The following is a 144,179-nucleotide window of genomic DNA, read 5'->3' as shown; positions in this document are numbered from 1 at the left end:
AGCTCACAACATACAAACTGAGTGGCTCATATCTGTATTCCTAGCTAAACAGGAGGCTGAGACCTGAGGATCATGCTCAAAGTCAGTCCATGAGATGTTTATCTCCAAATAACCAGTTAAAAGCTAGAAGTGGTGCTGTGGGTTAAGTGGTAGAACACTAGCCTTGAGCACAAAGAGGCTCAGGGATATGCCCAGGCCCTGAGTCCAAGCCTCATGACCATAAACCCCCTTAGACTCTCCTCCCCTCAAACAGTTATGATATGCATAAGAACCTATTAGTTCAGTAGTAGCCTTTTTATAAATTCAGATCTATACCAGTTCAATATAAATATTAACTATTTACAGCACTGATGTTTAACCCCCCCTTTCCTTTTTTGGTGTGTGTATGGAATGATGGTACTAGGGATTGAACTAAGGGCTTGGATGCTGCCTCTTAGTGCTTTTTTGCCACAGCTCCACTTCTGGCTTTTGTTGTTGTTGTTAATTGAAGATAAGAGTCTTTTAGACTTTACTGCCTGGGCTGGCAACTGGGCTTTTGTCCTATAATTACTTTGTTTCTTCTATATGGACATAAAGCATGTTCATTCTCATTTATTCTGAGCCTCAGTACCCAGATTAGCCTAAAACTAAGACTTTATAAACTTTTGAAGAAATTTTCATGAACAAACCCACACATACTTATACAACATGTACTAAAACTGAAAAACACATCCAGGAACAAAAAAACCAAGAGTCTCATGGGAAAACTACAAATTTGTAGTTTTTCAACAGTGATCCACGTTCTAATAGGCAAACTTTTCATACCCAGTAGTCACATTTTAAAATTCTTCAGCCTGTAATAATTTCTTCTGTTGAAATAAACTTATGTCTGGATCTCAAGTTGGTGCAATCTCTAACTCCTTGCCCCTTGCACTTGCTTCTCATTGTGCTGCAATATTTCTTACTAGAGCTTTGCCAGCAGCTCCTGTCCTAAGACACAGAGAATAGAATCCTGCTTCTGAAGATTTTTGACATTCCTTTGTTAAATGAGGTGAGAGGCATTTGCACTCCAGTGGTAGTTTGCAAGACCCAACTACCATTCCTCAAGCACAGTCTCCACTTACACACACACACACACACACACACACACACACACACACACACACACGAATAAGTGCTGTTCTGCTAATGCACTGCCCATGGACTTTTGCTTGCTCCTGCTGTGAAGTCTCAGCACCTTTCAGGAGGCAATATAACCAATGATGTTTATACGTATGTTTAGCTACTAGTGTTTTTAAGCAGAAGCCAAAGATAATGTGGCATTGGGCACTATGACACTTGTAGAGTGAACCAACTGAGAGGATACAGTTGGTAATAAAAGGTTTCATTTGCAGTTTGGGGGAGAACGCTGTAATAAGACTCCTTCTTATATTTCAGTGTGGTATTTTCTGCTACATAAACCATAGAGGAACAAACCAGTCTGGAAACCATAGAATTAAAGCCACCCAGTGCGACTGAAGAGCACAGTAAAAAAAAAAATCTCTTCAGACTTTAAAAGTATGCAACAGAAATTTGAGTTGGTTTGTCACAGTTCCTTCCATAAGGATCATTGCAATGATTTGATACAGATAAATGTTACAGTATCTCTTATCAGACAGCAAATACAACCTCCTGAAGCATGAGAGTAAGAGTGAGCACATGCACATGCATAAACACATGGCAGCGGTCACAGGACAGTTTTGTATTGCACTAGAGAAAAATAAACCAAGGCATGCTGAAGTTCTGACTATCCAAAGGTTTTTTTTTGTTCTATTTATTTTTTTTAAAAAATTCTTTATTGTAATGTATACAGGGGTTACAGTTACATTCACCAGATATTAGGTGGGTTACTTCTCACACATTGATATAGCTCTTCTCATGATTGTTCCCCATTTTCCTCCCCCACCCTCTCCCATTCAAAGGTTTTTTATCAGTCTTGGAGCTTGAACTCAGGGCCTGGACACTGTCCTTGAACTCTTTTCAAGGTTAGTGCTATACCTTCATTGAGTCACAGCTCCACTTCTGGTTTTCTGGTGATTAATTGTAAACAATAGTCTTATGGACTTTCTAGCCCATGCTGGCTTTGATCTCACCCTTCTGAGTGGCTAGGATTACAGGTGTGAGAGTCACCAGTGCCTGGCTGTCCCAAGCTTTACATTTGGCACATTTGGATAAGCTGATCCAGTGTGATCTAGCCTTCTGCCTATACCTATAAGTTATATACACTTTGGTCAATCTCTGAAGCAGCTTTGGGCTCTTTATTTTAATCTAAGAATAACAATATTTACTATAAATTACTGAGAAAAATACGGGGCAAAGGAAACAAAGACGAGATGAAATGGCTATTTTATATTGGTTTTAAAATGCCACCTCTGAAGCAGCCTTGGGCTCTTTATTATAATCTAAGAATAACAGTATTTAATATAAATTACTAAGAAAAATACAGGGCAAAGGAAACAAAGACAAGACGAAATGACTATTTTATATTGGTTTTAAAATACCACACTAGTAGTTGCAACACTACATGCACTTATAAAAATAGCAAAAAGAAAATTGCGAAAGCCAGCACTAGGAGAGTGTGAAGAAAGCTCTCTTAAATATTAATGATGGCACCATAAACCGATAGTCCTTCTGGAGTGCAGTTTTGCCATGTGTAACAAGATCTCCAAGCAGTCTTGTCCTCTGACCCACAGAGCCTGCCATGCAAACTATATGCTGAGGAAATGCTCTCCAAGTGAAATGAATATATCTGGTACAATGAGGTTTATGGTATCTTCTACATATATACATATGGCGGTGTTATCTACAAATGGTTTAAATTAGGAATAATCCAAACATCAAGACAAATAAAGAGAATAAGTTAATGATGATGTAATAAAAATGGAAATACTGATTTTAACTTTGCTCCTCCCTACTAGCATAGCCTTTTCATTTCCCTGTTACTTGCCTAGAAATCTGACTTAATTAGTGAGTTGGGGCTTGAACATGGGGTATACGTGGCCAGTGGGACGTGAGCAGGTGAACTGACCTGTGTATTGCATAGGTGGGGCTCAACAATTGTCAGGAGTGTTGAGTGAACTGAAGTCGTGTCCTAAGGGCTTATGCTTGTAATCCTACCTACTTGAGAGGCTAATAGTGGAAGGACTGAGGTTCAAGGGCAGAGCTGAGAGAAGAATACCTGAGACTATCTGTAACTAGCCAAAAGGAAGAGAGGGAGAGAGACAAGGTGAAGACACATCTTAGCAAATGGAAGGCCTTAAGTTCAGTTTGAACAGGGCTTAAATGGATTCCCGATCGCACTTCTAAAACATGTAGGTGTTGACTTAAGGAGGCCTGTGACCTTTTTTTTTTTTTTTTTTTTTTTGTAAGTCATGGGCTTTGAACTCAGGGTCTGAGCTCTGTCCCTGAACTCTTCCACTCAAGGCTAGCACTCCACCACCTACTCTGAGCCATCATACTACTTCTGGTTTTCTGGTAGTTAGTGGGAGGTAAGTCTCACAGACTTTCCTGCCTGGGCTGGCAGATCTCCGTCTGCTGAGTAGCTAGGATGATAAGCATGAAGTACCAGCACTCAGCTACCTGACTATTTTAACATACTGGTCATCACCTGACTGTCTTTCTTAGGTAGTAGGCTTATCCATCTCTGGCATTGAATGTTTCGGTGCAACAAATCAGTTTTAAAATGTGAGGTGATTTTTTTGTGGTTCCATGTGAGCCGCTGGCTGTCACTGAGGAATTACTACAGGCTTGATTTCCATGAGTTGTTGGTAGTGGTTTATAGGGAGGACAGCAGTCAGAACTGTGTTTAGTTCTGTGTTGTCTTGCTATAGGTTTTCAAGGACAGAACATGTAACACGCTCTGTTTTTACTGGTGTGCTCAGTTAAAGTAAAGACACAGTGGATTTTGTTAGTTGTATGTGGGGCTGATTTCATTGTGTTCTAACACTGCCATTTTGAGCATTTTTGCCTCACAAATACTAACTTTTGCTCAAGAATCCATGTCCTAAGGATTAGGACTTATCTTCTTGACTTCTAGGCTGTTGATGTCACTACAGAGCCCCCCCCCTTTTTAATTTTATGCAACATCAACCTTCAGTATCTCAAGGATATTCTCAAGAATGTCCGTATCAATATTTACATTATTCAACTTTGTTGTTCTTTCTAAACTTTCTGTTAACTACCTACCTGTATATATGCCATCTACAACATAAGGCCATATAGTATGACACTAAATGTAAGGACCTCCAGGATATAGAAACAAAAGCCATATAATGAGTGATTGTTGTCCTTAATGTACTATGTTATCTCTCATCTCTTTTGCTGTTCCTTGGTTATCTCATATTGTTACAATATTTCACCTTGTTATCTGATATATTTTATATATGCTTAATTAGTTATTTGAAATAGGATAGTTAAGGGGAGAAATCAAGATGAGCGGGGGGAGGGGAGGGAAATGGGGACCATGACATGAGAAAGAGTATCAATATTTGTGAAGTAATGTACCTTCTATCTGATGAATATAATGTAACCCTTCCGTTAATTACAATAAAAATACATGAAAAAATGCCATCTACATAAAAGGCCTATATAAAATAATATAGTTAGAGCATACTTTTCATTGACCTCCCCCTCTTGATTTTTAAAATTTATTTTAAACATACTGTGTGTGTGTGAGTATGTCTGTGTATGTATCAGTGTGCCACAAGGAAGCCAGAGCCTTGCTTGTGCCTAGCATATACTTTATCACTGAGCTCAGCAATCTTTCTAGTCACACATTTTCTTGTTTCTACCTATTGTTAATATATTTGGAATGTTCCTGGATGCATTGTTTATCGAGTTAATATATATTTAGTAAGTTCTATTTATTGACTCTTTGGGTTATTTTTAGTTTTTTTTAAGCTACTATACATAAAATATCCTTAGCACTTTTGTGTATTAATGTCTTCTTTCAAATTATTCTTGTGGGAGAATTCCCAGAAAGGTTAATATAATATAAAGAAAATGACATACACATTTTTATGTTCTTAATGCCAAAGCCTTCTTTTCCAAGGATTATCTGCTGCCATGTGTTATCATTTATGAGGTTCTCATTTAGCCACTATGTTACAGATTAATATGAATATTAATTATTTGTCATTAATAAATGACTTGAAGTTAGACTCTTTCATTGTATGATTGGTGTTTGTAGTAGCTAGCCATTAGATTTTGATTAATTAAACTTTGGGGAAAAGCACTTTTCAGTGTTAATGGTTCTAATGTCTTTATTGTCCATCTCTTGTGTACGTCATAGATTTTTAAAAATATTCTTGATTTATATACCCTTTTTAATATTTTGTTTGTTTGTTTGTTAGTTTATTTATTGCCAGTCCTGGACCTTGAACTCCGGGCATGGACACTGTCCTTGGGCTTTCTCACGGCTAGAGCTCTGCCGCTTGAGCCACAGCACCATTTCTGGCTTTTTTCTATGTATGTGGTACCGAAGAATCGAACCCAGGTCTTTGTGCATGCTAGGCAAGCACTCTACCACTAGGCTCAACTCCTGGCCCCTACTTACCTTTTTGTATGTGTGTGTGTATGTGTGTTTGTGTGTGATGGGTTTTGAACTCAGGGTTTTACACTTGTTAGGCAGCTGTCCTACCACTTTTTTCCCCCCCATTGGATATTTTCTAAGGTAGGGTCATTAGAATCATTGGGAGAATTTATGTTAACACACCTTTTCTATGGTCCTAGAACTGTGATCCTCATCTCTGCTTTCAACTAGCTAGGATTTCAGGGTTGGGCCACAGAATCTCTCTCCCTAATCCCCCCCCCCCCCCCCCGTTTCTGATAAAATGAGAAAAAAGGGCAAACATTTAAAATGCACCAGACTGCATTTAGCCCATAGACTAAGCTCTGCCTAACTGAATGTCTCTCCTTCCCTCTGTTTAAAATCTCCTGTGGGATCTTGTTTGGCGGTGTGTTACTCCATGTTTACTTCTGGACTACTGTGAATCCTGTCCATTTTTAGCTACATGACTGTTCTGAATCGTCATTCTATCTCCTGTGAGGAAATGCTGTTATTACAGTAGAAAATTTGAGTTAATGAAAGGAGTGTTAAGAACATAGAGCTAAACATGTAGTTAGTTTTTAGGGATAATCTTCCTTCTTTCATTATGATAGAGTGGTGAAACTCCTTTTATTCTGAGGTTTTGAAGATAAAATTGATTTGTCCAAGACTCTAGTCCTGGGTTGAAAGTGCTATTGACCATTAGGTTTCTCAGTCGAATTCTTTTTTATTTTGGGGCCAATACTGAGGCCTCACCATTGTACTCAGTTATCTTTCTCAGGGCTGGCACTCTAGCACTCGTGCCATGCCTCCAGCCCTGTCTTTTGCTGGTTACTTAGTGACTACAATGCCTGACAGAAACCCTAGCTGTAGGTAAAGGGGTATAGATGTCCTAGAACACTTGGCTTTCTTGTAAATGTTGGCTGGAGTTCTCCCTTGGCCAGTGAGTGTGTGGGCTACTTGGTCACCCTGCCTTGTGTGCAGCACCTGTTCTTTTCACCTCTTCCGACTTCATTTCCTCAACTCTGCCCTTCTGCTCCTTTGCTGTTTTCTGTCTCCTGTCATTTCTTGCATGTAGCTCCAACTTCAACTAAAAACTGCTAGTTGTCTGAGGACTTAATGAATGCTTAAGGCAGTCTCCTTATAATATGTATTTACTGATAATTGAAGAAATTCAAATTATATATATATATATATATATATATATATATATATATATATATTGTCAGCCATGGGGTTTGAAACTCTGGGCCTGGGCACTGTCTCTGATCTCTTCAGCTCAAGGCCACCGCCCTACTCCTGGGCCTGGGTGTTGTTCCTGAGCTCTTCACCTCAGGGCTACCACTCTACCCTGTGAACCACAGCACCACTTCCAGTTTTTTAGTGGTTAATTGGAGATAAGAGTCTCACAGTCTTTAGTGCCTGGGCTGGCTTCGAACCTTGCTCCTCACATTTCAGCCTCCTGAGTAACTAGTATTACAGACACATGAGCCACCGTGCCTGGCTTCACATGATATTTTTCCATGAATTTTGAGGCCTTCAGAAAATTAACTAGTGACTTTTAAAATTGTGTTTTGAATCATCATTTTCTCTGTCTCTCTCCAACTTAATTTTAATCAGTTCGATATCCATTAAATGTTTACTAAGGCATCATTAGAAGCCTCTCTAGCTTGCTGCACAATGCCTTAGGCACTGTAAGATGAAACCACTCTTGCACATGGATAACGCCATTGCCTATGGTCTGGTGAAAGTGGCCTCCTATGAAACTGCAGAATCCCAGTCCTCCTTTGCCACTAATGAGCCATTTTGTTTTAGGTGAGCTACCCAGAACTCAGTTTCCTTGTCTTTGAAGTGGCAATGTTCTGTTCAAATATGATTCCTTGGGTTCTCAGGTCTGTTTCTGTAAAAACAGACCTGTTTTAGAAAACTCTTGGTCTTAACTCTGCTGTTGAATTTGTGGTCAGAGTAAAGAATGAAGAAATCCCTATGTTGTATTCTTCTGAGAAGAAACTGCTAGTTTTCAGTTATATTTTTGCCTCAGGGCAGCAGGGGCATAGGGGAGAAGGCTCAAGTAGCAAGTTTAAATAGTAAATTCAAGCTTTGAAAATCAGAATAATCTTGTGTGCAGTGCGATTGTTTCTGCATTCATTTAAATGAATTTGCATAGATAATTTCAGAGTTTCTGGTGTGTGTGTGTGTGTGTGTGTGTGTGTGTGTATTTGTGTATGTACATATGTACGTACATGTGTGTACTGGGGGTTGAACTCACGGACTGGGCCCTGTCCCTTAGCTTTTCCTGCTTAAGTCTTATTATGCTCTACCACTTGAGCCACTAATAGCTTTCGGTTGGTGGATTGGAGATAAGAGTCCCTATAACTTTCCTACCTGGAGTTGAGTTTTTTTTTTTAATTGTAATGTATAGTGGGGTTACAGCTACATTTGCCAGATAGTAGGTGCGTTACTTCTCACATATTGAGACCCCTTTTCATGCTTTTGTTTCCATTTCCCCCTACCACCTCCCAGTCATTTTGTTTTCCCCCTTCCTTTTCCTATTTCAAATAATCAAATAAATATATATACATTATACCAGGTAACAAAGTCAGATACAGTAATAATATGAGATTAACCAAAGAGCAGCAAAGAGAAGAGACATAACATAGTACATTAAGAACAACAATTACCCAAGATAAAGCTTTTGTTTCCATATCCTGGAGATCCTATCATTTAGTCTCATCCTATATGACCTATGTATCTAGGTTTTGAGCTATTGTAATCCTCTGCTAGGAGAGTCCTAAATGTGTACTAATTATTACAAATGAGGGAAACTAGTGAGCCTATGTTCCTTTGGGTCTAGCTTACTTCACTTAATATGGTTTTTCCGTTTCCTTACAAATGGGGCGATGTCATTCTTTCTGATGGCAGTATAGAATTCCATTGTGTTTAAGTACCACATATTCTTGATTCAATCATCTACTGAGGGGCATCTGGATTGGTTCCATATCTTTGCTGTGGTAACTGGGGTTGAGTTTTTAACTGTGATCCTCTTACCCTCAGCCTCCTGAGTGAAAGGAGTGGAATTTAGCTTTAGTATTGTGAAAAAAACTTGTTTTGTCATAAGTCTACCCTACTCTGCAAAATGTGGTTACCCATTGCAGCAAAACATGGCTAGTCATTGCAGCAGACTTCCTAATCTTTGCAGATACTGAATGGACAATGGTTCTGGTGGAATGTTGCTGATGTTGTGTAGCTCTTTAAAGTGTGGGGTTGTGCTCTGGCACAAATCTGCCCCTTTGGCCTTTCCTGAGCTAAGATTTGATTCCCTTTGGGAATTGCAACATCTCCAGGGTTTTGTTTCCTTACTCCCTGTGTGACAGATTTCTTTATAGGATACACATATTACATTAATTTGTTTTGAGAATTTCACAACTTACTTGGAAATAATGGAGACATGGGGTGTTTCAAATTCTAATCTAGAAATCTCTAGCCTAGAGAGTTGAATGTGATAGATAAAGAGACTGCAAGGGGGTTGAATTCCTTCCTCACAGGAAGTCTTGGCAGATAGGTGAGGGGTTGCTGGGGAAAGAAATTCTGAAGAGAGAGGTTTGCAGCACCCCTGTTATCTGTCCTTCAGTTCTGTTGTACACATTGCTCTTCCTTACCTGACATGCCTACTGTCAGCAGTGTTTCTGATTTCAGAATTGTATTTTCATTTTTTTGTTTTTGAATACTTGTATGGACTTTGCCTGCTTGATTATCCTTAATATGAAGATCTAAAAATCAGAGTGCTTCAAAAGCCAAACTTGCTGATCAAAAAATGTTAGATTTCAGAACATTTCAGACTTTGGGAGCTCTATTTGTATTTTGAATTTTTGCATATGGGAGTGTGTGTTTGTGTGTAACTTACTCCTTTGCTATAAGATTTTGCTTCTTCAGTGTATTTTAGGATATAATATTTTGTGCAATCGCCTCTTCTGGTCTATGGATGTTTTATTCTGTTGTAGTCAAGATTATCATGATGTGGAAAGGGAAGCTCAGCTATTGGTTAATATGACAATGAGCAGTGCATTTTGGGCACTTTGTCATTCGAGTATGTTCAACTAACTTAAGCCCTGACGTTCAGCCATACTTTCTTTCCCCCTTTGGTGACATTGGGGTTTGAACTCAAGGCCTCAAGTTTGATTAGGAAGGTGTTATACCACCTGAGCCATGCATCTAACCCTTTTTTAGTACTGGTCTTGGGGCTTGAACTCAGGCCATGGGGTCAGTTCCTGGGCTTGCATGTGAGTGTGAGTTTGAGTGTGTGTGTGTGTGTATACATGCACATGTTCAAGGTTAGTGCTCTACCACTTGAGCCACAGCTCCATTTCTGCCTTCTTTTTTTAAAAAATATTTTTATTGTAATTAATAAAAGGGTTACATGATATTTGCCAGATAGAAGGTGCATTAATTCACATACATTGATACCCTTTCACATGTCTTGGTCCCCATTATCCTCTCCCAACCCCCCTTCCCTATCCAATTTCAAATAACCAAATACAAATATAGCCAATATATCAGATAACAAAGTGAGATACTGTAACAATATGAGATAACCAAGGGACAGCAAAGGAGATGAGAGATAACATAGTACATTAAGGACAACAATCATTCATTATATGGCTTTTGTTTCAATATCCTAGAGGTCCTTTCAATTAGCTTCATACTATATGATTTCTGCCTTCTTTTGCAGTTAATTGGAGAGAATTGTCTCATGACATTTACTGCCCTGGATGGCTTTAGGTGTGAGCTACCAATGGCCTGGCTTCCCAGCCTTGTTTTGCTCAGGACTTATTTTCAGCTGCAATTCTCTTACCTAGACTTTCTATGTAACTGGGATTATAGGTATGCAGCATTCCATCTAACTTATTTTTGAAATGGGCTCAAACTGACATTCTCCTATTTACCACCTGAGCAGCTGGTATTTCATTTGTGAGACATTTGTACTTGGTTCCTACTTGCTGCATTCTTAAGCATGTGCACACACAAAAAATAGGAGTCCTTTTGGGCTACTCACCCCATGTCTAGCTCTACTGATGGGCTGTGTAAACCTAATAACTCCATCATTGTATTGCCAGAATGCTGCATAGCTTCTGAAAGTGACATTTTTCAAATACTTGGTGGCTTTTGGGATATAAGCCCCCTTGATGTTCTGGGTAGCCTGTAGGATGTTCTTAAAGTGGTCACAAATATTGAATTACTTGATGTGCGTGATTCTTGGGATCAGGAGAGTAGTGAACCATTTGTACAGGTCATCACATGCTGCTTTTAGGGAGAGCTTACTTGTACATGTGTGTATATATGAATGTACACATATACATGCATTTTGACGGCTCTGGGTTTTGAACTGAGGGACTTTGTGCTTGCTACACTGATGCTTACCACTTGAGCTACATCTCTTTCCTGCTTTTTGGGGAGTTCTTTTGGAATGAAATCCTGTGAATTTTTCTGCTTGGTCCTTCAGATATCAGCCTCCAGAGTAGCTAGGACTATAGATTGGAGTTCCTGGCATCAAAGTGAGTTTATTTTAATTGGTACAATGGTAAAAATTGCTCTTTTTTTTTGGTGTTTTTTTTTTTTGATCTTTGGTTTGTACTGCTGTGTCTTGTCTATGCCCACTTTATAAAGGAGTGGTTGCAGAATTGTCAATCCATTTAACATTTAGATTAGAAATTTTTGGTGGAACAATGCTAAAATTGGTACTTCAGTTCCCAGCTCTTTGGCCAACGCTTTCTTTGCTTCTGTGTAGCATACTATCAAACCGAGCTATCTCTGAAAGTACTATTTGTTTACAAAAAATAGATTGCCAGGTTCAATGATATAGGCCGGAGGCTCCAGTTAGACTCAACAGCAGATAGTGCTGGAGGCTTTGTAGAGGCTGCAGTTCCTTCTCTCAGCTATACTGCTGGATCAAGCTTCTCCCTTCCTGAGCCCATTTGCAAATGCTTTCAGCTCCTTGTTCCTTGCCCCCTGCTTTAGATGTCAAATCCATGGAGCCAGTCCAAGTAGTTTCATTCATGATTAGGGAGGATTTCCAATAGGGGATGTACAAGGACAGTGGAAAATAGGAGAGAGAGACAGATGTGTTCCTATGAGAGACTGTATTGGAAGTTAGGTTCTGGGAAATTGCTTCTGTGGACCAGGCCTGTAATATCCTTTATGTTGGCAAGATAATGATGCCCAAGGATTAAGAGTACATCTATATCCCCAGTTCAGGTGCATCACGGAGTAGGATCATTATTTTGGTCCATAATCAACTCCTGATCTTTATTGCAGTGTTCAAGAGAATTCAAAATGGTGGTGTTCTGCTTTGCCCTTCCTTTCTCTCAGCTCTATCTTGCCAGCATTTTCAGTGTAATTCATATCACCGGCGATTTTATGAAGCCTCAAATGTAAGGTGCACACTGAATCATTAGAAAAACCATAGCACCCATTTTCCCAATTGATTGTCTTCTGTTTACAAGTGCAGCGTTTATTATCCACCTCTGGTTTTCCCTCCTTCCTTTACACTTTTCTCATCCTGTACTTAAAATAGCCTGGAGACAGCTACATGTGCTTCTGAGCAACCTTCTTCATTTACCAACATTTGGTTTAGACTCAAGGAATGTAAGCTATTTTTTTTTTTAAATGCTGGTTGAAGCGAGATGTAATTAGGCCAGTCAGCTAGCTGGCTTGTTTCCAGATACAAAGCATGGCCAGGGTAACTTGGATTCTCTGCACTCTTTTTCCAGACATTGAAATTTATTGGAGTTGATGAAAGTTATTTGTTGGTCACTTAATTTGCAAGTTGTGTTTTGGAAAGAGGTACACGTTGAGTATCTCTTACCAAAATGCTTGGGATCAGAGGTGTTTCAAGTTTTGAATTATTTTTTTTTAGATTTGAGGATATTTACATAGACTTTAGTGGTTCAGCATTCCTAATGATAAAATTTCAGTGTCTAAAATCTGAAACTTTCTGAGTGCTGACACAATTTGAATTTTTAGAGTAGAGATGATTAAGTATTTATTGGAGGAACTGTTTCATCTCTTAAGATGTTATATTACTGATACGAAATTTCCTATTTAGAGAAGAAAGTAATCTTTTTTTTTATTTTTTTATTTTTATTTTTTTATTGTAATTAGTAAAAGGGTTACATGATATTTGCCAGATAGAAGGTGCATTAATTCACATACATTGATACCCTTTCGCATGTCTTGGTACCCGTTTCCCTCCCCCCCAAGAAGAAAGTAATCTTAAGAAGTTTCTTGTTTGTATTTTCTTACAGACTAAGGATGATTTTATATGCTTTTGATGACCACTTGTGTATGATACTGGAGCTGTAATGTCCATAATTTTCCTGTTAATTTTCTTATCTTTAACATATCTTCTTAATGTATTCCTCTTGCTGTTTCTCATTTCTGTTTGTTTACATGATCCTTGGTTTAGTATCTGTGCATCATTTTCTCTCAAGGCAAAGATCTGCAGTTTTAATTGTTATAGTTATGTCAGAAACTCATTTCTGTTTCTGGGCTGGAATAAGTGGATGTGTCCCTTTCTGCCATTTAGGTATGGCTGTACATTTTATGAAAATATATATATGTATGCATTTCATGTGAGAGGCCCTTTTCTTTGGGCAATTAACACATGCATGTGTAAGTGATCTTTCACTGGAGGATTTTAATATATATATATATACATTATATAATATATATAACTTTTTCAATAATAGTATATACATATAATAACTTTTTCAATATATATTGAAAAAGTTATTATTTATATATAATATATATCATATTTATAGAATATATATACTAGTATTGAAAAAGTTATCATATCCAGAGAAAAACCTTACTTTGTAATAAAGAAACAGATGCCTCTCTTTCTCTTTCTCTCTCTCTCTCTCTCTCTTCCTATATTTAAAGATATCTATATCAATAATAATATTGAAAAGTCCCTTCTAGAGGAAAATTTCATTTTGTATTAGAGAAACAGATGACCTGAATTCCTTCTGGGAAACAATGGAAGGATCTAGCAGCCAGTTGTGAAACTGTTTTAGTTTCCTCTGTGTTTGGGAAAGCAAGGAAGGCATTTTAGCACCTTTGAAGAGGCACTAGCCTGGGGTAAGTAACAATTTAGTCCAGGTGGATAGAAAAGAATGCTGGTGACATTCCTCCCACAGCAGCATGTGTGACCTCCTGCTTGGAGGTCAGGCAGTAAAACATTTGAGTGAACTGGTGAAATGTTTTGTATTTATTTACAAGGCACTTAATCGCAAGACTGATCCCAATAAACTCAACAAGTCGTAGTGGTGGAGAGAGGTATATGAGGCATGCAGAATAGTAAAAGTGGGTTCTGGGAGCATCTGGGGTGGGGCATGTGGAAGGCATGTAATCCCCCTGCTACCTACCAAAGGTAGGTCATCAGAAAAGTGGTCATGGGTAGATACCATGAGGAATGCAATTAAGTCCATTCTATTCCCACCTGCTGTGGAGCCACGTGACATTTTGCTCGTAGGTTCTAGTTACCCAGCAGTATTTACATTCTGTTGTCTATACTTAATTCTTTCTCTTTAAATTGCCCATCCAACATTTCCCAGCAAAAATATTTGTTATTATATGTTAGTTGTCATTGAAAAAAAACACTTTTATGGGTTATTGCGGTTGGATTTAGAGCAAAAACATTAAAATATTTTCTAGTTAAGTCATTTTTATTATCACCATATTTTTATTTGTTTAAATATGGTTTGTAGAGAATAGCAACCACAAAACAGGACCACTGTCTTTAATTGTAACTAGTTAGTTCGTTACTTTTTTTTTTTGCCAGTCCTAGTCTTGAGCTCAGGGCCTGAGCACTGTTCTTGGAGTTTCTCAAGGCTAGAGCTCTACCACTTGAGCCTCAGCACCACTTCCTCAGCACCACTGCCTCATCCTCCTCATTGATTACTGGTATGCACTACCATGGCCAGCTTAGCCTACTTCCTTTTTTTAAAAAAAAGTACACACCATGTGCACACATCCATGCATACATGCATGCATGCACACACACCTATTGATTGATTCATTAATACTAGATTTTAACTCAGGGCCTCATGCCTACTTGTCTGGTGTTCTTCCACTTTGAGCTATGCCATCAGCTTGTCTTTTTGTTGGTTGGAAATGAAGTCTCACGGACTTTTCTGCCTCAGCTGGCTTCTAGTTGCCATCTGTGGATATGGACTTTTTTTTTTTTTATTGTTGTTGGTTGTGAGGCTTGACCTCTGGGCCTGGGCACTGTCCCTGAGCTTTTCAGCTCAAGGCTACAGCCCTACCCCTTGAGCCACAGCGCCACTTCCCAATTGCCATCCTTGGAATCTCATCTCCTGAGTAACTTCGATGGCAGACATGAGATACCAGCACCAACCCTTATTCATTTGTGTTTTACAGTGTGAGGGATTGAACCTAAAGCATTGTTTATATGTTGCATGTGCCTTTCCATTGAGTCCACCCTCAGTGCCAATAGGCTTTTATTGATTTCGATGGCTCTGCTTCTTTATGTTTTGAATAAAAGATTTCATGGGGTAGAGAAGGGTTAAATTTTTTGGTGACTGTTAACAATCCTGATTAAGTTGGAAGAGCTTTAACTTTAATAGACTACCAGAAAAACAATTTATATAAATAGTGGTCTCTAGCATGCCACAGAAGTCTAGCAGGATTAGTTTAATGAGTAGGGAAGAAGTTAGCCTATTGCACAAATAAGAGTACCTGGATATTAAATGAGATTTTTGACATTATTTGGGGATTTTGTTGTTTGAACTGTCTCTGGAACAGATGAGTGTGTGTGGGAGCTCTGCCTGTTAGGGACCAGGGATACTTTGGAGAACTTTATAGTGTTGTAGGTAGGGGCTGGGTACTGTGGCAGTGAACTAGGTGCTCCCATATAAGGTTGCAGTATAGACATAACTCAGATCATTTTAAGGGTGGTGAGGGCTTTGAGACAGGAATAGAATTAGTGCTGCTTATATGAACAGGCTTTCCCCTTGATTCTGGAAGGGATTTTATTTTCTTTTTCTTTTTGTTTTCTTGGAGGGAATATGCTGCTATGAACTTGCATTTGCTCTTTCAGCTACCATGTGAGCCATACCTCACCAGTGCTGGTACCAGCTTTTGGCTGGTTGTTTTGGAGTTTGTTTTTGCTGGTTATTTTGGTGAGGTAGTCTTGTACACTTTTCTGCCCAGGCTGGCTGTGAATCATACTTCTCTGATCTAATCCTGCTGAGTAGCCAGGATTACAAGCATGAGCTTTTGGCACTTGGCTTGAAATTTCACTAATAAAGAGACCATCTACAATAGCTTTATCTTGTGTGATTGTTGTTCTTATTGTACTGTGTTATTTCTCTTCTCTTTTGTTGCCCTTTGGTTAATCTCATATTGTTACTGTATCTGACTTTGTTACCTGGTATATTGTATATATGTTTATTTGAAATTGGAAAGGGAAGGGGGGCGGGGAACAAGATGATTGGGAGTGGGTGGGGAACAAAAACCATGAGAAGGGTATCAATGTGTGAGAAGTAATGCACCTACTATTTGGTGAATGTAACTGTAACCCCTTTATACATTACCTGACAATAAAAAAAATATTGGGGGAGGGGAAAGAGTCCATCCAGGTGGGATTTTCAGTTACCCTTCAGTTACCTTTATCAGTTGCTCCATGCTCGGAGAGTTTGAAAAAGGTAACTAAGGAATTAGGTAAGGATGCCAAAACAGAGTTCTTTCTTTAGAGGATTTTATGGTATAAAAAAATATTTGAATCTCTTGTTATAGGATTTTTACGTTGTATACACTGTTTTGGTCAATCCTAAGGCTTGAATTTGGGGCCTAGGCACTATCTCTGAGCTTCTTTTTGCTCAAGGCTAGCACTCTACCACTTGAGCCATAGAGTCACTTCCAGTTTTTTGCTGTTTATGTGGTACTGAGGAATCGAACCCAGGGCTTCATGCATGCTAGGCAAGCCCTCTACCAGGAAGCCATATTCCCAGCCCTGTATAAACTTTCTTATACTTTAAGTACTTCCTTTTTCCCTTCCCTCCATTTCCATTTGTGTTTTACTTTCTACATTGTAAGAAAGACATATTTCATTTGGTTGGTATTTTTTTCCCATATTTTCTTTTATGGCCTTCACTTGGTGTCGTGGTAGGATGATTGGGCGAAGGTGGTAAGGTAGTATTTCTTACTGCAGCTGTTTCTCAGCATTCACTTCACTAAGTTTGATGAGCTGATTTGGCTGCAGACTCTAGCTTCTCCTTTTGACCAAGTGTAGCTTGATCTTCAACTCATTTGATGGTAGGTTGACCAATGGGACATATTTGAGGAAGCTTCTCCCTTCTCCAGGGAAGACTTTTAAGTTTTTGATGCAATGATTTTAGCAATGTAGAGAGAACCACACATTTTCTTTTTTTGTGGGGGAGGGGTGAATGAAATTACGATATATTAACTTACAGAATAATGACTTTATATATTAATGAATGCTTTTTAAAGATTCTTAAAGTTTGAAGCTGTTATTATTGGAGTTCATGGCAAGTGGTTTGTTCTTCTCTCCCTTACTTCACAGTTTCTGCCAGTTTGAGTGGATCTACTTTGCAAATCCATGACCATTCCGCTAGGAGTTGGCATTTCCCGTCTTACCGCCAGGCCTCCTACATTACTACTTCATCCAGCTTCTCATTTTCATTCTCTCCTTTATCATCCTGGGGGAACAATCACATCTCGAAGCTTTTCCAAGGCAACATTTGAACCCTCAGCTCCATTCTCATGGTCCAGGTTATAAGCACAATCCTTTGGCTTGTTGCCTATTAACTTCCTCTTCTTTTGAATAGAATTGTTCACCTAATGCGGTGGTTTGAGGCTGACTTTCATATCCTGGGTTCTCATGTTGGCCAGCTGCTCTGCATGAACCTGCTGTATTCTGATGACCACTGCTTTATCGTCAGCAGTTGAGCAAAGGGCAGAGCACATGTCTAGGGCTTCAGTTGAGTTGAGCCAGGAGTGGTCCAAAACTCTCTCTATGGCGAGTCTTGGCTCTGGTTTTAACTTCAGGTGCTTTCTCACATCTTCCTCCATCTCTGAGATCTGGCTCCACTCTTTTTTTCTGGGAATTCAAACCTGCCTGTCATGATCTTTTCCCACATATCCTTTGGGATGGACCGGCTGTGTTGTTTGGAATAAAAAGGAGGGTATCCACATGACATCACATAATCACCCCTAGGGACCACGAGTCACTGCGCTTTTGTTGTAAGTGTAGGGTGTTGGCGAAGTAGGTATGATTCTAGGTTTCTCCTTCTGGTGCCTTCTGTGTGCTTCCAGTACCTGGGGTGTCATCAAATCACCTTGGTCAATTTTAGCAAAATTACACAACTTTACTGAAGTTTCCAAAGAGCTAGCCTTGAAAAGCCGATTTTCAGCCTTGAGGTCTTTGTGTGCAATAGAACCACGTATCTGAATACATTTGGAGGATTTTTTTTTATTGCACCTGTGGTGCTAGCAGGTAAATGGAGGGAGGGAGGCAGTGCTCTTGAGGCCCAAGTAGTGGACAGAGTAGGGGAATGCAGTGTAAATGAAAGTATGGGAATGGTGAATAGGACATATTTGGTGGGAATATGAGAAAGAATATGTCCAGGAGAGAAGAGGGGAAGGAATCAGAAGGAATTGGGGGAAGAGATGCTCACCAGAGGGGCTGGGAGTTTGGCCTAGTGGTAGCATGAAGACCTGGGTTTGATTCCTCGGTACCACATACATAGAAAAAAGCCAGAAATGGTGCTGTGACTCAAGTGGTAGAACTCTAGGTTTGAGAAAAGCCCAAGGACAGTGCTCAGGCCCTGAGTTCAAGCCAGGACTGGCAAAAAAAGAAAAAGTTCACCATTTATCCTGGAATCTCGTGGCATTATGATTGGTACTCAAGGTGGGGAGGGTGAGGTAGGAAATGGGAAGGACTGTCCAGCCAGGACGTGAATGTGTGTGACTTCTCTGTCAGGGAAAGGTGAGGATTTTTCCGATGTGACAGTTAACTACCTGTCTTTCTGAGTTCGTGTGTGTGTGTGTGTGTGTGTGTGTGTGTGTGTGTTGTTCTCTCTTGTTGCAAAGTTAGTCCAGTGTTTTCAAATATTGGCTGCCCTTTCTATTTCCTTTGAGTCTGTTCCCAAGAAAAGTAAATATTTACAGTAATATCTATATATTGCTTCGGTAAACTTTTAGGAATAGGGAATAGGTAACTTCAAACACAGTTTACCAAACCACACTTTGTATTTGTTTTGTTCTGTTGCTAATCTGGCAAGAATGACTTCCTGCAAAAACTGTCAGCCTATCTTCATAAACCATCTGTGTCACCGGAATGCCAGCTTGGTGGCAGATGTCATATCTGCTCAGTACACATTCAGCGATGGCTTTGTCAAGCAAGGCCTAGTGGACGGCAGTGTATTTAGATAGTCACTGCCATCTTTGCAAAGGTTTGTGTGTGGCAAACACTGTGGATCACTTTTCAACATATGTGTGTGGATTCCTGTACACTTTAACCACCATAGTAAAAACAAAATAGAAGACATCCTATGATAATTTTTCCTATTCTCTCAGTACTGTGGCTTCAGTGGTGATTTGTGTGTGTGTGCAAATGAGAGAGCAGATGCTGTTTTTACTTGGGCACTGGGCTCCCCTCAGCTCTGCACAGTGGAGGAGTTGTATTGGCACAGATCCAGCTCTTATGTGGTGTGGAGTGGAGGTGAACTTCCTGCTTTTATGTTTTTGGAAAACGGGTTTAGGGGACTTATGCCCAGATAATAAAAGCTGCTTTGGGAGGACACAGACACAGACACACACACAGACACACACACAGACACACACACACACACACACACACGCATGTACGCACATGCGTACACACACGTGCACACACGTGCACACTCTCTTTCTGAGATATAGATGGGGGCTTAGTGATAGTGTCTACCACATTCCACTTTGGCTGGAAATGTATTTTGCCAAATGTAGCTTTATCAAAGGCATTGAGACAGTGCTATGGAAAAGACAGGGATTGAAAAAGAGAAATACCTTTGAGGAGATTAACAGTGCATTGGAGTCAGTTAAAAACTCATTAAATGGTACATAAACTCTTTGTTACCTTCGTCCCTGAAAGGAGGGTGTGTGTGTGTGTGTGTGTGTGTGTGTGTGTGTGTGTGTGTGTAGATCTTTCTGGTGAACCCTGGAGAGTTCACTGCTCACAAGGCATGGAAGGGATGCCATGTTCTGGGTTGTACTGCTGCTTTATTAAGTTAGAGGAAATGATGAATGAGCATGTTCTCAGTCGCTGTTGGGGTAATGAAGAGCTGGAGGCTTGCTAGCTGGAGGACAGGAGCTTCCTGGAGACTGGAGGGGTTAGGAAGGTCTGCCTGGCTTGTGACCTGTACTCAGGCCTGGAGCACTCAACCCTCTCCCCACAGGCCTTATCATTCTGGTGAAGTCTTAGGTTATGTTGAGCTGAAAGTCATGGGGTGAAGACTTGAAGGAGGGAGAGTTGGGGCACATGGGACTTAACTGTCTATCATCAGGTGTGTCTGAGTCAGCTCCACCAGACTGGGACTGTATTAAAATTAAGGCTCCTTTCAGAGACTAGATTCAGGGAATAAACTTCCTTGAAGCCTTCAGTTGGAAAACCAGCGCTTGGTTCTTAACTATCCATGTGTGACTATAACTCCCTTTGAGAATTTAAAAACAACAACAACAACAACAACAAATCCCTCTCCAAAGATGCTCTGTGGATGGTGAAGGAGTGGTCCAGAGCTGTTCTTTTTTTTTTTTTTTTTTTGCCAGTCCTGGGCTTGAGCTCAGGGCCTGAGCACTGTCCTTGGACTTTCTCAAGGCCAGAGCTCTACCACGTGAGCCTCAACACCACTTCCAGCTTTTTTCTATGTATGTGGTACCAAGGACTTGAACCTGGGTCTTTGTGCATGCTAGGCAAGCACTCTACCACTAGGCCAAACTCCTGGCCCCCAGAGCTGTTCTTACACTGCCAAGGGTGGGCATCCTGTGTCTGCAAGCAGCTTCAGGGCTTGGAATAGTTAGGTTAATTGCCTTTTCCAGTGAGGGTTCTTTATCCTGTCTGAGGACAATCTCATACTGTTCATTTTGCCCCCAGGGACTATATATTGACTATACATATTGCCTGGAAACATTCAGATGGTCAGAGACCACCTGGGCTTGCTCAATATGACCCTGGGTTACAAAAATTTCCTTAAATCTCAGTTCTGATTAGCTATGAGCCACTAGCACCAAGTGCTCAAATATCTTTTGAGATCTTGTTTTCAATTCTTGTGGGTAAATACTCAGATGGGGAATGTCTAGGTCCTAAAGTAGTTGTGTTCAGGAAGTGCTGACTGTTTTGTTGTTGTTTTTTTGCCTAATGTCTAAGATCATGACATTTATTGCTTTTTTTTGAAATGTTATTAATTGTACAGGTGATCTACAGATGGGTTACAGTTACCTAAGTAAGGAAATGAGTGCAATTCTTGTTGAACGTTGTTACCCTCCCTTGAGAGTTCCAGTTTCTCCATATTCTCACCAGCACACATTTTGTGATTCTTGAGAGCAGTATCTCATTGTGGCTTTGATTTCCATTCCTTGATGATTAGTGTTAGCCAGTGTCTTTTCATGTGCAGTTTTACTGGCCTTTTTAAAATGCTTTGCATTCTAGTAGCTCTAAATCTGTGATTTTTTAATGAGTTGTAAAAATGTATATTTGTTATTACTTGTGTGTGTGTGTGTGTGTGTGTGTGTATGTGTGTATCTTTTCAAGGTGAGTGTATTCTTGTTCAGAGATGTAAGTGGTTATCCAGCTAGCCTAATTTGAAGCATCAAAAATGGAAGAAGGGAGCCCTTGCCTTTAGCTCTCCCTGCTGAAGTGGACCTATTATGTGCTGGCTACAGTTTAGACACATCTAAGTACAAACACTGGAGAGAGTATCTAGCTGTTCATCCAGTGCATATGTCTGGAGAGTACTCTGTGTGAAAAATCCCACTCAGCTTTTAGCAATGAGGTTATGCAGGGCAGGAGAAGGAATACCTTGAAGATGGTCAACTTTTCTTTAGAAACCATACCAACCAGTAGCACTCTTCAGATTGATAAACTAAAGTGATCACTTAGGAATATAAATGAATGTTCTTACAGATCTTTTTATGTCAGTAGTGTACCACCAGGTGGTATTAACTGGAGTTAAAATATCCCTGGTGAACACAACAGGCAGGTCTAAAAATCATCAAATCTGGGGGGCTAGAGGTGTAGCTTGGTGATAGACATTTGCGTAGTATATGTGCATTCCTGATTTTGAGCCCCAGTATTGCAACAAATCAATCAAGCAATCCATGAATCAAATCCCCAAGTGCTAGAAGAGAGTAACTTTCAATACTGTGATGCCTAATTTTTAGTTTCAGGGTTACAAGGTGTTGTGTATGTCTCTTAAGAATTATATTCTTAAAGAGAATTCCCTACCAGCTGGAGGTTGATGGAAAAGGTAGGTGAATGGAGTTCATAAATGGCCCCAAGATGTCCTTTACTCTCAGGCACTTAGAACCTCCTACAAGGCATTCCTGCCCTTCTGATTTGTAAGGAAAGTCTGGGAAGGATTGTAGGGTATTGTTAGTAGTTGGTTAATGGTTAATCCTTGCAATGTGGCAGACGTGCACCTAATCTTCTGTGAAACCAACTGCTCTAAGTGAATAATGGTTAACCATTCCTTACCTTTTTACTAAGCCTATTTACCTTTTTCTAGCTTTTTCTTTTAAATATATAGGACCAGAAAAACCTTTTCTTGTTCTTTTGCAAATAAAATTTGCTTAGCTTGGCAGTTTTATGACTCATTCCTTGCTGAGAAAACTGGTGGTATCCATGAGTAGCTTACCATCTTTGAGATACTATTAGAATGACTCAACCAAATTCTTAAACCTGAACACAGAATGCATCATCTGGAATGGGGAAAAGACAAAACACAAAGTAGGTGAAGGGAGTCAAGAGATCTCGAGGCCGCACAGTGGTCTATGACCCCATGTCTGACTCATAAGCTGCATCTCTGGCTAACAAACAATGGCCACCTCACAGGCTGCTACCACTGACAAGATGCAGTTTCAGGTTGACCATTTATCGAATTAAACTCAAGCATTTGGTATGCTTGGCTTTTTTTTAAAAAAAAGAAAAGCATTGTATAAACATTAGAAATCACGGGTTTGGGAGCATGGCCTAGTGGTAGAGTGCCTGCCTAGCATGCATGAAGTCCTGGGTTCACTTCCTCAGTACCAGATGGGGGGGGGGGCGGGCACAAGTGGTGCTGTGGCTCAAGTGGTGGAGTGCTAGCCTTGAAAGCCCAAGGATAGTGTCCAGGCCCTGAGTTCAAGCCCCAGGATTGGCAGTAAAAAAGAAATTCTCAAAAAACATTCTCAAAAAAAATCATCTTTGTATTTATTTTAAGGAAAAAAAGAAAGAAAGAAACCTTGGCTGAAAGTCAGTCCTTGCCAGTTCTGAGAAGTGTCTGGTGTAAATGATGTTCAGGATTTCATTCTCTTCGAAGTATCTAGTTGCCTTTTCTCTTAATAACTCATCTAATTAGCCTTAGTTTGCCTTCTTGATCCTTACTCTCTGTAGTCTAAGCAAAGGGTATGTGGTCTGTCTGTCTGTCAGTCAGGCTCTCAGGCTCTCACTCTCATCTCTATCTCTATCTCCTCTACTCTCTGCTCAGCTTCCAATTGCCCCCTAGGAATTCATTATAAAGCTGTTGCAGGGGGTGGGGGAGGGAAATGGGGACAAAAACACAAGAGGGGATATCCATGTGTGAGAAGTAATGCACCTACTACTTGACAGATGTAACTGTAACCCCTCTATACATTATCCCAACAACAACAAAAAAGCTATTGCACACTGACTGGTTCCTGTTGCAGCATTTCTCACTACAGACTTGTTTAAAAAAGTTACACTTTTGGCCAGTTGCTACTGACTCACACCTGTCATATATTTTTTATTGTAATTGATAGAGAGGTTACAGTTATATTTGCTACATAGGAGCATTACTTCACACACATTGATACCCCTTAAGACGGTTATCTTTTAATTAACCACTCAAAAGCCAGAAATAGAGTTGTAACTCAGGTGGTAGAGCACTAGCTTTGAGCCCAAAGACATCAGGAAAGTGTCAAGCCTCAGGTTTAAGCCCCAGTATTTGGGAGCATGCACATGTATATGTGTGTGCAACTACACGCATAAGCATCCAGACACACAGGTTTGACTGCACTGCCTGGTACTCTTAGGAGGCTTTAGGAAGTGAAGCAGAAGTGAGGTCATCTTGATGTCCCCTTGAAGGGGACATGTAGACCCGACCCCCCCCACCCCAGTCCTCCCAGTGGCTACTCTCCCTTCCATCAGGTACTGCAGGCCATCACACTCTGATTCCACAAACAACAGAACCAACTGACGATTCAGTTGAATTTTTCTTACGAGATGCTTTGTTTACTTTTTAATTCATTTATACAAATGTTCAATCATTTAAGTGTTTTTTTTAAATAGAATTTTGAGCAAATTTTAATTTGATTTTTCTATCTTTAAAAATGGAGGGAAATCTGGTTATATCCTATGCAAATAAATGGCACAAGATAACATTCGATTTCCCTTTTCTATATGTATATGCTTTTTGTGACATTATTTGTAATATTATTGTGCTTTATTTCATTATGCAATCTTTTTCTTGGGGGCGTGGGGAGAGAGGTCAGTCCTGGGTGTTGTCCCTGAGGTTTGTTGCTCAAGGCTAGTGATCTACCACTACGAGCCACAGCACCACTTCCAGTTTTCTAGGGGTAAGTTGGAGATAAGAGATTCACAGACTTTCCTGCCTGGACTGGCTTTGAACTGCAATCCTGTTGTCAGCTTCCTGAGTAGCTAGATTACAGGCATGAGCTACCACTGCCTGGCTTGGAGCATTATTAATACAATTGAATAATCTGCCTGTTTCTTCCAAAATTTCAACTTTTTTTTTTTTTTTTTTTTGCCAGTCCTGGTCTTGAGCTCAGGGTCTGAGCATTGTCCTTGGACTTTCTCAAGGCTAGAACTCTACCACTTGAGCCTCAGCATCACTTCCAGCTTTTTTCTATGTATTTGGTACCAAGGAATCCAACCTGGGTCTTTGTGCATGCTAGGCAAGCACTCTACCAATAGGCCAAACTCCTGGCCCCTCAACATTTCTTTAATAGCTTAAGTTAAAATCCCTATTTCCTCCTAACTTTTTTTTTCTTTTGAGGTGCAAAATCTCGATATAATAGCCGAGGCTAGCCTTGAACTCACGGTCCTCTAACTCATGAGCCCCTGGAGTGCCAGAATTAGAGGCATGCATGGTCATACTCAGCTCTTCTTCTTAATTTCTCTCAATAATGAAAATGCTTTATTTAGCATAACTATTATTTTCCAGAGCCTACTAATGTTAAGGCACTGTTTGTGTTCCTTTTTCTTATGTAATGAACCTCATACTAGGACACCAGGACTCGATTGGCACATGTAAAAAACAGCTTTATAAAAAGATGTACAAATTTTGGGGTTGAAAACAGTTATCTGTTCCCCTAAATCCCAGGCCAGACTTGATCAAAATGACTCTTTCTGGCACCAGTAAAATGATCTCATTCCCTTTCATTTGCAGAGAAACACCAAGTTAATGGTCACCTATGGAGGGAAAAGATATTTCAAGAGCTCTGGAGTCTAGGCCTACGCATTAAACATGTCAACTTGTCAATCATACCTCATAAAATAGTTTATAAGAGAACTCGTAAATAAACCTGCATATGGCATGGAAAAATGGATTTTGGTTAATTTTTGTCACTAGAACACCTGGTGATCCCAATCCATTCACTTAACAAGTGTTTACTGAGTCCCTGGAATTCAATAGGTATAAGGCAGATAAGGGGTTGACTCTTAACAGCATTGATTGATGGACTTATTTGTGGAATTCTTATAATGCTTTTGCTGATTAAGTGTGTTTAACCAGCTCCTCAGTGGCTTAATCTCTGCCGTGCTATGCTATTATACAAATGTGGAGAGTTGCGTTTGACATTTTTACCCAATTCCACTTGGTGAATTTATTGGTCCCATTATTTTTTGTACTTGGTGTTGACTTAGAACTGCAGGCTCTATCAATTTAGAATGCATTTTATCTTCACCATATTTAGCTTCCTTGAGCTCTTACTGAGCATGGTGAATATTTTTATTGTCAAGATTGTACATAGTTTCTAACAGTGGTGAATAATTGCCAAGGACCAGCTGTTTTAAAAATCTTCCCTTTAATGCTCACAGCCATCCTTCTGAACCCAGCTGCCTTTTCTTTGTCTAATGACGAAGGAACTGAGGCTCCATATGCCCCACAAATGCTACCAGGCCAGGGCAGATTTCATGTATACTTGAGGAAGATTGACTGTAGCAAATTATGTTCTTTATCCCCTTATGTAAATAGCTAAGTTCCTTCTAGCCATTGACATCTGGTGAGAGCTGTGGTCAATTGATTTCTTCTGTCTGCCTTTCAGTGATTCTGAAAGCATGGCATGTTGTACTTATTCTTGATTCCGCCCTGTACTTAGTGAGCTAGTTGTATTGGAAACCATAAGAATGGTCTTTTATTGAGTGGCCTCGGAAGGAGAAGGTGTCAATGTTTTTTTTTATTGTGGTGAAAAGGGTGCTGTGGATCTTCAGAAGCTCTCAAGTAGGGAGTTGAATCTATAACCTGTGAAAGGGCAGGAAAACAAGGCATTTAAACCAAGCTTGAATTGACTGGTGGTAGGGTAGAGAAGATGAGAGCACTGGCTAGTACAGGTCAGGGTGTACCTCTGGCTCCCCTCTAAGTGGGAATCTGTGACATGAGTCTACCTTTTCCTAGGTTGCTAAGATTCTTTTTCTAGTGTCTTTGCAAATTGGCTCTTATTTGAAGAAGTGCTCCACGGGGAACTTCCTGTCTGGGGACATGCACGCGGTGCTTTAGAATCAATGTAAAGTCAGTAACTTAGACTTGTGATATGTGGTGAAGAATGAGAAAAGGCCACACAGAAGGTGCTACATACACACTGGCAGGTAGAACTGCTTACTCTTTCCCTCATGGATGCCAGGGATAGCCAGGTCACCAGGATAGCTGTATTGCCAAGGCCCAAGTTCCTGTAGGAAATGCAGTGGCTTTTGAAGTTGAGTTTCCTGTATTTGAGGCATAAACCTGAGGAGTATTTTCTTTTGAGAAGTTGCTTCATAGGCAGTTTATTTTTTTCAAAAAATAAATGTGTACTTAAACTAGAAATATGTAGAACAATGTTTCGAACAGTTTGACAGTTTAACTTAAAACATTATAATAGCTTCGCAAGCCCCAGGGCACATGCCTATAATTCTAGCCACTCAAGAAGCTGAGATCTGAGGCAGAAAAATCTAAGAATCTGCCTCCAGCTAGCCAGCCAAAAGTCAGGTGGCTCAAATGGTAGAGTACCATCCATGGGCAAGAAAGCTTTGCTTTATAAAAAGACAGAAAACCAATGAGTTGCAAATCTACTTGAAGTTTTGGGAGCGGACAGGTAATAACCCATTTCCTGGAAGGGTTGTTGGGATTAGTATGGGTCGTTTGTGTGTTCTGTGTGTGGCATTGGAATTCTCTGCCCAGGTGACGACCTGGGCTTTGGTGGCAGGGTGAGGATAAGGGAACTCTGTTAACAGTGCTATCCTGTTATAGTTGTGAGATGTGTTCCACAGGTTGACCTTGACCTTCTGCTCTGGGACACTTTGCACATTTCCTCTTGGATACCTTTCTCATCTATTCGCTGGCGTCTCATTACGCAGGAGCAATAAATACTGCAGAGCATAAATATTTTGGTTAAGAACTGAAGTACATTTTTAAATCTTTGAGCACAAGACTGAAATGGAAAATTACTGAGCATGTTGTAAGCCCAGATCCAGGAGTACCAGAAGAGTTTTATTTTTTGTTGTTTAGAAACTAAGGAACATGAAGTGGTGTTTATTGGTTAGTGTGAAAAAATACATTAAGCTAGCATGTAACTATATACAACAGCTTGTGTCTTGTACATTTTAACTTGAAGTGCTGTCTAAATTAAAGCTAGTTAGATGCCATTGCTTTACTTCAGGTTTGTCCTTCCTGTTCTGATTTTTTACCTCAGTGGTCTTTTAGTTTCCCCAGAGATATTAAAAAAATTTAGTTCTCGAGGACTCAATATTTGCATACCCCATGCTATGGACATGGTATTGGAAATATAAACACAACTACATAGACGTAAAAATTTATGACTCTATAGACATGTTTTATTACATAGATTAATATGTATCTGTGACATACAAACCTTCATCCTAATTTTAATTATGTTCTAAAATCTAAGTGCCAGTGATTGTATATAGAGATTCCATTCCCTTCTTGAATACTCATTTTGTTAAATATGTCATTTGAAATATGATGTAAAAATCAATGTTAATAAATTCTTTAATAATAAAAATTGGTTCTTAGAATTACCTTTCACATCTCCATTTTATTCTTTGACTGTTGGCTTAAAAAAAACACTCTTACCTAATTGTAATAGCTGTAATTAGCAGCTAATTTCATGAGGCGTTATTTGTGGGCTAGATACTCTGATGGTTGCTTTACATGCATTCTCTCTAATCCTTCTAGTAGCTGTCTGACTGTGTTATTACAATTTTCATCTTACAGACAAGGAAACTGAGACTCAGGGAAACTAAGTTTGCTGAGATTTGCAATTACTTGGAAGTCAAAATTAATACTCAGATTCAGGACTCTCTTCCTTCACAGTCCAAGCTCTTAACCATTGTAATGTCTTTAGACTTCATTTTTTTTCTGCCACTGTAATGTGTAACTACTTCACCACCTTCTGAGCAGGAGCGAACAGAAAAGTCATCTTTCACTCATGTTGGCTCAGGATTCTCAGACAGTGTCTTAATCCGAAGCAATTTGAAGGTCAAATCATCTCTGAGCCATAATTACTTGAGTCTAGCAAGAGGATTCCAGGCGTTTCAATTTTCTTCAGTTTACTTGGGGTGCAGATGATTGGCAGTTAACCATTGCAAGTTATACTTCACTCCTTGTTTATATTGAATCTCATCAAGGTATAGACTGCTCCTCTGTGTTTCTTTTTTTTTTTTTTTTTTTTTTTTTTGCTGTAACAAAATTCCTGTGGGAGGTTTATTTGGGTTCATAGTTTCAGAGGTTTCAGTTCATTGTGGCTTGGCTCTGTAATTTCTGGCCTGTAGTGAGGCAGAGCACCATGGCAGAAGGGTATTTTGGAACAAAGCTGCTCACATCATAGTAGCTAGGAAGTGGAACAAAAATAGAGGCAGAGCTAAGTCAAGGGCTAAACAGATCCCGGTCAAAGCCAGGCCCCTCCCCAGTGACCACTTCTTTCAACGAGACCTCAGAAAGTTTCCATGGCCTCAAGAAGTGTCCATGGCCTCCCTGTGACACCATCAAGGAAATAGATTAGTCTTTATGACTCAGTCACCTCTTAGAGATTATATCCACCAGCTGAGGATCAAGCTTCTAGCACACCAAACTTTGAGGGGAAGGCTTCACATCTAAACCATAATCTGATCCCTTCCATTCAGTAGTTCAGTAGTGACTCTTCATTTCAGAAATGTCAGAAGACATTTTTTTTGGTGGTACTGGGGCTGAACTCAGGGTTTCATGTTTCCTAGGCAGATACTCTACTGTTTGACTCATATCTTCAGGACCATGTCCTTAGGTAGTTCATAGCTGATTGGCAAAGTGCAGTGAGGAGAAGGGTCCATCCCCAGGAATGAGCCAACCAGGAAAAGAAGCATTAATCTTCAAGAGGCTGTCTAAAATAGTTCCTGCAAAAGTCCCTGAGAAGTTCTGCAAGGCAAGTTGGGAATGGCTGCATAAGGAAGGGAAAGTAGGAGCTTTCCCAGGCAAAGGCTTGGAGAACAAAAATGGTATGATAAGTCTTTGTTCTTTTTCTATGTATATGGTACCGAAGAATCGAATCCGGGTCTTCGTGCATGCTAGGCAAGCACTCTACCATTAGGCCAAACTCCCAGCCCCAGTCTCTGTTCTTTTTGCAGATGAGGGAAAGGCACGCATATGTGAGGTGGTGGTGTATGTGGCATAATGGCTATACTTTGGGGCCTGGTTCTAATACTTTATGTTCCTGAGTGAAGTCTCATCTTTATCTGTAAATAATACACAGATCTCAGAGAACTCTTTTGTGGGTTTTATGGCACAGCTATTTAGCACAGTGCTATGTATGGTAAACACACTCAGTGTGTTGAAGCTGCATCCTTAATCTCCATCCTTATTCTCACCTTTCTCCCTCATCAGTATTTTGATTGGCCTGGATTAGATCATAAAGGGCTTTCTCATACCACCGGACATCTTTCAGGGTAGGCTCAGGCTCAGTGACAGCATAGAGATTGCCAGGTCTTTGGATGGTAACAAAGGACTCTGCTGGTATGAGAGGAGGTGCTCTCGTGTTTACAGGTTGGCTTACATGCTGTATGGCTTATGTAAATCACTTGCTTGCTTTCCTGTGTCATTCGCCACAGTCTCAGTCACGCATTAAGGATGAGGAGTGTGAACTGAAGGGGGTCTGCATCTCAGCTATGCTCTGTGTCTGCTCTTAGATGGCTGGAGCTAGGTACAGCTTGTCTAGAAGGCCTTTCTACTAGGGCTTTTCTTCATTCTCTGGGATGCAGCCCTTGGCCCAAACAGCACCTTGTGAGCAGTGTCTCCCTTTCTTCCCCTCCTCCTCTCCCCCCTCCCTTCCCTCTTGCTATGTAGCCTAAACTAGCATGGAATTCAGGATACTCCTGCCCTACTTCTCCCAAGTGCTGGGATTGAAAATGTACACTCCTTTGGTACCTTGAAGAATGGCTGTCACCATCCAGCCTGTTGATCTGTTATCTTTATTTTTCTAGGCACTGTCCCATAGCTATTTTGCTCAAGACTGGAGCTCTACCACTTGAGCTATGCCTCCACTTATGGCATTTTGGTAGTTGATTGGTGAAAAAGAGTCTCACAGACTTTTCTGCCAGAGCTGGCTTCAAATTGTGATTCCTAGATCTCTGCCTCCTAAGAAGCCAACATTATAGGCATGAGCCACTGGCTCCTGGCTTGATTGTACTGGACTCAATCTGTAATCTTTTAAGCTACCACACAGTGCTTTGCAACTGTTTTTCTTATGTGTAATAGGGAGGTTGAAAATCCAACTTTTTTTCTAGTTGAATTTTAGTCCTTGATTCATCTTCTGGAAGTTTTTGAGACATAACGAATCTTTTCATTTCCCTTCTCTCTTTCACTTTCTATTTGGATTTTGCTATCTATCCTTTTTTTCTGTAATCATAAATGAGCTCCCTATAAATCAATGATATTAGGATGGATCTTGGAAATTAAATATGCTACACTAAGCTTTCTTTTTTTGGTATCAGTATTGGGGCCTGAACTCAAGGCCTTGCTCTTGCTCAGCTTGTTTACTTACAACTGGCACTCTGCCATTTGAGCTACACCATTTCATCTTTATCCTGGTTCATTAGAGGTAAGAGTATTACAAACTTGTCTTCTTGGCCCTGCTCTTTAGAGTGCAGCCTCCTAAGTAGCTGGGATTGTAGACATGAGCCATCTTACCACTTGAGTTGGCTTATTGAAGAGCAAGGACAGGGTATTTAAGTATTCATTTCTGTACTTACACCTGGAAAAGCATATAGAATTTTTTTCCTGGAGTTTGTTAGTCTATTAATAAAGTGAAGCTAAATCTACTCTGGAGATTGACCAAAGTGTAGAACTTAATATGGATAGGTTGGTGCACCTCGATCATACTAGGTCAGCTTTCCCAGATGTTCAGACATATGCTGGATATAAAAATTGGGTTGCTGGTTCATTACATAAACTTCTGAGCACTTCAGTGTGCTTTGGATTATTTTTCTCTAGAAAAATATCTCAAGGTTCCATCTTAAGAGAGGCCCTGTGATTGCTGCTGTTGCTGCTGCTGCTGCTGTGGGGGGGGGGGGAGGAAGAGGGGGGGAGAGGGAGAGGGAGAGGGAGAGGAGAGAAAACGTGTCAATAAATTAGAAAGTATGGGGCAAATGCTTCAGATGTGGCAACTAAGGTCATTGGTACAGTTAGGGTGTGGTTTGGTATATGCACACTTACTAATTGTACTCATTGATGTGCTCAGGGAATCACCACTGAAAGACAGGTAGTTGGCTGTCTTCAGCCCCCAGGTTGTTCCTCTTCGTGGCTTAGGCTCAGAGCACAAGGTCTATATCTAGTCAGTGTTACCAGCCTTCTCTGTATCATGCAGTTGGTGGAGGTGGGTAATTGTAGGTCTGTATCAGTTCCAGTTTTGATTTCTCTCTGGATCCAACTTCTCCCAGCTCAATGTCCATTGGCTCTTTTTCAGCAATCCTATGTTTCATGTTCAGTGAAGCCTTGCCCTGGGAGGTTATTACAGAATGCCTGAGCTTGAACCACAGTGCTCTTCCTTTTTTCATTGCTACAAGAATTCTACATCATATTGTTTTGCAGGTCTTGAAGAGAAGCCTTCTTATCCTGAGACCCATCCTTATTCAGGGATTCTTCATTAGGCCTGGTCTTGTGGCGGCCCTCCTGACTCTTGCAGAGATAGGCTGTCTGTCCACTTACTGTTTTCTGAATATAACCAGGAAGCATGGGAGTGTTGATGCTTGCTAGGGTGGTAGTGGCAGTGTAACTGGAATCGTCTCTCATGTAACTCATTCACATGATCCAGCCTCGCAGATAATTTCAGCCCCCCACCTTTGTTGCCCCTGAAGACAAACCCTTCAGGACCTGTGGCTTCCTGTTCTCACCTACACTTGGAGGAATAACGCTTTCAAATAAAAACATTCAAACAATTCTCTTATTCTCAGATCCTTCCCTGCCTATAACTTACCCTTTTCCCTCCCCCCCAAAAAACAAATTGCTGGTACCTTGTATTTCTCAAAGTGAAGCTTTTGGAGGCCCACTTAGCTTGCTCTTCTTGGCTTTCCTTTCTGGATTTTATTTTGCAGTGTGATGTTTCTGAAATCCTTATTTCTTCAAATATGGAGCTTTTAGCATCTGTGCTTGGTTTTACTTATTGATTTCAAATGATTTTTCAGATAGAAAAAGGATGGGGAAAAAATCTTCATTTTACCCCTTAAACTCAGCCATCTACTAGCTTGTAACTTCAAAATTCTAATTATATACTGGATGAAAGTAATAGACTTAATACTAAATCTTTAAGATCCATTCTGTGCTTTCTTTTTCCTTTTGTCCTTCTACCCTTTGTTGCAGAGTAAGAAACGTAAGTCACAGCTGGAATCTTGACAGGAATTGGCAAGGTAGTTCGCGACATGCGAGACATGCCACTTGTAAATCCATAGCTTTTGATTTTGTAAGTGATTTTAAGAGTCTATTCCAAAGAAAATCAGGGCCCATGGTAACAGCTTGCCTAGCATGTGTAGGGCACCGGGTTCAGCCTGCAAAACAGGAAGTATGGCCAACTTTTTTAACATTAGTAAAAATAAAAATGGACTTAACATTTTAACAGTAGAAAATAGTTAAATTAATGGTAGTTTATGTAGTAGAATATTGTGTCTACTTAAAATGATTATTGATCGTTTCAGTTGTATGATAAATAATACCTAATCACAATTAGTGAAAATATGCCAATTACTACAGTCTTCTACAGATGAATGAAACATATGCTTAAGTAAAAGAAGTGGACAAAATATGTCAAAATTATAACATTGATCTGCAGCTGGTGACATATGATCATTTTAGATTTTTCCTTTTAGTTTTCAACACATTTCCAGGTTGTTTTTTTCAGTGAAAATAATAGATGTTATTAGAATTCTCTGATAAAAGTAGAAAAAATTGTACATTTCTAGTCCTGATAATTCAAAGGAATGAAAACTTATGCAAGAAGTTTCCATCCATTCTGATTTTGAAAAGGTTTGCTTGATGGCCACTTGCTCTTATTTTACATTTTTCTTTTTGCTTTAGTCAATGAATGATGGTGCAGAAAGCCATTAGGTAATGAGGGAATGTTGTAGATACTGTTACTACGAGGGGTATGTGTGGTGCGAACTGTTCATTTTGCAGTGTAACAGAACCTGGAGTGACTGGACTTGGGAGCCAGTCTGTTACCTGTCATCCTGGACCTTTTAGCCGGATTGTGTCACTTCCATTAGCTCATCTGTAAATCAAGATTGTGAGAATTTGATGACATAATGCACCATTCTTGACACAGAGTAATTAATAAAATTCCATTAAGTGACAAATAACAACTGTTATATTGGTACAACAAAGAAATAATTTCTCCAAATTTTCATATATGCATGTTTGTGCATATATATGTATTACACACACACACACATTTGCCAGTCCTGGGCTTGAACTCTGTGCTTAAATGCTGACTTTGAGCTTCTTTTGCTCAAGGCTAGTGTTCTGCTACTTGAACCTCAGCACCACTTCTGTCTTTTTTTCTACATATGTGGTACTGAGGAATTGAACCTGGGTCTTCATGCATGCTAGGCAAGCACTCTTATCAGTAGGCCAAACTCCCGGCCCACTTCAGGCTTTTTTTGAGTAGTTTGTTAGAGATAAGTGTCTCACAAACTTTCTTCCTGCCTAGGCTAGCTTTGAACTGTGATCTTCAAGTCTCATACTCCTGAATAACTGGGATTATAAGCATGAGTCACTGGCAACCAGCTTATGTACAATGTTTAGAAGGAGCATGTGTTAAGTGGGTTTTAAATTTTTTAAAAAAAATCGAGACATGTGAAAGGGTATCAATGTATGTAAATTAATGCACCTCCTATCTGGCAAATATCATGTAACCCTTCTATTAATTACAATAAAAATATATAAAAAATATGCAACATTAACAACTCAAAGACTGCATGAAAATAAGACAGATGTTTCTCCTCTATTCACCTACTCCTCAGTTTGAAGATGGAATAATTCCATGTTATGGGCAGTGATGATATGGTAGTGATTGATAAGAGATTTCAGTATAAGGGTTGTGATAATAAGTATGATGTAAATTACTAGATTAAATATTAGTGCTGGGGGGTGAAATTATTACTGCTATTAGTCACCCTATTTGGGCAATTGATGAGTAGGACATAGATGATGGGTTTTATCTTGGTTCCCTTTCCATATTCCTCTGAGGCTCTTCTACTTTAAAGGTTACCCTGGAAGTTACTCAGAGCCAGTGTAGATTTAACTTTGCTGACATGGCGATGTGGAAGAACATAGTCTGTCTGGATCCCGAAGCCAGCAGCATCCATCACTCTCTACCATAGCCAGTGCTTGCTGCCTGCCATACACTTACGTGTAATCCTGGAAGATTCCTTGCTTTTATTTCCAATGGAAATTTCCCAAACGTTTGCTGAGCACAGTATAGGTTCCTTCTCACGCACAGGGATTTCAGCTTCTGAAATTGGGGTAAAAGATTTGTTGGTTCCTGCTCCTTCTTACATTACAAGTGGAAAACAGATACACATTTCATTTTTCCCGGGATTTCTTTCCTTATCTTGAAAGAATTTAGTAAATTGAATGTATTTCCTGGGAAGTTTAAAATCCTTATCACAATTAAACAGAGGTGAGACCATCTTGAGTTCGGTTTACTCGGTGTCGTATTTGCTGTATTTATTAGATACGAACTGCTTCAAATTGTGCACACTGAAGTTTTTCAGTGTTCAAGAGCTAAGAGCCCTACTTGAAAATCAGAGCAGTTAACACTTACTCTTTCTTCAGCATACTCACACCCCAGGGAGCTCTCCACCAAACTTTTCACCTCCAGTGTCTGGGGCTTGCTCTGTACTCACTCAGACAGTCTTTGTTTTGAGGTCTTCAGTGGCAACACAAGGACGACAATATGCTAATGGACTAATGTGACTACACGGTGGGTACCCTGCTAGATGTACCCAGGCTGTTCTCTGCGGTGTCACTGAGTGCTACTTCGTATGACTTAAGTTGTTCCAAGTACTCACTCAAGAAGTGTGGAGTGTGTGTCTTTACAAGGTTGGGGAAAGAGAGAAGAAAGGCCATCTGTGATGGAGTTGCCACTCATGTGCATACAGGGTGTCTCCCTGGGGGAAGGGGAAGTAGCATGACCATCTCTGTTGGGAAGCTTCATTTTCCCCATTCATTATTAATATTGGGTTACATCAGTTGGGCTTGTGAGGCTCTTGGACAGTGGACACTAGTTCATACCTGTTTTGTTCTTTCTCTGCATGATCCATCCAGCATCTTGGCTCTGGAGCAGCAGTTGCATTATTTCATTGTAGAACTCATTTGCTTTTTTTCCTGACTCACTGAGTGGCCACACATCTGAAACCCACCCTGTCACTCTGCCAATTCACCCAGACCTGCAGCTACTTGTTCTCCTCTCCTGTTTTTGTCTCCATATGATGGATAGCTTTTTCATCTTAAAAATTCTCTACTGTATAACTATTGGCTTGTTGAAAGTCATGTGGGTGGTGGTCCTTAAAAATTCATGTGCTTCCTGTGAGATTCAGTGAGATAACAAGCAATAATAATACAGAAATAACACTAAGTGCCAGGAATGTATACAGGGGTTCAGTATTGATTCCAAAAATCCCAAACTTGAAGCACTAAATAATGCAACAAATAAATAGTTGCCTGCCAAGAAACTTTATATCATGCATGAAAAGTGTGATATAAAATGAGCTTCCAGCCGTTGTCTATACATTGTATGGAAAACATAAGAGAGTTTTGTGTTTAAACTTGGGTACAGTCTCCTAAGATAGTTATATTCCTTGTAAATTCCAAAATCTGAAATAAAAAAAAATCCCAACTCTGAAATATAAGATACTCATATGATGGACAAGTTTGATGTACTGTGTTCTCTGGGTTAGGGGGGAAGAAAGTGAGGCAGCTTTTGTCAGTGGCTTATTGGGAGGAGCTCTGGGCTGGAAGCTCAGATCCACCTCACACTGGCAGAGTCCCTTGGTCACTGCTCACTGTTTGCATAGGAAGTGCATGGATGAATCCTCCCATCCGAGAGCCCTGGGCCCAGGAGGGAAGCCGGAGGCGGGGTGGGGAGGGGTGGTGACACAGGCATGGGCAGGAAGGAAACGGGAAAGGGAGGTGTGGAAAGCTGTGCCGAGAGAGAGGTCACCGGCAACCAAGGGCCTCTCACCCAGCGTCCCTCTCTTTCCCTCCTCTGGTCCTCCAGTGCATACATTTCTGAGGAAGGCAAAAGTGAGTTACCAGGTGTGTTTACCTTCAGCAAGTTTCTTTTGCTTTGAGTCATATGCCCAGGCTGCAACACCTCTCCAGTTGCTTTTGTGATTGTGTTGTTGAGGCTGACTTTTTATTGTTGTGGGTCATGGGGCTTGAACTCTGGGCCTGGGCGATGGCCCTGAACTCTTCAACTCAAGGCTACTGCCCTACCCCTTGAGCCACAGCACCACTTCTCCTTTTTTTTTTTTTTTTTTTTTTTTGAAGAAGAGGTTTTAAGTGATGTGCTGGGATGTTTCCCACTGTCCATCACAGAGCAGTTCAGGAGGTAGAAAGCCACTGAGGTAAGAGAGACTGGGGCGAGCCTGGAGCATGGTATGGTTGGAATGGGACTCCAGTTCTTCATAGGACTTTTGGACGGAGCGACCTCAGGCTGAACTGGGTTCCAGTCTGAGGGGTCTGCCTTTGCCATAGCTGAATAATGTCTACTTCAAGTGAGCAAAGGAGCGCTGTGTGTGGTATGTCACAGCCAGGCCTTCCCAGTTGAAAGCGGAGGCTTGCTTTGCCATTGTTGCTTTGCTATCACTGGATTGTAGCTTCTAATCACTTTAATGGGCTAGTAAGATTAGGCCCTCTTCTGGCCTCAGAGTGCCCCATCATGCCTGCTTGATAAATGAGGTTGCTTCCCCAGTAACCTGAACTTTCACAGACTTCCTGTTCTGGTTTCTACCTGTGATTGGCTCTGACATTCCAGGATATATGTCATTATGACCTTTCTCCCTTTCTCCCTTTCTCCTCCCTTTCTCCCTCTCCCTCTCTCCCTCTCCCTTCCTCCCTTCCTCATTTCCTCTCTCCCTCCCTCATTCCCTCTCTCCCTCCCTTCCTTCCCCCCTTCCTTCTTCTCTCCCCCCTCTGTCTCTCCATCTTTCTTTTTGTGGTATTGGGAAGTTGAATTCACCCTCTTAATTTTTTAAAGCAGATTCTAAACAGCATATAATTTTATCTACAAATATTCAGGGCATACTCTGAATGCCAAAAGAGAAAACTTTCAGAGAGGTAGGGGGAGGAAAAAAAAAAACTCCAGAAAACTTAGTTCTGTCCTGTGGAAAAATCATGTCTCTAGCAAACTTGGTAGTAAATCTCCATAGCAGATTGTAGGGAAACGATTTAAAACAAAACAAAAAACTGGGTGAATTTTTCAAAATATTGTCCTCCCAGAAGATTACCTCCTGCAATCCCTTTACCTTACTTACCCAAGTTGAAAATGATAATGTCTGGTAGTGTGCAGAGCTGGCTGGCTTCTTAGAATATGTGACAGAGAACTACCCTTGTGAGGACCGGTCAACTCATTCCAATGATTTGAACCTTTGACATTCAAGAGGACAGTGTTGACTATTGCAGAGGGGACAGACTTCAAAATGTAATTATTATTTTTTCCTCCTTACACAGATTATGTTGGATATTATTGAATTGCCCCCCTACCCCTTTATGTAGCCCAGATTCTGGATGCAGCTTTCTATGTTGTGAGTCTGTGGAGGGCTCATTTTTATCACTTACCTGTCACTTCCTTTATTGCAATTTGTGTCCCTTGCTGTCACCTCCTTGAAATAAGTGAAGGGCTCAGAGGCCAGGTCAAGGAATTCACAAGGAACAGTGTGTTAAGTGAAGGAAATGAAGTGAGGCTGAGTTTTTGTTTCCTGACCACAGTGGATGGCGGGGTGTTATTGGGGAGCTGAAAGGCTGCTGTGGCTCCATCTGCCGGGAGAGGTAGCCCTGTGGTGTCACCACAGCCATCCCTGTAATAGGGAAACATTGCAGCAGTCTTTTCCACCTCATTTCAAATGTGTTTAAATAAAAGCTTTTGAAGCCAGGTGCTGGTGGTTCATGCCTGTGATCCTAGCTACTCAAGAAACTGAAATCTGAGGACTGTAGTTCAAAGCCAGCCCAAGAAGGAAAGCCAGTGAGGCTCTTATCTTTAACTACTAAAGACAAGGAAGTAGAGCTGTGGCTTAAGTGGGAGAAGGCTAGACTTGAGCACATAAAGTTTGGGACAGCACCTAGATCCTGAGTTCAAACTCCAAGACTGACCCACACGTGCACACACCCATAGACATAGACAGACAGACAGACAGACACATAAACATACATATACATACACACAACCCTAAAACACAAACTAGTACTGCCAAATAATAATAGCTAGCTGGAGAAATTAAATTAATAGTCTTAGTTTCTATCAGGAAAAACAAAGCAAAACAACAACAACAATAAAAAACTCAAACCAAAGCATCAGTTCCTTTCTGCTCTTTTTAAAGGTGATATCAGAGATGGCATTTTCAGAGCCACTTTCTGTCTCTCATCCCTCCTACCTCATCCTTTCTTGTAGTTGTCCTGGAGAAAATGACGAGAGTCTGTATGGAAGCTGAACTGTGTCCCGTGCAGGTTTGCGCACTGTGGACTGATTGCATCAAAGTTTTCCTTTCTCACACCCAGGTTGGGGTTGCATAGTTCTGGGAGGTGTGCTAGCTTAGGAGTTGTAATAACATGGAATGCTGGAAAAATTCCAGAAGTATTGGTAAATACAAAGGAGCTGGCTTCCTTTAGTGATTTCAGTACTTAGATTTAGGGGTAGAAAACTAAGTATATAGGTAACATAGCTTGGGAAATACAAAGAAAGAAATATTCTGACCATGTTTAGAATATGGATTTTAATTTCTGCCTTTCATTTCCCCAAAGACCAGGCAGGTAACTCAATCAGGAGGATTAAACTCCATTTGGGTGATATTAGTGAAAGAGCTCTCTTTTTCTTCCCTGTCCTGTTGAAAGATTTATTTGACCAGCCAAGGAATGTATGAGAAAAGCTGTCTTTGTACTTTGAGCTTTGAAGATTTTGTCGATATTATTATTAAAAATGAGAACACAGAATATGGGAAATTCAGAACTTATAGCTAAAGATGGAAACGTAGATCATAGAGTTTTTAGGAAGCTGATAGACTGCTCAGGAGAGGGGTTTAGAAATTACTTTGATGTTCCCTTGTGTATTCTCTCCCCCTGAAGCTTGTTGCCTTTAAACTGTGCGGCTTACAGAGCAAATATCCTGACAAATTGCTTTTAACTGTTGTGGACATCTAAAACACTTGTATCTCACCAGTAGTGCCATTAGACTTTTTTTTAAAAATTTTTGCAAAGTACTTATTTATTTATTTATTATTTTATATTTTTTGCCAGTCCTGGAGCTTGGACTCAGGACCTGAGCATTGTCCTTGGGCTTTCTCCAGGCTTGAGTTCTACCACTTGAGCTACAGCACCACTTCCAGCTTTTTTCTATGTATGTGGTACTGAGGAATCAAACCAGAGTCTTTGTGTGTGCTAGGCTACCACTAGGCCAAACTCCCAGCCCCTTTGGAAAGAATTTATATGGGATGTATGTGTGAGCTGTAACTCCCTCCCCCACATCTCTCTCTTCTACCTCCACACCCATACCCCAAATCTCCACTGGAACACACAACTCACAGCAAGGAAAGGAAGAAGGAAACATGGGTGGAGGGACATTTTCTCTTGGCTATCTGAATTCTATTCCCACCCCCCACCCCACCTTCATCAAAGCACCAGTGAGCTGATTGACTTTACTCTCATCTCTGATCTCCAAGGAGAAACTCTTCCCTCTCTACTGAGGATCAAACTCAAGGCCTCTACTTGCTAAAAGCTCTACCACTTGAACCATGTCCCCAGTCCTTTTGCTTTTAAGTTTGTTCTTCAGTTGGCCTTGGACCATGATCCCCTTACCTCTCTACCTTCTGTAGAGCTGGGGACTACAGGTAAGAAAATACCATACCCAGCCTTGGCATCATCCTTTAAGGCTGCTAAATTCATATTCCTGAGTCTCTCAATTTCTGCAGCGATCTGAAGGATCACTGAAGTCACCCCGGAGGCTCCTGCCTTGTGCTGTGACTCAACATCTCAACTATCTCCTGCTTCAATTTCCTCTTTCATCGTAATGGCATACAGTCACTTCGCTTCCTGCTGTGCACAGCTCCATTTTTATGATTATAGGAGACCACAGAGCTGAATGTGACATAGACCTTTCCCTGTAGGGTGTTTATTGAAGAGCTAAGACACACACAAGCGTTAATATGGAATGAGAGAAGGGTCGCACCTGACTCTGTAGTGACAGCTTTTGGATTTTAAGACCACAGGTGATTTGCAACTGGGTTTTCTCCTGGAAAACAACACAGTTATCCTCCTTAGACCATGTGTGAACATGTTAGTGACTAAAATACGAAAGTTGCTAGAATTTTCTTCCTCACTTAGGAGAGTTCCTTAAAGGGACCGTTTAGTGTGATGAATCGGCTCACTTAAGTTTCCGGTGTCAGATGTAGAGGCATCCTGGCAATATTTGTGGTTCACATTTGACCTGGTCCAGTATCCCCATAGGACTGTTCTACTTCATGCTAAATCTTTCTTTGGGTTTGTTTCTCATCTTTGTTTCTTATCTCTGCACAGCACCTGGGAAGGTAGTGATGTTCCCTGCACAGTTGTGTCATTGTCCTTTGAGCACACCTAGCACACTGTTATTACCAGAAGCAGACAGATGGATACTTGCCCACACATACTGGGGGCTGGTGGTCAGGGGAAACACATTTTCCTTCCTTCACACCCATAGGTGAGGAAGATGCTGTCCTTTATATGGAGATGAATCAACTGCTCTCTTTTCTAGTAAATCTTGGTTCCCTCAGCTCAGCTCAGCTTCAGCTCTTCTTCTTTTGGTCGGACTAGCATCCTTCCTTACCATCCCTTTGATAATCCTTTCTTCCTGTTTCCTTCTGACCTCCTTCCCTCTTAGAGCCTGAGGCAAGTTCATTACAGGTGAACTATACCCAAATCCCGGCTATTTCTTTACCAAAACAAAGGCCCTGGAAGACAGCAAGTTCAGAAAGTTTAGGAACACCAACTTGGCTCATTCCATTATATCCCAAATTACAGTAGTCACCCAACTAGTCATCCTGAGATGCTGGAGGAAGGGAAGGTTAGCAGATGGTTTTAGAATTAAATTACTGTTTGTCTTGGAAGAAATCAGGACTGAATTAATAGTTTTATCGTTATATCTTAAATGACTTTATTTTTTTAAAAAAGTGTGTTTCAGAGCACTTTTTGGCTCCACAGTAAAAGGGAGCAGAGGGCCAGAGGATTTCTGTGGACCTCCCTGGACTCATTCTCCTCTCCCCCCTCTCGCTCGCTCGCGCTCTCTCTCTCTCAGGTGCATGCACACACACACACACACTCTTGGCCTTTTCCACTGTCAGCAGCCATCCCCAGGGTGGTACATTTATTAGAACTGATGAACTTAACTGGACAAGTCACTATTCCTAAAATCTGTAGTTTCCTTAAAAGTAAAGTAGAAGTTGTTACATTTAATATCATCAAATAGTGCTGAGATGATCATTTTATTAAACTCACATTTTGTCATATTAGTGCGTTTTCTTGTTTATTAAAAATGGCTGTGCATATGGTGGTGGGGTGAACTTATTCTCATCGTAACTCTACATGGTGGATGTCATACTATAGACTATGCAGTGGAGGATAAACTCTCACCAAGCCAGCCACATTTTTACATAGATGTTTAAGGTGAGACACACCCAAATGTGAAGTGTCTGGCCCAGAATTAGAAATATGGATCATTGCCCACAAAACAAATATTTTTCTCAGTTTGAAGCTCGTTGGCTGGTATAGGCATTGAATCTTGGCCTCTCTGCTTCAGGCTTTACAAAGCTGAGGTGAGGATTTGTCAGTAATGAGTGAAGACTGAGTATTTGAATTCCATCTTCCTCCTGTCCTCCCCTTTTTCTGTGCCTATCAAGAGATCAGGTTGGCCTACGTTGGAGGTAAACATAGTACACTGCCAACATAAAGTGATTTAGAAATGCTAATGTATTTTACCAAGCTGGAGTTTCTAGCGTATGTATTTTTTTTTCTTTCCTCCCCACCCTGTAGCGTATGTATTTTAAAGCATCATAAAGCATATACCTGTCATGTTAAGGAATGTGCCCAGGGCAAGTATCAAAGCCCTGCTGTGGGAGTCTGGGAGAGTGTTTTGCTGTGTTATAGGGTTATATACCTGACAGCCTCCACAAGGCTTGGGCTTCTGGCAGGGTGTGGTTTATAAATATCAAAGCAATCTTATTTATTAACAGAAGAATTCCTGCTAAGTTAGTGGGTGTCTTTCACCCTGGATAGATCTGCTTGAGTTAGGGAATCAAGTTGACCCATCAAGTGAGCAAGAGACAGTCCTCTGAGCTCAATGGAGGATAACTGCTTAGATTGCAAAGCTCTTTGGTATTTCTGGCTTCTTTGAAAGACAAGTTTCCTAGCCCCACAGCATCACTGGCTCAAGGTAAAATATTTAAAGCCACTTTGGTAGCCTATTTTATGTTTAATTTCTTTCTCTATGGTAATAGTTTTCCTTGGATGCTAGTAAGTCTTGTTTCTTACAAAGTTAAATATTTAAAATTTGGTGATTCTTTTTTTTCATCAAGTATTTTGGCAAAGAAACAAAATGACCATGAGAGTGGTTCTGCACCACTTAAATATTTCCTGAAAACAGACAAATTTTGTGATTTTAAAAAAATTGAATTCAAACATTTATGCATTTTAGAGGTTCAAGGATGCAGCTCAGTGGTACAGCGTTCACATTATGTGTTCAAAGTCATAGGTTCAATCTTCAACACAAAAAACAAAAATTATATTTTAAATAATTTTAAATAGTGGAAGTAGCTGACTGTTAAATGTATATTTCTATCATTTAAAGTCATCTATCTTAAATGAATGAGAAAGTAAGAAGTTAAATAGTGCCTTCATTCACTCAAAATAAGAAATTATTCCTAGAAGCTGAAAAAAGAAAAAAAAAACCCACATCCAGTTATTCCACATTAGTGTTTTCTTGACACAAGAGTTGGACTGCGAAAGCAGCACGAGATTGAGGTTGCACAGGCATTAGATTGAGTATTGGCTTTGCCATGTTTCTGTGAACATGGTGGGTAAGTTCTTGAATCTCACTGTAATTCTGGTATGGTCAAATGCCTTTTGTCATTACCTTAAAACATGAAGTACAGGGCCTTTTCAAGACACTCAGGAACTCCAGAGCTCATAGATGCTGGAATCTGTTTTTTTGGCTGTTGTTTGTTTTCACTGCTGCCAAGGTAACGTGTGGGTGCATGTGTGTATGTGCACATGCGTGTCATATGTGCAGTGTGTCACGTGTGCACCCATCATCAACAAGCCCTTCTATTCTGTGCTCAAGACTATTTCCATTGCCTTGCAGGTGTTTTCCAGAGGGCCACATCTGGCATGGATGCCTCTGTCCCTTCTACCTGCAGGAGCACAGGTGGTAGCGTGACTGTCCCATCACCAAGCTGCTAAAGCCATCTCAGGGGCGTGCGTGCCAGGATAGGAGGGCGGAAGCCCAGGCACAGAGCCATGCCTTTCGGCCTGAAGCTCCGCCGGACCCGGCGCTACAATGTCCTGAGCAAGAACTGCTTTGTCACCCGGATCCGCCTGTTGGACAGCAATGTTATTGAGTGCACACTGTCAGTGGAAAGCACAGGGCAAGAGTGCCTGGAGGCTGTGGCCCAGAGATTGGAGCTACGCGAGGTAAGCCATAGTTAGTGTAAGTGCACCTGTCTGAGTGTTGGGGTTGGAAATTGTGAAGAATTCCCTAAAGGAACCAGCCATCTATGCTTTGGGACTTGTGATGTCATTGTCTTTCAGTGGATCAGGAGACCCGAGTGAGAGAGATTCACCTAGAGTCACCACGCTAGGGCATCACCTGGAACTTGCCCTCGGCCTGGGGTGCTGGGTTCCCCTTTTGCTTTCTGCTTTAGGGAGGTCTAGGGAGAGATGAAAGTGAGACTCTGAACAGAATCCTTCTCTCTCATGACAAGAACTGAGTGGGCAGCTGGTGTTTTGACTTTAGGGCTGTATCTCAAGGAGAAAACACCCACATACAGGTTGGGTGCAGCTGCTTTTTGTTTGTTTCTATATTTTCCTCTCTAAAAAAAAAGAAGAAAAAGAGAAAAAGCATTTAAAGTGAGCGTTACCAGTTAGAGTTTTGGTGAGAGGTTTTTGGGTTTTTAGGGTTTTTTTTGGTGGTAAGTGGGATTGAATTTTGAACTGAATGTTTGATAGGCAGGAGCTCTACTACTAGAGCCATGGCTGCAACCTCTTTTCGTGGTGGGTATTTTTCAAGATAGGAAAATAAACCTGGGTTTAAACATAGGTTTACTTGAGATATGGTCTTCCTACTTGAGTTTTCTGGCATTTGGGAGAGTGACAGGTGCATGTCACCGCATGCTCTGCTTCTGGTTTTCTGATGGTTAACTGGAGATAAGAGTCCCATGCATTTTCCTGCCTAGGCTAGCTTCGAATCATGATCCTCAGATCTCAGCTTCCTGAGTAGCTAGGATTATAGACGTGAGCCACTGGTGGCTGCCTGTCCAACTTAATTTTGTATGCTCTGTCCTTGAACTCATCTCCTGATTGCCACCACCTTAAGTGAAATTCCAGGCCCAGCTGGAGAGAACTTTTAAAATGAAGATTTGATCCTCTAAAGATATCTTTGGTATGAAGCATCTTCCCTTGAGCCACAACCCCACATCCTGTTTTCTAGAGATTAGGTGGATATAAGAGTCTCATGGCTTTGTAGTGGCTGGGCTGACTTTGAACTTTGATCCTCATATCTCAGCCTCTTGAGTAGCTAGGATTACAGGTGTGAGCCATCACACCTGTTTTAAAGCAGGCTTTATTTTTATTTAAAAATTTTTGTCGCAGAGACTTCCTATGGACCCCACATGTACCCCACCCAGCGTACCACAGGCTTGGGAACCATAGCATGCTTGTGGTCATGTATAGAGTTCAGTCTGTTTCTGTTAATGTAAACCAAAAGGGGGGTGGGGAGGAAAACTGGGAGAAAAACATCGGAGAGGCTATCAATGTGCAATAAGAAATATACTCACTACCGTACTTATGTACTAATCCCTCTGTACCTCACCCTGAGAATAAAAAAAAATTGGAAAAATTGAAAAAAAATTTGTATTTTAGAGCAATTTTAGGTTCACAGAAAAATTGAGCCACAGACACGGTGAGTTCCCATTTTCTTGCTTCACTGACTCATGAATCTTCTCCCCTGATGTCAGCTAGCCTCCCCCACCAGAATGGTTTCTTGTCATTATATAAGCTATATGTTAGAGCCTGTTGCCTCCTTTGGGGTCACTTTTGGAGCTGTGCATTCTGTAGGATGGACAGATATTCTGTGGTCTGTGTGGTGGACCAGATGAGGGCTTCATTTGTTTTCAGTGCACTGATGTACTTTTCAGTTCATGGGAACTCCATGGCATTCTCGAGGGCCCAGGTCTAGTTCTTGTGGGCAGCGAATGCAGTCTGGTTTGTGTGTGACAACATGTCTTTTCCAAGATGTTCTAGAATTTCGAGAAAAAGACAGCCAAGATGCAAGGCATGGGAGACAGTTCAGGCTGAGAGGCCTAGAAGCGGGAAAGAGTATGGTATGTTCAAAGAAGGGCAGAGTTTTGGTTGCACTGATCTGTTTGTACATGTTGAATGGCAGTGAAGAGCGATGGGCTGAGGGCCATCATTAAATAATTATTTAATTATTCTTTGTGAAATCTGTCACAAAGAATAATTAAATAATTGTCAACTTATTTGGGTGGGGGGTGGGGGCAGTACTAGGGTTTGAATTCAGGGTTTTATGCTTGCTAGGTAGATACTCTACTATTTAAATGGTCCTTCCTCCCCACTCCATTTTTCTCTCTCTCTCTCTTTTCTTTTCTTTTTTTTTTTTTTTTTGTGCCGGTTCTGGGGCTAGAACTCAGGGCCTGGGCATTTTCCTGGACATTCTCAAGGCTAGCACTCTACCACTTGAGCCATAACACCACTTCTGGCTTTTTTTTTCCTGTGTATGTACCGAGGAATGGAACCCAGGGCTTTGTGCTTGTGAGGTGAGCACTCTACCTTTAGGCCCCTCAGGCCTTTTGATACTGGTTATTTTTGAGATAGCCCTGCTTGTCCCCTTTCTTTAAATCTAGCTTTTCCTGTTGAGGTAGGGTCTGCAAAGTTTTCTCTTTTCCCCAAGGCTAGCCTGGCAGCCTACAACATAGCTGAAATGACAAGCATGTATCATGGTGCCCAGCTACTACTAGTTGGGGTGGCAATCTCATGAACGTTTTGCCTAGGTCAGATTTGAACTGTGATCATCCTGCTCGTAGCCTTCTGAGTGACTAGGATTACAGATGTGAATTGCCGGTGCATGGCTTTGTCATTTATGCCCGTTTGATGTATCATCTACTGTGTCAAGCACTTTCTGTATATCAACTCATGTACTTCTCATAACAAGTCTGGGCATGTAGCTGGGGAGATGAGAACTCAGGGTGATACCCTACTGTAGTCCTCTACTGACACATTGTGAGGCTGGTTTGAAACAGTGGTGTGCAGTAGGAAGAAAGGATCACAATCAGATGCGTTGGGAACCACTCTAAAAAAGTGTGGGAGGGGCATTAGGGCTAAGTTTGTATGTCAGTGGTATGGCATTTGACTAAAGTGCATGAGGCTCAGGATTTGATCCTTAGTGCTGCAGTACCAGGTGTGTGTGTGCGTGTGCGTGTGTGTGTGTGTGTGTGTGTGTGAGAGAGAGAGAGAGAGAGAGAGAGAGAGAGAGAGAGAGAGAGAGAGAGAGAGCAGAGACAGAGACAGAGAGAGAGAGAGAGACAGAGTGAGAGTCTTACAGTTATCTTAGCCTTGTAGTAGACACTTAAGAATTTTGGGGGGAAATAGAAGACTGCTTATGAAGAGGAAAGTCATCAGAGAACTCAAGGGAACAAGCTTGACAGAATTTCTTTCACCTCTTAGGAAAAGAACCCAACAGTAGAATAGAAGGGAGGGAGGGATTAGAGGAATAGGAGGGAATAACAACAAAAATCTTGGCAAGAGGCAACTTGTTTAAAGGTCAGAAAAAATTAGGTATGAATTTCTAGCTGGAAACTGTTATGGAAGAGATTTAAGAGATATGGGGGACTCTAGAACTTAGAATTCTGGCATTATAGTTACAACATATCTGGATGCAGGGCTTTAAAACTTTTCCTTCTCCCACATGGACTATAAGATGGAACTTTGATGTGTATCTATAAAATAGGGCTGTTGGGTTTATAGAAGGGACACTATTATCACTTCAGTTTGCAAATCACTGTCACTGACTAAAAATGTAGTTGCAATGTTGTCTTCTAACTAATTCACATATTTAAAAGTAAACATTGGGCCGGGAGTTTGGCCTTGTGGTTGAGTGCTTGCCTAGCATGCACAAAGACCCAGGTTCGACTCCTCAGTACTACATACATAGAAAAAAGCTGGAAATGGTGCTGAGGCTCAAGTGGTAGAGCTCTAGCTTTGAGAAAGTCCAAGGTCAATGCTCAGGCCCTGAGCTCAAGCCCAGGACTGGCAAAAAACAAAACAACAACAAAAAAGTAAACATTGTGGGCCCTCTATATCCTTGGGGTGCTGTTCTGTGAGTTCAACTAATTGTGGAGAGAAAATATTTATTTTTCTGGTGTGTGTGTGTGTGTGTGTGTGTGTGTGTGTGTGTGTGTGTGTGTGTGTGTTATGGGATTTGAACTCTGGGCCTGGGTGCTGTCCATGAGCTCCTCAGCTCAAGGCTATTGCCCTACCTCTTGAGCCACAGTGCCACACCTGGAGATAAAAATATTAAGAAGAAATTGCATCTGTCCTGAATACAGTCTTTTCTCTTATTATTCTACACTCGACAGTACAATATAGCAACTACTTACATCGTATTAAGTATTACAAGTCATCTAGGAATGACTGTACAAGATGCCATGTGGGTTATATAAACACTGTGCCATTTTGTATATGGGACTTGAACACCTATAGATGTGGTATCTGAGGAGTTCCCTGAACGAGTAACCAGGGTTGTCTGTATATTTTTTGCATGTTATGCCAGATATAACTGTGTTTGTAAGTCCCTTTAGAATAAGTATGAAGTCGACACTGTTGGCATGAAGAGAATGCCACTGGCATAAACTTAGTAACTGCTGGTGGCAAGTGGAAGAGGGGAAACTTAAATGGACTGCCAGTGGGGCCATCAACTGTTTACCTCTTTCCGATTGTCTTCTGAGATTTAAACACTCTAGAAAACAGATACACAAAGAGCATGTGCCCTCTCTGTGAGCTAGGCAGTGAGTAGTGATGAACAATGTGAGGTTGGACTAACTGTCTCAGTTTGAACCCTGGCTTTACTATTTAGTAGCTATGTAATGTTCCTTAGTTGCTTAATTACCCTGTACTTCCATTATTTTTTCTTCTGTAAAATGGAAATAGTAACTATAGGGACCCTCTGTGAGTTATCGGGGGAGTCATAGAGTTGAGCAAAGTTGGCATAGTGGCATGGTGCCTGGCACACAGGAATGTTGGCTGGGGCCATCTTTTCAGGACACCATAAAGGCCCCCTAGCCTCTGTAAGAAAAACTCCCAGGGACTGAGTTCGGGGTTTTTTTTTCCCCTAAGTTTGCTTGTTCCATTTTTAGATGGCTTCAATAATTAAATACTGCCATCTGATACTGAGAGAAGAATAGCAAAGTCTTTAATTCCTTTTAGAGCAATTGAGAATCACACTGTCCAGTGTGCAGTAGCCTTTGGACTTGGATTGCTGGGTAGTTTGACAGTGTGTGGTGAGTGTAAATCATTTTGAAGACTTAGTAGTAAAATTGAAAGTCAATGTTCTTAATAATTACTTTTATAGTGATTATAGCTTCCAATGGTAATATTCTGGATATATCATTTACAATAAATTTATTAAAATTAGTTTCATTCTTTTCTGCTTTTTCAAACATACTGTTAATGAAGACTTTTAAAGTAGACTGCTAAGGTAGGAGGAGATTTCTGGTTTTTGTATGTGAAGATGACAATGTAAAATCTTATCTTTGTGTCAACCTTATAATGAAAATTGACACCCATGTCTTCATCCTTCTAAGCAGGGATTGCAGGTAAAATACCTTCTCCAGTCTTCTTGTAAGTCTTTATCAGTAACCACACCTCAGGAGTGATTCCATGAGTACAACATTGGCCTCTGGTGTCTGAGTTACTCTTGCTGCCTCCTTTTCTGTATTTTCATTAAGAAAATGGCTAGAAAAAGGAACACAGTACCTTTGTTCATTAGAGATGTGTTTACCCAGGGTAGAGTTAGGTTGTACACAAGTTGGACTCTACAGTTATAATAACGTACAGTGTCCTGCTTTCCAAAGCTGCTGGAATGGCATGTGCTGTTTCACAGCTGGTATGTGTGACCTTTTGAAGTATTTTTTTTCATGCCCTAGTGAAACTAGTGTTTATATTTAACCCTTCTGTGTTTTATATGGAAGCATACCAACTCTCATTTTTTAACTAGGTAAGCAAGTAAGCTCTTAATTCTCAGTGTAAGATATTTCAAACTTTTGGATGATTTAGCTCTTAAATATGTTTGCAATAAGATCAAAGTCCCTTGATCATCTATAACCAAGATAATCTATAACCCTTTCAAAGACCTTTAAAGCCATGTTATGCGTCTTGAACTAGAAAAGCAAAAGCCTTAAAAAATCCTTTTCCTTTGAGTGCCAAGTGCCTTGTACCTATAATCTTACCTACTCAGAAGGGTGAGATTTGAGGATCGGGGCTTTTACCTCCAGTTAACTACCAGTAAGATGGAAATGGAGTTGTGGTTCATGTGGTTGATTATCAAAGCTGAGGGAAAATGCCTGAGTTTAAGCCCCAATACCAACACCCCCTGGCCCCATGCAATCACACACACACACACATATACACACAGCCCTTTCCAATCAATATTTAATGTATGTCTTTATAAATACATAATGAAACGCAGAAAATGTAGCTTGGTGGTGAAGCACTTAGGTACCACTCACAAATCCCTGGATTTGAGTCCTGAAACCACGAGGTGGTGGGGCACGTAGGGTTGGGGGTAAGGAAACAACTTTGGGGCTGGCCATGTAGCTTAGTGGCACAAAGCTTGCCTAGGGCACTCAACCCTGGGTTTGTTCCTCAACATCACAACCAACAGCACTCAACTATACTTCCTAATATTTTTAATAGACCTTTTTTTAGTTCAATTTTAGATTCATAACAAAATTAAGCAGAATGTATAGAGATTGCTCTGTCGACCCCAAACCACTTTTAAAGGCCCTTCTCTTTGCACTGCACTGGAAGATAGGACATTTCTCTTTTCTTTTCTTTTCTTTTTGCTGCCATTCCTGTGGCTTGAACTCAGGGCCTGTGCACTGCCTTTGGGCTTTCTCAAGACAAGAGCCCTACCAGTTGAGCCACAGCACCATTTCTAGCTTTTTCTATGTATGTGATACTGAGGAATCGAACCTAGGTCTTCATGCATCCTAGGCTAGCACTCTACCACTAGGCCAAGCTCCCAGCCCCAAGATAGGATACTTCTGACACTGAGGTAGTGATACATTCTTCTACCACTGAAGATTCTGGGAATATGTTAATGCATTGATCCATTCATGCTTCCTCTGCTAAATTGCAAAGTCCCAAACCAAATAAGCCAGGAAACTAGTTGCAAGAAAAAACTTTATTCTCGCATGCTATTCCTTCATTATATAATTATAATGCATTTTTTGTAATTGGTTTGGAGATATAGTTCCTCTATCCAGAACATGGTATGTTCATCATTTGTTTCATCATTTGAAAACTCACAGCAGCAGACTCGTGTCAAAAAACTGACAGAAAAAACAAACAGACATACAAAAATCAAAGGAAGGAAAGGGCCTTATAGTTTGCCTAGAGGTATCTTAGGATACATCAGACATAACCAAGCATTTTAGCCAACACTCAAGGCCATATAATGAGCTTGAGCTTTGGTCATAGAAGAAGTGATATTTTTCACTTGGCAGTATCTGTCATGGTTTCCACAATTATACAGTAATGTTGTAAAACTCAGTTAACAAACCCAAGTTAGAGTCTACATTGGCAACTTAGTTGTACTGATCTCGTGTAATCACCCTCGCTGGATGGGATTAATAGTCCCTCAGACAGCACACAGAAACTTGTTGGGTGCCGATGGCTCTGATTCTGTGTCCTGTGAGGCACTCTACAGAAATAGCAGAATAGAAGAAGATGTGTGGATTTGGGGTGGTGATTTTCCTTGGGTATAGTTTCAAGCACTACTGTGATCTTGGGAATCTTCAATGTGAGCTTTCTTGATTGGGTTACCAGGTTTGGCATTTTCTAGCCAAGAATAGGACATAGAAATGGTTGCCAATTGATTATCTGCCTCCTCCAATCCTAGCCTGCAACGGGGAACCCCATTTCTGGAGGAATTTTATAACTATTTCATCAGCTGAAATTGCATAGCGAGTCACTGTGCAATGTGCTGTGTTTTGGAAAATGCTGTATTATTAAGCCACAGCAGCAATAGCAACAACAAAAATCTTATGCCATGAATTAAGGTTTGAGTAGTTTGCTTTCTAATTTAGAATCCTAGCATCTTAGTTATAGCTCATGTTATTGCCCCATTTTGCGTTCTCTATTGTGCTTCATTACCCTCTACATTTGCATTTGTACATGTAAATGTGTGCTCTGTGGGGATATTCTTTCACTGGGCTTCCCCCCTCCCCTGCCCCAGGAGGTCAGATCTGGTTAAATGATCTAAAGGAGAGAAAATGAATAAAAAGGAATTTGAAACATTATTAGCCTTTAAGACCTAGGAGCAATAAAACCATAGTGTGTTACAAATTTGAATGAATGCTATAGTTAGAATGAAGTAGAGATCACAAAAATCTCCCCCAAGTGACAGAATTACTTTTAGTGAAACACGAGACCTTATGGTTCTGTTTAGTCTGTTAAGCAGTTGTGGAGCTTGGGCTTCCTTCTGTCCACCTATGCTCATAAAAAGGCTCCCTTTCAACTATAATAATTATATAGCATGTTACAGTTTATACATATCACTTCATTTATTATATATAAACATTCAGAGTATGCCCTGAGACTTTTCAATGGTGCTGTCTTACGTAATTTAATTCCATAATGGGAATTATACATGCTATAGAACTGCTTTCAACCTTTTTCAAGCAAGTTTGCTGAGTGAAATACCCAGTTATCTCATTTTGAGGTTAACAGTAAGCCTGTTTCATACATCCCTGAGGATAGCATCAGACAGGTCATATTTCTACTGTTCATTTAGAGGAGTCATTGTTTTGTGTTTATTTTTCTTTTATTCCTTGTAGATGACCTGACTTCTACTTTTGCCTGTATTTTTTTGAAAAAAAATTGTTTTTAGATAACTTCTGTTTTCTAAGTCTATGGTTTATAGGTGAGTTAATCAACATTCCATTGCTCTAACATATATCCGAGATCACCAGTTTATAAAGAGACAAAGTTTATTTTGGTTTGTAGTTTTTTTCCTTAAAATTTGCTTTTAGATTAAACATTGTTTGCTGATTCTATGGTTTGTAGATGAATCAATCAGCTTTCTGTTGCCATATAATGTATACCCAAAGAGAAGAACAGTATTTTGGTTTAGGTTCCAGTCCACAGTCAATTGGTTCCATTACTCTGGGCTTATGGCCAGGTAGTATGTTCTGGTAGGAGTGGATAGAAGAATATAACCAGGCACCTCACAGTCAAAGAGATGATGAAAGGACTGGGGACTTTACAATCCCCCCCTCCAATAACCTAAAGACCTTCCATTAAGCTTTACCTCTTAAAGGTCCCACCACCACTCAGTAGTGTGAAGCTGAGGACCAAGCCTTTAGGTGACTTTGAGTGACAGATCCAATTTTTGGCAATAGGGCTATTAAAACAGATGAGAAAGACTAATGCAGTTTGCCTTTTGCTGGAGGAACAGGAGGAGGAGGAGGAGGAGAAGGAGGAGGAGGAGGAAAAGGAGAAGGAGGAGGAAAGGAGAAGGAGGAGGAGGAGGAAAAGGTGAAGGAGGAGAAGGAGGAAGAAGAGAAGGAGGAGGAGGAAGAGGAGAAGGAGGAGGAGGAAGAGGAGAAGGAGGAGGAGGAAGAGGAGAAGGTGGAGGAGGAAGAGGAGAAGGTGGAGGAGGAAGAGGAGAAGGAGGAGGAGGAAGAGGAGAAGGAGGAGGAGAAAGAGGAGAAGGTGGAGGAGGAGGACATAGGAACAGGAGTAGTAGCAGCTAAGCGGTGTCTGCCACAAAAGGCATTGCTTATGAGGTCTTTACTGTGTGCCAGCATGTAAGTGAGGGGCAGTCTCTAACATTTCCAGCCTGTAGGTGAAAATTTCTAGCGTTCTTATTTTCCAGGTGAGAGAACACTGCCAAGTGGTGGGCTCAGTAACTCACCCATCACTCCTGATGTACATTAGTGCAAATTCTAGGAGATAAACTTCCTTCAGAGTCTGTTTTCTTCCTTTTCAGCACATTTTATTTCTTCTGTGTTTTCACTCCTGGACTCACTGAAGCTAGGAGATGAGCAGTGGGGGTAGGAATTCACTCAGTTTGTCTGTGTGGCTGGAATTATCATCTGGGTTCTTGGTTGTTGGCATTTTGTAGCTTGAGTAATGTATGAATTTCTGCTGTGAACTTGCCCTTTACAACATCATAGAAGAAAGGGAATCCATTACAAAAAAGAAAGAAAGAAAGATCCTTTTAATAGCCGAGGCTGCAGCTTTCTGTAGACAAGGGCACACCTGGTTTGCTAGTAAAGCCAGAGCCGAAGCTTCATTAGAAATTTCAGCAGGGCAGGAGCAGGGATGGTCTTCAGAACGTTGAGGGCAGCCAGTGTGAGTGGAACGTCAACATCAGAACACCTTTGGAAACCAAACTTCGTAATGAAAACATTCTTTTGAAGGCAGATTTCCAGGTGTGCTGAAAACCATCCTAGGCTGTAATTGAAATATTAAAAAAGAAATCTTCAAAAGCACTGGTCTACTTCTTTGGGGGGTGATTATTGTGTTAATCCTGAAATCCTAGGGCGAATTAATATGAAGACAAGATTGGGTGCATGAAAGTATGTGTTTTAATCATTTCACATGTTGTTCAGGACTAAATGGGTGGCAGCTTCAAGTTGAGGGGTGACAACCTTGCTTTTATCTATCAAATCCCACTGTAATCTCCCAAGAATAGCCATCAGAGGCTTGTAAGGCAGCTGTGCAGAGAAGAGCCTTATTCTCTCAAAGCTTGATATGGCAAGCGGTTCATGTATAATAAAGTGATACGGGTCACTGCTTCTAAAGTACTTCATTGAAAGCTTGAAAACAATGCACATCTTTTTATTGTTGTTGTTGTTAAAACCTGTACGGTGCAGACATGACAGCACAGTTGGCAGAAGGTTTTATCTCCAGAACGGAGTAGTAAATTCTTCAGTTACAGGTGTGAGAGCTGTGTTAGCCTTTGCCAGCTTGCTCTATTGGAGATCATGGGGAATTGAGAAAGCACGGAGGAAAGTCAGCCTTCATAACTTAGAAGGAAATGTCTGCAGTTTCTTCTACCCTGCAGGAACCTCCTTATCAAACCCTAGAGCACACAGCAACACTGGGTAGTAGTAACCCTGCATCTGGATGCTATCTATACAATACCATGTTGCACTGGTACAACTTCTTTTTACTTGAACCCAGGCTTAGAAAGTAAAAGCTGGCTCCTTGTGTATAGTCAGAGGAACTGAGGGTAATGACATAGGGGCTGGAGCCTCGCTTGCTGTGTGGTCTTGGGATGCTTGTGGTAAGCACACACTGATGGTGATTTTATCCTTTTATCTAGACCCACTACTTCGGCCTTTGGTTTCTCAGCAAGAGCCAGCAAGCAAGATGGGTGGAGCTGGAGAAACCTCTGAAGAAACATCTGGACAAATTTGCTAATGAGCCTCTGCTTTTCTTTGGAGTCATGTTCTATGTGCCAAATGTGTCATGGCTTCAGCAAGAAGCCACAAGGTAGGGAGATTATTTCCCCCCCACCCCCCCAAGTTCCATTTAAGGGTGGGGACTAACAATGAGGCTTCCAAAAAAGCAGATGAGCTGGTGTGTGTGTGTGTGTGTGTGTGTGTGTGTGTGTGTGTGTGTGTGTGTGTGTGTGTGTGATCTGTACTAGCACACATGGTGGAGAAGTTAGTGGTTGCTTCGAGGTTATAGAATTTTGTATGAATCTATGGATCTAATCCATAGATTTTTGTTGCATTGGTAAGGCAGTTGTGACCCTGAGCCAGGTAGAATTTTGTGTCTGATATTATAGAAGTGTGGTTGGGGGATGGTGAGTAAAATGGGTGTGCTACTTACTTAATAAAAGTTAATCACCCAAGATGGATGCCAGTGGCTCACACCTGTAATCCTAACTACTCAGGAGACTGAAACCTGAGGATTGTGGTGTGAAGTCAGCCCAGGCAGGAAATTCCATGAGACTCTTATCTCCAATTAACCACCAAAAAGTTGGAAAATGAGGCTGTGGCTCAAGATGGTAGAGTGCTAGCTTTGAGCAAAAAAGCCCAAGGACAGTGCCCGGGACTAGAGTTCAAGCCCCACAACCAATTAAAAAAAAAAAAACCCTCAAAATGTTAGCCACCCAATTCTCTTGTTATCCATCTTTCCCTCAAATACTCCCTTCCCCCAATATGCCATTGGGCTTTCTATTGGGACTGGGAAGGTAACTGAGAATGAGAGTGAGGTGAAGGAGGAAAATGTTGAGAGGTCAAGAGATTGATTGTCTTGGGTTAAATAGTAGAGAATGGGAAGTTAGCAGTAGACAGACCTGGGTATTTGCCTCACTCTACTGTGTCTTGGAGAAACTATCTGCTATATTTGCAGTTCTTTGTAAGAGTTCATAAAATTCTGATGGCTTTTGATTCAGCGGGTGAACCAAGAAGACTTCTGGTGTCAGTGCCATGTACTTAGTGATAGGCATATAGCATGCAAATACTGGGAAGCTTCCTTACAAAATGGATATTTTTAGTAGGAAAGGAACCATGTGGGCCCACCTTTCTCTAACCTTGACCTTCAGAGTGCTTGGGAAACCAGGAAAAAAATACGCTTTAGAAGAACAGATAGTGATGGTTTGTTGTGTGGATTTTAATTTCTGGAATAAGGGTAGGGTACATTTGAGATTTTCACATGTATTTCTGATAGTCTCTGTTTTCTCTTTACTATTATTTTTTTAAACAATACTATTGTTAACTAGGTAGTATGTGTGAAAATGGAGGACATGTGTTAGCTCATAGCCCAACTCTAAACACCTCCAGGTGTGGGGTTCAGTCATTCTTAGGAGTCATTTGGAGTACTCTCTTATATACTGTGACACACTGTTTTCAAGTTATGTTCCTTATCCAAGTCTGTGCTATAGAAAGAAAGCAATTAAATCTTTCAAATGGAGAAGTTTCCATTGGATTTTGAGTCCTCCTTGGGTGCTTTACACTGTACTAGTAACATAATATCCAGTTGTTTCTAAGCTACTGGATCATTAAAAGAAATCCCCAAAATGGCAAGGCTAAAACACAATTATGAATTAGTAACTATTGAAGAAAGTGTGTAAGGATAATGAATAGTCAGTAATATTAAGATGTAATGTCTGTTACTGAGAGAGCAATTAAAGTGCTGAGGGACTCAGAAATGGTGCGTTATGAAGTTAAAGAAAAAGGGTTGAGTAAAATTTTGAAAACAGCTTTCAAGATACAGCAGTTGCCTTTAGAAGTCTAAAGACTCTTGTCAGGAGAACTCTGTGTTAACTCTGGAGAGCAAAATGAAGAACTACAGTAAGCAAAGTTTAAAGAGTTAAAATAGGATGGCTATTTGGCTCAACATAACACAGTTTCTAATAGCTGAAGCCATATAAAAAGTACAAGAGGACTTGTTAAAGGCTGAGAACCCTGGGCATATTATAGAGCAAAGATGGAATACTTGTTTGGTATATTACAGAGGAAGATTACTATGTTAGAATGGATCAGTGATTTCTCAGATCAAGCTCCACTTATAATATGTAGCAGGAACATTTATTGTGAATATGGATTTGAATTGGAATGCCTAAGGCTGGAGGCCAAGAAATGAGATATTGTTCAAATAGGACTCCTCAGGCGATTCTGGTACTTGTTCTAAAACACTACATGTTTAATATTCTTTCAGATAAGTAAATTTAAAGCTCTATTACTTGACTGTCATTATTTGAATTCATAAAGTAACAAGTATTTATACTTCAAAATGTAAGTTGTAGAGTAGGAACCATTGGAGGTGGTGAAAACATTCTTTTGCTGTAAGATTTCTTTTGGTCAACTAGCCCAGTCCATATTAAAATAAAGGTTAACAAGGAGGGAAAAAAGTATTTTCCCGTGCAGGATTTTGAAGCATGTTGTTCCTCTAATCGGAGCAGAAAAACCAACCACTATCCCAAACAACAACAACAACAAAATCATACATTGGAATGAACCCATGTTGGTTTCAGGATTAACTTGCCTTTTTTTTTTTTAAATAGCAAATCCTATTTAAAGTTGGAAAGTTGGCATGGCATGCATAAGGAGTTGTGCACATGTGGTTTCTCTAACACCGCAAAAACTTTCATTGCCCCCAAGAGGCCCTAAAACTGGAATGTGCCAAGGAGTGTCCTAGTAAGTGAAAGACAAAAGAAAGCTAGGGAGGTGGCATGATAAGAGTGGTAAATGTGAAGAAAGGAAAGTTGATAGTGGGAGAATTAGATACACTTGGGTAGGGTGAGGGCCAACAGCCGCCACCCAGGTGTGATTCAAGGAGGAGGAGGAAGAGGAGTGCTGTGCTTGCTGGAGCAACAGAGGAGAGCTGGTTTGAACAGAATACTATTTTCAATTGCCGAAGTGTTCTGGATTTGGGGTTAGAGACACAAACAGATGAGCTGAACTCAATGTCAAGGGTGGCATGGAGTGAGTGGGAGTTTGTGGGAATCAGGACCTTTTGTGGGTAGGTTTTAAATACATCTGTGCCCCAGACTGCATAGTGCAGAGTAGCTAAGTGGAGGCGGGGCCGGATTCCAGCAGAATGTTTCACCAGAGGCCTAGCAACATTCATTAGAGGCTGGGTTAATGGCCTACTCTTCAGTCACCCCCTGTTATCTGAGCTCCTGGGCATCTCGGGTAGATAGATATGCACTGTGTGGTCTCTTCCAGAGCACCTGGGATCTGTAGTGTCTAACACAAAACAGTTAGTCTTTGTGATCCCCCACAGAGTAAGATGTTTGCACAGATTACAAATGGAAGTAGATCTTTCATTTGCAGGCTTCCCTTGGAGAAACCATCTGTGCTTTGAGATGGGGGGATGGGGCGAGAGGAGCTAGCCTTCAAGGCCAACCAAGTTTGCAACTTGTTTCCACTAACACCTGCTGACATGAGTGGGTCTAGCAGTTTCTCTTCGGAAGTCAAAATTTTCCATAATCTTAGCTATGAGTAGTTGTTTATGGTAGTTATGAATATTATAGGGTTTTTTCAGTATGTATGTAAGCCCATACAAACAATTCCATCCTTGGAAACTTGCATGTGAATCATAAGATATTCATAACACAACAAATTTTTGTTGGTTGCCAACTATTGACTTTATTAAAACATTCAACTGTAAAAATAGCTTTTGAGTTCAAAAATTGGGAAGTAAAGTTTCTCTGACATCAAGTTGACCTTCTGTACCTCATCTGCTGAATGTAGCTTGTTGAAGAACAAGTCTGTTCATAGTGAAGGAGACCTGCCAAGATACTGTGTGTTGGCAAAGAAAATGGATAAATCAGGCACAACGTTGAGGTGATAATTGAATGAGAAGACATAGACACTGAAAGGAGATACAAATAGGAACGAGAGGAGAGAGAGAGAGAGAGAGAGAGAGAGAGAGAGAGAGAGAGAGAGAGAGAGAGAGGGAGGGAGGGAGGGAGGGAGGGAGGGAGGGAGGGAGGGAGGGAGGGAGGGAGGGAGGGAGGAGAAATCCCTTGACTTTATTCTAGAAGTGTATGAGAAAACTGTTTAAAAGAAGCACATACTAATGGCCTGATAGGGGATGAGTCATGAAACCATAGGAATTAAAGAGATTAAGACCTACTGAGTGTATTCACCTCACTCCAAGCTTTGAGATGGATGTATTACTTTGGAACTTTGAAAACGTTAGTTTTTACTCCCTCGGTGAGAATGACTCAAGAGATGGAACTACTGTAATTTTTTCCACATTGCTTCCCATCTCCTCTGCCTTCCTGCCAGGTTTTTCTGTTCAGCAAAAGGACTCTGGCTATAGGTCCATCCCCCACACCTCACTCCATCCTCCTCATTCTACTGGAAGATTTTGGTAAGTTGTTTTCATGATTTGTATAGCAACAGGCTCATCATCAACACATGGTTTTCCAATTTTTCTGGACTCAAAGTTAAAAAAATAAAGCGATGGCTTGTGAAAGGTGGAGGAATTCTTAACCAGAGGACACTTTATAAGAGTAAGGACAATGCCAGAAAACTGCTGGCCATAACTACTGCTTTTTGCTTTAGGTCTGGGTCCAAGTCTTCCTCAGTGAAGAAGGTCCTTCTTTAATGTTCCATCTTTCAGTAGCACACTATTTTTTTTTAAAGTGTGTTGTTTTTGCAAGTTCTGTGGCTCGAACTCAGGACCTGGGCACTGTCCTTGGACACTTTTTGCTCAAGGCTAGTTCTCTGCCACTTGAGCCACAGCACTACTTCTAGTTTTTTTCTGTGTATGTGGTACCCAGGATTCAAACCCAGGGCTTTGTGCATGCACTCTACCACTGGGTCACACTCCTGGCCAAAAGTAGTTTGTTTTGTTTTGTTTTTTCTTTTTTGAAGAGCAAATTTAGCTTTCAAAATTTTGGTTACTGAGTTGCATGCATAGTCTCTGACATGTTTAATTCTAGGATATTTTAATTTTTGCCAGCATATTTGTCTTGCATTACTCTCTGATAAATGGCATATTTGCCTGTTACAGATAGCAATCCTTCCTTTTCAAGAACTTGTTGGTAACTAGCCTTTTGTGATGGGGCTGTCTACCCAATTAGTGGTGTGCCCTCTACAGAGTTTACTGTGCCATTACTGCTTTAGCCAGCACAGTCACTTCCACAGTCATGGACACACCATTGAAACTCAGAGAAGGCTGGAGGACCACTGGGCCTGTTCCAATGTTCCCTTTGTGTGTGTGTATGTGCGTGTGTGTATGTGTGTGTGTGTGTGTGTGTGTGTGCGTGTGTGTGTGTGTGTGTGCGCGTGTGTGCATGCGTGCATGTGTACATGCGTACTCTCTCTGAATTTTCTGTATTTTCAGCCACTGTGTGTTCTTCTGAATTTTTCTTCCCCCTGCTCCCCCAACCCCACTTCATCTATTTTATTTATTTTTGGGGGGAATGGGATGTCTGTCTTTGTAGCCCAGGCTGGACTTGAACTTCCTCTGTAGCCCACATTGAGCTCAAAACATCTTCTTGTCTTGGTCTCCCAACAGTTGGGATTATAGGTGTGCAGCATCATTGCTGAGGTGATATACTAATCATGGCCTACAAAGTACTGAACTTCCAGGCAATATCTTTATCTGTTAGGTAGCACTGCTCAACAGTCATTACCAGAAGAATTAAAATAAAACAAAAAACACCTTAATTTCTGTATGGGCTTGCATGGGGCATTCTGCAGTGTTGGAGAGAGTTCCTGATTGGGAAGAACTGACTGGACATGTCTTCCTCCAACTAGTAATAAGAGCCTGTGTTTAATGTGTCATAAAGAAGGCAAGCTTTTTTTTTTTTTTTTTGTATGACAGTGGGTGACAGGGGAATTAGGTTGTTGGATTTTTAGGCTGAGAGAGGCCCCTTTTCTTCTAATTACATGTTCAAGCCTGTGACATATTGGTAGAAAAGCCAGTTTAGATGAAGCCCCATATCCCTTTTGTGGGATAGAATGGTGTGTGTGTGTGTGTGTGTGTGTGTGTGTGTGTGTGTGTGTGTGTGAGAGAGAGAGAGAGAGAGAGAGAGAGACAGACAGACAGACAGACAGACAGACAGACAGACTATGGTTTTAAACTTTAATTTTAAAAAAATTATCTGTAAGTACCAGGAGCAGTGGCTCATGCCTGCAATCCTAGCCACTCAGGAGGCTGATTCAAAGCCAGCCCAGACTCTTATGTCCAATTAACTACTAGAAAATGGGAAGTGGGCTTGGCTTAAGGGTAGGGTGGTAGCCTTGAGTTGAAGAGCTCAGGCACAGTGCCCAGGCTGAATTCAAGCCCCAAGACCCACCTCCCCACCAAAAAAAAATTATCTGTAGGTAGTTGTAGACAAAGGAGTTTCAGTCTAACCCACCAGCTTAATAAGTACAGTACATCTGCATCAGTGTCACCTCTTCCATCATTTTTCTCCCCTGTCTTTTCCAGCCTCAGCCATACCCTCAGGTTAGATACTTCCATATAAACTAGGTTTCAGCAAGTAGTTCCAGTGTCTTTATATAAGTTCTCCTCACCTTTCCTTTTTTGGGTATAGTGCTGCTTTCCCCTTAAATTCTTGGAGCCGTCTTGGTGCTATGGTGGACAAATCTAGTCAGTGTTCAGAATGCTTCTTTTAAAAGCTCTAATTGCTTTAATGTTTCCATTTCCTTTTCAGCACTTTATTGTTTTCCTCTGGTCTTTTATTATTTTGAAATTCCATTTTAAGGGATATTTCAAGTTTACCCAAGGGTTTGGAAAGAGGGACTCCTTTCCAATGTGACTTAAGGTTCTGCTGGAATTGCCCATGGATGATAGTTTCCTGAGATCACTAACCCTCCTTCCTGTTTCCAGCTGTGAATGAGAACTTAACTTTCTCTCTGTTTGTTACTGAGAACAGCATTGCTTCTGCCAGACACTTTAGATATTTTAAGATGCCATTGATACTGCATCTAATCTCAGACATTCTGAATAGATCATGTAATGGGTTCTGAGATGGGAGGGAAAGGTTGTTTTCCTTCCCAGAATATTCAGTGTTACTGAAAAGGTTAGCGGCCATTTGTATTCGTTTGCATTTCAGGTTTCCTTAAATACCTAGTCCAGGTTAGACACTGTACTAGGGAGTGAAAAGTGTACACAGGTATAGGCCTCAGCATTCCTATCCCTACCATCACAGAAATTCTTCTTACAGCAGCTTTATTTCATTTCTGTGTATTTGGTTTTATGGGGGGCTTTATTTAAATTTGTCCTGATAACTTACATTACTGACCTTATTTACTTCCTGAAGAGGCTCCGTTACTGTTTGGGCAAAAAGCTCTAGGACCGGGCCAGCATCATGGTTCTGTAGCCTGTAGGGTAGCACATGGCCTTGTGCTCAGAAAAGGTCTGAACTTGCTTTAATACCCTATTGTTGCTGGCTTGAAAGTCTTAATTTCCAGTGACTGATCCTGAATTTCAATCTTGGCATTAGACTACATCTTCTGCAGTCATCCTGGGAGAACTCCACTCCCCACATTCCCATCTGTCCGTGTCTGTTCATTTCTGTTACCTACTTGGTTGCTCTGTAGTTTATTTTTAGAATCAGAATCTACTGTTATAAATATAACCAAATTAAAAAAGTAAGTTTGAAAAGTATCCCAGAAGAATAAATTAAAATTTTCATTAGCTATTTAACAGACATTCAAGTAGAAACATGATTTTAAGGAAAAAAAAATAACCATTTCTGATTCTGGGCCTACTCCTTTCAGAGGATAAGGAGATAGGATAAAGTCAATTTAATTTCCTTTATGGAAGCAGATTGTTTAGTTTGTTCCACCTTCAGCTAGGATTTCCCCATGTTTTACCCTGAAGAGGATTGTGAAGTTTAGATTTAGAAAAAAAATAAATCAAGAATACATTCCAAATGCTTTGAATTGCCTTTTGCCTTTCTTCTCTCTGAGGCAAAAGCTATCATTTAGAAGATGGGCATGGTGGTAGTTAAGTGTAGGAGGGAGTACAGATTAAGTAAATAAAACTTAACCCTAGTATAATCTAGGGGCTTCTGTGATACAGCTTTCCTCCAGGGTACAACAAAATAGTAAAATAAATCAGTGATATTTTGGTACTATCACTTGACATAATTCCTTACTCATTGAAGAGAACAACCAGAATTTCAACAGGTAATAAATTAGGTCCCACTCAGATATCAAAAGGTATCTTCTCTATGTAATATTAACTGTCTTTAATTTATCTGTTGCATGCTTATATGTATGCATTGAATCAAAACATATCAAACTTTGTAAAGAAAGGTTTACAAAGCCAGGGATCTATAGAATTCCCAAAGCAACTTTTGCCTCTGAGATGGTAATTTTATTATTACACATTTTAATATCACCTGGCTAGTATATATTGAATGATCTGGTACTTGGAACTGCTTAAAAGAAAAAAATGTGTTTCTGTTGAGTTGATTTAAAAATAATTTTTCAAGCAGATGCATTGAAGTCTAAGACCTTCTTGATTTTTCAAAGTTAGATTCATTCACTGTTTCCAAGCAGTTTTCTTACATTATAAAGCTGAGAAGGATTCAACAGTCAACCCTTAAAGGTTTGCTTTAGGATATGGATTAAGCATTGTAAATATAGAACATACTCGGTGCCATGATGCGTGTTTACCTTGAATGCAGGGATAGAGAGGAGAAAAACAAATAGAAGCTATGGGAAGAGATGTTCTGTCATGTGAAAACACGCAAGCTATGCTTTGTGAATATTTCAGACACATCTACTCCCTATGAAGGAGTCACAGGATTTCATTATAAGGGTTTCATTACAGTGGGTGTGACTAGGGATGGTTTCTTGACTTCAAAATTGAGTTTTAAAAAATATACCTCATGGAATGGGGGACACAGAGAGTAGTTGCTTTGGAGTCTTTCTATGTAACTTTCATCCGCAGTGCCAGTGTTGGAAGATGAACGGAGTAGGACTGGGTTGATGGGTGGGAGGGAAGAAGGAAAGGTCAGATATTCTTTGTCCACATAATGGAAAACTTACAATGCCCGGGCAGCTGTAAAACACAGATTTCAAGACCTCTAAACCTCCCCAGCCTGGGAAATATTCTAATTTGGTAAGATTCTGTAGAAGAATATGCCATGCATTCTGTCACTGGATGCAAGCCTACTGTTTGTGCTGCTGGTGGCTAGCATTCTTGTGCAAGGTGCTATCTGCTTAGTATATATGAGTATATATAAGCATAAGTATATGCTCAGTGGTTTTCTTTTCAATGTTTTGTAGGTCCCTATGAAATAATCACTTATTAGTCCCTGAAATAGAGAGCTTGTTTTTTTTTTAAGTTTTAATTCCTATCAAGTAGAAATTTAATTATCAGATAAGTTGTATCTTTCCTCTTATTTTGCAGACAACATTCATTCACCAGAGCTAATAGGAAGTTTAGTTTCTAGGGATGCATTTCTAGGTAAGTATGAGTGAAATCAGAGTTTTTACTGGAAGGGAAGATTCTGATAGGTTAATATTCTGTCAGTGGGGTCATTTTTGAATGAAGTGGATTGAGATGCCATCCAAATAGGAAGATATAGTCTAGCCTGGCCTGCCCTATAGTCTAGCACTTCCCGTGTGTTTTCCCAGGGGGAAATATTTATTTCTTCATGTAACCTGTCTGGCCCCGTGGGTGTCTAGGTTGTGACTAATAATTGGCACTGATGACACAATACAAAATCCTTCTGAAGACTCAGGTCAACCAGTGTGCCTTATGGATCAGGTAGTTTTATGCCACCTCACATCCAGCTGTCTTAATATTTATTTATTTACCAGGCTTGGGCTTGGGCCTGAGCACTGTCCTTGGGTTTTCTCAAGGCTAGAGCTCTACCACTTGAGCCACAGCACTACTTCTGGCTTTTTTCTATGTATGTGGTAACGAACTCAGGTCTTTGTGCATGCCAAACAAGCACTCTTACCACTAGGCCAAACTTCCGGTCCACAGCTGTCTTAATACTTTTAACTGCCCACAAAAGACTGCAATGCCTGAGCTGGGTATAAGAGTGTAATTTCCTTTTAAGTACTCATTGGGAAACTTTGGTAGTAGATTATAGGTCCCTGAACTTTCTGTTGAAGAAAAGGCTCAGGTTTTCTTTAGAGTTCCACTTGACTGTTTATAATTTCTGCCTCATTTCTGACTACCCATTAAAGGACCAAACAAATCACACAAACTTAAACAATCCTAGTTTATTTGGAAAGGAGTAGTTTTGCCAGACTCTGAGTCTTCCATTGAAGCATGAAGCCCCACATATACCTGTGCTTGGTCGTGCAATTCTGAAGATGAAGAAATACAGAACCAGAGTGACAAAAGCACTTTGCTGTCACATTGCTGTTTACTGACAGCAGTCTGCCTCTTAATCCAACATGGAGCTGGTTTTAGGTGAATTAAGGCCTGCTAACATGGGAAAGCCCATGGGAAGGATTTATTTAAACTCTCTGAGAGTTTTGGCCAATCCTCCCTCCCCTGTAACACTGCTGAGACATACCGTGGAATTGGTGGAATTGGATGTGATGAGTTTTGTCAAAGCAAAGGAAGTGGTGTAGACAGAAGAAACAAAGCTGGAGGAAATGGGGCTTCTCTGAATGGAGATGTCTGAATAGTAGAGCATTATGTACAGATGGGAGCTAAGATGGGTCTTTATCAGTCATCTCCAGCCCCTAGCACAAAGTGAAAGTGCCAGGCTTTCAGATGACACTGAGAGTCCTTTAGAAGAATGGAAAATTGAGACCCTAGAAATAAATAGTAGAGCAGTTCAGCATGTGTCGAATTACCAGGTGTGATGATGAAATAGTGATGTTGCTTTCTGATGTAGTTTGTAAAAGCCCAGGAGGAAGAATCTTAGCTGGGCATGTTGCAGCATGTTCTGCTTTATCGCCCAACTCCTTTCAAGGTCAACCCGTCAATCTTGTGCTTACAGCTGGGGACAGTGAGTAGACATTTGGCCTGCTGTTTCCTGCCAACATAAAAATGAGTTACTGCTTTTCTGAGCAAAAGCCCAGCAAATTTGACATAAGTTTAACTGAAATGCAAGCCAAGCACTTGATACTTTAATAGAAACAACCATGGAGATGAAGTAGTTCTAGAAATGAGTTCTTTTGGCCAGCACACATATTCAGAAGAAGGTAGAAGAGTTATTTTACTATCATGGCTAACGTGAGAATTCCAGTGTTGTAAGGAAAACTTTGAAAGTGTTGGTAGCTGGGATACCCGAGCCTAAATAAAGGACCCACTGTCGATAGAGGTTGATGGAGGAGGAGATACTGTTGGCATATCTGAATACAAGTTATGAATATGCTAGAATTCCATTGTATATTTCCAGTGATGGGTAGAATTGTTTAATGTCCAAGAAGCTAACAGCTGGAAATAAAATAAAGAAGTATGGATCTCAAACTGCTATAATAGAATGAGCATGTACTCGAAGTGAGAGACCTCATGGTCTGGTTCGTTTGTTCTTTCTTTTTTTCTTCTAGTTATTTTTCTCTCTTATATATTATTAGAATTTTCTTCAAGAGCATTATTTTTTAATAAAAGATTTTATTAACACTGATTTTTACATCATATTTCAAATGCCATATTTAACAAACAAGTATTCAAGAAGGGAATCTCTATATGTTACAATCACTGGCACATAAGTTTTAGGACATAAGTAAAATTAAGCTGAGACTATGTCATAGATCTATATAATATAACATTATGTCAATAGAGTATATAGCTATTTGTTTCTTGATCAGCCTCTACACCCTCCTCCTAGTTCCATATCTGTGTGTGCAGTCAATTATCAGATGACATAATGGGGTTGATTTTAATGTAAAAATTACCTATCATGGTGTTTAGCACTTAGTAATCTTCAATTACTGCAGTACGTGGTTTAATATAATAGAAAGTAGGAGGAGCCTGCTGCATCCCTTGGGGAAGCTATTCATATACAAATCAAGCTTATCACTCCTCTGAAACTTTACAAAGCCTAAATCCAAAATGCTCTGAAATCCAAAACTTGCAATTCTGGCATTACAATTTTGTAATTGATGCTAGTAAAGTTTATGCAGATATTCCTGTATTTGAAAATATTTAATATCGGAGACTCTTCTGGTCCAGAGCATTTCAAACAAGAGGTTCCCAACCTGATTTTTCTATGCCATGCCAATCTGTATGGCCCATATAACCAGAAATGTACAGGAAGAGCATTCTGGGACATATAGTTCAGCCTAACCATATTGAGACATTATGGTGCTAATATCAGGTTTAATTGCATAGCTAATGTAAAAATCAGGTCACTCTATTCCCTATTGTAGTGGAATCTCTATTGGGATTAAATTTGATATTGAGTCAAGAATCTCTCATCATAATTATCCTCCCCAAAACAAAGGACTCTCAATGAAAGCCCATCTATGATTTTTCTGTGGCACTTCCCAAAGGTAGAATACTAAACAATTTAAGCACAAAAGTTATGCTGTTAACATATATTTTGCAAGAAGTTCTTTACTCTCAGCCCAGGCCCATGGGTGGAACAGACGCAGTGCTGAGGGCTCAGCTGGTTGTGTGTCCTGTGCTGAGTGTGGGCAGGCTGCGATTACCAGGGGTGTTTGAGGAAACAGGATAGAGTGGACTCTGCTTTGCAGCTTGCAGATGGCCAGGCAGCTGTGCAAGACAGTGAGCCAGACTGTATGAGTGAGGCTGACCTGATACTAATCTCTCGGTACTTGTAACTTGGAGAGAATTTCATCTGAAAAGATGGAGAGCTGAATGAAAAGTTACTTAAATAGATAATGGGTTCTTGGTAAGTATCAGTTATTAAAAAGTAAAACTGAGAAAGTAGGGCTTGTGACTGCTTTCCCTTCAAGTCTTTGAGCTGCTGCCATCAGATTCTTGTTCCCTCCTCTGACATTCTGAGTCAAAGTCTGTGATTTAAATAGAAGGCACTTGACCGAGTGCTCTTGTGACCCCAGCTTCCAATGAGGACTGGCCCGGTGGGGGGTAGGGGTGTCCCCACAGATCTACTGACTGTCAGATGACATGCCCAGCAAAGGACACCCTCACCCCTCCCTGCCCCAGCCTTGTCCCATTTTTCTGTGCACTGGTCCTGAGTTAGAGGAACTGTTAAGAATCGGTGGGTGAGGTGCTCCCACTGGCACCATTCTGTGTACAATGCCTGTAGACTTGTATATGACCCCTCCCTCTAATATTGTAAAAATGATATACAATTGTCGTGAATTTCGTGTCAACACATTCCATTCTTCGTTGATGCCATAAATGGATGCCAGAAACCAAAACAAACTAAACAGAAGGCACTATCTCCCGATGGCTTTTCAGCTAAGATTGCTGCTTTATGTTGGCATATCTTGAGATTTTGTTGTTATTGTTTGTGTTTCCTTTTTTGTTTGTTTTTTTTGGTTGGTCATGGGACTTGAACTCTGGGCCTGAGCATTGGCCCTGAGCTATTCAGCTCAAGGCTACTGTCCTACCCCTGGACCTGGTTGTTCTTGAGCTTTCAGCTCAAGGACAACACCTTACCCATTGAGCCACAGTGCCACTTCTGGTTTTCTGGTAGTTAATTAGAGATAAGAGTCTCACAGACTTTAGTGGGTGGCTTTGAAAAGTGATCCTCAGATCTCAGCCTCCTGAGTAGCTGGGATTACAGACGTGAGCTACTGTGCCTAGCTTTATTTTCTATTTTGCTGTTGCTGCCATCATCTTTTTTTTTTAAATATGCATTCTTTCTTGAGTTCTTAAAAAAAAGGAATGTGTCCATCCTCGTTTTGCCTATGTTGGCCTCTTGAAGATCATCATAGGACATTTCGACCCCTAGCCAGCGCTATTCCTTTATTTCTGACAACATCAGAGGGTAGGAACCCAGTCCTTAAAGGATGCAGGGATTATTCTAGGGAGGGTCACTTGAAGTTGCAAATGGGATGAAGAAGACATTGGATTTTGAGAAGTCAGTCTCAACCGTTGGACCAGAAAGCAAGCCAGCCCTGGAGCTACGAACCTGTTGTGTTTCCTAAATGTCTACTAGGTAGCTATCCCCAACTACTGATAGCTGGGGGTGGAAAGTGTGAAATTCTCACGGATAGCTAGAATGTGATCCAGATCCATTAAATGGTAAGGAAATAGAGCCTTGTACTTCTAATTTGGCTCTAGCCCGTGTATCACCTTGTATAAGCTACCGATCCCCTCTGAGCCAGTTTCTTGATCTGTAAAGAAGAGATGCTGGTGTTTACTACTACTTTTAGCCAATACAGACTTGGTCCCTCATTGCCTCGTAATGAGGCAGTGTGGTTTCAGCCAGCAATGGAGGAAGACCAGAAGCTGGCTGCTTGTATGGCTTTTTATACCCCTGGGAACCTCCCATGAGATGGCCGAAAAACAACCTAGCCTGCTATGTTACTTCCTAGTTTCTTAAGTAAGTCCCCTGTACCGTAGCTAAATTAAGACGATCAGATCTTTTTATGTAAACTTTTGATTTCTTGGAATAAGGTTTTCCTGTTACTGTTGGGTCACAGATTCCTAGCATAAAATCTTGTGTCCTGAAACTAATTTATGTATTTCTTCCATAGAGTTTTAGTTTGATGAAGTAATTAGTGAAAGCCTATCATGAGCTAAGTCTTATAGCTCCCAATATTTTAATCACAAAGAAATTCCATTTCTCTTTTTCGTCCTCCTCAGCACAAATCTGTATTGTTTTTAAGGGTCTATCTTCCATAATTTCTGAGCAAAAAACTAAAGCTAAAAGGACAAGGGGCATGGTTCAACTGGTAGAATGTCTGAAGCCTTGAGTTAATTCTCTGGTACTACTAAAAGATTATATAAGTTAGTAGTCAGCCAGTCAGCCAAGCCAGACAGACAGAAAATGAATTGACTCTGTTTTTCAGGGCTCAGAGCATAATACCATGATGGTAGCTTATGGCAGAGTTGCTTCAAGGGTGACAGAGAGCAAGAAGTAACTAGAGCCTCACTATTCTCTTTAATGGCACTCTCATCCCTATTACCAGAAGATCTCTCATTAGTTCCTCAAGTTTTCTTCATCTCCCAATAGAGCGACACGAGAAGAAGACATGAACACCTAGACCTTTAGGGAACGTTCAAGCCAAAGCAACACATCCACATTCTAGGGGACATGTCTCTTAGAATATGTTCCATTCTGGCTCCTAAGGAGATTTTTTTTTTTTTTTTTGGTCAGTCATGGGGCTTGGACTCTGGGCTTGGGCACTGTCCCCGAGCTCAAGGTTACTGCTCTACTCCTGGAGCCACAGCACAACTTTCGGTTTTCTAGTGGTTTATTGGAGATGAGTCTCCTGGTCTTTAATGCCTAGTGTCTGGGCTGCCTTTGAACCTCGATCCTCAAATCTCAGCCTCCTGAGTAGCTAGGATTAAAGGGGTGAGCAACTGTGCCCAGATAGGAGATGGTTTTAACTTCTTACATCTAGGACTAGAAGGAGGCATAAATTTGTAATTGCCTCTTCTGTGAAATAGTAGTTTTCTGAGACTTGGAAATTATAGCCCTCTGCTTGACAACCCCCTGCCCGTAATCTTCCAAAAAATAGATTTATTTCCTAACTCTGGGAAGTCTCCTTTTTTCTTTAGGTCATTTTTGTTCTCTAGGAATAAAATTGTAGTTCCTGTAGTAAAGTTTGCTATGTGCTGAAGATTATAAAGTTTTATTGTAGAGATTGATGCAATTAGAAAACTAAAACTCTGAAAGAATGCAAGGTAGCTAAAACTGTTCTTAAAACACATTCAACAAATGAATAGCTCATCCTTTATTTCCTGGAGCCTCTGGAGAGATTTGAAAAGAGGGGTGAGAGCATATTGCCTTGCTTGAAAACATCAAGTATGATTTTGGCAGAAATCACAGAACAGCTACTGTAGATACTAGATTTTTGGGCAGTGAGATGTTTGCTGGTTTGAGGTTTTTCTTTGGCAGTTGTTGTATTTGAAATTCTCGGCTCCTTTTGAAGATTCAGTAAGAATAAGTTATTCATTTCCAGCATGAAAGAATTCAGTAAGTGTAGTTGGGCACTAGTAACTCATGACTGTAATCCTAGCTACTCAGAAGGCTGAGATCTAAGGATCACAGTTTGAAGCCAGTCCTGGCAGGAAAGGCTGTGAGATTCTTATCTCCAACTAACTAGCAAAAAAAGCAAGAAGTAGAGCTATAATACAGAATGTTAGAGCCCTAACCTTGAGCACTGTAAGTTCAGAAACAGCATTCAGGCCTTGAATTCAAGCCCCAGAATCTCCCCCTCCAAAAAAAATCACTAAGTAGTGTTTATATGTTGTGATAATAACCCTACTGACACTTTCTCCCCCCCACAAAAGATACACATCTAATGACTGAGACTAAGATGTGAATGAACACTAAGTGTTTAAAGAACTACAGTCTAGAGTCAAGCCATTAGAAATCATTAAACAGTTAGGTTGATCAATACAGGAAAACAAAACACTCCCCCCTTCCACTCCTTCCCAAAAAGAAACAAAAAGAAAACAGGCAGTCTTGTTTTATTTAGTTAGTTATTTATTTATGACGGTCATGGGGCTTCGACTCTGGGCCTGGGCATTGTTCCTGAGCTCTTCAGCTCAAGACTACTGCCCTACCCCTTGAGCCTCAGCACCACTTCTGGTTTTTTAGTGGTTAATTGGAGATTAGCAGTCTTTAGTCCCCGGGCTGGCTTTGAACTGAGATCCTCAGATCTCAGCTTCCTGAGTACAAGTGTTAGGCACCTCGCCCAGCTCCAGCCAGGAGCTGATTCTTGAGTGACTCAGAATTAGGGGTGGCCTTTAATGCAGTCATGGTTGCAGAGAGGAGCTACATGACTGACATTGCTCATATAGAGTATTCAAGTGTCCTGATTAAAAGTAACTACAGGTGGAAAAAATTCTCCATCCATCACTATGATCAGAAAAAAAAATCCATAGTCAGATGACAGTGTGCCATTCCCTCTCAACATCCTACACTCTGAAGGTGCCGCAGCTGGCAGGTCTTCATGCCTCTGATCTGTTTCTTGAATTTACTAGGTATGTGAGTTTGCAGGCCAGCAGGGTCCAGTTACAAACACCAAGAAGGGGCCTGGTCCTTAGAGGGTAGGTCTGGGTGGACAAAGGTAGAAGAAGCCTGTCCCCAATAGTTCTTTCACTCACATCCATATACATCGTCTCATAGTGGAGAGAGTCTCACCAGAATGACTAAATGGGTGGGGATTCCTGTTTCGTCTTTTTAATCAATAGTCTCTAGGGACATAGAATTCAATGCCTTCTAATTTGCCAGTCAGTGCTTCCTATTCACATCTGGTATATTACTGAACTGGCACTTTGTAGCAGTGAGAGGGTAAGCCCTGCCTTTCCTTAGGGATGCTGTATCCATCTCAGGGCATCCATGAAGCTGGTCCTCCAACCTCTTCTCTGTTGATGATCATGTCTGTTCTTTGCAGACCCAGCACATAGCTACCTAGTAAGTACTTCGTTCACAGCTGCTACTTATCACATTTTCAGCCTGTTACACAGACTTCTGGGCACGAAGCTGGCTCCTTATCTGAAAGGCACATCTTTGGGCCCTTGACTCACCACTTCTCACTGTAATTTAAGCTCCCTTTCCCACAGTGGCTGGTAGGTAATATTGTGGACACATGATTTTCAGGGCAGGCAGGTGTGGTGTATTTTAAGCTGATGAGTCAAGACATAGTTATTGCTCATGAAGACAGATAAGGCTCCCTGCTCCTTAACTGCATTTACAGAAGTTTTTTGGGGGGGGCTCGCTAAATGGTACCAGGCCTTCACTACGTTGGTGTGTCCTCCTCTCACTTACTCAAATCCTTTCCTCCTGTGTGGGTCCATGGCTGACTTTTCTGTTATAGGTCCTTTGATGTTTGGTAGCTCAGAGAACAATTTAATTTATTTGCACGTATACCAAAAGGAATATTAATTAAGATGGGAGTTTGTAAGGCTTTGTACATGATATGTGATGGGTTCTGTTTATGGAACAAGTTGAGTCCTTGTTGCATGACCCAGGCTCATCTTGAATTCCTGGCCTTAAATGATCTTCTTGTCTCAGCCTCATTTTGTGTTGGGATTATATGTGTGCCCTGTCAAATGTTTAAGTGCTTCTTTTATCCAATAACCTTACTGTGGAGTAAATCATCTCCCTCCCTCCCTCCCCATAGTTTTCTCTGTCAGTGTTGTATCTACTCAGAAGCACTGACAAAGTGTCCACATGTGACACTCAGTGGTAAGTGCTCCCAAGGAGGTCACTGTGGAGTGGGGCATTGCTGCCTGCAGCTCAGAAGTTGGTGAAGTACTAGTGTACAAAGGGATTCACTGTTTGGAGAAGAGAGTTATTTATGTGTGGCCTGAAGGAGGGTCAGATGATTGATTGTGTAAATGGAGATGTTCCCCAACTGAAGAAAGGGCAGGGGAAGGAAGGAACATGGTGTGGGTGGGGTGGGAAGCAAGTAAGTGAATTAAAGCTCAAGTTAAGGGTGCTACAGGGAGGCATACAGTTAGAAAGAATGACTCCATCATGAAGCACCATATTCGTGGTTTAGATTTTTTTTCTTATTGGGATGGCTGGGTGTTCTGGAGAGCTGTTTTTTTGTTTGTTTTTTTTTAAGACATAAAATTTATCATTTTTTCATACATAATTCATTTGATTGTAATTTCATACATAATTCTTTTGATTTCAGAACATTATTGATTATTCCTTTATTCTCCTGTTTCCCTTAGCATCTGGTGACCACTCTTGTACTCTCTATGAGTTTATTGATTCTAGAAATATCATATAAATGGAATCATACAAAGTGTGGCCTTTTGTGTCTGGCATTTTCCACTTAGCATAATGTTTCAAAATTCATCCATATTTATTCTTTAAGATTTTTTTTTGTGCCAGTCCTGGGGCTTGATACTCAGGGCCTGGGTGCTGTTCTTCAGCTTCTTTTGCTCAAGGCTAATACTCTACCACTTGAGCCACAGGGACACTTCTGGCTTTTTCTGAATACTTTATTAGAGACAAAAATTTCATGGACTTTTCTCCTCAGGTTGGTTTTGCACTGCAATCCTCAGATCTCAGCTCCTGAGTAGTTGGGATTACAGGTGTATGCCAGTGGCACCCAGCTCTTCCTCCTCCTCCTCTCCCCTCCTCCCCCCTCCTCCACTTTTCTCCCTTCCCTCCCCCTCTCCCTCCCCCTCTCCACCACCTCCTCCTTGTCATCGTCTTGTTGTTATTGTTGTTGTTGTTGTTGTTGTTGTTGTTGTTGTTGTTGTTCTTCTTCTTCTTCTTCTTCTTCTTCTTCTTCTTCTTCCTCCTCTTCCTCTTCTTCTTCTTCTTCCTCTTCCTCTTCCTCTTCCTCTTCCTCTTCTTCTTCTTCTTCTTCTTCTTCTTCTTCTTCTTCTTCTTCTTCTTCTTCTTCTTCTTCTTCTTCTTCCTCCTCCTCCTACTGTTCTGTTGTATGGATTGACCATATTTTAAAAATCTGTCTGCCAATTGATTGACATTTGGGTGGTTTCTCTTTGGGGAGGATTGTGAATAATGTTACTATTCCTGTGCAAGTTTTTATAGGAACATATGTTTTACATTTTCTTGATTATACACCTAGGGGTATAATTTCTGGGGTAACTCTTTGCTTAACTTTTTGAGAAACTATAAGACTTTTCCAAGTCATTGAACATTTTAAGAGATCAACATAGACCCAGATTTTAACATCAAGCACTTTAGCACTTTTTTTTTAAGGTTTAACTATTTTTACTGTCATGTTTTCTTATTTCATCTGATCATACCTCACACATCTGAGATCTGTCTGGCTCTTTCAAGTCTTGTTGACATAATTATCATAAAGGAATCTGCATAGGATGGAACACAAAGAAGCAATGTCAGGACATTCCATCTCCCTCTATCATGTAGCATAGAAAACAAGCTTTCTTTTTTTAAAACAGAACCCCTGATTAAATTATAGGCTATTATTAGGGCATTTATTATACTTATAAACTGTACTTGGATTCCCTGTAATTTGTCATAATTAATGCAAGAGTTCAAGAGCAGAAAACCAGGATCAGGTTGTGGCATGCCTTTCTCTTTTGCAACACTTGGCTATCATTGGCTATTTGTTTATTTATTTATTTATTTAATTTTATCTTTTTAAAAAATGAGTGCTTAAGATCCTTGTGTGTTTGTGTGCATTTAAACATTCTTTTTAGGAAAGAACTGTAATCCTTTGACTCATTGAAACATAAGGAGTCTAAGAAATTAGTTTTTTTTTGGCAAAAGATGGGATTTATTGATCAATTGAAAACTTGTAAAATTGAAATTTTGCCAAGGAAATCTTGTCTGATTATATTTGGGATGTGTGCATGTTATTGTTTTCATGCGTGCACATGTATTAGCTAGTTTTGTGCAAAAGGCTGGAAGAGAAACTTTTCCTTTTAAGGTTATTTTTGTCATTTCTAGCTTTAGCATTTTTCTTTTGTTCTCCCCCCCCCCATCCCCACCCTGGGCGTTAGTTCCATTTTTGCATCATTGCTAGAGTGTTGGGTTTGAAGGCTGTTAATGCAGGGTTTTAATTTGTTAACTTGAACATTCATTAAATATAAAAGCTTTGAGATAGTACCTGGATCCAGGTACCAAACACGTTATTATAATTCACTAGTCATGAACCAGAATTCTTCCCAAGGGTTTTCAGGATGGAGGGACAGAGAAAGGGCGGCATTCAGGTTTCTATGGTTGCATGCCTGTACATCACCATTTATCTAGTTGAGGAAGAGGAGGGCTGGGTTTTCAAAGCCCTTCTTCAAAAGCATGAGAACATAAACATTAGGGGTAGAACTACTTTCACTTTTATGTGCATTTTTCAACTTCAGTGGAACTGAGGCCCTGCTGTAAATGCCTGGAAATCTGATCCTACCCAGTAGTTGGCACTGTCCTGGTGCTGTCTAGCTTTGCCTTGCAGAAGCGGGTGCAACCTCATTTGGAAGCTTTCCATTTTAAGTGCAAAAAACTGGACTTGGATTTTTCTTTTCTTTTAAAGTTTTCCTCCTTTAGCAAATAGCTCAGGCTTGACCATACTGCCACAATAAAACTTCTCCAAAAGGCTTTCACAACCAGATTTATTCCTATACATCTCACCTGTCCCACCTCAGAGTGACACTCAGCTCCTTGTTGCTTTTATCGGGGACATAGACTAAGGGAACAGGAACCCCTGCTGGCACTGTAGCTCTCCAAAGGGAATAAGGTGGGCACAGGCACTGCCTCTGAGGACTTTACTGTGGTAGCCATAGTCATATTCATTCCTGTTTCACTGGAGATGTGACCAAAATCAGATCTCAAGGCACAAGTATCTAGCCCCTGAGCCCCTAGAGCCTTGTTGGTGGTTCTGTGGTAGTGAGGCTCATATTTTTATTTTCTAGCTAAGAAAAATGAACAGACCTGCAAGTAAAACACAGTGGCCTAATAAATAGATAAATTCTTCATATGACAATTAGAAGAGATTAAAGATCCTAGAGGTATATCTCTTAAACTGGAGAATCATCTTAGAGGATGTGATTTTCAAAGGATTCTTTGATCACCTCTGTCAGAAGGACAAATGCTCTATTGATGGGAACTAGAATGGCATTTTCACTACCATGAATCCCAAAACACCTTCCTTTTCAAAACTTTAGCCAAGAAAGGAACTTGGAAGTGTCACTTGCCACAAGGATGGGAACTTTCAGGGAGGGTGAGGCCTCTGGAGTCCAGAGTTATCTACCCATGCTCCCTTGTGATGTTTGGTAACAGTGATCTGAACTCCTTTTCTACTTCAGTCAAAGAAACCTGCTTTTAACTAACTAATGAATCTTCTCTTTAGAGTAAAAGAAAAACCAAAAAGGTAAATGTTACCATTACTTAGCAATCATAATTAGCAATCACCAATTCTTAGAAGAGTCATTCTGTTTTGGAGGTGGAGAGCAAGAGAATCACCATTTAAAGTCAACCAGGTCCTAAAAGTTCTTGAAATTGCATCTCATTCAGAGGCTTGGAGCAGTGGTACAGAACCTGTTGTCCCAGGCACAGGTGAAATACAGAGGCTGGAAAGAAGTGTTGGGTGACTGTTATCCTTAGCAGCATATCTCAGATTGGCCTGAGAATTTAGCAAGTCCCTACCTTGAGAATAACCAAGGCCAAAGTGGGCTGGAGGCATGGCTCATGTGCCTGCCTAGATTAAATTGGGGCCCTCAATTTAATCCCTAATATAGAGGCGGTGGGGGGGCAGGAGAGTGTGAGTGAGACAGAGAGAGAATGAGGAGAGGGGAGAGGGTGTGGAAGGTGAGAGAGAGATAGAGACAGAGAAAAAGAAGAAAAAAAGGAAAGAGAAAGGAGAAAGATATTAAAAAGTTTTCCTTGCAAGTGTAGGTTTCCAAAGTTGATCTCTCTGGAAAATTGGCACATACTTAACTTTCCTGGCATATAGATATAGATTGGTGCTTTTTTTCTTTTTCCTCTTTGCCCTCCACCACTCCCATGAAATTACGTGTTTCCAAAATAAGACTCACTGTTGTATTTTATTGCTGTTATAATTGACTCTCTAATCAAAAGTAAGCAGAACCCAATGATCTAAAAATAGAATTGCAGCTCCTATTTTTTAAATCAAGTCTTCCAATGGGATACTTTTTTTTTACACAAAAGTGCTTTCTGTGCAAAAGTGTTACCAGCCAAACGATTTCCCAAGCCAGCTGAATTTTTTTCTTTTTTTTCCCCCTATAGTCTTACGTAGTAGCAGTCTCATGTGGTAAAGATACCCTGTCATTACTGCAGCTCAGATGCTCTGGATGGTTTCCAGGAGGGAACAGTGCTTTCTGCAGCTCTGAGCTCTCACAGCCCAGCACAAGTCTGCACTCAACCTACGTGACCAGAAAAATCTCAGCGTTCCTTGCTAGACTGTTTCCTAACATAAGATGAATCCATACTAGAACTTGCTCAGATATTGTAGACGAAAACCAGGAGCACCAGGCTAAGGAAAACTGGAGCTGCTGTGTTGGTGGATCCCATGGGTTCACTGGCTAGTGGTCTATTTGCAAAGGAATTTGCTGTTATAAATAGGCTTGGGTGATTATTTTCAGCACATTATCCTAGGGTATCATCTTTTCAAAATGTTTTGTGTGCAAGAGAAATATGGCATTAGGGATCACAAAGGTGATGTGTATCCTTCTAAGCAGAGAGTGTGTTGTAGTTCTCTCATGGATGACTGCACATCCAGTGGACTCATCCTTTAAGAAAGTGCTTGAAATATACACTTCTGTCTTTTTCTCAGGCTTGTAGAGCCACAAGTAAGCAGAAACCACTCAAGATAGGAAGGAATGAGTAGCCCATAGAGTTGATCCAAACTGCATAATTAACAGGAATAGGTGGTTTGGTGCTATTTTAAGAATCTCACTATACTTTTCTTCCATTTCTTTACCATTATTGATTCCTTTCTATCCTAGGATTTTTGCTTTGAGATTACTAAGGGTTCTGTGGTTATTGTCAACTCATTTTTCTAGATCCTTTAGCTTTCCTGAGAAAGGCCAGTGGGACCCTCTGGCAATAGAATCAAGTTAGTACTTTCCTTCTTTGGTTCTCTTTTGTTCTTCTTTCTGAGTTTTGAAAGTAGGGTCTTCCGATTCTAAGTCGCTCATCTTCAAAGATGTATCTGCTTTTACAGTGAACTCTTGGCACTTAAAAGAGTTTTTGATAACTTAAGGACCCTCATACTTGTGGAAGTTTCTCCTAAGTGACTAGGTTACAAACATGAAAGCTCTTTCATAAAAGGCTCCTGGGCACTTCCCAAAGTCTCTTGAAGACAAGCTTACCTCATGTGAATGAGAGCATCTTTGACAGTTCCCTGGAGAACTGGCCCAGAAACACAAGAGGGCTGTTAGAGGAGAAGTTAGGACCCCGTCTAGGGAAACATGAAGGAGATAGAAGAGGGTCCAGGGTGCAGTGTCAAAAGCAGGACATGAAACACCAATCAGACCACCAAACAGGAAGCACTCTGGCTACCTGGTATGAGAAGAGAAACATTCTTCCAGAGCTCATGTTCCCCTTCCTGTTTCAGATTTTACTGAGCTGCCTCTCAGAAGGCGAACCAGATACTGTGCTTCATCAACTAGTTTTAAAGCATGAATCTTCTATGTATTTTAAATGAAGCTACTAGAAAGCCCCACGTTTTGCTTGTCCTTGACAGTGTGCATGCTTTTCAAGGCAGAGGCATTCATGTAAAGCACTTGTGCTAGAATTCCTAGTTTGGGAGAGAAAACTGAGGAACATGAGATCTATCATTGTGACCATGGACAAAGGAAGCTGTGCTCCACCTATGGGAGGAAAGGCAGGCAGGCACATGCTTAGTCTTTGAGCCATGGCTGCTAGTAGGCCTGGACATCTGTTATGTTAATTTATTGCTGGAGTTGAGGAGGGGGCACTGGAAAGGAAGCCAAGGTAGAGACTAGATATGTGAACAGGAGGGGAAAGCTAAAGGATGTTTCTTGTAGGCAAGCTCTTCTGAAGCAATTCAGAATGCTACACTGTTGACTTATGCTATTTGACTTATAAATTTTACGTAAATTTTTTTGTGTTAGAGTTTTGTGTATTCTGCTTTTTGTGAGGAATAAAAGGATAGATTATGACTGTGATTATCAAAAAACTTGCCGTAAAATCATCCCTCTCTTCAGTGTCTTTGATTTCAGAGGGTTTTTTTTTTCCATCAGTCATGGGGCTTGAACTCTGGGCCTGGGTGCTGTCTCTGAGCTCTTAGCTCAAGGCTACCGTCCTACCCATGGAGCCATAATGCCATTTCTGGTTTTCTGATGGTTAATTGGAGGTGAAAGTCTCACAGACGTTAGTGCCCTGGCTGATTTTGAACCATGATCCTCAGATCTCAGCCTCCTTAGTAGCTAGGATTATAGGCATGAGCTACCTCACCCAGCTTCACAGGGCTTTTAAGTGTTCCTATCCTACCTAATGTTAATTTGTGCACATTCACAAACAGTGGTTGCCCTTTTGATAATAGCAGTAAAGAGCTTTTGACTATAAGCTCTTCTGTAGACCCATTCTTCCTGTTTATTGGGACTTGAGATTCAAGATACTATTCTAAGGTGATCAGTGTAAGTTAAAAGCACAACAGGTAGCTCACACCTGTAATCCTAGCTACTCAGGAGGCTGAGACCTGAGGGTCATGGTTCAAAGCCAGACCAAACACTAAAGCCCCAGGAGACTCTTATTTCCAGTTAACCACTAGAAAAATGGAAGTGGCACATGGCTCAAGAGATAGAGGGATAGCCTTGAACTGAAGAGTTCAGGGACAGTGCCCAGGCCCAGAGTTCAGGCCCCACAACCCATGGGGGTGGGGGGAGGGAAGAGCACAGCAATGCCCACTGAACTCAGAGTGATAAATAGCCCCCATTTGGACAAGTGAGTAAAAGGTTTCCTACACACACCAGAGACTTGTCTAAAAGATCAATAAAGACACTTGTTTATATTCAGTAGAATGGTCAGATTAGGTGGGCAGGAACTAAAATTCTTAGAGTGAAACCAGCAAATGATTATGAATTCATCAAGTGAAAGACTGCATGAGAATATGGATAAGAGGTGACTTTTCTGTTCTTTATTCAGTTTCATTGTTTGCCCTTCTGATGAGAATCTAGGCATTTCCACAAAAGACTGACATGACTGCCTTCATTCTTGGTCCGGTAGATCCAAAGAGAAGGAAGAGGCGAAGGCTGGGCTAGGCTGTACTAAGGACTTCAGTTCTTTCTTCAAGTAGGACTTAGGCAGCTACCTCCTAACATGTATGGTATTTCAGGTAGAAGCAGCCATTGGTAGCTCTCAACATTGATGACCTGTCTTCAGGAAAGTTGGATTTCGATTCATCTCTGCATTCCCCAGACTGAAATACATAAAGTCTCTAGGAGCAAACAGGTCATCAGTGTAGCAGTGCTAGGAAAGTGTGACTATGTCATAAGAGGAAGTGGTATCCTGGGAAGTCAGTGAGTGGGATGAGGAGAGGGCTGAATGTGTATGTCATTGTGTGTGTGTGTGTGTGTGTGTGTGTGTGTGTGTGTGTGTGTGTGTGTGTGTCCGTGTCCCAAGGTTCTCTGAAGCTGTTGTGGATTCCTAGACATGTCAGGAAGGAATCTCACTCTGTAAAGCTTTACCTCATCCTTTATCAAAAGCTCATATTCCTTGACCCATTCAAGATGTGTCTGTCCTTTCAAGCTTTCTCCTTTCAAAAATGATATGTTTTTAGACCTTATTCTGGAGAGTAGTGGCTGGTATCTTACTGAAGCAGATGTCCAGGGGTAGAAGAGCATTTTCTTCTTTGTTATAAAGAATGGTTTTTCTCTCTTTTTGTTTTAATTAAAACTTTTTATTAACACCGAGTTTTACATCGTATTTCAAATGTCATCACTGGCACATAAATTTAAGAACATAATTAAAATTAAGCTGAGACTTTATATGTCCACAAATATATCAGTCTATATAATATGTCGATATATGTCTATAGAAGATATATCCTATCATAGGCTTATATGTCTATATAGATATATTTATATCTCCAAATTCATGTCAGTGACCTAGAGTTCCTGAGCATTGAGTCATCACTCTTGCATTGTTTAGATCTGTTACACACGTTAAAAAATGAAGAATGAATTAATAAAAATTATGATCAGTAATTCATCCTGCTGGGCCACCAGTGAGCTTTTTGATGAGAATGCTCTCCAACTCAGAATGTGCAGGATGTGGCACCTGCTACATCAAATGAAGGTAAACATGGGCAGAGGTCACTCTCCATCTTTTATAGAGATGGCCTTTGTCAGTGTCACCCACCGATCCTGCTTTGTACACAATGTTTTGCCTCTAAGGACATCTCTGCAGTGGGAATAGATTCCAAGTTTGTGTTTTTAAGGTTGTTTGTTCCCTTCTTCCCATGAACAGATATCAGTATTACCTGCAAGTCAAAAAGGATGTGCTCGAAGGGCGATTGAGGTGTAGCCTGGAACAGGTGATCCGGCTGGCAGGCTTAGCAGTGCAAGGTAAGGCACTGTCGTGACCAGTGTGTGAAACACAGCATGATGTTTGACTGTGGTGCTTTGGGCCTTCAGATTTACCTAACTCTCCACTCACTGGGGCTCCCTGTCGTGTCAGTGTATCTTAAAGACTATCACGAGGGGAGAAGGCTAGAGGGCAAACAGCACTGAAATAGCACTTCATCCACGAATAAAGTCGGCAAAATAAAACTCACTGAAGGCTGTTGAATAACGGGAGAGGAGGATGGAGAAAATGGAGAGTAAACAAGGGGACACCTGATTAAGATAGTATACATGATCCGTTACTATACACCAAAAAAGATGAATAGCAAGACAGTAACAGGTCCTCTCTAGGGTGGGGGTGGGGCCCAGAGACCCTTGGTAGGAGCAGGGAGAGTGAAGAAGGGTGGACACTGCCAATATGTTTTACATTCATGTAAAACAGTAAAGTGTGTTGAAATGTATTTGGGAAATATAGGATATGGGAGAGAGTTGGAGAGTCAGATGAATCAGGGTACATATATATATATACGTATGCACAAGTGGATGTGCCCTGTATAGGCACACCAGAAGGAACCCCTTTTGTACAACTAACTGATGCTAATTTTAAAAATGTATGGAAAATGATTAAAAATTTAAAGAAGAATGTTTCCTAATTTTTGGTGGCAAGAAAGCAGATTTCACAAAATATTTGCAACTGTTTATTCACACTTAGGCAATTACAGTTTTAGTTGAAGACATAGCAGCTTCCCTCCCTCCCTCCCCTCCCCAGCAACTAAGTAGCTAGGATTACAGGTGTGAGCCACTGTGCCTGGCTAAAATAATTTGATCTGTCTGTCTGTCTGTCTGTCTTGGCACTTGAACTCTGGGCCTGGGTGCTGTCCCTAGGTTCTTTAGCTCAAGGCTAGTGTTAGGATTATAGGCGTGAGGTACCATGCCTGGCTAGTAGATTTCTTTTTGAACATTGCTATCCCTTCCCTTGTTTTCTCCTACTTTCCTTTTTCTGACTCCACTACTCCCCACACACACACCAAATTGTAAAGTTCACTTTATGTGTTATGAGTGTCACTGTTTCATTGGTCATGTCCTTTGTCTCACCATTTTGCTATTCTTCCCTTTCCCAAATGAGATAAATGTATATACAAGACACAAGGTACCAAAACAAAACACAGTAACAACAGGGAATAAACCAAAATGGGGAGGGGGTGATAAAAGAAAAAGAGGAATAATGTCACACAGTACTTTTTATATATACATAGTCATTGGGGGGGGTGATTTAATTGCTCCAGTCCTTATTTTCTTGAATATCTCAGAAATGTCAGTTGTCGTCCTTCCAACAACTGAGTCCTGACTGTCAATTTAGAAACTATGAGCTGAACTTTTCATCCCAAAGTTTGAACTGAAGTTGAACTCTGTGGGTGCTAAGTGTCTGGAGAGGTGACCTACTCTTGACCTCTTACATTCTGGAGTATTCATGTTGTAACTCCTGTTATTTCTCTATGGATAGAAGTACCTTCTGTCTGTCTTCTGAAGGACTAGAAAAGAAGAAATGGTGGCCCATTAGAGGAGGCTGTCAGGGGTAGCATCATTGAAGTAATGGGGGCAGACAACGTAATAGACAGAGGACTGAGAAGACCTAACATGTCTCATGTGTTTAAGTTGGGCCTCTCTCCTTTTCAAAACCTGTCTGTTCATTGATTCCTTTTTTTCTCTCATTGCCGTCTCCCTTCCTTCACCTCTCTTCTCTTGTTTTTCCTTCTTCCTCTTTTAATTCCTCCAGCTTTTCTACCTTCCTTTTTCCTCCTTTTCTTCCTTCTCTTCCCTTTTCTCCTTTTCATCTCTTCCCTTCCTTCCCTTAACTGTATTTTTGAGTCAGGGTCATATTATATAGCACAAGATGAGCTCAAGCTTGTGATCCTTCTCCTCTAGCCTCTCAAATGGTGAGATTACAGATGTACGCCACCATGTTCCATTCTCACTACTTCTTTATGCCCACCATCCCTGTATATGTCGTCTCTGTTATTTTATATGTCCTGCTACCTTACCCAATACCTGAATCAATTTATTGGGTGCTGGTAGATGAAATCAAGACTCAGTGCAGATTTGGATGTTCTGTTAGAGTTAAGAAGCAAGATTTTATCACACACACACACACACACACACACACATACACACACACACACACACACACCCCATAGCCTTTGTGAATTCAGTTCACATGTTCTCCAACATACCATTGTGAGCTAAAAACAGGACAGAACAGAATTTCTGGCATCTTGCAATATGTGAAATTGTTTAGGAGGTGTAAAGATTTTTGAGATTGTTTGCCAAGGGTGATTTACATTGGGAATTTCCAGCTGCAGATATATGAAAAGATTTAGAGATGGATTTGACTCAACAGTTCTTCAAATTAACCTTTTGAGATAAAAAGTCCCTTGGCAGATATTCTTAGGAAAGAAATCTGATTCACATTCAGTAACCAGATAAATACAGATTTGTTTTCCAAGTCTTTAAATAGGCTTTAGAAATTGCTTCCAGATTTTCTTATTCTTAAAAAAAATGTGTCATGGTAACCACCTGTTGATATTTCGTTGCTAGGTTAAGATGGTGACTATATCCAACCAACTAATTTTTATATAATAGTGGTACAGAAAGGGGATGGAATAGAAGAAGAAATGGGGTGATTAATTTGCCATTCTATGTTTAGTATCATATAGTAACTCTTACCCTCCCTTTTTCTTGTCTTCTCAGCTGATTTTGGAGACTATAATCAGTTTGATTCTCAGGAATTCCTCCGAGAATATGTGCTATTTCCGATGGTGAGAATAATTTATTTATCTTAATTGTCTATGTTCTTTGGACATTTAATTATTTCCTTTGAAAATTCTCAGATAATGTTTGCTGTTCCTTGGGGAAAAGAAATGTCTATACATTTATAAAATAGGGACAAATTTTATAAAATACTTTCAGAAAGTGAACATGCCTTTTCTCACATATGTATGTGTGTACATATATAAGCATGTTCACATACGTGCGTATATAGGCACATTTTTTTTTATGCTGGGTCTTGAACTCAAGGCCTGGAAACTGTCCTGGAGTTTTTTGTGGGTTTGCTTCTCTCTCTCTCTCTCTCTCTCTCTCTCTCTCTCTCTCTCTCTCTCTCTCTCTTTCTTTTGCACAAACAAAGCTTGAGCCATGGTAGTCAGCCACTTCTGACTGTGGTGGTTAATTGAAGCCATCCCAGCCTGGCTTTGAATCATGATTCTCACATCTTCAGGCTCCTAATTACATAGGGTTATAGACATGAGCCGCCAGTGCCCAACGTGTTTTTTTTTTCATCTATTTTTTATTGTAATTAATAGAAGGGTTACGTGATATTTGCCAGATAGATGGTGCATTAATTCCCATACATTGATACCCTTTCACATGTCTTGGTCCCCATTTCCCTCCCCCCCAACCCCACCCCTCATCTTGTTTTCCCCCCTTCCCTATCCAATTTCAAATAACCAAATACAAATATATCCAATATATCAGATAACAAAGTGAGATATTGTAACAATATGAGATAACTAAGGGACAGCAAAAGAGATGAGAGATAACATAGTACATTAAGGACAACAATCATTCATTATATGGCTTATGTTTCTATATCCTAGAGATCCTTTCATTTAGCGTCCTACTATATGGCCTTTTTTTTTTTTTTTTTTTTGCCAGTCCTGGGCTTGAGCTCAGGGCCTGAGCACTGTCCTTGGAGTTTCTCAAGGCTAGAGCTCTACCACTCGAGCCTCAGCACCACTTCCGGCTTTTTTGTACGTATGTGGTACCAAGGAATCAAACCCGGGTCTTCATGCATGCTAGGCAAGCACTTTAACCACTAGGCCAAACTCTAGGCCCCTATATGGCCTTTTGTATCAAGGTTTTGCTCTATTGCAAATCTCTGCTAGAAGAGCCCAAGGTTTCTACTGATTATGACGAATGAGGGAAACCATTGAGCCTAAGTTCCTTTGAGTCTGGCTTACTTCAGTTAATATGATCTTTTCTAAGTCTTTCCATTTCCTAACAAATGGGGCAATGTCATTCTTTCTGACAGCAGCATAGAATTCCATTGTGTACAAATACCACATCTTGTTGATCCACTCATCAACTCCAACGTGTTTTTTAAAGCATAAATTTTTGCCTATGTTCGGCAATCCCACTGATTTTTGTTACCTGCAACTTTACTGAATTTATCAATTTTCATAGTGTTTTGGTAAAATCTGTAGTTTTAGAAAAATAAAATAAAATCATGTGGTCATCGAATAGAGGTGATTTTATTTCCTCCTTTTCTGCCAAAGGCTTCCCCCCCTCTTAATTCTTCTTCTAGGGCTCCACCTACTTGTTTGCTTCTAGTGTTGAATTGAAGATTTGAAAGTGGGGCTGGGTGCAGTCATGCACACCTATCACCTCCACATTTGAAGGGAAGCACAAGGAGGAATATCAAAGGCCTGGTTAACCCGCGCATGAAATAAGACTCAACCCCCCAAAAATAACCAACACAAAAAGGAGCTGGCAGCATGGCCTAAATGGTAGAGTGCCTCTTGACTGAGCATGAGGTCCTGAGTTCCATTCCTAGAACCAGGATTTAAAAAAAGTGGCAATAGGCATGGCTCAAGTGGGGAAGTGCCTGCCTAGCAAGCACAAAGCCCAGAGTGCAATCTTCAGTATCAGCCGTCCTCTCCCTCACATTTCCACCCCCTCCATAAAGGAAATGAAATGATGTTATTTTCAGCAACATAGATGACTCTATAGGATGTCAGGTTAGGGAACTAAGGTAGATAGAGAAAGGGATGTTTTCTCATCCCACTTATTCATGAACTCTGAAAATTCAAACTCATGGAAATACTGACTGTAGTAGTCATTGCCAGAGGCTGAGGACACAGGCAAAGGGCAAATGTTGGTCAGAAGTGCAAAGCTTCAGTTAGACTGGAATAAGTTCTGGTGACCCCTTGCACGGTGTGATGACTGCATGTGATCTTTGTGTACATTCGCCACTTGCTCAGGGAAGATAAGAAATGTTCTCACCCCAAAGCTATGGGAAGTATGGGAGGAAGGAGTTGGATGTGTTCCTTCCCCTGACTTGCCCATTCCAGAGATGGACTTCATACATAAATGATGAGTGTTTGTCAGTAAGTAAGGTGAGAAGTTGACCCATGTATCCATGGCTCCGATGCATGCTGACTCTTCCTATTAGAATATATTGAGTTTGTTTGCACCCCAAACCTTTGTGTGTGAGGTTTTCTGTTTGGAAATGCTCTTTCCTGACCTTTTTGTGGTTGAAATCTGGTTTTGCATATCCTCTTAGGAGGGAGACCTTCCTTTTCTTTACCAGACTTTCTACTTTAACCATCAACTACCCTTTATTAAATTGTGCGTGTGTGTATATATGCGTGCATGTACATGCGTGTATGTACATTCATGTGTACCCATGTGCTTCAAAGCTTTTTTAGTTTATGAAGTTATGCCTTCTCATGTTTAGCCATGTAGGCATTTATTTATCTTTATTGTTTGAAATGTCAGTTGCATCTACAGTTCTTTGTCAGGGATCCTATGCTTTTGGTTCACTATTGCTGAGCACACTGTTTGTGCTCATAAACATTGGTAGAATGAATTTGTTTCTGAGCTTAGTGATGCTTCTACATTTGTTTTTGTTTTTGTGCTAGTCCTAGAGCTTGAACTCAGGGTCTGGGCACTGTCCCTGAGCTTATTTGCTCAAGGCTAGTGCTCTACTACTTGAGCCATAGCTCCCCTTCTGGCTTTTTTGGGGGGAGGGGTGGTGGTTAATTGAAGATAAGTGTCTCATGGACTTCTTGTCTGAGCTGGCTGGGAGCTCTAGTATTACAGCATGATTCACTGACATCCCAGCAGGTTAATTTTTTAAAAAAATTATTATCAAGAGTTGTACAAAGGGGTTACAATTTGATAAGTCAGGTTATGAGTGCAATGCTTCTTGGGCAATAACACCCCTTCCTTCATTTTCCTCTGGTTTCTTCCTCCTGTCCCTATCCACAAGTGGGCTTTAACCTTTAAGGAATTTTTTGCTTGTGGCTTAGTTAGTGGCTTCAGGGTAAGTGAGAAGAGTTGCCCTGAGTAAAGAATGGAAAACATCTCGAAAGCTATATAGGGAATAGCCAAGCAAAGGTGATAACTCTAATCAGAAATCATAATCTGTTAATACTTTTTTTTTTGCCCAAAACACTGCCCTGAGTAACTTAACTCCCTGGGGGGATAAAATTATACAGAAAATAGTGCATGTTCTCAAGGAGATTACCATGTGGTTGAGTAAGGAGAACGTTTGCAAAATCAGATAGCCAAGCCAAGTGTAATAAAGCTCAGTCAAGGTTTTTCCAAGGGGAAGGGCCACATGCACCAGAAAGAATTAGGGAAGACTTGAAGACTGATGGAATATGAGCTATGCCTTATAGGACAGGCAGATGGTAAGAGGCAGAAAGGGAGGGAACAAGAAGAGACAGAAGAGAAGCAGCAGGTGGCTCACGCCTGTAATCCTAGCTACTGAGGAGGCTGAGTGAGATCTGAGGATCAAGGTTCAAAGCCAGTTCTGGCACAAAAGGGCCTGAGACTCTTATCTCCAATTAAACTCTAGACAATGGGATGTAGGGGTTGGCTCAAGGGTATGGTGGTAGCCTTGAGCTGAAGAGCTCAAGGATAATGCCCAGGCTGAGTTCAAGACCCAAGACCCAACAACAAAAAAAAAGTTCATGTTGCCTTTTGGCTACCATTCTGCCCTTTCCATGATGTGGCTTTGACTTTGAACAAAAGTTCTTTCCAAATGAAGTTGCCCACGCCAACCTCAGGGGAACCATCTCTAGTTGAGCCCTTGATCCACATGAAATATCAGTTTTTACTTAAGTTTACCTCTTATTTTTGGTAACAACATGTATGATTGCCAAAAGCCAGCCTATATGGTGTGTCTGGCCTCTTCACTTGGGTCACACAGAACAGTTTCTAGACACCCTAGGAGTCTATCTTTGTGCAAATGAAGTGCTGAGTGAATTGACTTTTAAGAGGTGGGAGTTCCCTCCCTTTCATCTGTAATGACTGTAATGATCATAAAATGTCTGCCCATATGTGGAGACCCTGCTCGGCTGAGGTAACCATCAGAGTCAAGGCCACTGCCACCATCTTCCTTAAGTCTTGGAAATGGAAGTTTTGAGTTTCTGAGATAAACTTGGAGTTACTATCCTTAATAGCAAAGGAGATGAACTTAATTGATCAAAACTTACTTTGTTCTCCATGATTCCTCCTTCCAAGCAAATAGCAATAGTATGTACTGTGCATATTGCTTTTTTATTGCCTTGCTCACTCTCCAATTCCAGCAACCTCGATCTGTAGACATTACCATCTTACTTAGCCCAGAAATTCTTTACAGGATTTAGTGTCAATATGCTTGAGTCAGTATCTGTGGTATCTCAGCACACCTCAGCAGTCAGGATGTTTGCCTGTGTGCTTGGTGTGAGCTCAGTCCTCAGGATTTTTGAGTATGCACAGTTTTGTCCAATGGAGTGGTAGATAATAGAGGGTAGGTTGTTTGTTCCACTCTACTCTCATTCAGAAAATCTTATCACATGGCCTAGCCTAGGAGACTTGGCTTGAGTGCTATTCAGAGAATTCAGAGGTGATTACTATGAGCCCTGAACCATCTGTGGTCGTAGCAGGTTAAAGGGCAGTATGGCTATCAAGAAGGGCCTTTTCATATCACTAATTTCTCAGGAGACTGGATTCTCTTTTTTGGTTCTGAGCAGATCAGCTTCTCACACAGCCTCGGCCTCATAAAACTCACTATTGCGCAGGCAAGTACTGACTTTAAATCTAAAATAGCTCCCTTTACCATGGAAAGCCCAGAGGTGACATTCCGAGCATCCCACAAAGCTCTACTGGCTAGCACTGGTGATGATGTGGCAAAGATGGCTGCCCTCAGAGTGTGTCTGAGATGAGAACATTCCCAGGCTGTGGGCTGTATCCCTCTTTTCTCCTCTCTGTTTACACAACCACCCCCACCCTGCCATGTTGTATCCTCAGTATATTGTGCTCTGTGGTCAGAAACTTCAACCATAGTTGCTGAATTGGTGTGGTGGCCACTTCCTGGCTGTGTTTGGCCTTGGGAAAGTTATTGCCTTTCTAAAGCCTAAGTTTTCTCATCTAAGATGAGTTTAGCAGAGATCGTCTGTTGGGGAGCATTCAAGAAGAAAATGATTGCATTGTACCCCAGCACTTGGTGGCACAAAGTAGTAGAACACTAACATTGAGCAAAAAAGCTTAGGGAAAGTGCCCAGGCTGTGAGTTCAAGTCTCATGACTGAAAAAAAAAAGAATACTTGAAAGTATTAGCATGAAGCTGGGCGCAGTGGCTCACACCTGTAATCCTAGGTACTCAGGAGGTTGAGATCTGAGGATTAAGGTTCAAAGCCAGCCTGTGGACAAAAGGACCTGAGACTCTAATCTCCAATTAACCTCTAAAAAACAGGAAGTGGAGCTTGGCTAAAGAGTAGGGTGGTAGCCTTGAACTGAAGAGCTCAGGGACTGAGACCAGGTCCAGGGGTAGGGTAGTAGCCTTGAGCTGAAGAGCTCAGGGACAGCACCCAGGCTGAGTTCAAGCCCCGTGACCCACACACAAAACATAAGTATTCTATAGATACCCTTGCTACCTACATTTCCAAATTAACTATAAGCAGACAGAGGACAGGCAAGAGATACAACTCATTATAAACCACCTTTGCATAATCAAAACGTCTGTGAATATATGAAATATGCCTGTTAACTAGTGAGTTCAGCCAGTAAACATGCATTGGCCACTTACTACACTGAAACCTTACAAACATCAAAGGGAATTGTTGTCTTTGGGGTAGTATTATAGTTGAGAAGTAGAGGCAAATTTAAAGAATGAGTATAGAAACAGGTATATTCGAGGCAGTAAGCCAAATCTAGAGATGGGATAGGAAAAGCCCACCCTGTGGTGACCAGTCAGCCAAGACCAGACCTGAAGGAGGGCATGACACTTCACTTGATGTCATAGGACTGTGTGTTTTCTTCCAAGAATGGGTAGTTATGAGCATGGGTAGAGAGACAAAAGCAATCTGTGTTCTGGGGGAGTTTATCCAAGTCCTGAACCCTTGGGAGAGAAGGTCTGGGAGAGGAGGCCGAGTTACACTGAAGAATGGGTGCAGATGGCAAGCCCAGGTGTTGACCTAATTGAGTAGGCCATGGTAAGCCATGGGAAGTTGTAAGGGTTCTGCTTGGTTCCACTAGAGCTTTCAAAGGGAAGAATGCATTCCTTTGGTGGGAGGAGGGGAAGAGAGGATGAATGGCTGTGTTTGATCTTCCCAAGTAACTGAATTTGTCAAATGGCATTTCTTTAGCAGAGAAAAGAACAAAGTTAAGTCCACAGGACGCTGCACAGGTGTGTGGCTGTGTGCAGGCATGCACGCTGTCATTTGTCACTCATTCAGGGCCACACTGGCATGTCTCTGGTGTGGGGCTTCAGGCACATATGGAAGCTGTAGCATTGAGTACAATAGCTGAGGGGTACCCTTGGGCTTTTGCTTTTAAGAGGTGGAAGTGGTGGTTTAATGGAACCCTTTTTGATCTTCACTTACACATTAGTTTATTCTGTTGCCACATGCCTTTCATTAGCTTCTCAAAATTAATATCATGTTAATACTCCTATGAGAGGCGTACACACAGATAATGTTTCTAAGCTTCAGAATATCTTTGTAGGATTTTTCCAGATAAAGGTGAGTATGTTGAGTTTATTTCTCCTCATGGACAGTCATCTCTGTAGAAGGCTGAGTAGAAAATACTAAATTAATCAGTAGACCAGAAGAAATTAGAGCTCTCATAATTCTTGCTGGCTTCTCTCAAGTCTATCAGATACAGAATTAATGGAACCTATAGTAATATAAAATTTGTGAGTATAGTTACATCCTCATTTTCTAGGGCTTTGTGTGTGTATATGTGTTGTGTCTGGTGTCGGACTTGAACTGCCTAGGCACTGCTGCAACTCCATTTCCAGCTTTTTCCTCTGATTAATTAGAGCCTCATGGACTTTTATTGTCTGGGTCAGCTTTGGACTGAGATCCTCAAATCTCTGTCTCCTGAGTAGCTGGGATTACAAAGCATAAGCCACAGACACCCAGTTCTAGTGAGGCTTTCTCATTTTAATGTTCTAGGATAGGATGCTTCTCAGCAAATCTGAAGTGTCCACTTTAGGGGAATAACATTTCATCCATGATCAGTGGTCACCTCGGCAGTATATTTCCATGTAAATAGCATTTCAGAAGCAAACCGATGAGGCTCTCTGTATGATTTCTGAGCTTCTCTCCAGCTCTTACCCTGCACCCATAATAGTATAAGCTGCCTTCAATCAGGATGTAGCTTCTTCTGTCCCCTCCAGAGTCCAGGGGAAAAGGATGTGTTCTCTGTGTTTACCTGTCCTGTGTTCCAGTTGGCCAAGACACAAACTGGACACCTCAACACCATTGTCTTTAAAAACAAAGCAGAAACAAACCTTTATATGTTTTCATTGTCATGACTGCCACTGCCCAATGACATGAGAATGAACTCTGCTTGTGTTTCTCCTTCCCTCCACATGTGGTTTAAATTCATTTTTAATATAACAGATAGGAATGGATCAAATGACTCGGCATAGTCCCATCCTTCACTCAACTTCTGGAAGGATAATGGACTAGAGACTTACCCCGGTCGTCAAGAATATCTAAGAACATACCAAAAAAGTTTTTCATTGAAACTACATTTGAAGTAGGCGTGACAAGGAAAGTCTGTGAGACTCACCTCCAATGAACCACTAGAGCACCAGAAGTAGAACTCTGGCTCAAGTGGCAGAACACCAGCCTTGAGTTAAAAACAAAAACCAAAAAACCCAGGGACAATGCCCAGGACCAGAGTTCAGCACCCACACAAACATGAAGATAGTGTTTGCAAGCAAGTTGACAACTGCCACGCGATCCTCTGACCTAAGTCATTTCTGATCTTCTAGGATTTGGCCCTGGAAGAAGCTGTTCTGGAGGAGCTTACACAAAAGGTGGCCCAAGAGCACAAAGCTCACAGGTAAGGCAGACAGAGGGTGAGGGCATTGCCCCAGCTTCACCCCTGGCCTGGTCAACATGAGTTTGTTACTTTTAACCTATAACTCTTTTTTGTTGGTCTTGGGGCTTGAACTCAGAGCCTGAGTGCTGTCCCTGAGCTCTTTTTGCTCAAGGGTGCCACATCATAATGCCACTTCCAGTTTTCTGGTAGTTAATTAGGTAAGAGTGTCAGGATTTTCCTTCCTCCCCCTCCTCCCCCCCCCCCCCCCGTTGGTTTTGAACTGTGTGATCCTTGGATCTCAGCCTTCTGAGTAGCTAGGATTACAGGCCCCAGACACCAGTGCCTGGCTAATTCTTCTTTCTGTTCTGAGACAGGAGTATGGGGATATGAAAGCAATGTACCTTTCATTCTCTCCTTTCCTTTCTGCCTATCCTCCCTCCCTCCCTCTCTCGCTTCTTCCTTCCCATATTTCCTTCTCACCTTTCCTCCTTCTTTCCTTCCCCCTCTTCTCTCCAATTTTCTTTCCCTTCCTTCCTTTCTCCTTCTTTACTACCCCCAAAAGCCTGCAGAAAAGTCACATTGTTAGTCATGACAGTTTCCTTCTTTGACCTTTCTAAGGCTCTGTTGCTGTATGTGGGGGCTCGGGCTTGCTTGTGCTTGAGTGTGAAGACCTTGTGCATGGGCCTGATTTGGAAGGTGAAGATCAAGAGGGAAAAGGAGAAATATTTTAACTGAAGGAGGCACCAAGTGGGTATCAGGACTACTGGGAAATGTGTTGGACCAGTAGACAGCAAACATTTTTTTCCTTCCAAACTCAGCGAACTTGTGCAGTCAGGCTTTCTTATCTTGTACACTTGGCTCTTAAAATGTCCTCAGATAAACTCAAATATACTAAAAAAAAAAATGTTTTATACAGGTATTGCAGCTGAAACTCAGGCCCTGGATGCTATTCTTTAGCTTTTTCCATCAAGGCTGTTATTCTATTACTTGAGCCACTTCTGGCTTTTTGGTGGTTAATTGGAGATAAGAGCATCACAGTCTTTCTGGGATGACTTTGAACTATGATCCTTCAAATCTCAGCTTCCTGAATAGCTAAGTTTTATAGGTGTGATCCACTAGCACTGGGCTCTGCATTTTTTTTTAAAATAGTGGAAATGTTTCCCAGGTAGAAAAAAAAATTACAGGAGTGTCTGGAACAATTGTTTAGTGTTTTTAGAACTGTGGCTTGTCATTCAGTGCTTTGACTGGCTCTCATTATTTCATGCTAAGTAAAAGGCTACTGGTGAATGCGTTAATGAATTACTTAGTAATGTGTTATACCCTCAGTTGGCTAATGATTACTTTTCCCAGAAACTAGAGTGAAACCACAGTGCTGGAATTTGCTATCGGGAGGGTAGGGTCTTCCACTGGCTTTTTTGCTCTTAACCATTTTCTCCTTGGATGCTATTTTGGTTGTAGTGGAATCCTGCCGGCAGAAGCTGAGCTGATGTACATCAGTGAAGTGGAACGTTTGGATGGCTTTGGACAGGAAATCTTCCCTGTGAAGGTAATGGGCTGGGCTGGGCTTCACTTTTCTCAAACGACGCAGCATTTAGAAAGCCAGCCCTGATTGCAAAGGGCCAGAGTGGTTTAGTTTGACTGCTACTACATCATGACTTGATCCATCTACCCATCTACCTTAGTCAAACAAGTACTTTTACTTGGCTCACAGATTTTGAAGTTTTCCACAGTCTTCAGCAACATATGCATCCCTCCCTCCCTCCCTCCCTTCCTTCCTTCCTCCCTTCTTTCCTTCTTTCCTTCCTTCCCTCTATTGTGCTAGTACTGGGGCTTAAATTCAAGGCCTAGACTCTGTCTTAGATTTTTCATTCAAGGCTGCCACTCTACTACTTGAGCCACAGCTCCATCTCTGGCTTTCTTTGGGGGAATTGTTAATTGGAGCTAAGAGTCTTAAAGACTTACTTGCCCAGGTTAGCTTGGCACCATAATCTTCAGATCGCAAGCTTTTGAGTAGCTATGATTTCAGACATGAGCCACTGTCACTTGATTAGCATATCTCCTTTATAAGGCATTTATCTGAGTGAGTTCTGTGGCCAGCTAGCTCACCCAGCATGTTGAAGGTAGGAAGGCCAAGTACAATCTTACAACAGACCATGGTGCATTGCAGTGGCTGTCATCAGTCGTTTTTCTTAGAGGTATATAATCTCTTTTCTCCTCTCTGGATAGACACAGTGGCAAAATTGACAATGAGGCAGAATGAGATATCTCCTGTGTGCCGCTCTGTATTATTTCTCTACCTCTGTAGACCGCTACATTGTGATTTTGCTGCCTCTTGGGAGTTTGTGGAAACTACACATAGGAAGCTGTCAAAGCATGTCATGTCCATTTCAACAACTCCACATTCTGCAGTAGGTGTGGTCGGGGGGCTATGTGTAGGGCTGAGCCTATAATCTAAACTCATTTTCTTCTCTTTGTAGACTAACTTTTCAAAAAAAAAAAAAGGCGGGGGAGAGGGTTGTTCTGTGAAAAATCTAAAGTAACTGGCACATTCCAGCAATTTGGGAGACGCCTGCAATTTCAGCACAAATATTTCACTTCCAGACTGGCTCCACTGGCTGGTTTATAAGTGTTCTGTTGCACGATTGCAATTTGCCTTAATGAGAACTGCCCATGTGCATCAGTAGAGTCGAGCAGGGTGGCTACAGCTTGCAAAAAGGGCTTAAATGGCTGTCTTTTAGGTTTGTTTAATTTTCTTTTGCTTCTCTAATGATGGCCCTTCATAGGGCCGTAATCCATTTTCCTCGCTATAATGCCTTATGAAGCCATCTGTATCACACTAACACTGTGGCTGCCCATATATAGTCATGTTATTTAGGGTCATTGGAAAAAATCAGTAAACTTTTCCTCCACTTCAGGAAAAAAAAGAGAAAAAAAAAACCAGACTTCTCAGTGCCTGGAATTTGGGGTGGGAGGTGGGGGTTTCTTACTGTTTTTGATGTTATTGAACCATGGAAAAGAGGAGGCAGTTGAGGTGGTGTTGAAATCCACTGCGTTGGATTCTAATGCTCTTTCTAGAAGGTTCTTTAGTGTGACCAAGGGGAATATTTTGTCTTCCTCTGAGTGGGAAGATGGCTTGTTGTGACTCATTGTCAGGTGGGTGTGACTCAGCTGTGGGCTGGTTTCCCCTGACACCTAGCTGTCCATGTCTGAGGTGACCTAGAGGCCACATGATGCCTGGTGACCTAACGATGACAAGGAAGAGAGGCGAGACAGGGGGCAGTGATGAGGTCAGCCCTGAAATGAGTTTACACAACAGAGAGCAAAGGTGGTATGGCTGGCTAGTCAGCAAGGGGTATTGCAGGCCCCTTTACTTCCTAGTGGTCCTTCAGGCTTGGTGAAGTTCAAAGTTTGTCATGTGTATGCACACAAAGACATTTCCATTTAGTGTGGGTGTATTCCAAGTAGGGTTCTTCCAAATGCTTCCAGGCCCTTCCCAACAGGTTTTCCTATACTCTTCCTCTACAAACACGGCTCGGGGGTGGTGGGGCTGTGGGGGGGGGGCTGCTGCCGAATGACTCCCATGAGATGACCGTGTGTAACCATGGAGAAGGGTAATTTGGGGTCGATGGAAGACAGAGGCTGCAGCTTCTCTGCCTTGCTCCATTGGAGGGGGAGGCCTCAAGCTTTGCTCAATGCAATGGCCCCAGGATCCTAAGTAGAAGAGACCTATGGGGTCTCTTCTGTGTTTTCCCATTGTCCCACCCTAATCTTTACTTTTCCTGAGTTCTCATTATTACTACCAGACATTGGCGTGGGCCTACCACCAAAGTGTCAGTGAGGTCTTCCCATAGAATTTTACTTCCGTATCTGTTCCTTGCATCTTCTTTTCCTGTATGTCTTTCTCCGTGGTAGAAATTAACCTTTTTGATTTCTCATCATCCCAGAGATTATTCTTTCTTTTTCTAGTTGTTTTTATTTTGGCTACCAGCCACTGCTAGCTATCTTCTAGAATAAACCTATTCTAATGCCAGCTTTGGTGGGAGTGGGGGTTGGGAAGACATCACCAAGAAAGGACCCTCTATCATATACCAGGGGAGCTCAGAGGTCCTCCCTTCTTTGCTTTCGTTGTTCATGACTTTTCTCTTGCTCCTGAGAGATCACCTCTACTAGAGAAAGCAGGGGACCAAGGGTCAGTTTATAGACTCAGTGTTCAGCTTGTTCTCACGCTACTCTCAGAACCCTCCCAGCAGAGTTATAGTCTCTTAAGGCAACAGATTGGAAGCATCTGACTGGACCAGACTGAAGATAAGACATCCAGGGCTCCATCTAAGAAGTCCATAAGCTCCTCCTGTGCCCATAAGCTTGCAGCCATCACTTAGTACCCATTCTTAGCAGAAATAGACATCCAGGAAGCACCCCGCAGGAGACCCTCATGGGAACAAAAGAAGCTAGAAGGAGAGCTGGAGGAGACTGCAGGAGAAAAACCTCACTGTCCAAAAATACTATCTCCAAACTCGCAAAATCTTAAAAAAAAAAGTGGGGGGGGTGGGATTCCTAAAGGAAGAACATATCGAAAAAAAATAGGATATAAGAAATAGAAGACCCAATGGACAGATTAGGAAACAGAACTGAAAAAAGCTTTTCCAAAAAAAAAAAAAAAAAAAAAAAAGAAGAAAAAGAAAGTGCAAAGTCATGAGCAGTAGACAACAGGAGATAAAAGAACTAGAGAGCCACCCAGGCTGTCCAGTGGTAGAATAATGAGTTCTAAGAGGAGAGAACAGAGGGGAAAGAAGGCATGGTTTGGGGGAAAATTGCCTCCCAGTGAGGTTCTCTATGGAGGGGATCAAACACAGTGGCTGAAGAGGCTCTAAGAGGCATAGATTTTGCCTCTGGGGTGTGGAAGTGGGGGGCAGATCTGATGCTTCTTATAAACAAGCCCCAAGGAATACCCCAGATCTTTGAATGGTGTTCATCTATGGCTTTGATTTTTTAAAAAAGGCCAACTTTTAAAAAATGAATACGTATTTATGAAAGAAAATATTCAAATGACCAAGTTTGAGAAATCATAAAGTTCTCTCTTCAACCAGAAGTGACAAACATATATTATATGATAATAGTATATAATAGTATAAGATATATAAGATGTAGTATATAATATTGTATGTAATATACTATATGTAGTATTATAAATACAGTGCATATTATATATAATGTATATCATTATATAGTACATAGTATCATATTACATATTATATACTACATCTTATATAATAACATTGTAGATTTATGTTATAGATAATATAGAGAGATCATATAGAGGGGGAAGGATGGAGACAAGGGAGGCAGGGAGAGAGGGAGAGAGAGAAGATGTGTTCCAAGATGAGGCTGATTCTCCCTTACCCTTCCCTCTAGCTCTACACCCTTGTATACAGCCCTTCCCCCACCACCCCTAATCCATGGCTGTGGGTGGACTGCAAACAAATTCTGCAAGACTTTTGGTAATCATTTACATTGAAAGTACCTATGTTTTTTTTTTTCTTTAATTAGATTGATGTATGAGAGTTAGGGTATACTTAAAGTTTATATCTGTGTTCAGTGACTAAACCATTAATGAATTAACATATGAACAATAACACAAACTCAGCTTTTTTATGGTGAGGACACTTTTTAAATCTACTCTTAGTAGATTTTTCTGGACGACAGTTCATTGTGTATTACTCTGGTCAACGTGGCATACGGTAGATTGATGGAATTTATTCCTTTGATCTAAGGGAAATTTTATATTCTTTGATCAACATTTCTTCATACCCCTGTGCCTCTGGTCCCTGGTAATGACCATTCTATTCTGTTTCAATGAGCTCAGATCTTTTAGACTCTACTTCTACATCTAAGTCTTGGTATCTGTTTCTGGCTTACTTTACTTAGAATAAAGTCTTTTAGTTGTTTGTTTCACTTCCATCCATGGTGTTGTTTCAAAGAACAGGATGCCTTCTCTTTTTCTGTCATTCCTGGTCTTTTGCTGACGGCCTGGGCTCTGTCTTTGATTTTCTTTTTTTTATTTTTTTTTTATTTTTTTTATTGTAATTAGTAAAAGGGTTACATGATATTTGCCAGATAGAAGGTGCATTAATTCACATACATTGATACCCTTTCACATGTCTTGGTACCCATTTCCCTCCCCCCCACACCCCCCACCCGTCTTGGTTTTCCCCCCTTCCCTATCAAATTTCAAATATCCAAATACAAATAAATTCAATATATCAGATAACAAAGTGAGATACTATACCAATATGAGATAACCAAGGGTCTGTCCTTGATTTTCTTTTTGCTGTAGGCTAGTGCTCTAGCCAATGGTCCACTTTCAGCTCTTTCAGTAGTTTAGTGAATAAGAGCCTTATAGACTTTGCTGCCTGGGCTGGTTTCTTAAATCTCAGCCTCCTGAGTAGCTGGGATTATAGATGTGAGCCACCAACGCCCAACTGCCTTCCTTTCTTAATGGTATGTAAAATGCCATTGTGTATGTACATCCACCTCCATTACACTGCGCCATACCACAAGATACTACATTGTCTTTATTCATGCATTTGCAGACACTTAGGCCAATCCCAGAGGCTGGCTGCAATGAATCTGAATAACGGGGCAGTGCAGACATGTTATAACTAGTGTCTTTTGATGGTCTTGTGCAGGATAATCATGGGAACAGTATGCACCTTGGCATTTTCTTTATGGGGATTTTTGTGAGAAACAGAATCGGAAGACAACCAGTAATCCACAGGTAACCTTATTCTTGTTGCTTTTTTTGCGGGGAAGGGGCAGTCATGGAGCTTGAACTCAGGGCCTGGGCACTGTCCTTGGACACTTTTTGCTCAAGGTTGATACTCTTCCACTTGAGCCATAGCACCACTTCCAGCTTTTTCTGTTTATGTGATACCATGGAATCGAACCCAGGTTTTTGTGCATGTGAGACGAGCACGCTCAGGTAATCTTATTCTTTAAAAAAAAAAATCATTTAGAGAGACTAAACAACTTCATTAAATTAACCAGTCGACTGATCCAGAATTGAGCTTTCTTTAATCAACTCAGGCCTGCTGGCCTGACTGAGGATGGGAGGGAGCCTTCTTCTTCCCAGTGGACTCCAAGAAGTACAGGTGAACTCAGAGTGGGACTGAGCTGGCCTGTCTCTGGAGGCTCAGTTCTAAGATCCCAACTGCTCTCCATTGTCCAGCCACCTCTGTCTTAACCACATGTGCTAGCAGAGTGCAAACTGATTTTTATTCTTCTTTTATTTTGATGATGATAATTATAATGACAGTTAAAAAAAAAAGGTACTGGGGTTTGAACTCAGGACCTTGTGATTGCTACATAAGTACTCTAGTCGTAGAGTACGTTTTAGTTACTTTTTTGAATATGGTCTCTCATTTTTGCCCAAGCCATCATCAACAATGGCGCATCTACTTATACCTCCCACATAGCCCCTAGGATTTTAGGTACTCACCACCATCTCTTGCTTACTGGCGAAGATGGGATCCCACTAACTTTCTTCCTGGGCTTCTCTCAAAGCATGATCTCTCTGATCTGAACCTCCCACATGGCTGGGATTGTTGAGGGGAGTCACCAACCCCTGCCCAGTTATGTGAGTTTTTTGTGTTGTTTTGCCTTTTTGTGTGTGTGGGAGGGTCATGGAGCTTGAACTCTTTGGGTCTGGGTGCTTCCCTGAACTCTTCAGCTCAAGGCTAATGCCCTACCCCTGGAGCCACAGCTCCACTTCCCCTTTCCTAGAGATTAATTGGAGATAAAAGTCTCCCATTCTGGGCCGGGAGTTTGGCCTATTGGTAGAGTGATTTGCTAGCATGCACCAAGACCTGGGTTCAATTCCTCAGTACATACATACATAGAAAAAAGCCAGAAGTGGTGCTGAGGCTCTAGTGGTAGAACTCTATAGCCTTGAGAAAGTCCAAGGACAGGGCTCAGGCACTGAGCTCAAGCCAAAAAAAAAAAAGTCTCTCATTCTTTAGGTTCTTTAGGCTGGCTTTGAACCATGATCCTCAGATCTCAGCCTCTTGAGTAACTAGTATTATGGGTGTGAACCATCACACCTGGCTGTATTGCTTTTTTGAAATAGGCTTTCAAAAAGCATTGAACTTAAGATCTTTCCTGCCTCAGTCTCTTGATTGCTGGAATTGCTGGTTTTATAGGACTTCACCATCATGCTCAGATGCAAACTAATTTCTGTATTAACAAAAGAAGTTTAATTGTAAAAATCTATTTTCAAAAGTAATTAATCAGCTAGGCATGGGTGTCTTATACATGTAATCCTAGCTACTCAGGAAGCTGAAGTCTGAGGAACATGGTTCAAAGGCAGCCCAGGCAGAAAAGTCCCTATGATTCTTATCTCCAGTTAACCACAAGAAAACAGGAAGTGATGCTATGGTCCAAAGTGGTAGGGTGCTAGCCTTGAGTGGAAAAGCTCAGGGAGAGCACCTAGGCTCAGAGTTCAAGCCCCGCAACTGACAAAAAAGAATAATAAATTTAAAAAGTAATTAATTATAAAAAAAGATTAAAGGACAGGCACTTGTTGTTTGAGGATTTTAGCCCTCTTTTTCACATACTTTCATATACTGTCTTCCAAGACAGTATGGCTCTGCATCTAGGGCAAATGACCAGAGACAGCTCTCAGAGGCTAAGTGTTGGTAACATTGTAAAAGTCAGTCTTGGCTTGCTTTTCTGGGTCAGCAGTGAATTCCAGCCTTTTTTAAAAACAACAAAAAAAAAACAAAAAAAAAACAGTTTTCTAACCCAAAGCTTCCTGACTGACTTTTCTTTCCCTTGGTCCCCACCCTGCTGTTGTTTTCATATTTTCCCCCCTTGCTCTTTGAATAGGGATATTATTGAAGCTGGAATAAGATCTGAGATCTTTAAGGGTTAGAATAAACTTTTTGACCTTTGGACACCACTCAGAATCCACTCCAAGTCACAGCAACAAAGTGTAAATAAAGCAGTCTGTGAATATGTGCAGAGTGGTTACCCTTAAATGTTTATGCTCATTCAGAACTAGCCAGGCATTTTGTCCACCAATTCTCCACCCCCCCCACCAAAAAAAACAAAAAGAGTGAAGTTTTAGGGTATGATGAGGACAAACTTTATCAATGATGTTGGGATTTCCCCCCCATTTGTCTTGAAATTCTTAGCAAGAAAGAGATTACTTCCACTATGGGGCCATGAACATGGCCCCTCTAGATGAAGCCAGCCATGTGGTAGGTTTGATGTAAGGCACAGAGCCAGAGGAAGTCACTTTATGTCTTATCTGACAAGACTCTCACTGAGGCACAGGGAGCCTGAATCCAGGTAGCTGTTAACTGGTAGAAGAGGAAGCAAGCCGGGTTGAGCACGTGTAGAGTATCATCTCAGAAGAAGGACTAAACTAAACATGACACATTCTATGTGTAAAGGACAGATGACCAAGGGAAAAATCTAAAATCCCCAGATAAGCAACTCATCCATCCCTGACTAATAGAGAGGGAGGGCCTGTGGCTGAGTTAGCCACTCATATGTACTTAAATTGCCTTTGCTCTACAATAGTAGCAGAAGGTAGCTGCCCTATTGAACATGAAAAGCCTTTACATGAATATAAAGGATTATATTCTGTACAGGTGAGGGGAAATGTTATTCATTACTTTTGGTCTGTGTTTTGTTGACTTGATCCTTCATTCATTTGTCTGTTTATTTGTTCATTCATTCATGTAATATTTTGCAGTATTGAGGATCAAGCTTAGGCATTGTAACTGCTAGGCAGTCACCCCACTACTAAGCCACATCCCTAGCCCTAATTTTCATCTCTTTGAGAAACATTTGCTCTGCGAGATGCAGTAGGCTCAGGAATTGGGGTTTGTAGATGAGCATGGGGCCTAGTGGTCTTAACAGGGATGAGTGAGAAATCTAATCATAGAACTAAAATCTTGTTCCAGAGTGTGGGGGCTGGTAAAGTCCTTCTGCATGTGGGTGGTTAAGAAGCAGGAAAGGCTTCATAGAGAAGATAAGTTCTGAGGTGAGACTGAAAGGAGGCAGGCAGGGGATGGTGAAAGGGTAATGAGCAAATGGACAAAGTACATAAGCAGTGGTTCAGGAACTCCAGTGGGTAGGGAGTTACAGGATAGGGCTCCACGTGAAAGGTATGCAGTGGTGAAATGTGGTTAGGAACTGGCTCCAAACAGAATGGAAGTGTTTTCCCTTTAGTGTTCTTGGGGATATATCATTTTAAACAAAGTCTCTAATAGGACATGGAAGAAAAGTGTGTGGGGGGGATACCTTTTCTGGGTGATATAGTCTATTTGTAGTATCATATCTCAATGTAGACTATATGCATTCTTCATGTTAGGTTTTGGGAAATACATGACTTCCTAATACTGTTCTCTTCATTAATGAAATAGAGGGGCCATGTTTGGGAGGTAGACGTAGTAGGAACATGTTTCAGGGCCAACTAGGGCAAAAAGTTAAGAGTGACCCTTACTCAAAAGCAAGCAAAATAAGCGAAGCTTAGAAAAGCACCTATCAGCCAGATGCTATGACTCACGCCTGTAATCCTAGCTACTCAGGAGGCTGAGATCTGGAGGACCGTGGTTAAAAGCCAGCCCTGGCACTAAAATCCATGAGACTCTTATCTCCAGTTAACCACTAGAAAGCTGGAAGTGGCACTGTGGCTCAAGGAGTAGGGTGGTAGCCTTGAGCTGAAAAACTCATGGGCAGTGCCCAGGCCCAGAGTTCAAGTCCCACAACTGACCAAAAAAAAAAAAAAAAAAGAAAAACACATGTCACATGTTTTCACTCATGCAGAATCTGGATCTAAAAAATCACATTCATCATCATCATATTACATGGTTAAAAAAGGAGGGCAGAGCCGGGAGTTTGGCCTCGTGGTAGAGTGCTTGCCTAGCATGCACGAAGACCCAGGTTTGATTCCTCGGTACCACATACATAGAAAAAGCCAAAAGTGGTGCTGAGGCTCAAATGGTAGAGCTCTTGAGAAAGTCCAAGATCAGTGCTCAGGCCCTGAGCTCAAGCCCAGGACTGACCAAAAAAAAAAAAAAAATGAAGGAGAGCAATTGGGACATGAGAGGAATAAGAAGGAGAATGGAAAGAGAGTAATAAAAATACATTGTATATGTATAAAAATGACAGTGAAATCCACTGAAAACCTGTTCTAAAAAGGAGAGGTGAGGAAAGAAAGGAGTTAAAGAATGATAGAGGAGGTGAATTTGACTATAGTATTTTATATGTATATATGGAAATAACACCGTGAAATTGCTTGCAAAAATTAATCGCTGTCAATAAAAAAAAATTTAATGGGCCATCCCCTCTACACCCCCCCCACCAAAAAGAAAAGTGCCAAACATGGTAGCACATACCTGTGCCTTGTTACTTGGGAAGCAGAGGTAGGAAAATCACAATCTAGGACTGATTTGGACTACATTGGCCCAAGACCATAACTGGAGAATAAATTAAAAAGCAGAAGGATTGGGAGTTTGCCTCAAGTGACAGAACAGTTGCCTAGAAGACTAGTACAAACAAAAGGTCGGATTTCTAGAAAATACTTCATCAGATCAGAATAGGTAAAGCGGTAATAGTCCCTTGAAAGTATTCCTCATAGCTCCTTCGTTTTTATGAGCACAAGGTTTTCCTACAAGCCTCATTGAATAAGTAGCAGTATCTAGAAACATAGGATATGCAGAAGGTCTACTCACATAACTAGATACATCTCTCCTTGGAGGGAAGGAACCTGTGACACTGAAAGGTAAAACAGTTCCATCACAGTTGGCAAAGTGCGTTCAGAGAGTAGCACGGGACCCGCAGTGCCAGATGCTAAGACATCTTCAGGCAAACAGGTGTGTTTCTTTTGACCCAGGTGGAATGATATCGGGGGCATCACGCATAACAAGTCGACCATACTGGTGGAGCTCGTGAACAAGGAGGAGACTGCTCTGTTCCACACGGTGAGCAAAATGGACAGCATAGGCTGGGTCCACTGAGCAGTCACAGGTTGGCTTTTTCCCTCTTCATGTCCTTGCCTTGCTCTCTGTATCTTAAGACAATCCCTTCTGGAAAAGATAACTTGCCTAGTATTTGCCCAGTGCTCCTGTTACTAATTTCAATGTAGTGGTGGTGAACTTCCATGCTTGCAGTGCCAGGTTTGAGTGCTGACTCTTGGCTCTAGGATCTGGATTCCTCTGGCCAGCCACGTTATCTGTGTCTCCTTGTCTGGCAGGCTGTACTCCCAAGACACTCTGGTCACAGCCGTCATCAGGCAAGCCCCAATTGGGTAACACTATTGCATTTTCTTTTTTTGGCTGACCTGAATTTTTTGGTCCCATCATAGCCCACGCTTTATCTCAAGTCAGCTGGGTGACTGACCTTCTTGAGTCCCTGCTCAGTAACCAGTGTTGCTGCTGTGTCTCACTGCCTCCAATTCTTGGTGATAGCTGTGGACTCTCTGCCGCGCCTTGATTCCATTCCTTATTTTAAAGGGATTTGGTTCCGAAACAGGTGAGGAGCTGCCAGTTCATCAGTGCAGCCCCACTGTCTTGGACATGGAGAATTGGTTAGCAGATACCATTTCCCACCATTCTGTGGTGAGTGAGCTTTGCAGGTATGGCTGAGGAACACTGAAATCTAGCAGGCTGATTTGCTTCCTGGACCAGAAATGCAGGGAAAAGAGATGTGTCTTTGGGTAGAAGAACCCTTGTGAAATGCATATCTAATCAAACCAAATTTTTTTTTTCTTTTGTCCCTTCCAAGGATGATATTGAAAATGCCAAGTATATTTCTCGTTTATTTACAACACGTCACAAGTTTTACAAGCAAAACAAAATCTGCACTGAGTAAGTCAATATTTCTTTACTCTCTCACTACCTGGCCTTGTCACATTCACTCATGTATTTTAGGGGAGTTGTAAACCACTTTTTTTTTTCCTATCTGCTCTTTTCCCCTTGATCCTTGTGGAAGCCAGTGAAGTAGGCTAACGCCAGGCAGGAGTGAAAGAACTTTAATGATGAACCCTATCTATGTGTAGTCCATATGCAGAGAGAGCAAGTAATTCACAAATTGACTGTGAATTCTTAACTGCCTGGATGGGTGGGCCACATAAGTGCCTTTTCGACCCTGGGCTCTGAGTTCGGAAGAACCGAGCAGTTCCCAATTTGCCCCTCCGTGTCAGATGCGGAGTGTTCTCAGAAGTGGGTAGCAGAGCGATGAGCCAACTTGAAAGGGAAGATGCTCCTGTCATCCTCAGTCCCGTTCCGCTCACACAGTTGGCTAACCCTGCGTGCGCTCCTGGGTCATGTCATCTGACTGCAAATGAGAGGCCAGGGTAATTAGAGGAAGATTTGGAAGGCACTCAGAGATGTCACGAATCTGTGTGTCTTTTTAATTTAGTTTGGAGATAGAGATGAGAAAGGGGAGTCTGATAAGGGCACTTCCATGTGGCTTGACCCCAGAGATGGCGTGCTGGGGCTCACTCTGTCATTGTCTTTACCTTGTTTGCCTTCAAAAAAAAAAAAGTTCCTCAGCCAAGTTTGCCATTTGGGTACCCAAGGGGTTTAATTTTGGTTCAAAGAGGATCAGGGATGTAAATGCAAGAGATGAGCTGCCTTTCCACTCCCACAGTGGACACATCCAAGCATGGCAGAATATTGTCCCACAGTTGTCACTGCTGGAGAATGTGGCTGCTTTAGAAATGGATCTCCAGGTCAATGCAGACTTTTATTCTCCATATGATGGAGGCCTTTTCAAACCAGGTACTGCAGTTGGTCACTGCTGGGGTCTAAAAGTATATCTGAAAAGGCTTAGCCTACCAGAAAAGTTTGCAAAGGCTAAACCAGGAGAGCTGGGATGTGGCAAATTAAGCAGCTGGATCTTCTTCCACACACATTCTCACTTGTATCCCATGCATCTTTCTCTGGAGCACATTGCTTTGGCTTTGGCTTTTTGGTGCCATTCCACAGTGTTCTGACCCTTGACCTTGGAGGGTTGCTCTTGACAGTAACAGGAATTCAGTAGTTGATTTCTGTTCAGAAAAGTATAATTTGCTGCTGTCTTCAGTTTACCTGTTTCTCAGCAAGTGGTTTAACTGTAGCATTTGCTGAGTATTTTTCTTTTGTTGTCTTTTTTTTTTTTTTTGGTCTGTGGTGGGGCTTGAGGGTCTTGACTGTGTCCCTGAGCTCTTTGGTTCAAGGCTAACACTCTACCAGTTTTGAGCCACAGCGCCCTTTCCAGTTTTCTGAGTAGTTTATTGTAGATAAGTGTCTCATAGATTTCCTGCTTGTGTTGGCATCGGACTGTGAGCCTCAGATCTCAGCCTCTGAGCAGCAAGGCTCAAAGGTGTGACCTACCAGTGCCTGCCTTGTGATCTTCTAAAAAAAATCCTAATGGGCATCACATACTAGACTGAAAACCAGGAAGAACTTCTGTAATAATAACCTTTTATCTTCATAGCATATTACAGAATTTTCTTAACTTCTTAAAAACCAGGACTGTCTTCCGCACAAACACATTAAATTCTAATAAGTACCACAACCTCAGTACTGGTTGTATAAAGGCCCAGAGCATCCCTGTACAATTTAGAAATGAGTATTTTCTCAGGAGTCTCCTCCAGCCTCTCCAGGAGAAGCTATGCCCACCTTCCTTCCCGGAACTAACCATTCTTGAACCTCCAGAAGACTGTCATTGGCTTTTCTGTTCCTGCAGAGTCCTTCCTTGTGACCTGTAGATAGCTCCAAGAGTGCTTTCTTTCTTAACTTCTCACCTGGGGAGAGAAAAAGGGGGGAATGTGCCTAACATAGGTCTGTTAATACTGTATTTGGCTAATCCAATATTCCTATGTTGTCTCCATTATTTAGTTAAAAATATTTTATAACCAAAAGCCTGAGGAAGGGTAAAGTGTCAGAATAAAGAGAGTCCCGCAGATGGAAGAATATATGTCTTAAATGATACTACTGAGGACAAAGAAAAACACTGTGTGGTATTTGGGACTTCCACCTCAAAGGCACCTTTCAATGTGGGTGTGGTGGATCACATTTATATTCCCAGCTACTCTTAGAAGGCTGAGGTTGGGAAGATCAAGCTCTAAGGCCAGCCCAGAAAAAATGTAGACCTCATTTCAACCAGTAGCTGAGTGGTGGCACATGTCTTGTCATCTCATATACATAAAACTGTAAAATAGGAGCCAGGCATTGATAGCTCATGCTTGTAATCATCGCTGCTCAGAAGGCTGAGATCTGAGGCAGCCAGGCCTTGAGACTCTTATCTTCAAACAACCATCAGAAAACCAGAAACGGTGCTATGGCTCAAAGTAGTAGATTGCTAGCCTTGAGTGAAGGAACTCAGTGACAGTGCCCAGGCTCTAAGTGCAGGCTCCACGACTGACCAAAAAAGAAAAGAAAACAGAAACTGAAATAGGAAGATGGAGGGCTAGGCTGGGCCTAAGGCATAGATAAAAATAACTAAAGCAGGGGCCGAGAGTTTGGCTTAGTGGTAGAGTGCTTGCCTAGCATGCACAAAGACCTGAGTTCGATTCCTCGGTACCACATATACATAGAAAAAATCAGAAATGGTGCTGAGGCTCAAGTGATAGAGCTCTAGCCTTGAGAAAGCCCAAGGACAGTGCTCAGACCCTGAGTTCAAGGCCCAGGACTGGCAAAAAAAAATAACTAAAGCAGAAAGGGCTTTAGATGTAGATCAGTGGTTGAATGCCTAGTACTGTACTATTTGTGTAGCATTCATGAGGCTCTGGATTTAACCCTAAGCGTGCAACTCCCCCAAAGAAATCTAGGCAGATAAATATTTATAATATGTCTTATTGTCATATACTTGTACTGAAAAATATTTTATCTATTTTGGAATTTCATTTGGCTAGAAACATTTGCAAATATTTCTCTTATTGACTCATACTTTCTATTATGAGTGAGTTTGCATGTTCTCCAAGGTACATAGGGCAGTTTTTAAACCCATGGAGTAGCCCAGCCTCATTCTTCTTGTATTAGTTGGTAAACATTGTCACAATGTTTTATATTATATGTGGCAAACATTGTGAAAATAAAGAGAATAAAAAAGAACAGTCAATATTGTTCTTCACAATCTTAGAAATGAGCAATGTTTATTCAATTTGGATATAATTCTCAAGATCTTGTCTGTTTTCTTCTCGCTTGTCTGTCTGGTCTTTTTATGCGTGATAAATAATCATGTCCATCCTTGCATTTTCAATTTTCCATGTAGACAATCAAACTCTCCACCTCCCATCAGACGGAAACCCACCTGGAGCCGGTCCTCTCTAGTAAGTGTGAAGTCTTCAGAAAGTGAACACTTTGGGAGAAGAATTGACTAGTGCCTCCTAAAGAGGAGACGTGGTGTGAGAATACAGAAGAGTCTCAGCCAGTGGAGAACATCCATTGTGTTCCCTGCTGTTCATCCCCTCCCCTCTCAGTGAACTTCATATGTACCTTCAACCCCCATGCTTTCTCCCCCTGCTCATCTGCTCTGTTCACCGCAAGGAGACATCTTTTCAGCTATAAGCTCTCTTTTGTATTCACCACCACAGATGGGGCAGCTTAACAAACTCATCAGAAATTAGCAAAAGTGGGATGAGTCTAGTTAAATGGTTCCTCAGGTACAGCATTGGGTGGAGAGAATGATTGCATATTTCCTGATTTTCATCCTGTTGCCCACAAAATTCCAACGAATCCACATTTTCCTCCTAGACTTGGCCTTCTTGAGCTTCTACTCTGCCCTTCATCATGTGAATAATGTATACATTTTGTGTTAGGCTGTGTTCTATTTTGATGATTACTTGAGGGTAATAGGACCAGTGTGAAGAGGTAGATTCCTTTCACCTTTCCTGCTGCATTTTGTCACAGTTCTTTGGCTTTAGATTATGACATTTTGTACATAGCCAACAAAGGATATAGTCAATAAAGAGTATTTTTTCTAGATAGAGCACTTGTTCTACATTGATACAACAGCCTTCAAATAGCATTTTTCTTCATATGTAGTGTTTACCTTTGGCACAGAAAGAAAGTCATGAGGACAATTTTTGTTTCCTGTAAAATGAGAAGTGGACTCTTCGAATTCTAGAGTTGAGTCATTATATCATCACTTGAGAATTCTTGAGCGCATATGTGACTACTATTATTCTCACTTTTCTACACCTTATCTCTCCTGTGACCCTTTGCCATAGAGCTCTGGAGAGGCCAGAGGCACCAGTAGATTTGTTGAAGGAACTGGAAGTTGTTTTTGTTTGTTTGTTTTGTTTTTTTAATTCTTGTCTTCTTTGTTAATGTTACTTTCTCCCACACCTTTTTTTTTCATAGTTCAAGTATCTGGATTAAGTACTTTTCTCAGTTCAGTCCACAAAATACCTAAAAGTGTTTTAAGCCTAAAACTATTTTGTGGTCTATTCTATTCTCATTCTTATTGTCCATAATCTGGATTATTACCTTTTCTTTCTTTTTTTCCTTGCATGAAGATGATTCATCTTATGAAGTGGAATTGAGAGCTTCCCAATTTTTCTTTCCCGTTTGATTTAAACCATCCACTAAGAGTTCTTTACACAATGAGGACACATTCACTGTCTTTTGGCCTCCTTTATGACAACCAGTTGCTGATTTTCTTCTTCTTTCCTGCTGCCCATGTTATGGCATTTCGTATATTTCTTTATTTGCAAGCCAGGAAAGAAATGGAATCATGTATTGGATCAGAGAAAGAATAAGATAAGGTTCAGGGATGTAACTCAGCCTTTGAGTGTTTGGCTGGCATGCAAGAGGCCTTGGCAGAAAAGGAGCAAGGAGAAGAGAAAGGATTGAAATAAATAATACAATCCTGAATTTGTTTTTGAAGGATTAGCTATGGCTATCCTTTGCCTGTACACTTCTGGCAGTTCATATGGTCAGATAATTATAGTAATATCTTAAATGTAGGAGCAAGATGCCATATTTACCTTCCATGAATATCTGCTCCCTTGAACAAATCCCTCTTTCCTGTTGAAAAGCACATGCCACAAAGTCAACTCTAGAAAATTTTATTTGAACTGTATTTCTATTTTTGAAAAACAGATTTTGCATTACAACTTAAGAAATCACCCACAGAGACAGGTGGGACTATTTATGGGTACTGACATAGGATCTTGTCATCTCATTCCTGGGACTTTTCTCTTGAATTTTTTGTGTTGTTGGATGCCTTAGCTCCATTTTCTTCTTTATTTGTCTTCATGATAGTAAGCACCATTTGTAGCAGAGAAAATGACAGGTGAGCTCTTTCCCTAGTTCCCTTCCTCGACATATACCTTTTTTGAAACTGGATGGGAAAGTGTGACCCCTGCTGGCTCTGAGTTTCTTGAAAGAAGCATCAGCAAGTTGAAATTTAAGAGATCATTTTGTTTAGAGAGATTCCCTCCCAATCCTTAAATATAAGAGACCATTCTGTTTAGAAAGATCTCTTCTCCCCCCCCCCCCCCCCGCCATCCTTAAAATCTTTCATTGAATGAACTCGCACTGGAAGCTCAATGCAGCTGTAAAATGGTTAGTGTTAGGTCAAGAGAAGGAGGAGCTGACTTTGCTTGATGGGAAACTTTATCTACCCAGGCCAAATAACTTTAGATCATAGTAAGGATACTGTTATTATACTTGACCTTGGCTAAAAGGCTGAAAATGATGGGGAATAATTGTACTTCCTTTGGTTTGCTCACCACATCTTTGAGTTTTAGAGTTGTATTTTTTTTCTTCTGAAAGTTTCACTTTCCTGTTCAGTAGGAAGTGATTCAGGCTGAGGCTAAATGGATGTTTTTAAGAATCCATGCGGAAAACTGGACCTCAGCAGTTCATGCCTGTAAATCTTATTCAGGAGGCCAATATCTGAAGATCTCTGTTCTTAGCCAGCCCAGGCAGGAAGATGCTGCTTTGGGTAGGAGATACGATGAGAGTTAATTTCTTGCCCAACCCAACCCTTTCCCATTTGGTTCTGCAAATGGGTTTGAGAGCTGCACACAAATTGGCATGAAACACATTGTAAATTTGTATGTGAATTTTTCAGTGAGCCAACTCACTAACTCTGTGACCCTATTTAAGGTACTGTGAAGCTGTGAACCAGAGTCATAAGCTCTGCTGGCATGTAGGAGCTTGTGGCTTCAGGAGAGAGGTAGTTTTGAATAGGACAGAGGCCATCTATCTTTTTATTTCTTACTTGGGTCATCATCAATGAACTTGTTCTTGTACCATGATAGAAGCCATAGAAAACTTCACAAGTGTATGAGAATGTAGATAATGCATAGCTCCCTGTGTCTTCTTTGTTTCTCCAGTCTCAAACTTTATAATGGGATATAAGGTCTAGATGAGTGGGAGAGGGTGGATTGTAAGGGTGGCTGGGGAAAGAGCTGCCATGTGTTTCCTGTGGGGGGGGGTGGCGGGGAACGGGCTTTGGTGCATGCTGGGACTGGTTCTCTTCTGGGTCTCAGGCCCTGTCTGTGCAGGCCTTCCCAGCTCTGCTCTGTTCTGTTTCAGCCAAGGCAGCAGCCATACATCTTGCCTCCCATGCATGTCCAGTGTGGTGAGCAGTACTCGGAAACGCACACCTCACAAGGTAACTGGCTGGCTCTATTGCTTTCTTAAGACAAAAGACTCAGTACCAGTAAGGCAAGGAATGTTAAATTTTAATGGGACAATGATGCTTTTATTTTAATTTTGCCATTGCGTGAGTGGACAACAGCTTTAATTTGTAAAAGTCTAAGAATATTGGCTACTCTCAAAAAAAAATAGTTTGGAAGGGCCAAGACAGTGGGCACATTCCTTTCTCCTTCCCTCCTAAGTGACATGAGAAAGGAGAGATTGCCTAGTGTCCCCAGTGCATCTTACCTTTGTCACTGATGTAGAAGCCTTTACTGCTTTGTGACTTTCTCAAGTGTCGGTGAATGCAGGCTTCCAGGATCAGTGGCAGACACGCTCACCTCACCCTATTAGCTTTTTCTTTTTTTCTCATCTTTCCCTCCAGCACTTTTCTTAGGACGCTTTTTTATTGCCTCTCAGAGTAAACAAAATCTGCTTTATTCCTCTTTGCTTCCTAAACATTTCCCATGCACTATGCATGAATGAACCCATTCCATTAGTAATAACAATTACAATGATAACCGTTAACATTTATAGAGCATTATGGGATACCAGGCAGTGTCGTAAGTACTTGCTATATATTGTATCACTTAATCCTCAAACTAAGCCCAAGGTGCTGTCACTTCCACTTTATAGATAGGGAAACTGAGGTTCAGTGATCCATGGAAGGGCTACAGAGTTGGCTGAAGTGGTAGAGCACTTGCCTAATAAACATAACGCCCTGAGTTCAAACCCCAGTACTGCTATTTAAAAAAGAAAGAGTAATGGTGGAATTTGGATATGACAATTGATACGTTTAAATCATTACACTAATTGCATCTGAGAAAAAATGGAGATGGAGAAAACCTCAGATGTTGGCATTGCAGTAAATGGACTATGAGTTTCTGTGTGTGTTACCAGCTTGGGCTATTTTGAAACCTCTGCAATTTGAAAGCTTGCGAATGAAAACTAGAAGAATTACAAGTTTAAAACAGCAAGACTTTTTATAAGCAAGCTGTGTTATCCCACTACTGTGGAAAGGCACTAAATCCAGCTAAAGGTATATAAATGGGTACTTTTTGTCCTCTATGTTATCCGCTTTCTTCTTGCTTGTCTCGTCTGATTGGCTCTGTGTTAACACTTCTTTTCATACAATTAAGTGTTTCCAGTCACCTGGTTTTTCACCTCTTAATTTCTCTCCTAATCATGCTTAAATTCATAATGTAAGAATGGTTGTATTGGGACACAGAAAAGTGTTTGGACACGAAGTTGCCTTTTTAGGTGCGTGCGTGCGTGCGTGCGTGTGTTTGTGTGTGTGTGTATAAGAAATGTTGGGTCCCTCCAGAATGGACCTGACTTTTATAAATCCAACTTTGTATCTCTCCAGGTATGTACTCAGACTCTAACTAATTGACTGCAATTAACTATAATGCTGCGCCCTGCACACATCATGCTTGCTCAGCAGGAGAGTCTTGCTCGACATTGATTTCAGGGCTGACAGTAAAGTAGAGCGCTTACCAATACTATGTGCATGTACTTGTGTACTTAGGTTCACCTTTTCCATATGCTCTAAAGAGTCCCTTCTATTTAATAGCATCTCATTGAAGGTATCCGTTCTGTAGACTATGTGATGAAGACGATGAGAGGTCACTTTTTTCTTCTTCGGTAAAGACGTACTCTTCTCACAAACGTAGGATGAACTTTATTGAATCAGGATACAATGAGGGTTCACATGCCTGTTTTCACTTTTATAGACAGCATCTTCCACGGGAATGAAGAAGCCTTGTATTGTAATTCTCACAACAGCCTGGACTTAAATTATATGAATGGTACTGTCACGAATGGCAGTGTGTGCAGCATTCACAGCGTCAATTCCCTCAGCTGCTCCCAGAGTTTCATACAGGCCTCCCCCATGTCCTCCAACCTCAGCATCCCCGGCAGTGAAATCATGCGGGCTGACTACATCCCCAGCCACCGGCACAGCGCCATCATTGTGCCATCTTACAGGCCGACGCCCGATTATGACACAGTCATGCGGCAGATGAAGAGGGGCATCATGCACCCCGACAGCCAGAGCCAATCTCTGCGGAACCTCAACATCATCAACACCCATGCCTACAACCAGCCAGAGGACCTGGTGTACAGCCAGCCGGAGATGCGGGAGAGACACCCCTACACCGTCCCCTATGGACCACGGGGAGGATACAGTCACAAACTTGTCAGTCCGTGTGACCATGTGGTCCCAAAGCATAACATGGTGCCAAGCAAGGCCGGGGCCAGTGCCATCTCACACACAGTGAGTACCCCAGAGTTGGCCAACATGCAGCTCCAGAGCACCCCTAACTACAACGCAGCCCATATGCTCAAAAACTATCTCTTCCGGCCACCACCCCCCTACCCACGCCCCCGGCCAGCCACCAGCACCCCTGACCTTGCCAGCCACCGCCATAAATATGTCAGTGGCAGCAGCCCAGACCTGGTGACCCGGAAGGTACAGCTGTCGGTGAAGACCTTCCAGGAAGACAGCTCCCCTGTGGTGCACCAGTCCCTGCAGGAGGTGAGTGAGCCCCTCACCACCAAGCACCATGGCGCTGCCAACAAGCGCCACAGCCTGGAGGTGATGAGCAGTATGGTTCGGGGTATGGAAGCCATGACACTCAAGTCGCTGCACGTCCCCGTGGCACGCCGTAACACACTCAGGGAGCAGGGCCCCCCAGAGGAGGGTCCCAGCGGGGGCCACGACGTCCACCAGCTCCCACAGTATCACCACACGAAGACCTTCTCTGACGCCACCATGCTGATCCACAGCAGCGAGAGCGAGGAGGAGGAAGAGGCTCCAGAGGCCGTGCCGCAGATCCCTGTGCTGCGGGAGAAGATAGAGTACAGTGCCCAGCTGCAGGCCGCCCTCGCCCGGATTCCAAACAAGCCTCCTCCCGAGTACCCTGGACCCAGGAAGAGTGTCAGCAACGGGGCCCTGAGACACGACCCAGGGAACCTCCCTGCCGCCATCGCCAGAGCCAGGGTGCTGCGGCACGGGCCGGCCAACGCCCTCACTGTTTCCCGAGCTGACCAGTTGGCCGTCAACGGGTCTTCTCTCGGTCCCTCCATCTCCGAACCTGACCTGACCAGCGTGAAGGAGCGGGTCAAGAAAGAGCCAGTGAAGGAGAGACCCGTGTCGGAGATGTTCTCCCTGGAGGATAGCATCATAGAAAGGGAGATGATGATTCGGGTAAGTGCCTTCCACGCCAGGACTCACACCTGCTGCCAAGGGAAGAGGAAGCCGGTGGGGGGTGGCAGGGATATGTGCAGGGTTTCAAGGGTCACTGGGCATTTGAACAAGGGCAATTTGATTTTACACCCAAAATTAGCGTCTGGTGAAATCTGTCCTTTGACAGACACATAACTTCTAGCAATATACTTGGTATAGAGTTTCGTATTGTTGTTTAGCTATTGAGCATGGCTTAGACTTGCAATTTGTGTGACTGTCTCTGTACCTCTCTTAGCATTTTTTTCTTTCTTTAAGTGGAATAAGCCGTTTGTTCCTCAATTAATAGTAAAAGGAGAACAGCTCTGCAGAGCACAGATTTCTGTGTAGTTCTGTATGACAAAATAGCTTGCCCTGCTGTGTGCACTGTGAGGCAACTTGGCATTCTTTTCAAGTTTCCTTTCATACATGTTTAACACAAATTCATGAGAATTATAGTAACTGGATCTCTTTCTTGAAAGTTGACTGCTGAGATTTAATCCATTGAATTTATTCTATGTATATATTATTGCTTGTGTTTACTGAGTATGTAAGTATACATGTTGTGTGCAAACACACAGTATGTACTTACATTTGAAGCTGCATTAAACATGAAGAACCTTTCCTCCTAAGTTAGACAATCTAGAAGGATGGGATTATTTGTCAAAGCAAGATGCAGCAATAATAGGTGCACTTATGGACTAGATCTCTTACCAATATGATGATAGTTGAATGATAATTAAATTTTTTATGTCTCTTTTTCCTGGAAAATTTCACTTACTTAAAAGAAGATCTTTTCATTATGTAACTCATTAATCCCCCAAACTTCTTTGCATTCATCCATTTGCATTAGCAAATAACCAGGTCTTTTAGGAACTCCATAAAGGTTGTCATTTAAAATTTGCTTTGCTGGGTGTATATCAGTGTTCAAGAAGTAATGTACTCACTACCCGATGAATGTAACTGTAACCCTTCTATACATCCCCCCAACAATAAAATACAATTTTAAAATAATTTTTTAAAAGGGGACAAAGTTGCTTTGCTGGAGTCCATTGGACAGTTTCTAAATCTTTCCAACTTATCCTTAGAAGCCAACTTGATGAGAATAACCAGGTGTCCAAGTTTTAAGCAAGCCAATTTTCTGGGTTCAGAAATCAGATCCATGGCAACTCTGTTACGTTAGAAAAACCCAAAGATACTTGGCCTCACACTCTTGGCTATCAGTACTGCATTGCTAAGAGTTGGTACTGACATAACTTTTTCCACTCTTTGCAAGCGAAGGAGAAAATTATGAAGTTTGTACCTGTGCCTCTGGCAAAGAGAGTCTTTGGCTAGGCATGGAGTGATGTGTAGGGGTAGTTGCTATGGGAGAGAGCTTTCCTAGCTTAAAAAGAAATAATTCATTGGTATAAAAGCTTTTCCAACCCTTCTTGGCCCTGGACTTTTTAAGAGAAATATTTAGCCTCAAGAATCATCAATCTGAACATTCAGCTAAGCCATTTTACTGCCAGGTTGATACTTAATGGTGTCCACATGGTCCTGTAACCTCATCTTGGCCATGTCCATCTTCATACTGCCCATATGAAATAAATAGGCTTTAGTCAGCATCGTCGCATGGGTCCCCAATAGAACCTCGGCATGTTGTCAGTAAAAAGCAAGAGATTTTTCTGCTATTTTTCCCCATATTATAGCCCAGTCCATCCATGTAGGAAACAACAGCTAGCAAATTTCACTCTTTGGCTCCTAGAGCACTAACATAAATAGCCCACAGGTATTTAATTTCCCACATTGATAACTCTCCCTCTCATCCAAATAGTCATTGCTATGCTCTGCCAGTGTTCTCTGACTTCAGAGGAGGGTTAGAAGCTGGATACTTGTGACTCATGCCTAACTCAGGAGGCTGTGATCTGAGGATCACAGTTTGAAGCCAGCTCAGGCAGGAAAGTCCCTAAGATTCCCATCTCAGTTACACTATAAAAACTAGAAATAGAGCTGTATCTCAAGTGGTAGAGTGTTAGCTTTGAGCCAGAAGGATAAGGGACATGGCCCAAGTCCTGATTTCAAACCCCGATACTGGCACACATAAAAAAGAGGATTAGGAACCATTCATGGACCCGGAGACCAGGCAGAGTGGGACTTATACCACTGACCTCCCTCCCATGATGATTCTTCCTCTGTTTTTGTTTTTTTTTCCTGGTCAGTCGTAGGGCTTGAACTGTGGCCCTGGGTACTGTCCCTGAGCTCTTCAGCTCAAGGCTAGTGCTCTAGCATTTTGAGCCACAGCACCACTTCCATTTTTCTGGTGGTTAATTGGAGAAAAGAGTCTCATGGACTTTGGTGCCTGGGCTGGCTTTGAACCTCTGTTCTCAGATTTCAGCCTCTTGAGTAGCTAGGATTACAGGCGTGAGCCACCAGGGCCCAACATCTTTTTAAATTTACAATCTCACCCCTATCTTTTTCACCATGAGTAGTGTTGCTAGGAAGATATAAGATGGAAGCCTGCCTTGGTCATCCTAGGAGAAGAATGACACTTTAGGCAGGTGGAAATACCCAAGGTGGAACACAAATATGGTGAGAATTTGCCCTGTGTGCAGCCCTCACTGGCTTTGTGGCATTTCTTGCCTCTTTGATGGATGACTCAGGCCTGCTGACTTGAAGATGCTTCACTTTCAGCTTTCAACTTTCAACAGTAACCAGAAGTCAGCTACAGTGAGGGAAAACGTCTAGGAACTTCTGTCTCTGGTAGAAAGCTAACAAAATAAATGAGAAGGGGCTGCGACAGTCTGATCATCACTGGGGTGTCAGTTTTCCCTGGGCAAGGTAATGGTCCTTTCTTAAGGAAGATATATCCGTTCCTTCCTTTCTGCCTCAGGGTCAGTGGCAAGCACTTTGTATGAAGGGGTAGAAAGCAGGGTATGTAGACCATTTTCCCAAAGCTGTTGCCTTCTCAAAACTTGACACCACCAACCAGACAGACAAACAACCAAAGCATGAAGCCCGAAAGTCTTGCTCGAGGGGATGCCTGGAATTGAGAAACCAAAGCTGTAGTTTCTCTCAGATGAAATCTGGCTCCTTTTTCTCTTGTCACCGTTCATTCTTCTCTGCCCTTAGTGGTTCACCCTGTCACTGGAGCAGGTATCCTATTGGCAATATGGCTCAGGAAGGCTTCTTGCTGAGTGTAGTAGAAGTTGTGGAGACTGTGAGACACTTGTAACTGTGTACTGCTTAGTCTTCATCATCTGCAGGTCCCTACCCTATGGGATCAACCATCCAGACACCTCCTAGGAATCAAGTTACAAATGATAGACTGAGAAACCAAGTCTCCAATGACTTGAAATCCTGAATTAAGTGACTTTTTCATCTGTGGTAACCAGATGAATATGCAAATGGGGTTATCACCAAAGTTTCCATCAAATCTTCAACTCTGCCAAACTTGTTTCTACGCCTGTGCCAAGAGCTCATGCCTGTAATCTTAGCTACTCAGGAGGCTGAATAGAGTTCCTGGAGATCAAGGTTCGAAGCCAGCCCAGACAGAAAAAAATCTGTGAAACTCCATCTCCAATGAACCAACTAAACATCAGGCTAGCAGCGTGGCTCAGGTGGTAGAGTTCCAACTGTGAGGGCGCACAGGCTCTGACTTCAAGGCCCAGCACGCCTAACACACTTGTTTATACTGGTAAATGAAGTTCCTCTGTTCTTTCCTTGTTGTCTAAGATGAATGATCTTTAGGATGTGCTTTTTAATGGGCTGCCAGAAATGAGTTAAGAGGTTTATCGAGCTTCCATCTATTCCTAGGACATAAGCAGGAAGCTCAGGTGCAGCCCAAATAGCAAGGGCTCAGATGACTTCAGGTTAGACTACAGGTGTGCATGAGGACAGTTTGGCCATGGTAAAGCCACATCTGAGGACCTTTCCTTATGCCATCTGCCCCAAGCACGGTTGTCATTTAGTCACATCCAGTGAGGTCCCACCATAGGTGCCAGAAGCTATGGCATCCATTCCCCTAGATAGAGCAAGAAGAGCAATCATCTTACATGACCTTAGCCAGCCTTCAGTGTTGGTGGCTTTGCTAAACTATGTCGGCTCTTGTTTGGTATGGGTGAGGGGGGTGGGGAGGGTTGACCAGAGAAATTCACATCTTTAATCTGAACTCCTCAGAATGGAAGATTTTTTTCCTCTAATTTGGGTCTGGATCTCTTAAACGTCAGTAACATATCACATATTTTAACCCAGTCAGCCTGTGCAAACAAAAGGCCTGTTGTTGTGATTGAATCAGATTATCTATGAAACTTTATTTCCCTTTAGACTTTATCATTCTGAAGGGTACTGTTCTTAACCCCATCCTTCCAACTTTGTGAACCTTGGGACAAAGATGTATTTGCTAAGATGTCTCTTGTTTACCTATCTGATGGACGAATTAATTAGCAATAAAACTTTGAGGCCTTGTAGGCACCAGCTTCCTCAGGCATGGTGGAAATAATGGGAGGATTGTGTTTAAATTTGCCCTACCAGTGGTGGTTGTCTGCATTCCTTGGCTGTAGACTTACAGCTTTGGGAGATTAAAAACACATTCCAACCTTCCAATGCTATTACAAACAATGAGAACATGCCTTCTCTTGCCTCAAGAATCTAGAGAAGCAGAAGATGGCAGGCCTGGAGGCACAGAAGCGGCCCCTGATGCTGGCAGCATTGAATGGGCTCTCGGTGGCTCGGGTCTCCAGGCGAGAAGACAGTGCTCACGCTGCCATCCGAGTTCCCATGGACGAGAGAGTAAGTACTGGGCTTGTCAGTCCTGTGATTCATTCTCTGTGGTCTCCAGATGTCAACAGCTCCATCCTTGCCCAAACATGCCAGCACACTCCTGGCTGCATGAATTCTTCAATGTGAAGTTAGGAGGATCTGGTCTAATTGTGATGCCATAAATCAGTTCTTCCACTGTATCGGATGCTTCTTCATTCTCGTCTTCTACCTTTGCCATGTTAATGCACTGATGTTAATGAAAAAGCTTTATGACCTTGGTCAGATCACTTCCTTTCTTTTGGCCTATTCCCTTTTTCTGTAGGATGAAAAAGCTAAGCAATTTCCAGAGATCTATTTCTGTCTTGAGTGAGTAACTACTATTTCCTAGGAAGGGATTGTTTTCTCCAGTAGTAATGGGGTTTTGCATATATATTAGTATGGGTATATAATACAGGTAACCTATAGTTTTTAAGGCTGATGCTTGGTGAGGACTTTTAATTTTGAACAGCAAAAACTTCCTGTGTTTCAGAGGAGGTGAATGGCGCCTTGTGGTTCTTGAAATTGCTTTCAGAACATTATGAAATAGGTTATCTAAGTTTAATAGTGTGTGAGTAACATTAGGATGTTAGATTTCTGTGAGCAGGCATTCAGTGGGTAGGACCAAAGGTGACTTTTACAGAGATCAGTTCATCTAAGTAATGCCATGTTATTGTAATGAGTAGTCTGGTGGGTGGGGTGGGACAAGAAGGGAGAAGAATTTAATCATCAAAGCTAGACAACTTTTAAAGTCTTGTTTTAGATGAACAATATCCTTAAAATTTAGCTCATAGAAAGAGCTGTGTATGTGGAGAAATGTTCTGATACCTAAAGTGACCAATACCTAACTTTTCAACTCTCACTAATTTCTAGTTCTGTTTATAGTGTGGGTACAAAACAACCTGGTTATCAGCTCAGAGAAGTTAGAGAAGGCAGCAGAATGCTTAATAATGAGAGACCAAATTATCAAGTAGCATCTTCATTGTGCATCTTGAAATTGCTCAACATTTAGTTAAGTACTGAAAGTTGGTTGTTTCCTTAACGTTCTTACACACAAGGTAACTCAGAGATGCTGAAGATTGTTTTCTATTGTAGTTCAGAACCTTGAAGAAGAAACTAGAAGAGGGAATGGTGTTCACAGAATATGAGCAGATTCCAAAGAAAAAGGCAAATGGGATTTTCAGCACTGCCGCTCTGCCAGAAAATGCTGAGCGTAGCCGAATCCGGGAAGTTGTCCCATATGAGGAGAATCGAGTGGAGCTGATACCAACCAAAGAAAACAACACAGGCTACATCAACGCCTCCCATATTAAGGTGAGAAGTGGGTTGTGTGGAATGGCCCAGTCACTATCTCTGCTCAAGATTAAAAACACACAGAGAAGAAGCACATAGGCTTTTAAGCTAGGCCTTGTCCCCAGGCCCATTAGAGGCCTGTGCTTTTCTTAATCAGCTGGGAAGGGTCATTTGACACTTCTAAATAAAGGAAGTCTGGCAGCCTCAGGGAAAAACCTTGCATCCGTTGCTTATTACTGGCTTGTTCCCACTGTAAGCTCTAAACTCCCGGGAAGGGAAACTGAGAATTGTCCTCAGCAGCTGATAGAGACTTTGGAAGTCATGGGCATTATTGTCCTAGGTATTTTTAAACTTGTTCAGTAGTAACAGAGACTATTTCCTAAATAGCTTGCTTTTCCCAATGGCCCTGATAACTGAGTATTTGTTCTGAACCTGGAAGCTGGAGAACCAGTTCATATATTCATGTTGAATCTGTTGTTTTAGGATGTTTTTTGTTTTTGTTTGGTTGTTATGGGGCTTGAACTCAGGGTCTGGACTCTGTCCCTGAGCTTTTTCTCTCAACGCTAGTGTTCTACCACTTGAGCCACAGCTCTGCTTCTTGGGTTTGAATGGTCACTTGGAGATAAGAGTCTCATAGACTTTACTGCCCAGGCTTGCTTTGAACTGTATTCCTCAGGTCTCAGCCTCCTGATCAGAGGTGAGAGCCACTGGGCTTTTAGGACATTTTTAAGCCATACAAAGTTCATCTTAGTAGTCTGTTGCAATCAGTAGGCTTAGAAACATGGTTCCAGCATTGTCTAGCCTTGTCTCCTTTCCTCACTGGATTTTCAACAGTAGCAGAATTAGTAGGATGTTTCTTTGAGTCTCTAAAATACAGTTTCCAAATATCAGTTTCAACCAGATTGGGTACAGAATTTGAAAAGTGATATATATATATATATACACACACACACACATATATATGTGCATCTCAGAAAGCCAAGAGGATTATGGGTATGAGTCTCGACTATTGCAAAAATGAAGTATAAGGAGAGGAATGGACGTGTACTATATTGCTATTTTTATTCTTATTTTCAGAAATAAGAACTCCAACAATAAAATATAAACCTCAGGAAACACTTGAGCAGACGGATGACGGTGGTAGTTTAGGGTATAAAATAATGAACAGAATAATATCCTCAGAGATGCAAATGACACAGCTGCTTCTTGATAGAGCGTCTGTGAAAATCTTACAGAGCAATATTCTTTTGTCCCTGTCCCCGGGCCAAATCTCCGCCACTTTCCAACGGCTCAGGGAGCAGCTGTCACTCTCCATACGTGCTGCCCATTGGGTATTGTTACCCGAGCTGCCCTCCCTCTTTCAACATTCTCCAAGACCCACATTTTATCTCGTGGACTGAGCTAGACATGAGTACATTTAATAGACCCATGGAGCTTGCAAGAACTTGTCCTCATGATTTTGGAATAGAGTTGTGTATTTTGTCAATGTTTTCTCCCTTGGGTTCCAAGCAGCCGTTAACACAATACAGAGTTTTATTTGCTCCAGAAGTGGAATCACATCTGTGAAATTCACCCCGGCAGCACTGGTTGTTGTGTTTCTAATGCAGTTTTTAATACTCTCCTGTCAATAGTTGGAGAACGCTGAATAGCTCCAGGCAGCAACATTCTCTGGAAGTATTTATGGCTCCTATATGTTGGGTGCCAGAGACACGAATGTTTAAAATCACAACTCCACAGACAAACTAAACTCCTAGCCTATGAACATAGGAATGTTATCTCCCACCAGGACTTGGAAAATGGGTTTTGTCTGCCAGCTTTGACCTAAACATGTCTTGTGTAACGAGACAATAACTGACCTTGTTTTTGTTTCAAGTTATTTATCAAGTTAGTATATCATTTCATGAAACAAATGAGGGGGAAAAGCTTGAAACAGTGATCATGTCAATGCGTCTGGAACTCGTTAGAGGTGTGCACTGTGTGGATATGTAAGTAGGTTATCTTTTCAAAATCGAGGCCGGAAGGAAAGAGGAGCAGAAAGAATTCCTCCAAAGCCACTATTGCACCATATAACCACCTTTGCTACTTTAGGCACAGCTTTTGCTTTTGTTTTTTGATGATACCAGAGCTTGAACTCAGAGCCTTGGCACTTTGTAGGCACCTGAACTATACCACCAGCCAATAGCTTCTTATTCCAGACTCTATGTAGCATGTATTTATAGATCTAGTGTTATTCTTTCACAAGCAGCTGCACCGCCTCAGATCATCTCATGACTGTAGTTCAGTTGGAGACACAAGGTGAGGCTAACATAAAATATGATAGGCTGTTGCTATGGCGCCACAGAGCAGCCATGGCTTCCTACACCACAAAATGTTGGCAGGAGAATAATCACGCCAAGAAAGATGTCTTTCTATAGGAGACAGTTTTGGTCTCTTTTAAGAAAAATTGGATGCCACAGAGAACTGCTTTTCGAACTATGGCTCACAGTGCAGAGGTAGTAGGAAACTAATTGAAAAGTCATAATCGCTTTTGTAGGTTATATATTACTTTTGTGTTGTATGTATGTGCCAGACTTGGGGCTTGAACTCAGGGCCTGGGTACTGTACTGGGTTGTGGTTTTTTGTTTTTTTGGGTTTTTTTGCTCAAGGCTAGTGCTCTGCTATTGAGCCACAGCTCCACTTCTGTAGATATGAGTCGCACAGATTTTCCTGCCTGGGCTGTTCCTGTAACCATAATCCTCAGATCTCAGTCTCCTGAGTGGCTAGGACTATTGGCATGAACCACCAGCACCCAGCTGTATTTATGTTTTAATGATGTTCACTGGAGTAAAGAATGCCAAATATCAGAGTACACTGCACATGGGGAGTCACAACTAATAGTGTGATGAATCTGATGAAATTATAGAAACATATCTTGTTGTGTGTAAATTTAAACATGCACCTATATATACATATTTATATTTTTTAAATCTGCACATGAGTTCTAGCTAATAAAAAAAGATCAGCTAAATCTATGTTGGTAGCTTTGCATGGCTATAGAGGTTATTTTCAGGTCACTAATGATTTATGGTTTTTGATCACTGGAATTACTCATTTGACCCTAAAAATATGAACTGATACAACAAATAGATGGCTAGGTGGCTGTTGTGGTCTTGTGATTCATTTGTTAATGCTGTGCTTGGCCTGCAGGTGGTGGTTGGTGGGGCAGAATGGCACTACATTGCAACTCAGGGGCCCTTGCCACATACATGCCACGACTTCTGGCAGATGGTGTGGGAGCAAGGAGTGAATGTGATTGCTATGGTCACTGCAGAAGAGGTAAGAGGAACTCCCCCCTCCCCCCTCCCCCCTGCTCCCACTCCTGCTCCTTTGCCCTGGGAAGGAGTGGCTAGAGGATAGGCCTGGTGCCAGTGACTTTGCTGACCTTTCCTGCTTCCTGAAGCTCTGTTTCCTTGCAAATCTTTTCCTTTTGGCAAACACCTCTTTTCTTCCTTCCTCATAGATATTTTTATTTTCCTCCGGAGATAATTTATTGTTGTGATACTTTCTCTTCTCATTTGCATTTGGCTCTTCCCTCTTTACATTGCCCTACACAACAATGCAACAAAGCCACATAAAACTAAAAATCACCAAACTTGAGTTCAACCAGCCAAACAAAGCAACCATCTTTCTAGTAGAATCTGAGCTCAGGCTGCTGTGAGTATGAGGACACACATTCTCAACCTGGGGCACAACCAGCTCTGCGTGCCATCCTGCTTATCAGCTGGAAAGAGACCAAAAGCTGTTGTTCCTGGAAAGGGCTCTGTTCTTTAGAGAGAAAGAAAAAAAAATGTATCTTTTCTTTTTCCTTTGCCAAGCCAAACACAGTTTTCCTATTGTAGCCGGAGAGTTGTGTATGATGTTGTACAAACTGGCATGCATTGGCCCCTGGTCTCATGGGCTTGGAGCTTGCTTCTTTGGGGAAGAATCATGTGCTTCCTCTTTTGTCTCTGGCTCAGTTTTTGTTTTTGTGGGTCATGGAGCTTGAACTCGGCCAGGGCACTGATCCTGAACTCTTTAATGCAAGGGTACTGCCCTACCCCTGAGCCTGGGTGCTGTCCCTGAGCTTTTCAGCTCAAAGCTACCTCCCTACCCTCGAGCCAAGCCCCACTTCCCATTTTCTAGAGGTTAATTGGAAGATAAGAGTCTCAGGCTCTTTTGTGCTGGGGCTGTCTTTGAACCTTGATCATCAGATCTCAGCCTCCTGAGTAGCTAGGATTATAGGCATGAACCACTGGAGCTTTAGCCACTTCTTTTGACTCTTTATAAAGTTGTAGCTTATGTTTTTTAGGTCATTTTTATCAAATTCATGATATTGCAAAACCCTTTGTCAAATGTTGTTCAGAGGCCAGGAATGGAGGGAATTAGGCCTCCAAAAGGTATATTTCCTCAACTGACTGTTATGGACTGTTTCTGGAACAGTCTATGAGAAGACAGTGATGAAGGGAATCTCAGGATGTTTAAAGCCACTTGTACATTCTGGACTAGCCTTGTGTCAGATTTCCCCAACTAAGAATGAATTCCCCTTAAATTTTCTGAACGAGATTCATCACATTGTTGGATCACATCGGGCAAGGGGTTTGTTTAAATGACTCTCATTTGTTTCCTGTGCTATCAGGGGCATGTGGTGAATGAGACAGGTACCATTTTTGTCCATGTGAACTGGCATCCTAAGAGACAGTACAAAGTAAGCAGGTAAAATAGACACCGATCGTAGCAAGTACCACACTGCACACACAGCAAGGTCCCAGGAAAGTCAGTGATGAGGCAGTGACGGCCTTTGTCAGGGAAGCATTTCTGCTGAGACCTGAATGTCACAACAAATCTGCAAAACATACGGGGCTTATCTTTGAAAACCCAGAGGTGATGAGCCATCTCAGCAGAAGTGATCTCATGGGAATCTACTTTTACAGTTAAACCTGATGCACCCAGACGAGGTAGGTGATCTGCCCCATGGCAAGCTTCTGTTGCCTACTATAGGAGTCCTCTGGGGTGCCACTGGGGCTACCGGAGCCTGTGTGCCTTCTTCTCTGCACCCAGTCCCTGTGTGGGATTTCTTCCTTTGCCATCAGCTCCTCCGTCCTTCCCACCCCATTCCAGTGATTTCAAAACTGTGTGCAGAGCTCACAGATGACATGTTGCTTGTATTTTGCTCACCTTTCATACAAATAAGCTAAGCTAGATGAACTCAACGGTTCGCAATCACAATACATAGGCTTAGAAGAGATGATAAATAGGGAAAGAGGATGATTCTCTCAGCAGCTGTCTGCTTTGTCGTAGTTCGAACTAAAACAAACCAGTCAGGTTGAAAGAAATATGAGACTGACAGGAGTTGATAGAGACAGTACCACTAGTGACTGGTGGGGTAACCAGAAGGGCTCTAGGCTGAGAGAATAAAAAGTAGGGCCAAAATGATCAGTAGTCTGTTTCTCCCCCAGAAAAAGCTGGAAGTAGAACTGTGGCTCAAGTGGTAGAGTGTTAGTCTTGAGTAACAAAGCTCAGAGACTGCTCCTAGGCTCTAAAACTGTCATATAACCCCCCCCAAATCTCATAGCTTCCTGCTGTCCATCTAGTGAAATTGAAGCAGCCTACCCTTGAAAATGAGACCTTTCCACCCCCTCTCTGTCACCCCCTCTATATCATCTCTCTGTGCCCCCTCTCCATTATTGTCCATTCTCTGTCACCTCCTCTCAACCACCTCCCCATTGCCTCCTCTCCATCACCCTCTCTCCTCTGTCGCCCCTTTTCCTATTGCTTCCCCTTTATCACTCCCTCTCCATCCCTTCCTCTCTATCACTTCTTCTCTATCACCTTCACCTTATTTGTTACAGTTCAGACATCCTGCAAACATTTCTCTTTCTGCATTAACGTTTCTATTGGTGATACTTGTCATTGTAAATCATATTGTTATTCGTCTTTGCCAAAATGCAGAGATGCTTCCTTGGGACAGTCCTCATAGAGACGAATCAGGTTTTATTATTTATTAATGAGGTTTGCTCATAACTTAAGATTAAAAAGGTCAGTGGGGCACCAGTAGCCTGTACTTCTAGCTTCTCAGGAAGTTGATATCTGAGGATCATGGTTCGAAGCCGGCCATGCCCTCCCCCACCATTTTTTTTTTTTTTTGCAAGTCTTGGAGCTTGAAGACTCAGGGCCTGAGCACAGTCCTTGAGCTTTCTCAATGCTAGTGCTATATCACTTGAGCCATAGCACCACTTCTGGCTTTTTCTGTGTATATAGTAACCAAGGAATCGAACCTAGGACTTCATGCATGGTAGGCAAACACACTACCCCTAGGGCAAACTCCCAGCCCCTCCTCAAGACTCTTATCTCCAATAAACTACTTTAAAGCTGGAATTGGTGCTGTGACTCAAATGGTAGAGTACTTGCCTTGAGCAAAAGGAAGCTCAGGGACAGTACCCAGTCCTAGAGTTCAAGCCCCAGGACTGGAAAAAAGAAAAGAAAAGAGGAAACAAAAAGAAGGTCAAAATTTCCTCTGACTCATTTCCAATTTTGCTTTTGTGTATGCTGCAGGAAGGCGGACGGACCAAAAGCCATAGATACTGGCCCAAACTGGGGTCAAAACACAGCTCAGCCACCTATGGCAAATTCAAGGTCACTACCAAGTTCCGAACAGATTCTGGCTGCTATGCAACCACAGGCTTGAAGGTCAAGCATCTTTTGTCCGGGCAAGAGAGGACTGTGTGGCATTTGCAATATACCGACTGGCCAGATCACGGCTGCCCAGAAGATGTCCCGGGATTCTTGTGTAAGTGTTTGTTGTTCAGTCTATGCTTTACCACACAGATACACACACACACACACACACACACACACACACACACACACACACACACACACACACACACCTTTTATTAAAAAAAAAAATGTAAGGCTGGGTGCCAATGACTCAGGCCTGTAATCCTAGCTACTCAAGAAGCTGAGACCGAAGGATCATGGTTCAAAGCTAGCCTGGGCAGGAAAATTCATGAAATTCTTATCACCAATAAACTACTCAGAAAAAGCCAGAAGTAGAGCTGTGGCTTAGGTGGTAGAGCGCTAGCCTTGAGCAGGCCCTTTAAGCTCTAGAACTGGAGGAGTGAGAGGGGGGAGTGGGAACCTTTGAAGACATCATGCTAAGTGAAATAAGCCAGACACAAAAGCACAAATGCTGAGAATAAGCAAATCCATAGACAAAAATTAGGAGAAATATTCCCAGTGGCTGGGAAAGGGAAAATGTAAAATTACTATTTAATGGGCATAAAGTTTCTGTCAAGACAATAAAGAAGTCCTGGAAATGGATAATGATAATGGCTGTGTAGTATTGCAAATGTATTTGATCACAGTGCATGGTCCTTCTAACAATGGATAAACTGTAAGTTTTATGGTGTGTTACCCAGCATTCCTTTATTTTTCTTCTTCAGTGTAGCTCAAGAAAAGCTATGTCTCCTTTTTGTGAACGTTTCCTCAGATAGAATAGTCAGTCACTAGTTGTCTTTTCCCCCTTGCAGAAAAGTTGCAAAGACAATCCCATACTTACTGTTCAGCTCATGTTGGTACTTTGTAGAAATTACTCTCTGTATAGTCCAGGATGTCTCTCTTTTGTTTGGTTCTGGTTTATTTTCTGTTACTAATACTCATGCTATAATGACTACAACTAAAGTCAACTACTAATGAAGACTATTCATCACACAAAAGTGGTAGTACTAGTTTGTCTATTGGGAAAAGTACTTTAGATGATTTGGTAACTTGGTATGGTTGGAAAGCCCCAGTACTTAGATGAAAATAGATGCTTTTAATTTATGAGAATGGTTCTGTATAATTATTTTCTTTTCAACCACTGGAGGATTCCCCTCTATGGTCCTTTTTATTGTTAGGATGAGATTTTCTGACTACCAAGAACCTTTAGTGTTTGGAGCCATGGCTCAAGATAACAAGCACAGGGCAAAAAAGGGAGTGAGGGAAGAAGGGAGGGAGGAAGGAAGGAAATCTTTAAGCCTATTTCTCCCTTAACGCATTCCAAAATCTAAAGTGCTAATTGTCTTCGTTTTAGACTAGGTAAAGATTCCATTCTTTCCCATTTTCTGTGATTCTGAAAAAAGAAACCTTAAAGTTTGTCTTGCTATAATTTTTCTTTTGTGCCCGCTTGGATTTGTGGGTAGAGCCTTGTGCAGCCCTGCTGGGCTGGGCAACTTGCTGGTGATGGCAAGGAGACTGGAAACATCTACCTCACGTGCATGTTGCCTCTAGAAGTTGGCTTGTCTGCTCACATAACCCCATGGAACCCGTGCTGTAAAACAGAATCCACAAGATCTATTTTAGAATCTGAAATGCAGTCAAGTCTGCATTAACATTGACTCCATCAGTGAGTGAGGGAAGGAGGGAGGCGAGATGGATGCCCTCTCCTCACCAAGCATTGGCTCTGGCAGGCGGGCATTTCAAGGGTACTTCGCTGTTGTTCTCATCTCAAGCCTCTTAGTAGTAGGAATTGCTGTAAGTAATGTCTAGAATCATCTGCTTGGGGGACTTTGGGATTTGCAGAGGGTAAAACAGAATTTTAATTTTTTTAAGAGAACTATTTAATTTTAAAGAACAAATTCCCCCACGGAGTTAATTGACTCCCAGCTGGTCTTTTCTGGATCCAGGGCAGTACAGCCAGATACTCAGGCAAATAATGAGTGTCTTGTAAGAACTGTGAATTCGTTTATCACTTTGAAGCACAAAAAGGGATTCACTATCTATTATTCTCCCCTCACCCCCGAGTTGTATACAGAGCCATGGAGTGCTTTGGTGACGTGACAAGATTTGCATTTTATCCTGCAGCCTACTTGGAAGAAATCCAGTCAGTCCGCAGACACACCAACAGCATGTTGGAAGGAAGCAAACCCCGACACCCTCCCATCGTTGTCCACTGCAGTGCTGGGGTGGGGAGGACCGGTGTGGTCATTCTCTCTGAACTGATGATCTACTGCCTGGAGCATAATGAAGTGAGTCACTGTGGCTTTCTCTCGCTGAACACTCCATCTTGGGCCTCTCTCTCTTTCTCTTTCTGCAACTCTAGATAGTAATGTAGAAGAAAGGAAATAAGGAAGCATGCAGAAAGCATTCCTATAGTTGGTACTTATTTCTCGAAACACATAGTCTGGTCTTACAGTGGGTAGTTATCCATGGTGAGTTATTTTGTCATGTCTTGCCTTGCTTGGATCTGTTCTGGCCTAAGTCGACATCATTGGTGTTTGTGTGTACTGGGTCCTCCAGTCCTTTTCCCTGCAGAGCAGCCGGTAACCTCATGTCCCTAGGGTATAGCATTCCCTCCTTTTGTCAGGTTTGGAAGTTGCGCTGCCAGACCTAAACAGTCAGAGGCACCGGAATAGTTCTGCTTTTGGTTATGCCAGTTCTGGGGTTTGAACTCAGGGCCTGATCACTATCCCTGAGCTTTTTTTTTTCTTCTTGCCAGTTCTAGGCACTATCCTTGGGCTTTCTCAAGGCTTGAGCTCTACCACTTGAGCCACAGCACCACTTCTGGCTTTTACTATGTATGTGGTGTCAAGGAATTGAACCCAGGCCTTTGTGCATATAGGCAAGCACTCTACCACTAGACCAAACTCCTGGCCCCTATCCCTGAGCTTTTTCACTCCAGACTAGTACTCTCTCAGGAGCCACAGCTCTACTTCTGGCTGGCTATATGTATATATGTATTAATTAATTAATTTATGGTCCTTAATTGGAGATAGGAGCTCATAGACTTTCCTGCCTAGGCTGTCTTCAAACCACCAACCTCAGATCTCAGCCTCCTGAGTAACTAGGATGATAGACAGGAGCTATTGGCACTTTGAGGTTGTAAAGGGTTAGGGATCTACCTCTGCATGCGCCTAGCACTACACAATGATATAGCACCTACAACTCTAGGCAATATGGTTTTTGTTGGTTTTTTTGTTTGCCTTTTTTTTTTTGTCAACTGTGGGACTTGAACTCTGGGCCTGGGTGCTATCCCTGAGCTCTTCAGCTCAAGGTTATCACCCTACCCCTTGAGCCACAATGCCACTTCCAGTTTCCTAATGGTTAATTGGAGATAAGTCTCGTGGACTTTAGTGCCCAGGCTGGTTTTGAACCTTGATCCACAGATGTCAGCCTCTTGAAGAGCTAGGATTACAGGCATGCGCCACAGCGACTGGCTATTTGCTTTAGAGTTGTTATTGGGGCTTGAACTCAGGGCCTGGAATCTGTTGCAGTCAGTCACCTGGCAAAAATTTGAGCATCTTCTCTATTTTTACTGCTTTGTTTCACATAGGATTGGATTGCTCTCCTATAACCTGTTACTATTAGAAGTATCTACAAGTATATTGTACACTGAACACCTCACGACTTAAGTACCAATCCACTCAGTGCTAAGAGATGCAATAAGATGGTTTAGAATTTGTGTGCCTAATCCCCGAGGATCTGAACTCATGAGGCTCCTGGGGTGAGGAGACTCTTGTCATCTCACTCCAGAAACCTTTCTTCGCTGTCCCTGTGGACTGGCCTTTTCTCTCTCCTTTCAACCTCAAGAAGCAGGTTTGTCCATTTTGTCTGACATGAGAGATGGTTCTGGTCTGAGCAGTGTGGAGATCCATCATGGGCTGACATGAGAGCTCATTGCTTACCAGATGGTTTTGGTCCGATGGGACACAAATGACATATATCAAAGCCGGCATGGCGCGGCATGAGGGATGAAGCCAGCAGAGCATTCTGTGGACTTGGTGAAGGCCTAGGCTAAATTCCCTATGGTGCGTCCAAACATAGCACTCTTCCTCAATGCCCAACTGCATGCCAGAACATTCTTTTGTTGGTACATAGTCCCAGAAGAACTGTTGCCATTGATATTCCAAGATAGCGAGATGACTCATATTTTTTACTTCCTTTCCTGCAGCATAAATATAGCCAGCCTTATCTGCCCCATTTCCCATAATTGCTATTGGTAGATGGCTCGAGGAGGAAAAAAAAATCCTCTACTCTGTTCTGATGTTGTTGTTTTTTTGTTTTTGTTTTTTGTTTGTTTGTTTTGCCAGTCCTGGGCTTGAGCTCAGGGCCTGAGCACTGTCCTTGGACTTTCTCAAGGCTAGAGCTCTACCACTTGAGCCTCAGCACCACTTCTGGCTTTTTTCTGTGTATGTGGTACTGAGGAATCGAACCCGGGTCTTCATGCATGCTAGGCAAGCACTTTAACCACTAGGCCAAACTCCCGGCTGTCTGTTCTGATGTTGTTTCAAGCCTGGCTAGTCCGATTGAAGCCCCAATTTCAAAGGAGAAGAATAGATTTTGGTGTTAGTAACAAGTTGTTTTTATTAAGGACTCATCGTGTGCTGAACATGACACCAAATGTCCTACGTGTGTCTCATCATTTGATTGTTAGGTAGATTCTGCTTATTATTTATTGCTGAGAGAGTGAGTTGGTAGAGGCTGTACTACTAGAGGGAAGGCTTGTGATCCTTATTCTACAGATGAGGAAACTTAAGACCCAGCATGTCTTAAATCCCATTGATATTGAGACTTGAACTCAGGACCTGAGTTCAAGGCTGGCACTCTAGCACTTGAGCTACATACCCACTTCCAGCTTTTGATAGTTAATTGGAGATACGAGTCATAGACTTCCTTGCCCAAATTTGCTTCAAACGTCAGTTCTCAGATCTCAGCCTCCTGATTAACTAGGATGACTGGCATGAGCCACTGCTGCCTTATTGACAACGCGGAATGGTTTGAGTTGCTTGCAGTCACATTGACCTGGCCTCTTAAGCTTTACCTATTTAAAATACCACACCTAGGACATCTAGCTGTCAGTTTTCCCATTGCTGATAAAGACTCATAAATTCACGAGATCCAGAGGGGCAGAGTCCTTTCCCTCCTCTTGTCCTCGGGCATGGGCACTGGGGAAATGCTTCCTGGATGGAGGATTTGAGCCCTTTTCTTATTTTTTGGCAGAAGGTGGACGTGCCCATGATGCTGAGACTCCTCAGGGAACAAAGGATGTTCATGATCCAGACCATCGCTCAGTACAAGTTTGTCTACCAAGTGCTCATCCAGTTCCTCCAGAACTCCAGACTCATTTAATCTCCCACACCCAGCTCCTAGAGGACAGACGCCGCTCTCCCCCACAGGTGGACGGTCACCTCCAGACAACATCTGCCCCCCTGGGCGAGGGGCAGATAGCAGGCAGCAGGCAGGCTGCCACAAATATCATGTATTATTTTATACGAGATAATTTATTTTTCCCCTTTTGGAATAACTTTTGTGAATTATTATAATACAATTTTCACCATAATATAGTGCTTTTCATTTGAACCACATTTTGACTGATCTGCATTGTAATACGTCAGTATGGAAGGTTGCTTCAGGGGGCATTTTGGGAGCAGGGGCAAAAAGGAGGGGACACATCTCCAGTTCAGTGGCAGCCAGACTCATAATCCACCCTGAAATTCATTGGCTTAGTTGTGCATGCCTAAATTAAATGTGGCAAGGAGAAAAGAATTCATCCTGACATGTAAAGAAAAAAGGGCCAGGAGCCTTTCCTGGAAGCACATTTGTCTTTTATTTGGGGTGTCATGAGCCTTGATGGAATTTGCTCTCCTCTCTTTGTACACTGTTACTGTGCTCCCCTGAGTTCCAGGTAGGATCTGCTAGACAGCACCCTCCTTCACAGGGCAGTGATGGCATCTTTCAGGTGGCGTAAGGAACTCTATATTGTGTCTTTCTTGTATTCAGCTCTGAAGTCTGCTGCCCTCCCTGCTTGTGACTGCACCCTGGCTAAGCTGCTTGTGTGTCCCAGTCTGGTGGCATTAAGTCCCTGGGCTGGGACAGCTGTGCATCATGGTCTCTTGACTAACTGAGCAAGGCTAAACAACCAGAATAAGAAGAGACCAGAGCTGGGCAGGGCTCTGATACTGTCCTATTTAAATTGAGTCTTGTGTGCATAATGGATAGGTGCCTACAGGTTGAGATTTGGAGTGTGCTTCATTCATCTATCAAATCTTACAAGTCTTAACTCATTAGAAAGATTAGAAAGAAAGCAGCTGAGGAAATGGCTTCTTTTTGAGGGGGTTGGGGAGATCAGTTACGGTTCTTGAAGTCAAGACCTAGGTGCTGTCCCTGAGCTCTTTTTCCTCCAGACTAGTGCTCTACCACTTTGAGCCAGAGTTCTACTTCCAGTTCTTGGCTGGTTAATTAGAGATTAAAAAAAAAAAAAAGTCTCATAGACTTTGCTGCCCATACTGGCTTTGAACTACTCTCCCCCGATTTCAGCCTCCTGAGTAGCTAAGATTACAGGCCTGAGTCACCAGCACATCTGGCTGGAAACTAGCTTCTGAAAGCTGTTTAGCACTTAGATACCAGGTTCCCAGGCCACTGTGCTGATGTCATCTCCAGACTTTGCCTAAGAAAATAAAGTGATCCCACCCAAGACCCTGGAATCCAGGTCTTCCCTCTCTCTGTGAATTTTTCCTTTACATATTTCCGTACTCTACTGTTACCATTTTCTCCATAAAAAATGATCACTCTGGTCAATTCTGGCCAGTTCCACCCTCAGTTTGAAGCCCAGTGCTTATTTTGTTTCTCATGATTTCAATGGCCAGCATTTTTTCTGAATTTCTTAGCATAGTACACAATAAATCATGTTGCATGCACTTTCTGTCTTTTGGAATCTTGAAGGATTTTCCTTTCTATAGCTAGTGTTTCCCAAATATAACGCTTTTAGGGGTTGAAGACTGTGTGGAAGGCTGGGTCCTGGGACTTGAACTGAGGGCCTGGGCACTATCCTGAGGGTTTTTTTTTCCCCCTCAATGCTAGTATTCTACCACTTGAGCCACAGTCCCACTTCACCAGCTTTTTTTTGGGAGGGTGGGGGTAGTTTATTGGTGATCAAAATCTCACAAACTTTTTCTGTTCAGGCTGGCTTTGAACCATGGTCCTCAGATCTCAGCCTGCTCAGTAGCTAGGATTATAGGGATGAGCCACCAGTACCTCGCCATAACCTGGGCTTGAGCTCAGGGCCTGAGCACTGTCCTTGGACTTTCTCAAGGCTAGAGCTCTGCCACTTGAGCCTCAGCACCACTTCTGGCTTTTTTCTATGTATGTGGTACCAAGGAATTGAACCCAGGTCTTCGTGCATGCTAGGCAAGCACTCAACCACTAGGCCAAACTCCCGGCCTACCTCGCCATAATCTTAACTATGGTTTTGGTTTTGGTTTTTTTTTTTAGAATAGGCTATGGTAGTTATATCTTTCTCCATTGCATCTGCTTTCCTTTTTCTTCCTGTGCTGAAAAGACAGTGAGGGCAGGTAGAGAATGACATTGTATCTATGAGCAAGAGCATGCCCTGTGAATCACTCTCCCTAAATAGCAATAGATTGCAATGCAAGCAGATTTCCCTTTGGAAAATGAACCCATTTCCCCTTCTGGGCACATGTAGACTCAGGGTATCTGGAGATGGAGAGTTTTCTTTCTCTTTTCCTCCCTTGTCTTTTATATCAGTCAAGGAGTAATATTCATTTCAGCTGAGCTTTGTAAATTCTAAATTTTAGCACACGTTCTGAGAAACAAAACCAGTGGTATCTTGTATACTTTCAGTGAACAGAGAAGCTCATTTGTTTCTTTTCCTTAGAGATTTTTTTTTTATTCTTGGAATATTCTAACTGTTGGACTCTGTTTCTTAGTGTCTGGTATAATGAAGGATGTCAATATTTATCTTTTATCTCTAAGTCCTAGGTGGGCACCGTTAAAAATATCTCATGTGAATAGCATGTAGATCTGATGCCTTTTGAACCTGCAGCTCATGGGGCTTTAAGATCATCCACGGTTCCAACCTTACGCTACTAGAATTTATTACAGGAATTAATGATGCACCTTGTGCATTTGTGATGATGCATAAATGAGACAGAAGGTACAGGGAAGAAGTAAGTTTAATACCCAGTTTCCTAGGTTTCATACCAAATTTCCTAGGCAACATTCAATCCAAAAGAAAACATTTAAAATATTCCACATACTTCTTTTTTTTCAAAATGCGTTTGAATCTTTAGCACATTTGTATTCTTTTTCACATCTCTAACCAATGCCAACGGATCTCCAGTTAAATTATCAGCAGCCATTTAAAGTCCTTTAAGTGACATCTGCGTAATAATTGCCCAGAGATGCTTTCTATCTGGGAAGCAAGCCAAGGAATAAACCTTGAAGCAAAGTATATTAAATTAGTTATCTAGTTAGAGCATTTGGAATGACTTCCTGATGATGTATCAAGTCTGAAGCTAGAGCTGTCAGGGTCTATTGCTGTAGTTTGGATTTGAAGGGAGAAAATTAAACATAGAGGAAATAGAAGGTCTTATCTCACAACAAAGCCCTCAGCCACCTTCCAGCCACTGAGCCACCAATGGGTATCTTTTCTTTCTTTCATTTGCACTCATCTGGGTCTATTAATTCAAAGGATTTATCCTTACTCTCCTGGATCCTAGGTTGTGGGTGCTGAAATGTGGTGTCCTGCTGAGCTGAATGTGGTTTTATAGGGTTCTAAGGAGATCCCATGTTTAAGGGTATTAGGTAGTATTTACTGGTAGCCCTCATATCCTACACAGCTCTTACTCTGCATAGTGTGAAGGAGGGCCTCCTTGCTGTGTTTAGAGAGGATGTCATTCATTCTTTCATTCATGTATATGAGTGAAGGTTAATTAGTGCCTTTGTTCACACACAAAGATAAGCCCTAAGGTCAGGGAAGGCAAAAAGGACTAGTAACTTGTGTAGATTTCTTTTTTGGGGTGGACTGTTTTCTAATTATAATTACACTGTCATTGTCTAACCTGAATCACATGGCTGTCTCTGGCTCTCTTCTCCATTAACCCAGATTGAGGTCTTTGTAGTCTGTGCTCGGGGTGGGCCTGTGGGATTGGACTACCTGCCATATTCATTTAACCCTCTTCCTGCCTTAACCAGCTTTTGCTTTTAGTTCTAAACAAGCCCCCATGGGCACATCGGGTCAGTCTGTTTATCCAGCTAGCTACTTTTTATCATCTTCTCTGTCTTAGCTTGGTTTACCCATATTGGGTTCTCAGTAATTGAGCCTATTCTCTTGTGAATACAGAAACTTTAAAGGGATTCACTTAGTAGGTGAGATTTGTGTCTTTGCCTGAGGCAGTACATACTTTTCTCTACTGTAAAGGCTAATGGGCACAAAAAAGCATGTGCAGTAGGCAGCCAAGGTCTCCATAAACCTTGTTCTTGCTGTGACAATTGCTCTGCCCAAAGAGTGGCCCATTTTCTGAGTCTCGGAAGTCATTCTTCGCAGAGGTAGTAACATACTAAATCATTCTTCGCTCTGCTCCCACCTTTTTTCTCAGGTAAATAAGCACTTTTATCTAGTGTATTGCCAATCAATTTTTTTTCCAATTTAATATAGCACATCTTTGTCACGATGAAACTGGAAAAGGGTTGAGGCGATGACACTGGAAGCTTTCGTAGACCGATGTGTTTCCCCTCAGATGCCCATCCTGATGAGCTGAGTTAGCCATCTACGGGATTTCAAGCAGAGGTCCTTCCATGATATATAAACACCATTATTATAAAATCTTAGCTGATTCAAGTGCATCATGACCAGACATCATCACCCAAAGGTGCCCTCAAGCAAAAAACTTTCTCATCTGTCCCGTTTCCAGTGATGCAAGTGATGGGAAAAGCCAGTATAGGTACTGATTTTCATTTGAGGAGGCTATCAACCACTTTAGAAGCATTCCAGAATGGGTGCCAGGAGCGTAAATTCAAGGATTGTGATTGGCTCTGATCCATGCTAGTGTCCATTCATTCCTCTTTCCTATTGGGAAGTGCCAAACAGTCACCAGTGAGCTCTGAAGGGGGCCCTTTGTGGGGATTCGGCTTCCTCATTTGACTGAAGATGCTTCTGCTGCTGTTTATTATCAGTGACTTTTTAAAAATTAGATATCTAACATGTTCTTATTTAGCAATTTTACGAGCAGAGTAACAACTCAGCTAGCTTCAGATAGAGAAATGGGATCTTTGAAAACTACATGTCTTCCAATGGCCTGCAACCTTGTAAGCAACAAATTAGATGACAATAGATGGAAATCGTTCACAGCTGGTCCGTAGGGTAGATTTCTGTGCAAAGAAGTAGAAGGTTTCGCTTTTCTTAGCTTCTAAACCATTCAGGGGCAGAACACCATACTTAACCAAATTTGTAGAAAATTATAGCAACATGCCTAGAAGAAATGTGAGTGTGATTGACCAAATTCTGCCAAACCCAAATGTGTTTTCTGGAAGTCAAGTGTTACTTATGGGCTTCTGTGAAACTCATCCACCAGCTTACCTGGTCAGTACTCCACCATTTTCTCTACTCCCGGCTTTGCTTACCTCAAACATTTTTATCTAGTATACTGCCCATCAGATCCTTTCCAGTTCAATAGTATAGTGCTTCTTTCTCAAGATGAAACTAGAAAGCTCTATGGGTCATGGGGGAGGTGTTTGAGGAAATGACACCAGTATATTCCATAGACCCCTGTGTATTGGTTCAGATACACATCTGAGAGTTTGTTTGCCTTTTCCATTTTAAAAAAGAAAGACACTTAACTAAGGCAGGAGAGAGGGAGACCAGGGCAGTGTGTATATATAACAAGTGAAGGTAGAAAGTTCCTTATCTGCTATGCTAAGCTGCCAGTTAGCATTCTTTCCAAAAGGTACCCTAAGCTTATGCAAAGAAGAATCAGGAAGAGTTTTTAGATCAGCCCTGAAGTTTCTACCAAAATTTTTTAGGATTCACTTTTCCCCCCTGAGCCCTGGGATTTGTCCCCCCCCCCTCCTCCTCCTCCTCCTCCTCCTCTTCAGCTTTTATGATGTTAGTTTTGGAAACCATGAAGTGCATCGTAGGGAGACTGCCATGGTCCATTTTACCCTGGCTTGGTGCCTTTCCCTGTGTCCAGAGCTGTGCAGCTGGATGATGGTCAGGGCTCTGTCACTCCTGCTGAGTCTCCCAGGTGCCTGGATGTGCAGCTCAGGGTCACCCTCCCTCTCACCACTGACAGCTTCCTCATTGCAGCATTGTGAGCAGAGGGTTCCACTTAGCCATGCAGCCTCCAGAACCAGCAGTCCTATTCCCTCTGCTCGGTGACCCTGGGGACCCAAGAGTATTTTCCACCTCCAAGCAAGAAAGATGTGATGTGCAGGACACAACTCTGGGGGAATGGAAGTACAGTGGCTTCAATATTTCCTGGCTTATTGCAGGCAAAAATAGGGGGTACCATTTTTTGATGTTATCACCCTCTTTCCTAGGGGACTTCATTGACTTAGGACTCTGCTGCTCTGTGCTTTTCAATGTTGCTTTTATGGATCAGCTTTCAGCAGTATACCTCTTCTTTTTCCTACTTACCTTGTCTGTGTAACTGCTACGAAAAGAGTTAAATCCAGTAACAGAGAATATAAACGTGTACAGTTAGTACATTTCATTTTAATTTTCACCTTTAGAAAACCCTATGGTTTCAAGGAATTAAATTTGGCAAGTGAGCTGTTGTAACCCTAGCTATTCAAGAGGCTGAGATCCTGAGAATGGTTGTTTGAAGCTAGCTGGGCAGAAAAGTCCATTGTAAACAAAATGCTGGGCTGAAGGCATAGCTTAAGCGGTAGATACCTCGGGGGACGTCAAATGAAACAACCAAAGTAAGTTGTTCTTCTTGCCCACTCTTTTGCTTTCTGGTTGGTAGGAACTCTTACCCAGTATTGGAAGAAATGAAAGAAAAGGAGGCTGATACCATTCCTGTTGCAATAATGATCTCTGCACTGCTGTTTAAGGAGACCATTTTGATGTGGTGATGTTGCGTGATGGCTTCGTTAGCTCGTTTCTAGCTTCTTCCTGCTGAACTCTGCTGCTCTTCATCACTGCACCTGTGTAGACTGGCCTCCTGCTGAGCCAGGGGCACCTGTTGGTGTTGTCAGCAGTCTTAGGTTCTGGGAGGGAGACGTCACCTCTTCATCCCAACTTTGAGTTAACCTTTCCTCCCCTGAGTTCCTCCTTCAGGGAAACACAAATGCTCTCTCTTCTAACCAAAGGCTTAGGGGACTTGGATTGGGAATTTTCTGTGCCTTGGGGTGGAACCTTTGCTGCTTTGAGGTTCGCCAGGTGATCAGGGGAGGGGTGCCTGGCATTCTCCACATTTCTCAGGGGCCTCCAATCTCCCTCAACTGCCATGTGAGCTCATAAATAACCTTTCACATGAAAGTGAAAACTGTCATTCAGAGCCTTTTTGTTTTTCAACTTGAACATTGTAAAATTTTATTGCAATCGGCTTTGAACTTTTTCTTGCCACTGTTGGCAATCCTAAAATCTCTTTAGCTTTATCCTTCCAGATACAAAGTTACTCTTCTCCCCAGAGATGAAGTGTACTGTGTATGTCCTTCGTTCTTTGAATAGTTGAACTGTGGGTCCTGCTTGGGGATACTTAAAGTGTGGAATAAAGAAGGTTTCACATATGCAGGTGACTAGTGTATAATCTTCTGTAACTTGGGTTACTTCAGATACTAGCCTAACCTAGTTTGTTTCACTAGACTGTTATCGCTACTTAATTCAGTATTTTGATGCTCTTTGGTCTGTGTTGTGTCAAATGTTGTGGATTTTGGTATGCTTATAAATATTAGATACCTAACAGATTTTGTTTTGAAATGCTGTACAGCCTAGTTCCCAACTTAGAAAGAAACTAGTTTCTAAGGGGTCTTGGGGTCAGCCCACAGAAGACGCAGGCCTCCAGCCCTACTGAAATACAGGACTGTGTCAGATCTGGTTGGATTTTGAGGGCTGACCTGGAAATGCAACCAGCGTACCTATTCAGTTGTTGTTCTAAAAAAGAAATGCATTCCTTATTGGGAGGTGGAATCCCAAGAACTCATTTTCCTGGAGTGGCCACTTAGTGCTTTGCAAGATGGAACCTTAGGCCACCACAAATTCCATTTGTAAGTGAGGAGGGACTGAAGTTCCTAAGACATTCCCTCAGTGGGGGAGTGATGCTGTCAAGTCATGTGAGCTGGCCTTTGGTACAGGCTCCCTATCATTTGAATAGTGTCAGAAGCCTTAAATAAAACTATGCATGCTGTTTTCTATGTGCTATTTTTATATCAGTAAATAAGCTTATGCTTGGCAGTTGTATACATCGTTACAAGGTGTGTAAAACTGACTTTGACAGTATTTTTTGCACTGTTTCCTGTCTGTTTTTATAAAGTCTTACTTAGATATTGTTCCCTGTTCATGTTCTCACTGCCCCGATACTGTAAAATGTTTCCTATGTGCCTTTTCGAATGTGAGATCTTTATTCTAACCTTACTTTTGTAAAAGATATCTATTGTTTTCCATATGCAATAAAACCTTTTGTTTTTTTTTTTCAGAGAAAAATTAATCTTCTAACTCTTCCACCTTTGTGAATGGAATAGGTATTCGCTGACTAGACCACTGAAAGATCCCTTACTCATAGCCAAAGGTGTATAGGAAAATATGCTTTCTGCCACATACTAGAGCAAGAGTGTGTGTTGTGCCAGAACTCAGAGCAGCCACATTTTGAGGTGAAATTGGGAGTCTTTATTAGAAAACTGGTGACTGCCGGTAGACTCTTGTCACGGTGACCTGCAGTCCTGAACACAATAAACGCTGTTAGAAAATTGAGCCATGAGAGTGGGAAAGGAAAGAAAGCAGAAAAACAATACCAACAAGCCTGATCAACTCCAATGGAGACCTGAAGTAGGATGCCATGGTGAGCAGAGGAAAACCAGGAGACACAAGACAGGAGGCATGGCATAATGGCATCTGAGCTGGTCTGGATCTAAATAGGGTCAGAATCAGGGTAGGGTCACAGGAAACTGGAGAGTCTCATGAGTTCAAGGTGACTGACAGATCTAGTAACCTATCATCCAAGTCCCAGCCTGCCTCTAGGAATTCAGGCATGCCCAGCACCAGGGGGTGGAACTTCCCTTCCTCTATCAAGAAGACAAGATGGCACCAGTTAGACTTAGTCTCCTTATTTCATAATCTCCAACTAAGCACCATAAAACCAGAAGTGACACTGTAGCTCAAAGTGGGAGAGTGCTAACCTCGGGGGAGGGGCAGAGGGAAGCTCAAGGACAGCATCCAGGTCCTGAGTTCAAGTCCCAAAATAAAAACAATAAACAAAAAAAAATTCAGCAACAAGGACTAGTTAGAAAAACCAGAACACAGAAGGCTAAGCCCTAAGCAGATACTAAATGTTTTTCCATACAATAATAAGAGCATTTTCACCTGAATATAGCTGGATGGAAGAAAGG

General features: G+C 41.6%; 1 protein-coding gene and 1 pseudogene across 1 annotated transcript; one reads left to right on the top strand and one right to left on the bottom strand.

Moving 5' to 3' along the window:
• Positions 1–17,118: 17,118 nt before the first annotated feature.
• On the bottom strand, positions 17,119–34,922 carry LOC150039002 (MAP kinase-activated protein kinase 5-like; annotated as a pseudogene).
• A 9,219-nt stretch (positions 34,923–44,141) lies between these two features.
• On the top strand, positions 44,142–135,622 carry LOC150039001 (tyrosine-protein phosphatase non-receptor type 14). Its single transcript, XM_090328147.1, has 18 exons — positions 44,142–44,487; positions 55,640–55,809; positions 82,718–82,815; positions 85,561–85,628; positions 93,859–93,929; positions 95,367–95,454; positions 100,595–100,683; positions 105,808–105,895; positions 106,698–106,780; positions 110,172–110,229; positions 113,447–113,525; positions 115,282–116,756; positions 121,398–121,541; positions 122,643–122,861; positions 126,027–126,155; positions 129,411–129,645; positions 131,700–131,863; positions 134,835–135,622. The coding sequence occupies exons 1-18, from the start codon at positions 44,314–44,316 to the stop codon at positions 134,961–134,963; spliced, it is 3,561 nt and encodes a 1,186-aa protein (XP_090184273.1). The 5' UTR covers positions 44,142–44,313; the 3' UTR covers positions 134,964–135,622.
• The last annotated feature ends 8,557 nt before the right edge of the window (positions 135,623–144,179 follow it).

This window comes from Megascapheus bottae, unplaced genomic scaffold (assembly GCF_031878675.1).
Source record: "Megascapheus bottae isolate mThoBot1 unplaced genomic scaffold, mThoBot2.hap1 H_1, whole genome shotgun sequence".
Taxonomy (NCBI): Eukaryota; Metazoa; Chordata; class Mammalia; order Rodentia; family Geomyidae; genus Megascapheus; species Megascapheus bottae.
The sequence above is the reverse complement of the archived record's forward strand: the minus strand, read 5'-3'. Positions and strand labels throughout refer to the sequence as shown.

Coding starts and splice junctions, on each gene's coding strand:
- LOC150039001 (XM_090328147.1), top strand. CDS start 44,314: ATGCCTTTCGGCCTGAAGCTCCGCCGGACCCGGCGCTACAATGTCCTG. Junction 55,810..82,717: donor CTTCAGCAAGAAGCCACAAG/GTAGGGAGATTA, acceptor TCCCATGAACAG/ATATCAGTATTACCTGCAAG. Junction 85,629..93,858: donor AATATGTGCTATTTCCGATG/GTGAGAATAATT, acceptor CTGATCTTCTAG/GATTTGGCCCTGGAAGAAGC.